General features: G+C 44.9%; 1 protein-coding gene across 1 annotated transcript; it reads right to left on the reverse strand.

Annotated features, from left to right (window-relative positions):
• Positions 1 to 386: 386 nt before the first annotated feature.
• LOC126249079 (fez family zinc finger protein 1-like) lies at positions 387 to 76,120 on the reverse strand. The gene is made up of 3 exons (XM_049950730.1): positions 76,069 to 76,120; positions 1,617 to 1,745; positions 387 to 1,247 (listed from the first exon to the last, which is right to left on the reverse strand). Exons 1-3 carry the CDS (start codon positions 76,099 to 76,101, stop codon positions 591 to 593), a joined length of 819 nt encoding a protein of 272 aa, XP_049806687.1. The 5' UTR covers positions 76,102 to 76,120; the 3' UTR covers positions 387 to 590.
• Positions 76,121 to 144,179: the final 68,059 nt, after the last annotated feature.

The raw sequence follows: 144,179 nt of genomic DNA on the forward strand, positions 1-144,179 counted from the left end.
GAACTCGAAAGATATATAACAATTTAACGCGTCCAGAAAAATACGAAACTACGAAACTGAATGGTCTGCTAGTACGTAACTCTCTCTGTCCACGAAAAAGGACAATTGCACGTCACAAATAGGCTCGAACTTTTCATAATTCTTAAATGACGCAGGCATTGCGGGCAAAAAAAGGTCCACCGATAAACGAATAACTCGAGTTAATTTTACGAGACGGAATTCTGTCAGTGCAGAGTGTAATAGCCAGTTCTCCAAATTTCAGAGAGATGTAAATGAGATTATCACCGTGCGAATAATACTTTGCTTTTATAAGTACGATTCTATTTAACAGTCTCCCGAACGCACGAAATTCTCGTAAATTTCGGATAAGTACAAATTCGACACAGTTTCTTCCGTGTATGTGAAGGTCAGGCATTATGTCAGCTGCGAGAAAGAGAAAGACGTCTCTCGAGTCCACTTCGGAATGCCTGCAGACATCCTCACAACTGAGACAGACGATCGGCCGCGAGTGCCGGAGCGCCGGCACGTGACTAGCAACGGTCCGCGTCTCAGGGCTGCAGCGGCGCGGGGCCCAGCAGCGAGAGGGCGGGTCACAAAACCTTGGACAGGTAGGCGGCAGGCGGCAGGAAGGGCGCGAGGAAGGCGTGCTGGTGGTGGTGGTGGTGGTGGTGGTGGTGCGCCGTCACCGGGAACGCGACGGCCGCCGCCGGCGCGCTCTCGTGCAGCTTGCGCATGTGCTTCTTCAGGTCGAAGTTGCGGCAGAAGCCCTTCCCGCAGATCTTGCACGTGAAAGGCTTCTTGTCGTTGTGCGTGTGCATGTGGAACGTGAGGTTGTAGATCTGGTGGAAGGCCTTGTTGCAGATGTTGCACTTGTACGCCTTCTCGCCGCTGTGCGTCAGCTTGTGGTTCTTGTAGTTGCCCTTCTGGTGGAAGCCCTTTCCGCAGAACTCGCACACGAACGGCTTGTAGCCGGCGTGGATGCGCGTGTGCGTGTTGAGCGTGGAGCTGCGGTTGAACGCCTTGCCGCACGTGTGGCACTTGTGCGGCTTCTCGGCCGTGTGGATGATCTTGTGCCTGCACAGCGTGCTCGCCTGCCGGAAGCCCTTGCCGCACGTCTTGCAGACGAATGGCCGCGCGCCCGTGTGCACGGGCATGTGCCTCGTCAGGTTGTAGTGCGCGTTGAACACCTTGCCGCACTCGGGGCACGTAAAGCTCTTCTGCTTGGCGGGGTTGGCCTGCGACTGCTGCTGCTGCTGCTGGGGGCGGCGCCCGGGCCCCGAGCCGGCCCGGCCTGCGCCGAAGGAGGCGGTCGCGGAGGCGGCGGTCGCGGAGGCGGAGGAGGAGGCGGCGGCGGCGGCGGCGGCGGTGGCGTCGAGGGCGGCGGCGTCGCGTTCCGGGGGCGGCGGGCTGGGCGTCGTGGCGACGGCCAGCAGCGGCGGCGCCCCCGACGGCACGGCGGCCGCCCCCGCGCCGGGGAAGGCGGCAGCGGCGGCGGCGGCGGCGGCGGCGGCTGCGGCGGCGGCGGCGGCGGCCGGGTAGTACAGCAGCGGCGCCAGCGCCGGCGGCGGCGGCGGCGGGGGCGGCGGGGGAGGCGGCTGCGGCGGGGGCGGCAGCGCGGGCCGCGGCACGTACTTGCGGAAGGCCGAGTCGCCGCCGCTGGCGCTGCGCCGCGGGTCCGGCTCCATGATCTTGGCGATGCTGAACGCCAGCGGGCGCGCCGGCTCCTCGCTCCGCATCGCCATGCACTGTAACAACGACGCCTCGTTACTCCGTGCCGCACCTCTTTCTCCTCTTCACTTAGCAACTACCGTACGTGTGCACCGTTAACTATCAAAATAAAACTTCGTCTTTGTATTACAACTGGGACATACGTGTCCCACGATAGGTTACGAGGGGTTTATTTTATTTTATGTAAATTAAAGGTGAAAGGGAGAGAAAGGAAAGGAAAGGGTAGAGACTGACGATACTGGCTGCCAAGCGAGTGTGTCGGGTCGGGACTCGAACCCGGAATCACTACGCACTCGCGTTAAGCACTGAGCCGCCGTGGAGCGTACCGAAATGGTCTGCGCATTTGCGACCTTTTTCTTGGCACTAGTAAATCAACCGTCACCAGTTGTTGTAAAAAAATAACCACTAAATAATGTAAACAACGACAGATGTAATAATACGTGATCAACCGTCTGAAGATAAGAATTTTGTTTTTGGGGGGAGGCATGGGGGCAGGAAAGGACGGACACAGTAAGCTTCAAGCTGGGTGGAGATAAGGTGCACAGGGGTCGAATCCCGACACCTAGCCACGATGCCTCTCCCCTTCCTGTTACTGTGCTCATCCTACCGTAGTACTGGCCTACTTTTTTTTCACTTTTTATGCTTACTTATTTTTTATTTTTATGTGCTTTTTGTTTCTTTGTTTTCTTTTGGCCCGAAAGAACAGACACCATGTATTCACATATTTCGTTTTAACCTCCGATCGGGCGTGAAGCTAAAACCACAGCGACAATCCTGTGAAGTTTTGTGCAGATGTGTTGCGCAGTGTCTCTAGTACGTCCGCCTATCGCGTCAAGTCACACTTTTCAGTTCTGAGCGCACAGTCAGCACGTAAAGATGACAAAAAGATGGTGTTCGGAGCCACGTGTAAAGTCTTGCGGAGGAGCTGCGCTCGGTTTGGTGGAGCCCACGTAACGTAATTGTCATGCGATTCCCTGTTCGCAACAGTTTTCGACGGCATACTGCAGAAGACGCTCCTGCGGCATTTTGTGTTTCATCAGCCACCATATAGTCCGGACTTGTCTCCTTTTGACTTTCATCTCTGCTCAAATGAACCGCTGGCTGACAGGGACAACGAGCTGCAGTCCAGGGTAGAAAATTGTCGGAAAGCACAGGAGCCTGCGTTCTATGACGAGAGTAGATGAAAGCTGGTACAGTGCTACGACGGATGTCTGAAGTCGGAGCGGCGACTATACAGGGCGGTCCATTGATAGTGACGAGGCCAAATATCTCACGAAACAAGCACTAAACGAAAAACTAGAAATAACGAAACTCGTCGAGCTTGAAGGGGGAAACCAGATGGCGCTATGGTTGGCCCGCTAGATGGCGCTGCCATATTTCAAACGTATATCAACTGCGTTTTTTTAAATAGGAACCCACCATTTTTTATTACATTATTTGCTTCGTGATACATTACCCGTGTTAAAGTCGACCGTTTACCAATTGCGGAAAAGGTCGATATCGTGTTGATGTATGGCTATTGTGATCAAAATGCCCAACGGGCGTGTGCTATGTATGCTGCTCGGTATTCTGGACCACATCATACAAGTGACTGGACCGTTCGCCGGATAGTTACGTTATTTAAGGAAACAGGAAGTGTTCAGCCACATGTGAAACGTCAACCACGACCTGCAACAAATGATGATGCCCAAGTAGGTGTTTTAGCTGCTGTCACGGCTAATCCGCACATCAGTAGCAGACAAACTGCGCGAGAATCGGGAAGCTCAAAAGCGTCGGTGTTGAGAATGCTACATCAACATCGATTGCACCCGTACCGTATTTCTATGCACCGGGAATTGCATGGCGACGACTTTGAACGTCGTGTACAGTTCTGCCACTGGGCACAAGAGAAATTATGGGACGATGACAGATTTTTTGCACGCGTTCTGTTTAGCGACGAAGCGTCATTCACCAACAGCGGTAACGTAAACCGGCATAATATGCACTATTGGGCAACGGAAAATCCACGATGGCTGCGACAAGTGGAACATCAGCGACCTTGGCGGGTTAATTTATGGTGCGGCATTATGGGATGAAGGATAATTGGCGCCCATTTTATCGATGGCAATCTAAATGGTGCAATGTATACTGATTTACTACGTATGTTCTACCGATGTTACTACAAGATGTTTCATTGCATGACAGAATGGCGATGTACTTCCAGCATGATGGATGTCCGGCAAATAGCTCGCGTGCGGTTGAAGCGGTATTGAATAGCATATTTCATGACAGGTGGATTGGTCGTCGAAGCACCATACCATGGCCCGCACGTTCACCGGAGCTGACGTCCCCGGCTTTCTTTCTGTGGGGAAAGTTGAAGGATATTTGCTATCGTGATCCACCGACAACGCCTGACAACATGCGTCAGCGCATTGTCAATGCATGTGCGAACATTACGGAAGGCGAACTACTCGCTGTTGAGAGGAATTTCGTTACACGTATTGCCAAATGCATTGAGGTTGACGCGGCCGCGCGGGATTAGCCGAGAGGTACATGTATCACATTGAAACAACCGAAATAAAATGTTCAAACGTACCTACGTTCTGTATTTTAATTTAAAAAATCTACCTGTTACCAACTGTTCGTCTAAAATTGTGAGCCATATATTTGTGACTATTACAGCGCCATCTATCACAAAGCGAAAAAAGTGGTCCAACTAAAACATTCATATTTCTTTACGTACTACACGAATATGTAATAAAAAATGGGGGTTCCTATTTAATAAAACGCAGTTGACATCCGTTTGACCTATGGCAGCGCCATCTAGCGGTCCAACCATATCGCCTTCAAGCTAGACAAGTTCCTTTCTTTGTAGTTTTTTCGTTTGACGCTTATTTCGTGAGATATTTGGCCCGGTCACGATCAATGGACCACCCTGTATAGAGAAGTAGCTTGCTGTTGGAGCTAGATGTTGCAAATGAAACATTTTGCGACCATTCGGAGGTCTAAAAAAGTAGCCCCTGTATCAGGGAACCAATGGTAATTTTCTGCACGTTATTGCTATGTATCATTGTCTCACTGGCAAAGGGAAGCTTACTAATGGTTTACAGATAGGTAACGCAGTGAACAAATTTGCAAAGTGGGCTTTCTGGACCATTCGTGTCAATTAACTGTACACACTATGGAAATGAAATGTCTTATTACATTCGACGCCACATTGGGCGACCTGCGCTCCACATGGGATGAAATCAAGATGAAGATAACACAAGACCCAGTCCCTGAGCGAAGAAAATCGACGACCCAGGTGGGAATCGAACCCGGGCCCGTAGTACGGCAATCCGTCACGCTGACCACTTTTTTTTAATTCATTTTTGTTTTATTTTATTATTTTTATTATTATTGTTTTTTACCTGGAACAGGGTAAATGAACAAAAGATCTTTATTGGTACAAACTTAAATACAACAGAAATGCCATCCTTCCGGCGAAAATAACACAAGACATTATACTCGTACAAGGCGAGCAATTTGTTTTCTATGAACAAGGTGTAGGAAAAAATAAGAATAATAATACTGATGTAAGTTAAGAGGTGTGAAGCAATATACAGTGGAGTGAGGGAAAAACTAGTGTTTTCTGGTGTAGTGCATAAAAGAAAGAAGGCACGTGTCCATGCGCCTACTCCACTGTGGGTTACAATGTAGAAAGTAGCGCGGGAGGTCTCAGATGTCAGCAGGGGGGGGGGGGGGGGGAGTGCTGTCGGTGTGTGGCACCATCCAACTGAGCGGGGGTGACGTAAAGATCGCATGTAGGTAATTGGCGAAGAAGGCGCGGTAGCGCGGTCGGTGTTCGACTTGACTGTGGGCGGTTTGTAAGTACTGCCAGAAATCAAGGCGTGATTTGTCGCCATCATTATACATGTAGGTGATCGTCCATCCCCTTGACCCATACAATCGCATGAGTTTTGGTGGCGGGGAAATAAGCATTCTCAGGATGGATTAAAGTCCATGGGTCAATCGAGTCCGGCGGAACGCGGAGGTAACAGGCAACGAACTGTCGGGCTAGTTTCCAGACGTCACTGGTGGCAGCACAAGTCAGTTGATGGACATCGTCATCCACGAGGTGGCAAATGGAACAAAGTGGTGAGTCCATTAGTCCGATGGCGTGAAGGCGATGATTTGTGGCGAATTTTTCATTTGCGACTTGGTACCATGTTGCCCGGACGTTGGAGGGAAGAAAAGGCTGGTGGATATGACGCCAAACCGTGGGCCACCGCTTGGACGGATGTCTGAGTTCGATATTGTTGCTGGATATGGATCGAAGCAGTTGGGTGTAAAAATCCTTAGGTCGAGGAGAACGCGTCGTCGGTAAGTGTGTGTGAGCATAACTGAAGTCGACGATGAAATCAGAAATGTGCGTCAGATGGTGCTTGATGTGTCCGACTGGTACTGGTGGTGTTATGGTCGCGGGCACAAGAATTTCCAGCAAGCTGCGCGTAAGGGAGGTGCCTCCGTGCCACTGCTTGTGCATGGTGGACATGTACAAGGACGCCACTCGGAGTCGCACATTGACAAGGCCGAGGCCTCCCGCTCGCATGGGAAGGGTGAGCGTGTCGTAGCGGACCTTAAAGAGCGTACCGGCCGTAACGAAGTATCCGAAGGCAGCTTGGAGACTGCGTCCAATTGTTGATGGCAGCGGGAGGACCTGTGCGATGTGGACCATTCTGGACGCCACATGTTGATTGAGGTATTGGACACGTTGTAAAGAATCGAGTCGTCGGAGAAGATTTTGTCGCACCGTCGTGCGGATAGCTTGGAGTGCACGCCGAAAATTGATGGCAGCGGAGCGGCGCACGGTGGAGGTGAAAATGATACCAAGGTATCGTTGTTTTTGTACACACGGGAGAGGTGCTAAGTCGTCGTGTGAGAGGCCGCGTCCAATGGGCATCGCCGCGGATTTAGCCACATTCATGTTACTGCCCGCTGCAGCGCCGTACGTTGATATCAAATCAAGTACCGTGTGTGTTTCACTCCGTGAGCGGATCAAGAGGAGGAGGTCGTCCGCATACGCACGACATCGAAAACTGTGCTGTCGCAAAGTGAGACCAGAAAGGTGGCTCGTCAGACTCCCGATGAGTGGCTCCAGGCTTATGGCATAGAGTAGGGTCGAAAGTGGGCAGCCTTGCGTACGGAACGCCGGATTGCCACTGGTCCCACCACACGGCCATTAACCTGAATCAGCGATTCGGCGGTGCCGTACAGGCGCCGGATCACGTCGATAAAGGCTGGTGGAAAACCCATGCGGTTCATCACCGAGAACAGAAAAGGATGCCGCACTTTGTCGAATGCGGTGTCAAAATCAATGGCAACCACTGCGGCGTGGAGTCTGCACGCCGCTGCCAGTGCAATTAAATCGCGACATTCTCCTGTGGCCGTTTGTATATTAACTGAGCCGCCCGGAGTTGTCTGTTCCGGGGATAGAATGCTAGGCAGGACCTTGCGGCATCGCGTTGCCAGTAGACGTGTAAAAATTTTATAGTCTGCGTTAGGCAGAGTCAGGGGACGGTAATGTGCTGTCGTTACACCTGGTGTCGGTTTGTCGATGGGTATAATAATTCCCGTGACGAAGGACGGCGGTACGGCGTTCCCCATCGTCAGCAGTTCATGAAACATCGTCGTCCACCGTGACGCCATTAGTGTGAGGAAAGCGCGATAAAATTCTATCGGCAATCCGTCGACACCAGGTGACTTATTCAGAGCGCCTGTTTTGATTGCATCATGGACTTCGTCACGCGTAATTGGCTCCATCATTTCGTCCGCTTCGTCGTTGGTGTGGGTGCGAGTTACGTGTGGTAACACAGACTCCTCAGCGTGGTTGTCGATAGTCTCCTCCTGGTACATTGTGCGGTAGTGGTCGACAAAGGCACTGACGATTTCGGCCTAGCAAGTGACGTGCTGGCCGTGACAGGTGTTGACCTCGGTGATGAGTTGTTGTCGTCGATGTTTCCTATCGGAGGCGCTGTGATGCATGGTGGGATGTTCTTGTTCCGCCGAATCTTGACATCGGGTTCGCACTATAGCCCCCTGCAGTCTAAGGCGTGTCAACGTTATAATTTGCGCCTTAATCCTGCTGCGTTCCCTCTGGATGTCGGGGGTGGGCGGTTGGGCGTCCAGGTCGCGGAGAACGGCGTAGAAATAGTCGGTAGTGTGCCGGCGCCACGCAGCTACTTCATTTCCATACTGAATCAAAGTACGTCGAATGGCAGGTTTGGCACATTCCAGCCACCAGGTCAAGCTCGTGCAGTATGTAGGTAAGCGACGTTCACAGGTGGCCCATGTCTCGGTAACACGTTGAAGACATTCGGGATCATGAAGGTGGGTGGTGTTTCGCTTCCACGGCGCACGACTACGCCAGACCACTTGCTTGGGGAAGAGAATGCTGCAGATGTAGGCACAGTGGTCCGGAAAGGCCAGGGGCCAAAGTTCTGCACCTTGGACTGCAGGTGTGAGTTCCCGAGAGACGTAAATCCTATCAAGGCGGCTCGCGGAGTGCCTCGTCTGGTAAGTATATCCAGGCGCGTCGCCGTGCCGAACTTCCCAAGTGTCGCGGAGCAACAGATCGCGGACGACAAGACGCAGTTCTTGACAGGTGTTGTAGTGGGGCACTTGATCTTTGGGGTGCAAGACACAATTAAAATCACCCCCAAGCAAGTAATGGTCGCAGCGTCCAAGAAACAAAGGAGCGATTTCTTCTGAATAGAAGAGTGCCCTGTCGCGTCTGCGGGTGGAGCCTGACGGAGCGTAAATGTTGACAATACGCGTCCCCATGACGGTGACGGCCATGCCTCTGGCAGATGGAAGGTATGTGATATCGACCACTGGAATGCCTTCTCTGGCGTAGATGGCTAGGCCGCGTCCCAGGTGGTCACCAGGAGAAGGATAAGTGTTATAGCCCGCGACGTCTGGAAGAGTGGCCAAGTGTACTTCCTGTAGTAGTGCGATATCGACGTCCGACGCCCATATCATCTCTCGCAGCAGTTGAAGTTTCACGGGTGAGCTAATGGTGTTAGTGTTGATCGTCGCTATTCGGTAGGTTTGGAGACGTACCCCGCCGTGGAGGGGAACTCCACCGGCGGAGGATGAAGAGGGGCGAGGCGTTATCAGCGGCGTAACGATGCTTCCATCTGGGATAACTCAGTCCCCAGCGTGTGGTCCGTGTCCTCATCGACGTCCTCACTCCACACCATTGAAGGCGTTGTCGTTGTGATGGTCGTACGTTCCACTTCTGCCGTAGGGGCGGAGGACGTCTCGGCGGCAGTCGCATCGGTGGAGTCCATTGGTTCAGGACCACCTGGGCGAGCCAGTAGAGTAGGCATCGACACATCCACAGTCGGCGTCATGTTGTCGTCATTCGTATCGTCGTGTAGGTTCTCCGAGGCCTCGTCGGGTCGGACGGCCTCTGGAGCATCAGGGGGAGGTGATCCGTCTCGTTCCGAGACCGTACGGCGCCTCCTCTTGCGCCTGTTAGGTGAACGTTGTTTGCGGGTCCGTCCCTCCGTATCGGAAGACGGAAGGGAGTCGCGTCGCTCTGAGAGGAAGGCCGTCGCGGGAACGTCAAATGAAGGGGCGTCCATATGTTCAGGCGGGTGGGTGTCGGAAGTCGTCGCTGTTGGTAGTGGCGCCGGAGTAGCGTCAGGCTTTGAGCGCGACGTGTCGGCCCCAGCGGTATCCGTAGCAGCTGGAAGAGTCACCGGTACGTGGTCCGACAGGCGGCGGCCGGTGGGAGGAGAAGAGAGCGCCGATGCGTAGGTGATCGGTAAAACCGTCGTCGGAGCCGGAGGTGCCACGGTAGCGGCTGGCAGTTTGGTGATTCGTCGCTGAAGACAGATCTGAGGTGGCCTTCTTTGCCGCACCCGGAACAGGTCTTGGGTTGGCCGTCGTATATGACAACGGCGCGGCCGTTAAGAACGGGGTACGTTTAGAATTGCGCCCAGCGTTCGGCAGTGTGGCCGTGTACAGTGCCATAGGGGCGGAAAGCCGCGATAACGTCTTCCGCCGGAAGCTCGAACGGGAGTTCGAAAACTCGTCATTGACGACTTTGACGTACACAGTACTGCTTAATATGGACAAATGGATGCCCAAGATGTCGGAAGCTGGGATCTTAGAAACGTCGCGTAGGAAGCGTTCCACTTCCAAGGCCTTTGGTCGTGCGTAGTCGTTGCACAAGTTGAATCGTAAAGTTGATTTTCGGAAACGGTTGGCCATGGTTCTAGTGCACGTAAGCGACACGTAAGTGACGGCCGCTGAAATGTAAACAACAGCGAGCGCGCGCGCTCCACAGGCGGAAACAACAACACCTCCGCACTGCACGGCGGCGAAAGCCGGACTACCACTCAGCTATCGGGGCGGAACACCGCACACACTGTGACACACATTGACGTTTACTGCTGTCACAAAGGCTGTCCATATTGAGCACATGGAACATGAATTAAAAACTTGGAGAAATGGTTCAAATGGCTCTGAGCACTATGGGACTTAACATCTGAGGTCATCAATCCCCTAGAACTTAGAACTACTTAAACCTCAGGACATCACACACATCCATGCCCGAGGCAGGATTCGAACCTGCGACCGTAGCGGTCGCGCGGTTCCAGATTGAAGCGCCTAGAACCGCTCGGCCACTCCGGCCGGCAAAAAAACTTGGAGAGATGCTTTATCCATCATCATGTGTCTCTTTTCTGATTGTCTTACACTTTCAGCGCATCCTTCTTGTGAAACCCCAGAAGTACTGATGAACAACCGTGTACGTTCTACCGAGTTGGATGTGACGGGAAATATTTCTTTCATATTGCTAATTCTGACTACTAGATTAATTAATCAACCACGAATGTCTTTCACTCGGAAAAAAATTTTAGTGAAAGGGTTAAGGCGAAGAGTGATTTAGAACAATGAGGACAAACTGGAGCAGACGATGCTTGAGATCATTGGCAGGAATACAAAGTTTCTATGCTATTTTATTTGTCTATGGATTATTCCTAGGTGCCTCTATGGTTACGTGCTAGATTACAAATCCTAAGACACTGAGATAAATACCACGTAGTCCTTGTCGATTTTTAGTTAAGGTGAAAAATGCAGAGCTGCGTCATGGTTCGGTGTCCAAGTAAAAGTGTCTCCCTTTGTAACTTTATCAGCGAGCCATTTCAGAGGTTAGAGGAAGGGAAAAGTACACCAACTCCAATGAGAACATACTTAGTAAACCACAGTGATGTTCCAACCAACCTTTCGGTTGATGACCGTTTTATCATTTTATGCCATTCACGCCTGATTTTCACTGCCACCCCTCAACTGTGAGCTGCGCAGGATCCTTGTCGCATGATGGCCACCAACCGTTCAGACTCTTTTTATGGTCGACGATTGTAGGAGACCATTTCGTGTAGCCGGACATCCTTCAAGAAATCCTCTCCACTGCCGGCCGCGGTGGCCTAGCGGTTCTGGCGCTGCAGTCCGGAACCGCGGGACTGCTACGGTTGCAGGTTCGAATCCTGCCTCGGGCATGGGTGTGTGTAATGTCCTTAGGTTAGTTAGGTTTAAGTAGTTCTAAGTTCTAGGGGACTTATGACCTAAGATGTTGAGTCCCATAGTGCTAAGAGCCATTTGAACCATTTAGCCATCCTCTCCACTTTCTGCCGCACGCACTACTACCCCTGCTGATAGAAGTACTTTCTCGGTTCAAAGAATCAGGTGAATGTTACGTGATGAAGCCCTCGCCCACTTTCACCTTTCAGTTCAGTGTCACTTCACTAACATCTTTCCCTTTCCATGGATCGTTCAAATTATTCAATTGTATGACCAATCCGATCACCAAATCTTAATCCTTAGGACTTGCAGCTATGAATATACGTAAAATGTGATGATCGTCCGATGTGTGTACACACTGGAACTACACATTCGTGCTGTCTATGCAGCCATCTGTATTGAGGTTGGTGTATTTCAACTAGTATGCCAGTCCATTCTATGGCGTGTGGGGACATTTATGTCACCTTATGGGGTCTACTTTTAAACACTCTTTCATGGCGAGAGTGTGTCTCACTGCAATACGCTACATACGTTTCTACGTGATGCAAATAAAATGCTCCCTAGCATGGGACCTATTCATTTCTGGAAATATGTTCATTAGGTCTCATTTGTTCCTTATCTTTATTTCTAGCAATTTATCAGCATTTTTCATAATGACTCTGATTAGCCGGTTCACACGTATAAAAAAAACGATAGAGGAAGTAAATCATACTATTAGATCCTGTGCCAACTGTGTATCCGACAGGCGCACACATGGTTCCAATATTAGTAATAATAATCAGTACGGAAGTTATTATGCACCAGCTGTAGAATATGTCTGACTTACTTAGTACAGCATATTGCGGGAGTACAATATCCAGTTATCAAGCTCTTAAACTTAATATGCAATTAGACACAGGCATGAACAATAAACAAGCAGCTAACATGTATTGCTAAACGTATGACTTTTCAATATACATAACATGTTGGCGCATAACAATCTGACAAAGCATCGTTAGTAAACAGAGCTCTGTGAGAGTGTTACGAGCCACCATGGCATTTATAAGGTAGGGTTTTCTATGTGTCATATTACAGATTTGCTGCTTGCCTATTTTTTAGACTGAGCTTAATGGCATATTAATTTTAAGAGCTTGATAATAGGATAATGTAGTCCCGAAACATGTTGTTCTGAATCAATCATACAATTTCGAAAACTACTGCGTTATAATATCCTCACTGATAATACGATGAAGTTGTACAACTGCTTCACATCAGATAGTAATAATAATGATGTATTTTTAGCAAAGGGACGTCACTAAAACCATTTGATAGCGGAAACAGAGCAAATGTTAAGATAATATGACCGAGTCTTCACTTCCAAATAATAATATATAGCAGTAATAAACGTATTTTTTGCACAAAGACGTTATTAAAATAATTTGATAGCAGAAACAGAGCAGACAATATGACCAAGTCTGCAGTCCCAAACAACAGGTTACAATGTACACGTATCAGATGGTAAATCATTCATTACTTAACACACAAACAAAATTAACTTGTGAAATCATTCACTGTAGCCTCACAAATAAAATTTTACATTAAATATTCAAATAATAATGATTTAAAGAGGATCCGTTTTGGAATATGACATCTTCCTGTGTTGAGAACTCTATTTCTGTTAAATTAGCAGCTCTGTCATAGAATGTATGTTTTGTGTTCCTGTCGTGTAGGCTTTTGTTCAACAGTTTCTTCAGTTTATGGTCTTGTTTCTCTAGCTTCTTTTCTATTGCAGTTTCTATGTGGGATTTCACGTGCTCAATAATGTCATAAAGTGTTGCAGGGTGTTTAATGTGATTGCCTAGTTGTAAGTGAGTTCTGTATAGTGTGGTGTTAAGCAGTCGTTTTTTCGAGGACAGTTCTTGGCTTCCCTTTCTAAGCCATGCAACTTCTGCTTTTCTTTTTGCGTATTGTACAGCAGATGATATGTTGTTTACATTAATGTTTGCGTAGTTAGGAGTAATATTCTTAGATAAACGTATTTTGTTAATCCTTTTATTTAATATGGTTTGGTGGGTCTGTATTGCTGTATTCGTGTATTTGTTGTAAAGCTTCGAGGGAAATGCTAGTTATCGCGTCCAAACAGTAATACTGGAGTTTTAAGCGCTGCTCCTAGGCTTGCAGAAAAGTAATAAAGAATTAAAGAGGGTCAGCCTTTTTGCAAGTACGCAATTGTTGTTTTGCTTTAATACCCAAACATGTTTCACCACAGTTGTGACATCCTCAGTGTTTTTTTTTTTTTCCTTTCACTCTTTTTCTGGAGTACATACATACAGATTTTATTCGGGTTAGGAAATATGTCACATCGTATTTTGTTGTCATTTAAATTACATAAGTATTTAAATTTTTGTTTACATCGTGTGTGTCCTTTGGCTGCCTCATAAAATCAGTCATGGGTCTAAATTACGACACCATGTCATCTGCATACATGAAGACGTAAGGCATCGTCGGAGTTGAATTTTCGTTTACAGTACTACATTTAAAAATGTATATTCCGCTAAAATCGGAGCATATACCCGTTTTTTATGCTTACCAATAATGTATTTGACTTTTCCTGAACTGTGGCTGGCTTTTATTTGTCAGCCAAACGTGTTTTTGTTATTGTATGTATATTTAGAATGACCTGTGGACATCGGTAAACATTTGTGAGGCTTTTGTGCGGAGAACTATTTGGCGTGGTTTGTCCCAATGGACAAAGTTAGCTACGCACAAGAACTAAACACAATCACACAGACTGCCAAAGAAAATTGTTTCAAAATGAACACGGTAGACAAATTGAACCATAAATCAGAAACACAACTGACATCGCTCGTGCGCCGACTATAACATCACGTTCAAACTCACTTAAATCTTGATAACCCGCCTTTGTAGCAGTAGTAACCGATTTAACAACTGCGCCAGACACTTGTTTTCTCATATAGGCGTTGCCGACCGCAGCGCCATGTTCTGCCTGTTTACATATCTCTGTATTTGAATACGCATGCTTATACCAGTTTCTTTGGTACTCCACTGTAGAACAAACAATATACTGCCGAAAAGATTGAAAAGATTAAAAATGCCCATAACCGCCATAGATAATACAACAAAGCAAGTGTATACAGCTAACGTGCTATGCCAAGACTGTGACTGAATACATAGCGCTTGCGGTTGAGGAAAGCGCTTCTGCTACCACGGTGGATGCGTAAGTTGGGCGTATCTCGTAAGTGGCTGGTCGTCGGCCCTAGCTATGGCTCTCGGCGCGACTGTCGGATGCAGGATAGGTATGACATCAGGACGCTCATCTCACCCACAATGAGTATGCCTGCCTCGGATTTTAGACGATCGCAGTAGGGAAAATCGACACTATATTGAATGCTGGGCTACAACAATTGTTGAGCAACTGTATCACCCACAAACACCTTCTCACTATGGGGCACAGAAGCCACGCCTCGACACGTGTCTCTCTGCCTGCCTCAAGTCATAGGGCACAAAGACTACCATGAACACAGCGCCACAGCGATTCACACGCTAGAAGCATGGTGAAAGGTCGCCTGCACTGCACTACACGTTGAAAATCACATGAGGCGCTGCATGCTGTTGGCCGACAAGGTTAAGGACAATTTTACGTGCGATTTAATGGCATCCCTGATACATTTCTCATGTCTCATCTGCAGATGATTCAGAAACCTCGTGTCCGATCGTAAGTATGGGTTTCTTTCCTTCAACAACCTACAGCTCACATATCTCTTTCACAAGACAATGACACCTCAACCACAGATTCCAAATGAGTAACACTCATCGGAAAAGAGGGTGACTAGGTGCGCATCCACTCTCCACTTTCGTTACCAGACCTGAGTCACATTGAGGAAATCTGGGCTAGCATAGATGTGTGCACATCGAAAGTCTGTCTGTGACCTGTGATCTGTGTATGAGGAGTGAGGCTACCCCAGCATTCTGTGGAGGCCGTGACTCGACTCATCGCTGCCGACTTCAGAGCGAAACGTACCACTAAGCCATAATAAGACGATATTTCTAATTCATTTGCTTATGAAAGTACAAGGTACTTCATTGGCTCCAAACATTATACCTCTCTACTGAACCTCAACGCGCAAGGATAAGGTGATTTCTTTCGGGGCAAATAATAACCTGAACACGTTCCTAAGATGAGCAGCCCTTTAAATTATCAGTTGCGACCGTAAAGCTCTTGAAATTGTCTTTTCCACCATCCATGTACATATGTCAGCTGTGAAGAGGGATAGCAGATTAGGGTTTAGCGTTTGTGCCACAGAGGGGTCACTAGAGGTGGAGCAGAAGGTCAGAACATGAAAGATGGAGGAAATCTCCTGTGGCCTTACTGAATCAAACATATAGCCGTTCGTCGACAACGACTGAAATGGTGCAGCAGTTAACACAACGGATTCACATTCGGGTGGACAACGGTTCAAATCCGCGTCTGGCCATCCATATACAGGTTTCACCACGTAAATGCCGGGATGATTCCTTTGAAAGGGCACAGTTGATTTCCATCGACGTCTTTGAAACATTGCGAGCGTATGCTCCGTCTCTAATGACCTAGATGTCGACGGACGGGACATTGAACCCTAGTCTTCCTTCCTTCCTCCCTTTCGTCTGCAACGATTTACGGGAGCCGTGACAAAAATATAAGTCAAATCGTCCCGAGAAAGACTTGAACTCTCGAATAAGAGTATAACGTTCTTTGATACAAATAATCGATTGCTTCTGTGAAGATATGGCGTACTTTAAAGTAACCTTGTGCTCTAGTAATTATTTTTTTAAAAAAGGACACTGCTGGAAAAGTGCAACACCGTCAAGGACTCTGTTCAGTGGCATCAGAGTGTAATATGTGGCGCTGTAGAGTTAGTGATTCATTTGCCAGTGTCATCGGGGATCAGATGACGCTCAGAAGGCCCGTCCGTGCACCCTCTGTTTTGACTCTGCAGACAGTAGCTGTGCCATGTTTAGAGGTGAACAGTGTTTGAAACATTCATTCTAGGGTGTAACTATGCTACACAGACGAGTACATACTCCTGGGGACAACTTCAGACACATCAACGACGCTGCATTGTGGCAATGCGCTATGATGGGTGAACGTATTGACGGATAGCTGCATCTCGAGGCACAGTACATCGTTGGTGTGTCACTCTTTTCAGCAGCGGTCTGTAGAACATTCTAACATCTGTAGTCCAGGTTTTGGACACTGTCGTAGTACAGAGTACGTCAATATCGAGACATTGTGAGAGCAGCAGTGACCGACCGAACATCATCCTGGGACGTAATCCCAGCTGTGTCATCAGGAGGTCATTGGGAGCCGTCTGCTAGCAGCAGGAATAACATCAAAAAATGGTTCAAATGGCTCTGAGCACTATGGGACTCAACTGCTGTGGTCATCAGTCCCCTAGAACTTAGAACTACTTAAACCTAAGTAACCTAAGGACATCACACACAGCCATGCCCGAGGCAGGATTCGAACCTGCGACCGTAGCAGTCGCACGGTTCCGGACTGCGCGCCTAGAACCGCGAGACCACCGCGGCCGGCGAATAACATCAAATGAGCCTCTATCCCTGCTACCCCTGACACCACAGCACCACCTAGCACGGCTACTCCGGTGTCGTGAAAGAGTTGAGTGGAGAGTGGAATGATTTTCCATTGTCTTCAATGATGAGAAAAGGCTCAGTCCGTATGCAAGTGATGCATGTACTCGTGAATGTGGAATACCTGGTGAGCTGTCTATTCCAGAGTACATTTGCCTACGACATTCGAGTACCATCCCAGGCTTCATGCTGTCGAAGGCCATCAGTAACAACTCGCGGCCACATTTGGTGTTTCAGAAGGGTAAGATAACCAGATGCATCGCACATGTCTTTATCCCTTGCTCCTACCATATATTCGACAGGGAAGTGTGCGCTTTTTCAGTAGGATAATGCACGGCTGCTGCGAGGCAACGTGCTCTTCGTGGGGTACAACAACTCCAAGACCAGCAGATATCTCACGAACTGAACACGTGTGGGACATGACGCTGCGGAAACTTACTCGTTCTCCAGTACCTGCAAGAAACATTGCCAAACTTCAGAAGAAGGCCCAAATTTCTTGGGACAGAATATCATTCGGCAGTTGGTGATCGATTGCATGCGAGAATAGTCACCTGCATTGCTGCTAGAAGGATGAGGGGGCGGGGGGGGGGGGGGAGGAGTGTTACATTGTGTATTGACGCGACTGTTTGAACAGTCTCCACTGAGACATGTGCATTTACTCTGGGTTTATTATCATATATCCCTGCAATGATGAACTGCTTGCCACCTCGCTTGTCAATAAAACGGTGTTGCATTTTTTTGCGACACTGCATTGTAATACTGCGATGGTGGCTTGTGATCGTCCTACAAATAAAATGTCGTAAGGGCGTTTTTATATATCAGACATTTAATTGGACCGTTGTTCTACACGATCAATAGATTCAAGTCACTATTTACGCTGGAGGCGATGTGGTGCTCTGTTCTGCTTATGAGGAACATTAGCTTTCCAGAACTTCTCCCTGGCTATTGAAGTTATCTTTTTGGCTATGCCGAAACAAATAGAATCACATTACGCAGCTACAAAATCTTCGAGCCTTTTTCTGTTTATTTTACCTTGCGTCTTCGAGGCGGGATAGTGGCTGCTAGTGTAAACAGCGCCCGTTGGAGCCCCAGCCACCGTATCTCCCCCTCGACATTAAAAGCCTGCTTAAATATACGAAGCTGGCGTTTCTATCCTGTTAAGTGTAGAATCAATTCGGAGGTCGGCGATCAGGATAATGCAGCCGTGACGGGATGGTGGGGAAATTGTTGCGGACTTTTCCTTCCTTTCACTGCACTGCCATTTCCGCTGCTATAATTCACTTCTGAGCTGGATAAGAGAGCAAAGCATCTGTGGGTGTGTCTATGAAAACACGTTCACTCTCTACAATCAAAAATTAATTACGAACTTAGAGTACAGCTGTATGGATAGAATATCTATCGATACGCCCCATGCCTTGCTCACCAAACCAAGCGATAATAAAAAACATAGCATGTCATGAAACGATTAAAAGTACCGTGCGTGCGCAAAGTCTCTCTGCAGCGACGAGAGCATTGCGTGTCTCGCCTTGTGGGGTGCGTGAGGTTGGCAGTACATTCAAGTATCGCCTGCACTTGTTTCGCGTACCTGCAGTACTAGGGGTGGGGATAGTAGTACTGGCGTGCGTCGCAGCTGGTGGTTTTGGTATTGTCTAGTTTTTGTGTAAGCTGAGCGCAATGAGAATGGTTACTGTTGCAGAGAGAGCGTTTTTAGAGGAAGAGGTTTTCCGTGCAGGAGGAAACGTTATGGAGAATGTGGGACGAAAATTTAGACTGCGTTTTTCTGCTTCAATGTGTCCACATCGTGACACTGTACGTGATTTAATTCGCAAAATCCACACAACAGATTCAGTTCACGATGCACCACGAACTAATAGGCCCACAGTTTTAACAGAATGGACAATTGGCGACATGTCGGTCATCATGTTGCGGAGTCCAACAAAATCAATGAGAAGGTTATCGCAAGAGGCTAAAATCTCCCTATAACAACACATAAGGCTGTAACCAAAGAACTGGGAATGTGTACGTATAAAATTACTGCTGTGAAATAATTACATTATATGGACTATGCGAATCGAATAGCGTATTGTTAACTGACAAGGAGTTGGTGTTTTAGATCGAACCTTTTTCACTAATGAGGCCTGGTTTCACCTATCTGGCAACGTTAATCCGCAAAATTCACGAATTTAGTTAATAGAAAATCCACGTGCCTTAAGAGCAACGCCATTACTCGCAGAGAAATTAGAAGTGTGGGTAGCCACAATGCGAGCGCGAATTATAGGGCCGGTCTTTTTCGATACTGCCATTATTTCCAACGTCTTTTGGCATGCTGAACGAAAATGAGATAAATCATCCATTTTTCCAACAATCCAACGCTACTGCTCATAAGGCACACCAGTCTTTACGACTTTTAGACGAAATATTTGAAGAGAAAATAATTACGAAAGATCTCTGGCCCCCACACTCACCAGATCTGTCTCCGCCCGACTATTTTCTTTAGGGTGCGGCTAAAATATTTGTGTGTCAAAATGACGCAAAGATAATAGATAAACTGAAGGTAGCGATAATTGATTATCTACATTGTGTTACGCGTGAAACATTAATAAAGGTGTTCGTAAATAAATGTAAACGTGTTGAACTATGCCTTCAAGAAAGGGGAAAATATTTCCAGTACCTACTTTAATATTGGTGAATGCAGTGTATTTAATTGTAATTAACATAATTAATGAATTTTATTTTTTACTGTAATGTCACAACATAGCTGCAGCCACTAGCAGTGAATCCCGGTCCCCAGCTTATACAGCGACATGAATGTATTGCCAGCCTCTGGCGAAACGCGCAGAGCTCGTCGCTGCAGAGAGACGCACTGTATAAGGTTGTATTTTCTCGGTAAACTGAAAAGAAGCGAAGAGATTTTCGTTAAGGACGAATTTAATATGAACATACTGGGCAGTCAAAAAGTTTCCGTTTGAGGGCGTTGCTGCAGCGTGTATGCAACGAAGCGCGACTCAGATGCGGGTATATAAGCGCCGACACGTAGGGAACGAGTTAGTGTGGCATTCATTTCTTTCTGACGTGGTTGCGGGAAATGAGGAAACTTGAACTATGGCGATCTTATTAGCGAATGCGCCCAAACAGGACCAATGTGCTCTTATTTTATTCTTGGCTACCGAAGGACAAACAATGGTATACATCCATCGGGGAATGAAGAATGTGGACGGGGCAACACGTCTGTTGAAAATCACAGTTGTTGAATGGTCCGCTAAGGGATATTGCTGCTTCAAGACAACACATCGTAAACTCAAGTGGGACACACTCGAGCATCCGCCCTGTAGTCTTGATCTCTCCCCAGGCAATTATCGCGCCTTCGATCCCTTAAGAAAGGCCTGCGTCGGTGGGATGATTACCTTAATGCTCACTGCAATTTTGCTTGGCTGACATAGCGGTTCTGGACTGTATGGCCTTCGAACGGAAACTTTTTGATCGCCCCTTATATTCAAAAACGACTTTCAAGCTCGATGAAACTCTATACTTCAGCCCGAAAACAAGATTTTATGTTGAACAGTTCCAGTCTAACATGGAACTGAACACAATAGTTTTTGCTATTTACTTATTGTAGACTGTAAAATGAGGAGGTAATAGGTTTCCGCTTATGGACTTCATAAACACGGATGTATTTATACATTTATGCTACGAAACAAATTTCTAACACGAAACTCAGAAACAGAGAGTGTGGTGTTGTCTCTTCGTAAGGGTTTAATACTGTATACCTAACCGAGAGGTAGGTACTGAGGAAACAAAAATAAGAAAGAAAAGTGAATATCGTATAATATTGCTGGCTATGATAATCGCTAGGGGTTCAGCCGTCAAAGTTAGATTCCCATCGGGTGATCTCGAAGGCAAGCTCCCACATGACTGCGGGGTATTTCTGAAACTATTCTGACAAAATTTGGGAATGATGGGATCATGTACCGTTCTTGAAGAACTTACAGAGCTGTAGGTGAACATACGGATACCAGTGGTTGGACAGCAATTCCTGTATCTTACGTCCACGAGAGACAGTCAAAGTAGCATCAGAGGCTGTGTTTCATACCACGAAAACATTTCTCACTCGAGAGCTCCCCGATCAAGTACCTGAACGATGCTTCGTCCATGCGGGATGCTTTGCCGTACGTGGTTTTCAACCTACTCTTACCTCACCACCGACGCGCATCAACGTGTGCGGCGAATCGTAGGCCCAGACGATCGTGTAAAGAGAAACGGTATTGCTCGGCAAAGCAAACCGTGCATCCGACCGCAGTGACAACTAAATTAGTCACGTGACTAATTACAGTCACGTTCGAATTCCAAGTAGAGAGCGATGTTATCTCTCGAGTATTGGCGGTAAGTGCCTGCTCGAGAAACCGGTAACGCTACCTGCTATCTTCATTATACGGCCTGACAAAAAGACCTACAAGACGTGGTCGGTAGCCAGTGCAACTTCCTAGACCAACACACCAATGATGGTATACAAACGATTAAAGTTGCAGTTCTCTGTCATACTTAGAGTGCTTTGGTGTTGTTCGCGTTTAGTGTTGTTACCAGATCTGGTAGGGTATGTAAGGGGCGCGAACAGCCTCAGATGTTGAGCAATCGCTGTGACGGACTCGGAGATACTGCGTACTTGTGTGAGACGGCAGTATTAGCACCGGACACATTTTGGAAGGAGACCCCAACGTGGGTCTCCATTTGGTGGGCTTATCGAATCGTTCAGTATCCAGATTTATGAGCCACTTGAACATGAGAGTGGCCCAGTGCTGGACTGCAATGGAACTTGAGGGCAAGCATACTCGTCGTCGGTTACACCTGACCAGTGCAACGGAGGATCGCCGTAATGTTGACCAAGCGCAGAGCAACACTTTCACATCTGCGCCTGCCATCCGAGGCCGAGTAATGGGCTCCCTGTGTCATTCCGCACGACCAGGGGCTACCCATCCCATGGGGATGCTGCAACACAAACGGTTGCGTCTGGAGCGGTGTCGTGACCGGAAAGCACAGACTGCGCGTTTGTGCACTGCCCCAGGTGGCCATCGTCGGCGAGTGTGGGTACAGCTCCCATTCTTCATAAGCTTTGGAGAGGCACTGCGGTGTTACTCCTCGTATCGTGGAAGGACTTCAAGCTACAGCTGGTAGTGACTGAGGGAACTTGTAATCTATACCCTCCTTCCTACTTCCATCTATTGTCTACATTAAACAATGTACAGTCCAAGCAAAGTCTTTTATGAATATTTGAGAGGAGCGAAGATTACAATAAACTTTCTAGTTTACTTAGCTTGTCGTGTTGAGATGGCTCCAGTTCGTCTTGTCTAGGGGTCTGATTCTTGAAGCTGAAAATCTCACATTTTAGGTCCTCACGGTTGAATTACAAGTGTGGGCGTCGTCCGTGATTAATTGACTAATAATGAAGTTTTGTCTGTTGCAGAAATTGTTTTATTTTGTTGATTTTTGAAATGTATGTACGAATAAATTTCCGATCCCATGGAGAAAAATTGAAGGCTGCCAAACAAAGGATCTTTATACAAACAGTGACGATGTACTACCAATAATGATGGACCGGATCGAATGAAAGTGAGGAGAACTTCACAACTATAACCAGGGACAGCAAAAAGGAAACATAACTACAAATCATTTGTGAAGTTAATTTGTTTGTGGACTCGTGTGCTTGTTAAGGAAATGAGTAGCGACGAAAGCAAAAGAGAGGTAGAAATGAAAGCTGCAGGATCCAGTAAGGACATGTCTGAGCCTAGTAAAATCGTAGGCAGTAAAGAAACAGTAAAGACTGATATTTTGCAGTTAATTTTGGCAAAAATAGAGGAAATGAAGACAGATAACAACAGCAAATTTAGTGCTGTATGATCAGTTAACCGAAATAAGAACAAACAATGATAGCAAATTTGCCTCACCGCTAGGACAATTAAATGACTGAAAAATGAAAACAATAGTAAACGGACAGGGTACTTAATAATCAAGTTTTAGAGTTAAAAAATGGGTTGGTTGAGGGGTTAAAAAGTGTGAATGAAAAATATGATACTTTATAAAATAAATTTATTGTTTCAGAAAATGAGTTTGTAGCTGTGCCAGTGAAACAAACAATGAATGTACAGTTAAAATTATTTTTTTGAAACATTTGAAATTACAAATTACTGGTACATTTAAAATTGGTACTATTAATTACGCAACCCTATACTGTTTACTATACTTATTTCTGGATTCACCTATGAAATAATAATCGGAATTGATAAAGTTACAGAAACTAGTAGAAATTCATTTGTTAAGAATAATTTTAAACCCTTTGGAATATTGTTATTTCCGCAGAGTGAGAGAGTCGTAAGCATCCCTCTGATGTTATCGGATGCATTTTTGTGTTTTTCTGCGAACAATGTAATTCCGGCTTTGTTAATGTGAAAAATCAAACTACCGTATGATATACCAAAACGTGGGAAAATATATGTACGTAAAAACAAAAATTCTGCAACAACAATCTTCAAATTTATTTAGTTCAGTCCAACAGTGAGGACCTAAAATATGAGATTTTCAGCTTCAAGAATCAGACCCCTATAAAAGAAGAACTGAAGCCACCTCAGCACGACAAGCTAAGTAAACTTGCAAGTTTGTTTTAATCTTTGCTCCTCTCAAATCTTCGTAAAAGACTCTGACGTGGACAATAGACAGAAGTAGGAAGAGGGGGTAGATTACATACTCTGACGTCGCAGACATTCAGCGTCCTCATGTGTCGGTTCTCATTCCACAGTGTAGTGGTGTTGTTTTTAACGACAGGACAATACTGATCCACGCACGGAACGTATCTCTATGAACTGTCTGCGTGATGTTGAGGTACTGGCATGGCTAGAAAGCTCCCCCTACCTGTCTCCGATAGAACACGAGTGGGACCAGCGCGGACTTGAGCTCCATCACAGTTCCAGTATCCAGTACGTCAACATGTATACAAGGGATATGTGACACCCACTCAGGGAACGCATCAGCTCAGAGGAGATGGAATGTCATACTGATGGGTGGGCTCACAGTGCTAAGTTCTGCATCTTTATCTACATCCTACTCCGCAATCCACCTAATAGTGTGTGGCGGAGGGTACGTTTTGTACCACCAACTGCGCCCTCCAACCCTGTTCTACTCGCGAATAGCGCGTGGGAAGAATGATTGCTGGGGTAAGCCTCTGTATTGGCTCGTGCTCATTACGCGAGACGTCTGTGGGGGGAAGTAATATGTTGTCCGATTCTTCCCGGAAAGTGCTCTCTCGAAATTTCAATAGTAAATCTCTCCGTGATGCACAACGCCTCTCTTGTAACGTTTGGAGTTCGTTGAGCATCTCCGTAACGCTCTCGTGCCGAATAAACGATCCCGTCACGAAACGTGCCGATCTTCGTTCGATCTTCTCTGTTTCTTCTATCAGTCCTATGTGGTAGGGATCCCAGATAGATTAACAATACTCAAGAACCGGTCGAACAAGCGCCTTATAAGTCACTTCCTTCGTATACGAGTTACATTTCCTTAAGATTCCTCCTATGAATCTGAGTCTGGCATTTGCTTTTCCCACTACTTGTTTTATGTGGACATTCCTCTGAAGGTTGCACTGGATAGTTACTTCTAGATACTTTACGGCAGATACTGTTTCCAGCGCTTTGTCATCAATAGTGTAGTTACACATTAGTAGATTTCTTTTCCTGTGTATACGCAATATGTTACATTCATTTACGTTCACGGTCAACTGCCAGAGCCAGCACCACTTATCAATTCTCTGGAGGTAATTCTGCAAATCGTTAGTATCTTCTGGCGGTGCTACTTTGTTATAGACAAACGCGTCATCTGCGAGCAGCCTTGTGTTCCGTTAAGAGCGACTTGAGTTCTGTCTGCAAGGAGTCTTGAATGCAGTCGCAAATCTGCTCCGATACTCGATCTGTCCGTATTTTTTTCCCTTTAAACGGCAGTGCGGGACGGTGTGTCAAGGACCACGGCATCAGCCTCAGCGCCATTGTCCACTGCGCTGTGGATCTCATGGTCGAACACTTTCACAGGATCTCTGTTTGCGAAGTCCATGTTCATTTTTATAGAGGAGATTTTCCTTCTCCAAGAACATCATAATTCTTGAGCATAGAACGTGTTCCGTAATTCTACGACAGACTGATTTCAACGATATAGGTCTATAATTGTGTGCATCTGTCCTACGTCCATTCTTAAAAACGGGAATGATATGCGCTTTCTTTCAGTCGCTAGGTACCCTTCCTTGCTCAAGCGATGTACGGTAAATTGCTGCTAGAAAGAGAGCAAGCTCTTTTGCATAATATTTATAGAATCTTATAGTTATCTCATATGGTCATGACACCTTTCCATTACTAAGCGATTGTAGTTGTTTTTCTGTTCCGCGACCGGGTATCTCAATGTCTGCCATTTCGACTTTCGTACGACGATTGAAATGTAGGACCCTGTTACGATCTTCCGCGGTGAAAGAACTTCGGAAGAGCGAATTCAATATTTCGGCCTTCTCTCTTCCAAGTCTTTCCAGCTGACGCCACAATGGGTGACTTGCATGTCGATGATGATGAAATGAGGATGAGAAAAACACAAAGCCCAGTTCACAAGCGGTGAAAACCTCCGGGACTCGAACCCGGGCCCGCCGCATGGCAGTCAGACGTGCTGACCACTCTGCTAAGGTGGCGGACTTTTGCGTCTGAGTAAGGTCTTTATTTAAAAGCATCATCAGTGGTCACATTAAGAATTATGGTTTTATTTACACGACGATTTCTGAGATCGCATATGGATTTCACGTTTAAAAATTATTTTAGTACCCACGTTTTTGGGTTCGTTCCATTATTCACATGGGAATTGTTACAGTGGCCTCTGATGGAGCGTTTAAATAAACCGAAACGCGTCGGTCTAAAGAAGACTGCAAAAAGTCGCTAAAGACGGCATAATCCCCGTATTATTTGTAAAAACTGCGACTTTGAAAGAGTGGCGTCGATGACAAAAAGACAACAATTATTACTGAATCCTGGGTTTCCTTATTTGGGAGTTTTGCATACGACAAGCTCCAGCAGACTGGACACTGCTCTCGGAACCGCTTCAGGTAACGTCAGTATCGAAGTTTCATCCTATCCAGGTATACCTCCCCGACGCGGAATCTGCCTCTTTTGCTGCGTAATTCCAACTTGTTGCAAGCACGATGTGCTCCACAGCAGCTACGCAGATGCGAGCAAGTCGGATGATATTCGGAACGGCGCAGCTTCCTTGTTCAGGTCACGTACCATTCAATATCGTCTTTGCAGCCGGCGTGTGTATAGGTCGGGCGGCGGGATGTTTGTGCTAAGGGCCTCGCGTGCGCTCGCTCGATGGCTAATAACGACATAATATTGTGTGGCGGAAGGGCGCAGCCAGGCGTGAGCGCGCCGGGGCGTCGCTATTGTGGGGTAATCCCGGCGTCCCCCTCCCCCCCCCCCCCAACACCCGTCGCCCACCTCCCCACCCTGTCACAAATCCCCCACCTCCACCGCTGCTCCCAGAAACGCCTTCACGCCGTGCAGCCGAAACATTTTTCCTGTCGCCGGAAGATTTTGACTTTTTCCGTGACGGGGACATTCTTCTACGTCTCTACGCGACCGCTTCGTTTATAGTCGAATTCATTGTCCAACAAGCAGCGCGGCGTGCCGCAATAGACCCACAAGTCATATCAAAAATTATTCCCCGCTTTTTCGTGGTGACTTTGCATGCTAGTTACGATATTCTGTAAAGATAATATCTGCGATTTTTTTGCGCTATAGTTCAGATTACACAAAATATTGTATTTATGATAAAATTGCTGCAAGAGTCAATTCTGAAGCAGCACAAAGGTCATGTCTGGTGACAGTAGTTCAAATAAGTCTTCTGATTGGTATAGTTTTTCTTTCATTTCTACATGTGCTTCATCTACTTGATAAAAAGTATCCCTTTCACTAAAAGACTAAGGAAAGCACTACACAAATGTTATATCAGAAATTCTTATCAATGACAAGAGGAATAATTACTGTATAGGATGAACCAGAATTGGCGCACTTGGACACAACAGAACGAGCCCTTGCGTGCTACTCTTAACTGTACAAATAATCTTTAATAAATTTTCCGGTTCGTATACTCGGTAGGACAAAGAAGTAGAAGAAAGACATTGTCATAACACCCTAACAACGTGTGCGACAAGTATTTTCATTCAACTCTGCATTGTTATGCTCTAAAGTTAGTGTAGTGAGCATCATTTTGTGTTGGAATGCTCGAATTCGAGAGTTCGGTTCCGCATCTAATTTGTTTTATTTTTGTTTGATTTTTTTATTTTCTTATTTTGATCTGCCCGATAATGCTATAGAATACACTGTTTCTGAGACGATACATATGCCATATCTACAGTCTTTCTACATTTAACAGGACATAATTATTGGTGAGACATGTCAGATATAATCGTGAAGAATATGAATAAGGTGAAACTAATTACCTGTCATACGGGAGAAGTAGCTACGGATCTCATCAATACAGAGATATGAAGCATACTCTGATATGACAGAATTCGTGGGATACCTCCCATTAACGCATCGGACCTCCTTTTGCCCGGCCTCGTGCAGCAATTCGACGTGACATGGACTCGACAAGTCATTGGAAGTCCCTGCAGAAACATTGAGCCACGTGGTCTCTATATCCGTCCATAATTCCGAAGGTGTCGCCGGTACAGGATTTTGAGCACGAACTGATCTCTCCATTATGTCCCATAACTGTTCGACGGGATTCAAGTGGGGCGATCTAGCTGGCCAAATCATCCTCTCGAATAGTCCAGAATGTTCTTCAAACCAATCGCGAACAATTGAGGCCCGGTGAAAGGGCCATAAAAGTTCCATCGTTGTTTGGAAACATGAAGTCCACGAATGGTTGCAAATGGTCTCCAAGTAGCCGAACAATACCAGGGACCCAATACCTTCCGTGTATACACAGCGCACACCATTATGGAGCCACCACCAGCTTGCACAGTGCCTTGTTGACAATTTGGGTCCATGGCTTCGTGGGGTCTGCGCAGCAATCGAACCCTACCGTCAGCTTTTACCAACTAAAATAGTGGCTCATCGGACCAAGCTAGGGTTTTCCGGTGTCTAGGGCCCAACCGGTGTGTTCACGAGCCCAGGAGAAGGGCTGCAGGCGATGTCGTGATGTTAGGAAATACACGCGCGTCGGCCGTCTGCTGCCATAGCCCATTAACGCCAAATTTCGCCGCACTGTCCTGACAGATACGTTCGTCGTACGCCCCACATTAATTTCTGCAGTTATTTCACGCAGGGTTGCCTGTCTGCTAGCACTGCCAACTCTCCGCAAATGCCCTTGCTCTCGGTCGTTAAGTGAAGGCTGTCGGCCACTGCGTTATCCGTGGTGAGAAGTAATGCCTCAAATCTGGTATTGTCGGCACACTCTGGATCTCGGAATATTGAATTCCCTAACGATTTCCGAAATGTAATGTCCCAAGCGTGAAGCTCCAACTACCATTCCACGTCCAAAGTCTGTTAATTTCCGTCTTCCGGCCATAATCCTTTTGACAAGAGTCACTTGAGTATAAATGACAGCTGCGCAAACGCACTACCATTTTCTACCTTGTGCACGCGATACTACTGCTATCTGAGTATGTGCGTATCACTATCCCAAGACTTCAGTCAGTGTAATGTCCTAAAGAAACTGGACATAGACCTACATGAAAGTACTTAGTAAGATAGTTTATACTAATCGGCTGAACTAGTGGCAAGTAAGCACAACGGAATCTGGGTTCGAAAACAGTTGACGGAGTAGTGTAAAAGAATATACTCAGACGATGTAATTTGCATTGTTGCAGAGTAATTACTGTATCTCGGATTAAAGAAGCAAGCTTAGATAAAGAAGGAGATGGGTGGATTCTGCAATTTTTTCTGTGGAGATAGAAGTGCAACTGAAGAAGAGGGCAAAATTGCTGCCGTTGGACTGGATTGAATGGAGAGTGTGTGATGGATGCAAGACAACAGAACGAAACATTCAAAAGCAAAGGACATCTTTAAACGTGGAATAATAAAAAAACATGATTGCGCTTTCATTTCTATTCTAATATTAAATAATTGCACGTGTTTTGTATAAAAATGTTTTAATTATTTAATTATTGTATAACGATTAAGAATCCAGATACTTCATCACGTATTCTAGTGACAAAAAAATTATCCCTCGACTCAGAATAGTTCTCTCGAATTCGTTTATTCCGACACAGACTCTGCCGACTACACTAATTGTACAACACAGGAATGCAGTACTGAATGAAGCTGCACATGTGATTGCAGTATTGCCAGACTGCCTTCCTTCTTCGTGTATTTTCTGACGAAAAGATGCATAGGGCGAAATTTTCTTAGAGACATTTTTGTATCAGTACCATTAGCATGCAAGGAATGGTGGTGTGGCATCGGACTGAGCGAATTTTTATTCACATTGTATGAAGGAAAATGGAAAATTCCGTTTTATACTTAATAATGTCTGCTCGAAGAACGGTATTTCTACAGTACAAAATTCCTTTTTCAGTTAGACTTTGAAATTCAGGCGATACTGAACTTTGCAAAGAAATATAATAAGTTCTAGCAAGAGCAGGCATTTCTGCAGGGGAAACAGTGACTGTTGAAATTACGTTTTTTGGAGAACCACAAGTCACAATAGGTAGCTTTTTTTGACTTGTTTCGCTGTATAATATTGCAAGAGATTCCGACGATGCTGTTGTAATATTACACAGCGAAACCTACCGAGTGCGACTTGCGGCTGTTCTGAAACACTTTATAATAAGCTCGGATTAGACAATGTTGGGCGTCGCCAATTTTTGTGTAATCAGAATGATGTCCACAGTAATGACTTGCGAAAATCACGCCAAAAGAAAATGAAGACTATCAGATACGGCTTGAAACTAGGCCACTCAGCTGCAAGCGTTATAGCTGGTCCTTCTGATTCAATAAATCGATGTGAGCGCGAAGAACGCTTTACATGCTACAAGTTCGATCAGAAAATTCCGAGTCTCAGAAAAACGTGATATGAGCCTATGAGGTGCCAGTTTGGCACTAGATACACCCAGACAAAGACTCCATTTTCTAGCCAGAAGATGCCTCACCACAGTACCATTGCGAGAAGAGAAACTGCTGGAGGAAATATTTGTTGAGAGCCAACTAATAGTAGGAAATGTCAAGCATCCACCCGCAGCTTGATTCCAAACGTCGAGTCTAATTTGCACGGGTATTAGTGGGACACACCGAGGCACCGATTACGTGTCTCTTTTTATTTTACTTTAATGGCCGCCCACTTCATACATCGTAGCGCCAACATCATCGGCATCACACTTCACGTCCAACCGACACGGGATGCCTGCAACACAGGGCGTATATTCACCAGGAAAACCTACGTCGTCTGTGTTGTCAACACAAATATTTACCGGCGGGCACAAAACAACACAACACCAGGTCTCCACCAACGGCCGCCAGGGACCGCTACCCGTTCGCGGAGCCTGTAGAACAGCTTCACCAGAGGTCGCAGCTAGCCCAGAAACTACTTTGATACCCCAGGCACGTGATCGCAAATAGTTCCGGCAGATACATCCGCCAAACGCGCTGTATAGGGGGGCGCACTGCCGGCAAAGGGCAGTTCACTGCCACTCCGGCAGCCACGGCTGGCCGATCTCTTGCAGATGGACTTAGTGCAGTCGGCAAACAACTTGACATTGCAGAATTGTTTTATTGTGATCTCTCCCCTGAAGAGACGGGTCTTCTCTATTACTTGTTATTTTCTATTTGTGACGATCCGCAGTTGGGATTGAGTCTGTTTTTCTGTTGGAGGTTGTATTATTGTTTCGTTTTGGCGAGAACAATAAATTGTTTTCGGACTTGTGTTTTTCGCATTTCTATTCTGCTAGCAGAGATACTTCAGATATCGCCTGAGGCAAATGTTGGGATGGTTCCTTTGGAAGGTCACGGACGATTTCCTTCCCGCTCCTTGCTTAATCCAAGGTTGTGCTCCGTTTCTAATGACCTCGTTGTCGACGGAACGTTAAACTCTAATCCTCCCTCATCCTTTCTAATGTAATGTATATCATTTACACGCACGTTATTACTTCGGTAGTCATTTTATGGAGCGTGGTGGAGGGTACTTCTGGAACCATTAGGAACTTCCAGTTCTATTTGCGAATGGTGCTGTCGACAAGCCCGTGTATGAATTTGTGTGCTCTCCCTATCGTGGTCATTTCGGCACATGTATGTGAGAAGAGGTAATATGTTGCCGGACTCATCTTGTGAAATACGCGCTGAAATTTTTACAGTTAATCTCCTCTTGATCTACAACGTCACTGTTGTAGCGTTTACAACAAGAGTTTGACGAGGATCTACCTGACGTTGTCGCGCATAATGAACGAAGCCGTGACGAAACGTGTCCCTCTTCTTGAGATATTCAGCGTCTCTTCTACTATTACCATCAAGTGATGTCCCCAGACTGATGAGCAACACTCAAGAATCGGTAGATCAAGGGTTTTGTGAAGCACTTCTTTAGTCGGTGAAATGTTTCCTTAGGACTCTTCTGTGAATCTTAACCCAGAATTTTTTTTTATTACTTACAAGTAACGTTCGATTTAGATCACATCGGTTGGATTCTCCTAGGTATTTTAAGGTTCTTACTGGTTCTGGAAAAATTCATATATAATCCCATCTTAGATAGCTCTGGCGAGATACTTTCACATTAATTTGTTGTGCGTTATGGAGCACTGTGGGGCAGGTTCCACAGCTGTAATACAGGAGGTGGACAAAAATATGGAAACAGCCAGAAATGCATGTTTAAACATAAATGTACGTGCTATCAAGCCTGCAGTCGGCGCTGTTGTATTGGGCCGCGAACTGCATCTCTGTAACACCCTCGAAACGTTACAAGTGTTGTCGTGGTCAGAAAAGTGTTGTGCGTAGTTGTGAGTGCGTTGCGTTGGTGCTAAATGAATTCGGCTTAAGAAAACTGCTGGTGCTTGTATTGTGGGTGCTTCTGTAACCAAGTTGGCCGAAGTGTTTGGCGTTATTAGAGGCACATATCGAAAATATTTATACCGCACACAAGGAAAGCGGCAAAAACGTTGCCTGTTAACCCACAAAGGGGACGAAAGAGTGTTGAGTAATTGTGAGAATTTGTCATTCGAGAGGAGTGTGAGGAAAAAATAGGGTGACAGTTACACTTGCGAACCCTGTCAGCACCAATACAACACGGAGGGAGCTCCATAAACGTGGGCGAGCTGGAATTTCAAAACAACACAGCAGTGCAAATGCACGTAAAAGGAAAACGTGGAGCCGATGCCATGAAACCTAGACTATCGAGTAATGGAAGAATTTCATTTAGTCGAATGAGTCTTCTTTCACACTGTTTCCCAACTTCTGGCCAAGTTAACGTCCATAACTTGTTTCGTGAGCACGAGGGTGAATTGTCAACAGATGTCAGTATTATGGAGCACTTGATGGGTGCGTGATCGCTATCCACTTCCACCACCGACACCTAAATGGTATAGGACTCCCTTTAAGACCACACAGGAGCTGTGTTTATCCTTTCCAAGACGACTGGAAGCTGTTTTGAATATCAAGGGTTTTCCTACACAGCATTAGGTACGGTAATGTGTTGTGTTTCGGTGTTTCCATATTTTTGTCCATCCCCTGTATTGATTTATAATGAAAGAAAGCAGGGGCAGTTTTCTTTCTAGTTCAATTCCCACACCCGTTTTCGCCGCCAAGACCCTTTTCCAATGACTATATGTCGTGAGAGTACACGAACAGTCTCCTAGACACTTGACCGTTGTGACGGATTCACCGGTAAAAAATTAGAAATTTTTGGTAAGGTCTTATGGGACCAAACTGCTGAGGTTATCGGTCCCCAAGCTTACACACTACTTAATCTAACTTAAACTAACTTACGCTAAGGACAACACACACACCCATGCCCGAGGGAGGGCTCGAACCTCCGACGGGAGAGCCGCACGGACGTGCAAGGAGCCCTAGACCGCTCGGCTAACCCGCGCGGCGATTCACCGGTCGTTCTGTCGAAAGGTATTGGTTTTTTCTTCTATTTACAGGCATTATGCTACATTTACTTGAGTTTGTCAGTTTCTAGTCTTCGAACGGAGCGCTAATCGTCTTCAAGTTGAAAGGGTACAGTACCGCCCGACATTGAAAATAGGTACAACATACTTCATTATTTTTGTCAGAACAACACATTTTTTTGTAAAATAACTCAATTTCAATTAATACAGCGAAGCCGGATACCAGTGTGGGAAAGAATGACAATTTATTTATTTAATTGATCACATGTGCACTCCCACAAAGTAAATCCCTACATCCAGTTTGGTGAGATCTGTGAAATGAATGAATGTATGGTCGTCTGCTAACTGCAGATAGTGAATGTGAATATATGATCATCTTTGAGACGATCCTTTGGCCACCTTTGGTGGGAGGAGATGAAATTTACCTGAGCTCTGAGCACCTGAAATGTGGCTGACCAATACGGTAGCAAGGTGCTCCCCCACTTCAGCAGAGGTGCGAGAGGACCTGAACAACGGCCATGTTTCGGCAGTCTGCCGCTGGATCTTGTGCTGTTAAGACCTGTTTTAGTTGTGCTCCGTAATGACAAAAGAGTGGAGACATGGTATGCATGTGGAATATTTAAGAGTAGTTTGAAATAATAATTTCTCTATTTCAGGAACTTTTGTGGGGAGAATTAAATGTCAGGCAGGTAATATTAATGGGATTGTAGTAATCTTCGGAAGTGACCAACGGTCACAATGAAACCACGTGTAGCAATAAGTTGAAATACTTCCGTGTGCTTAAGTTAAGCTGAATTACTAGCGTGTGTACAATAAGTTGAAATATTTAAGAAATGGCGTGTGCAGGACTTGAAATTAGAGACGAGTACTTCCACGTGGTGAGTACTGTGTGAGTCTCAATCTGTGTATGAGACAAAGGATAAAGAGAAGTACTCGTCCATGGTATCAGTTGAGGACTCGCGTGTGTGATGAATATGTTCTTAATATTACTTTGCATGATATGATTCCGTGTGACGCTAGATTCAAACTCTGAGAGAGAAGCAAGGTGAGTCGGCCGTCTATCCAGCAACGCCACTTGGCTTGAATTGCACAGGAAGACGTGCAAATATCTCCAGAGTTCATAGTAGGAAAGTAGAATTACAAAGTGGGGCAGTGTCGTGTGAAACTGGGATAAATACTAATTGAAGTGGGAAAGCTGAAAGTGATAGTGCTGTGACTATGTAGTGTTTTGTATTCCATGTCGTAGTGTGGTGTATGTCATGTAATTTGGGTATGTGTGGTTTGCATGGGAGAGTAGCAAGGTAGTTTCAAAAGATTAGTGAGTTATGCTTGTTCCTTCGGTACCGCTCGGTCTGGAGGAAAGTTTCGTGATGATGATTGTGAGAGTCGAAGTGTGAGGTATAATAAAAGATCCACCATCCTATCCCGAAAGTGCACTGTAGCGTTAAATAATTACGAGACCATAAGATAGAGATTCACCAATGTAAAGCCATGCCCACTGGGCGGAATTTCTCATGTGTTATTGTTGTAGGATATAGAATTTGTGTGTTTAGGTTAGAGAATTTATCGGAATAAATAAGATAGTGAAAAGAAAAAGATTGGTGGACTTTTCCTTCGAATTGTATGTTGTCATAATGTCCCGAATTTATAATGTGTGCGCCATTCATATTCAGTGCGGTGGCCACGTGTTGACAAGAGTCGACGGGGAGAAAAATCTGGGTGCGTTGAAGCAAGTATGTGACGCCGTGAAAGAAAAAACCAATAATTTGGAGGTACGAATAATTGCAATAGAGAGGGATATCATAGAACGTAGGGACGTGTTGCCAGATGAGCGAATCAAAGAGGTAGTGGAGGACTTACTTGCAGATAAACACGGGGCATTAGACAGCATGGAAGCTCAAGTCACCCAGCAGGAAGTGGCGTAAATAAATACAGGGATGAAGTTGCGGAGGTAGTGGTCAGAATGAATACAATTAGTGCAGATGTAGAAAAGGTCATTGTAAGAGGCGAGACAGGCTCTGACAGTACGCAGCGAGAGGTTTATGCTGAGCAGGAAGAGATACAATCACTATTACAGTTTAAAGAGGCGCAATTAGAAATAAATTGGAAACATAGGGAAGAGCTAGCACAGTTGCAATTAGTATGCAGTAGCGGAGGTGACACACCACCAGGTAGATTGCAGAGGGAGAGTGAGATAAATTCAAAAAAAGAAAATAGGCAGAAAGAGGAAGACGAACTCAGAGAGTTAGAAGAACGGTTGTGTCGGATAAAACAGGTGGCAAATCCAACTGGGTATAGCCCAAGGTCGGAAAACATAAATGCGGAAGAAGAATGTAGGAGGCACTTCGTGTCGGTACAAAAGTTCACTTGTTTTCCGGATCCTGATAACTACCAACATCCATGTCTGTGGCTGTCTCAATTTCAAGATTCATTACCTGCATCGTGGGGACCGCTCCTCAAAATGAAGTTTGTGTGCAACCATTTGAGGGACGAGGTTAGAGCGAAAATGCAGGAAGTTATTAAAGACTGTAGTAGCTACAAGATATTTTGTGACAAGTTTTTAAATGACTTCTGGCCGAAAAGTAAGCAGGACCAGGTTAAGCAAAGCATATTGATGATGCCAAATTGTAACGAAGGTAGTATAAGAGATCCAGTGGCGTGCTATCAGGAAATGCTGAGACGAAATAGATATTTGGATATGCCATACGAACCTGGGGAGCTCATTAGGATCTATATAACGAAGTTGCCAGTGAGATTGCGCAGAGATATAGCGATAGCAGGCAGAGGCTTAGACGATTCTGCGTCACTTCAGCACTTATTACAGGAACTGGGTAATGAGAGGAACATCGTGAACAGAGACACGACTCATAGGTCAGACACAGTCGAGGATAGGAACGGCAGAAACTATCAGAATGGCAGGAGAGCATGGAATCAGAGGAATGACGGGAATGGAAGATGGCGAGGAAATAGGGGGCAGAATTCATGGGAATATCGACCGTCCAACCGGGAAAATAGAAGATGGGACAGAGATGGAAGAAGAAGGGAAAATCAAAATGATGGGCGAAGAGGGGATAGGCAGTCATTGCGTTCACGACAGGACAATCATTGTCACAATTGAGACGATCAAGGGAAAACAATCGTGTGGGCTTCGTCACATTTCTAACATCAAATTACGGAAAAGTTAAGGATAGATCGAAAGTAGGCAAGTTATGGTAGATAGTCAGTGTATTTATTTGTGGTGTGTAACGTTGTGCAGGGTTAAATCGAACATAAGAATTTTTAGGCTGAATGTCAGGAAGTATGACGGAATAGACTGGTCGAATGACGCAAGAATAGGAGTCGACAGAGTGGTATTGTACGCATTTTTTTTGTCATATGAATAAGGATCAAGCAGAAACGACGTGATGATTAATGAGAGGATAAAGATGGTAGATAGAGGAGCGACGTGATAAATAGTAGTGGATAAAGGTGATATTTAAGGAGAGAAGCGACGTGAAGCAGTGTGATTAATAAAGAGAGATTCGACGTGATGAAACAGTGGTAAATAAAGGTGAGTAGAATTGAATAATGTGGAGATGTCTTAGATGTATGTGACCGAGAGGCCTGTGTATGCTGCAATCGAGATTGATGCGAATGGCTAAGGAAGACCAGGGAATGATGGAGTAATGGACGGACGGAGAGCCGAAATACGAATGAAAAGATGAGGACAACTGCACAACGTGAAAGGACATAAAGGGAGTATGAGATCCAGATGGTGAACGTTGTGGAATACTGACGTAAGATGTAATATAAGTGTAAATCTAATTCTTACCATAACATTTGCTATATGAAAAAAATAATTTTTGTTGTTGTTGTTGTTGAAGCCTGGTACCAGTATAACTAATCAAAACGGTACCAAGAATGTGTACAGTTATTTTGCAGGATGAATAATTTGTGTATTTTTTGTTCTTAGATGAAATGTCGCAATTCTAAGTTGATATTTAGCAGGATGAATAATCGGTAAAGTGAATGCAGAGGTAAGCCGATGGAGAGAGGTGCCAGAGTGAAAGGACGAATTCGGAGACTGGAAAGCTATCTCCGAAACAGCTTCATGTGTTATGTGGTTGAGTATAAGGGAGCAAAGGTATGGTATGTTGTCGTGAGTGTGGTGGTGTTAAGGTTAGCTGACTTCTAGACCTATTCTGTTAGTGTATTAATGGATTGAATGAGAAGGAAAATGTGATGTCTGGTGAGTGAGAGTCGTAGAGTAGTGTGATCAATGCGCACACTCCTGTAAAGGGGATGCTACCGATCCATAACTAAAACACTATTGTGTTATTGTTTGATTTGGATGAACCTCGATGGCAGGTCAGGATCTGTCATCATGTGGATGGTTCATATATGTCCTAGAAATGTTGTTATATATAATAAAAAGGTAAAATATATAAATAGATACTAATTTCAGTCTGTCACAAGCACAAAGGTGCACTGTATGTTGTAGATTTAGAGTCATAAGTTCCTAAAATGTTTATTGTGTTAGGATGTTAAAGTAGTTTAATATTTAATAACATGTGGTAGGTAATTGTGAGCTGTGTAGATTATTTCTTATTTTTTTGTTAGAACACTTTCAAGGGGTATTAATTTCAGTCTGTCACAAGAACAAAGGTTCATTGTATATTGTAGTTTTAGAATCAACAGTTTCTAATATTTTCACTGTGATAGGATGTTAGAGTAGTCTACTATTTTATATTGTAATTATGAGTTGTATAGATTGTTTCTTATTCCTTTTGTTTTTTTTTACACTTTCATGTTTTGTATGAGGGACGACAGGTACAATCAATAGCACAAGTGTGGTCCGTATATAGAAAAGGGATAAATGTTGATGTTGTATGTGTAGAAAACTAGGGTGTATAATTTTATTTTTTTTTTAGAACAAAGATTCTTTTATTACCAATGTATCTAATAGATCATACAGGTAATCAATGAGTATTTAAATAATGTAAGAATATCCTTTTGTCTGTAATGTTGCAAGATGCACAGAAGGGTCTGACTGATTGGGTGTCGTAGCGCTGAGGGGCTACACAGAACACGCCCGTAACACATAAGCCAAGCAGACGTCAGCAACAGAACCGGTGCACTCCCCACTCCACTGCCGGTTGGGGTACACTCCACGTGCCCGCTACAGCAGGTCAACGGCCTGGGGCGACATGCACGTACCACTGGCCATTCATAAGTTCCGCCACCCTTACGACTGGGGAAAGTATTCCGCGGAGGCAACAGCGGGTGGTTTCTTCCGCTCAACGGCGGAGCGACGGCAGAATGAACGACGCGCGGCAGAGTCCGGCGGGCGTTTGTTACCAGCAACTATTAACTAGTACTGGACTGTGGAGCCGTGAAGCAAGATGACTGCTCGTATGTCTCCATAAGGTTTAAAGTGAAGGACTGGTGTTTCCACGTTGTGAGTGGTGGAAAAGATTTTGTCTTTAGCAGACAGGACGATCGTTTTGTTGGGTCTTGACCACTGAACAGTGGGATCCATAAACTTTTGGCAGTGACTTGTTAAGTGTGCTCTGTAAATCGCATGTGGGACGCTTGGTATTCTTGAAGAGGACAGTTGTCGTTTGGTGACTAATTATTGTATGAAGGCAAGAAACTAGAGTGGGACATTGACATTTGCGTCTGTAGTAGGAGACATTTCTTGAATTGGTGCGGGAATAAGTGCTGTTTGTTGGAACTTACGACTTTTAATTACACCATGAACTGAAAGGACAGAACCGTGGGTAATAGTAGTTGTAGGGCCATTTCTGGACGACCAGATTCGTGTGGATGGTACGCTGAGAGTGACTATGACATTTGTGTTTAATGTGAGATACAGTTTACTGTTCAGTGCGTGTTCAAAATGCCGATTTGAGTGACTTAAATACTTTCGTCCGGGTAACGATGAGAGAACTTTGACACCGAGACAGTGTTTCTAGGAAAACTATCAGCAACTTTTTGACCCCAAGAAAATCACAGAATGAAATGATTCCGTGTGACTCGCAAAATAGGAAATAATGTTTGTACTTGTAATTGTGTAAATTTTTTTACATGTTTCATTCCTGAAGGGACAGCAAGAGTAATTGTATTTCATTAACATTTGTGTTTAGAATAGTTAGTGTTTTTGTTTTTGTTTGTTCTGGGTTACCAGTTCACGTAGCATGTTTATTAGAATATTTGGTACAATGATGCTTTAATTATTAGCCAATGGCGTACTAGTAACGTAGCGGCTCTTGTTGCATTGGTCAGTAAGGTTGTCACAGGGGACAAGAGTTTGCATTGCACAACAAATATCGGAATTAACTGATGCATTTTGATGTCGTGGACAGTAATGATCTTGTTGGTGTGTTGACTGAAGCCACTTATTTTCATTATCACAGTGGAGATATTTCACATTAAAGTGTAACGAAGGCTAGTCGAAATGCAAGTTTTTGTCGTCTAAATGTGTGACAACAGAGAAATGAGCAGTAGACTAAGATACGAGAGCTACTGGTGGATTCAAGCACTTATTGCTAACTATTTATTGCGTGTATTGATATGGAGCCTGACTTCTACGTGTAACTAGTGTACGCAATTTTTTTCTTTTGTTGATTTTGTTTTGTATTTAGACATTGCCGTGTAAAGATTATTACAACGCAATTTATGAATGTCAGATTACTTGTTCTGTGTTTGGACAGAGAGCTATTTAAAATTTCACGAGTACAATTAGTATTTTTCTTATTTGTCATAGAATTAGTGAAGTTTGGATTACTCCTAAAAATAACGAAGATCCCAGTAACTAAGCAAATTTTTATCTCAACATTATTTTTTATTTGTGTGATGTAATGTTTTATTTATCATGTGGATTGTTATAAATTTGTGTGTGTACGTTACTCCGGATTGTGAAGAGTAGAATAATGGAACAACTGTGTCAATAATTTGGTAAAGTAACAGCATTTGATCGACTATTTGAGGTCACCAGGGGCTAAAGTCTCCTCCTGGTTATTTTGATGACTTGCTATATTTGTTCTAATACAGTTTTCTTAAAAAAATGTTCGGAACTACCCTCGCATTGCAAGGATAGTACTGTGCTATTTTTTTCTGCATGGGTAGCCGGTGGTGAAAGGGTACAGTACCGCCCGACATTGAAAATAGGTACAACATACTTCATTATTTTTGTCAGAACAACACATTTTTTTTGTAAAATAACTCAATTTCAATTAATACAGCGAAGCCGGATACCAGTGTGGGAAAGAATGACAATTTATTTATTTAATTGATCACATGTGCACTCCCACAATGTAAATCCCTACATCCAGTTTGGTGAGATCTGTGAAATGAATGAATGTATGGTCGTCTGCTAACTGCAGATAGTGAATGTGAATATATGATCATCTTTGAGACGATCCTTTGGCCACCTTTGGTGGGAGGAGATGAAATTTACCTGAGCTTTGAGCGCCTGAAATGTGGCTGACCAATACGGTAGCAAGGTGCTCCCCCACTTCAGCAGAGGTGCGAGAGGACCTGAACAACGGCCATGTTTCGGCAGTCTGCCGCTGGATCTTGTGCTGTTAAGACCTGTTTTAGTTGTGCTCCGTAATGACAAAAGAGTGGAGACATGGTATGCATGTGGAATATTTAAGAGTAGTTTGAAATAATAATTTCTCTATTTCAGGAACTTTTGTGGGGAGAATTAAATGTCAGGCAGGTAATATTAATGGGATTGTAGTAATCTTCGGAAGTGACCAACGGTCACAATGAAACCACGTGTAGCAATAAGTTGAAATACTTCCGTGTGCTTAAGTTAAGCTGAATTACTAGCGTGTGTACAATAAGTTGAAATATTTAAGAAATAGCGTGTGTACCATAAGTTGAAATATTTAAGAAGTGGCGTGTGCAGGATTTGAAATTAGAGACGAGTACTTCCACGTGGTGAGTACTGTGTGAGTCTCAATCTGTGTATGAGACAAAGGATAAAGAGAAGTACTCGTCCATGGTATCAGTTGAGGACTCGCGTGTGTGATGAATATGTTCTTAATATTACTTTGCATGATATGATTCCGTGTGACGCTAGATTCAAACTCTGAGAGAGAAGCAAGGTGAGTCGGCCGTCTATCCAGCAACGCCACTTGGCTTGAATTGCACAGGAAGACGTGCAAATATCTCCAGAGTTCATAGTAGGAAAGTAGAATTACAAAGTGGGGCAGTGTCGTGTGAAACTGGGATAAATACTAATTGAAGTGGGAAAGCTGAAAGTGATAGTGCTGTGACTATGTAGTGTTTTGTATTCCATGTCGTAGTGTGGTGTATGTCATGTAATTTGGGTATGTGTGGTTTGCATGGGAGAGTAGCAAGGTAGTTTCAAAAGATTAGTGAGTTATGCTTGTTCCTTCGGTACCGCTCGGTCTGGAGGAAAGTTTCGTGATGATGATTGTGAGAGTCGAAGTGTGAGGTATAATAAAAGATCCACCATCCTATCCCGAAAGTGCACTGTAGCGTTAAATAATTACGAGACCATAAGATAGAGATTCACCAATGTAAAGCCATGCCCACTGGGCGGAATTTCTCATGTATTATTGTTGTAGGATATAGAATTTGTGTGTTTAGGTTAGAGAATTTATCGGAATAAATAAGATAGTGAAAAGAAAAAGATTGGTGGACTTTTCCTTCGAATTGTATGTTGTCATAATGTCCCGAATTTATAATGTGTGCGCCATTCATATTCAGTGCGGTGGCCACGTGTTGACAAGAGCCGTTAAATAAAAAAAGAAAGAAAATGTGGTATTGCCAGTGCGTAGTGTACAGTCAGAGTTCTGTAAATTACTGATAGATGCGTGTTTCCGTTGCGTATTAATAGGAGGATAACTTGTAACTTAAGTGTGAGTACTAGAGTTCATGTTACTCGATAAATAAGAATGAATCCACTCGCTTGGCAGACCACTCATCTTGCAGGCCTGACTGCTTGATGCCACAGTATGAGCAAGGCATGTGGGTGCCTCTCAAAGTCTTTGACATGACATTCCTTTATGACAACACGTTGTATGTAATGTGAGCTGCAACAATGATATCACACTTGATTGAGGTAAAAATGACGCGTCTTCCGCTTCTGATGATGAGTCTTCACTACGAACAATGTACTTGGACCTTCTCGTTAGCAAAAGCATATACTTTGTTTATTAGGCCACGATGTGGGACTGTATCGAAGGCTGATCTAGTTCGTCGGCCAGATTGAGTACGGTTTAGGTAATTTTCCACTCTCACTTAGGCAAATGCTACAATAGTCCCCATTCTCCATTTCAGAAAATACAGTGCACAAATAAAATACAGTACACAAACATTTAAAATACCATTACATGACCCACGGACAGATAGTGAACACGACTTTCCCCCATTATGCCCGCATTGCACTGTCAAATACACCGTCCAGCCTCATCATAGTGACCACCTGCCAAAAGCGTGAATAACCACCTTTTTCCGAGCGAAACACTGCAAGACATGCAGGAAGAGAGTTAACGAAGTTCTGGAAAGTACCGACAGGGGTGTGGAGTCACGCCGACTCCAGTGGCGTGATCAGCTGCGCTACGTGTCTCGGCTGAGGATCCGTGGAGCGAGCAAACCGATCCCAGAGATTCTCGATTGGGTTTAAATCCGGAGAGTTTGGTGGCCAGGCTTACGGTAAACTCATCCTGGTGCTTTTCGAACCACATAAATACACTGTGGGCTGTGTGTCACGTTGCATTATCCTGCTGGTAAATTCCATCGCGCCGAGAAAAGGCAAACTGCACACAGGGATATCTGAATCCTTGTGTTGATCCATTATGCCTTCCAGATTAACGAGATCACACAGGGACGCTTCCTCGTCCGTCACCTTCTGATGATCCAATGGCCGTCCGTCTAATAGAGCGCAAAATGTGATTAATCTGGAAAGGGCACCTGTCGCCGTTCACTGGACGTAGAGCTGCGATACTGGCGTGAAAATTGCAGCCTTCGTCGCCGACGAACGGCAGGCACGATCGAATGAATCGAGTGCCTGCAACGGAGGCCCCTCTGTAGCACGACTGGCGGAACGGTCCTTGAGGAGAGACTGTTGTCAGCCCCTCGGTTCACGTGGGCGTCCGTTCGTCTGTACAGCCGGTGTTCACCCCTCTCATCTATGGCCTGTTCTTTGTCTGTTTTGTACATAATTAGAACCGCACATCTTTCAGCGTTAGTCTACTGCGTGGTTTATAGCCTTACAAACTGCATTTTATAAGTTAACAAAAATTGGTTGATCGTGTAACTTCCGCGCTTTTATGTAAACATAGTAACTTCATTTGATGCAAGTACAGTTTAGATGCGCAACCATAAATAATCTATGTAGGGGAAACATTCCTAAAAATGCGCAGTTAAGGAATAACCGTAAATATCTCGGCTATTATCAATAGCGAAACAAAATCATTTTAGGTTTATATTTCCTAACGCAAAATCTACTTATTCAGAAACCTACAGCAGCAAAGAGGTAATACTTTTATCGAACTTTTCAAAACTATGGGCACTCTTTTGGTCACCTGCGCTTAATAGTGTGTAAACGTGCCCAATGAGTACACATTTAGCAAATGTCACAAATGAACGCAATATCACTGTCAAATGAAGAGCACGGTTCTGCCACCATCTCCCACACTTAATGGATTGGATGCAGTCCTCTGGAAACGCTAAAATCTATGTTCTCTACTCACAGCTTTCAGTTTTTTCACAAAGCAGACTCCTTCGTACCAAGAGCAGCGGCAAACTTTGTTTGCTTCCTCCATTTTCAATTCGTTGTCTGACCTCATCGAGCAGCTCTTCAGTTTAGATAAGCTTTCTGTCCACAACGCACTCAACAGATACAAATTTGCAGCTGTGTCCTAAAGAGAGACCGAGCGAGGTGGCGCAGTGGTTAGCACACAGGAGTCGCATTCGAGAGAACGACGGTTCACACCCGCGTCCGGCCATCCTCATTTAGGTTTTCCGTGATTTCCCTAAGTCGCTCTACGCAAGTGCCGGGATGGTTCCTTTGAACGGCACAGCCGACTTCCTCCCCCATCCTTCCCTAATCTGATGGGACCGATGACCTCGCTGTTTGGTCCCCTCCCCCAGATCGACCCTAAAGAGAACGCATGCACTCTTTGGGGACGCTTTACGGGCGCTCTTTCGTACAGAAACAACATTCCAAACGAAGTCACCAGATGACAGCGTATGTCACATTTGCGAAACTAGTGGATGTAATATGGTAGATTGCAAGCCAGTCTTTCAAACTTCAATCAAGAATTAAAGGCTGTTGTTCGTGTATTTGTGTATAAAAAAATTGTTCAAATAGCTCTGAGCACTATGGGACTTAACATCTGAGGTCATCAGTCCCCTTAAAACTACTTAAGCTTAACTAACCTAAGGACATCACACACAGCCATGCCCGAGGCAGGATTCGAACCTGCGACCGTAGCGGTCGCGCGGCTCCAGACTGAAGCGCCTAAAACCGCTCGGCCACAACGGCCGGAATATTTGTGTATAACTTATGCAACAGGGTACCAGAACAACATCCTTCACATCGGAAACACAAGCTTTCTTCAGACAACTTCTACAAAGTGTTTCTGATACCACTCTGAACACAACTACGGCAGTGGCGAGCCGACCAGTGTACTCAGCTGTCAGGAACACACCCTGCGCTCTCGTTGGGCTGCGCACTCTTTCGTATATTTGTCCTACTCAATGTTATTTTTTTGTCTTCAGTGATATGGTCTTCATGATGATCTAATGCAAGAGATTCCTGTTATTATTCGTAAGTGCGAAAGTTATTTGTGAGTAACAGAAAGCCGGCCGGTGTGGCCGCGCGGTTCTAGGCGCTTCAGTCTGGAACCGCGTGACCGCTACGGTCGCAGGTTCGAATCCTGCCTCGGCATGGATGTGTGTGATGTCCTTAGGTTAGTTACGTTTAATTAGTTCTAAGTTCTAGGCGACTGATGACCTCAGAAGTTAAGTCGCATAGTGCTCAGAGCCATTTGAACCATTTTTTGAATAACAGAAACATGTTTTACACAGGGTGTTTCACAACTCCTGTTACACACTTCTAGACGTTTTAGAGTGGACTTAGTAGATAACGTCTTACATAGGAACCCATTTCCGGAAACGTCGTCCAACGTCGCTACAGAGCGTCAAAGTTATAGGCTCCGGCGCCTGTAAATGTATGTATATGTATGGTGATTCCGTGATGATTTTACAAACTTTCAAGTATGATGGAAAACGATAAATGTATGAATTTGAGGTAAGGCTCCCTGTACCGTAAACAAACGAGTTGAAAGTTACAAAGGAACATCCTTCCGGTACCTCTGACAGTGGAATACATTTACCGGTACTGTTGTTGGTAAGAATGTACTGAATGCAGCTTTCAAGGGTTAGGGACCAAACAACAAAATATGTGCAGCAAACATGCGCTCTAAAATGCATAACTGAGGAGCTATGAACACTTGTTCTCCTTCGCTATTGCGAAATTCATCTCCTCTATCGAACAAGTGCTCATAGCTCTTAAGATAAGCACTTTAAAGCCCATATTTACTGCTCATTTTTTCCATGTTTTGGTCCATACTACCACCTCTGTTAGTTGACTATCCCATATTTTTAGCAATAACAGTAGCGGCATATTTATTCTACTGTCAGAGGTATCAGAATGGGTTTCCCTTATAACTTGCGACTCTTCCGTTTCTGTAACAGGGACCCTTATCTCAAATTCATACATTTAACCTTCTCCATCATCCTTGAAAGTTTGTAACATCATCATGGAACAATCCTGTATATACATACATTTAATAGCACCGGCGTCTATAACTTCGACGTTTTGTAGCGTCGTTGGATGACGTTTCTAGACATGTATTCTTGTGTACAACTTGATAGAAGTCCCCTCTACAATCTCTAGAAGTGTATAACATGAATTGTGAAACACCCTGTATAAGGTCGGCGATGTATTGAAGCAATGTTTGATACGCTGATCCTTGATTTTTCCTTTTTTTGACGAAATTGCATTTTCTTGCGCTACGTGATATATCTGTATTGCTTGTCTTTTGCTACATCATCTCTCTGTTTCACGTTATATATCAACAGTTTTATAAAACCAGAATTGAACACTGACGCTTTCAGTTTTTCTACAAATACTGTTTATTTTTTAGTAACAGACAGTAGGGTAACTAAGCGGAGAAAAGATGATCCGTAGGTTGCGAGGCCCTTTATTTATCCTCAATCACTTTTTAGACGTGATCGAGCGGTTCTAGGCGCTTCAGTCTGGAACCGCGTGACCGCTACGGTCGCAGGTTCAAATCCTGCCTCGGGCATGGATGTGTGTGATGTCCTTAGGTTAGTTAGGTTTAAGTAGTTCTAAGTTCTATGGGACTGATGACCTCAGATGTTGAGTCACGTAGTCCTCAGAGCCATTTTTTGAACTTTCTTGACAGATCAGAGCTTCCGGTTTCTAGGGGACTCTAGCAAACCACTGATCGCATACGCATACGAAGCGATCGAAATGAGTTAACGCCTGACAGTTGTGCAACACACCTTACGTACAGTAACGCGATTACAATCTTAATTGACCAAGCCTCCTAAGAAAACTGCCGTAGTCTGCACTTACTTACGATAGTCTACGGTAGCCTACGGTAGTTTTACAACTCTAACTACACTCCTGAAAGACTCAGCAGTCATGTGCCTTCTTTCAGTCACATGTGACTCTAGATGGCTGGATTCTTTTTTCTTTTATTTTTATTTTGGTTCTATTTGCTGTGGCAGTGTTATTTATAGTTCTCGAATCGTTTGGTACAATGAGGTGTCACGAACCAGTCAGTAAGATCACGTTGAGATAATGTTACGGAAGGATATAACTTAATGATACATCGATGAACCCCAAGACTAAAAATAACTGCTCTGTCCGCCAAGTTCCCTGCAGGTCCAGCGATCCATAAAACGAGAAAGCGGCGACTCGTATTGGAAATTGAGAAGGCGGAGCATCCACATCAGGGAGGGGTATTTGGGACCGTTGTCTGGCGTATTTTTGGCTGCGGCAAGCTATCAGTTAAATAAATATTTGCTCGCGTCATCTGGCGGAGGGGGCGGCGGCGAGACGGTGCGCGTCGCGGCACGCGGGGGGAGGATATCACCATTATGAGAACGTACGCGCCTCAATTGTTAATAGCGCCCCCTCATTGTGCGACACCACCGTCTCTCTCAAGACTTTGTTACTGCGGATCGCAAAAAGTGCCCCGATGAATCATGTACAAGCAATTAACGAAATACCGGCCGCGCGGCGTATCGACCGCAGGCGGAAAACGGCGCGGCTTCTAACCTGTAAACAAATACGCAGCCGCAGCCCAGCGCTCACCTTATGGGCAGCGTTCGGAAGTCTGGAAGAAATTAGGCATCTACGGTATTGTAGGACAGTACCTGATAGCGAACGCCACCATGGCACGCAAATTAACAAGAAGACGGGGAGAAATGTGACTGATGCGGTAGTGTTTTGTTTTGTTTTTAGATCAAAATTTATGTTCGAAGAAATAGATTTTTTAATCCATGCACTCATTCCAGTGTTGTTAAGACCTGCAGACGTTCGACGCTTCGTGCAGGGATTTGCACTTGAGCCTGAATCTAAACAAATATTAGAAATAAATGGCTGTAGCTTCCAAGTTCCATTAAGAAGACATCGGAGGTTCCCTTTGTCTGTCCTATGTGGTCTGTTTACTGTAGTCGAGTCGCTTTGATCGTCACTGCAAGGGAATTTTTTTTACATTGGCTTTCGACTGTGTTGTCACACGATACGGATGGTTTGAAAACTAGTCACCATCAAGAAATAAAAAAGATGCTTCTTAATTGTACTTATGACGGAGCGACAGCGACATATTTCAATTATAAAACAAGTCGTGGGCCTACTTTTCACCTGCAGCATGCTGCAAGTTCACAAACAAACATCAAGTATTGAGCATAAATATACGTGTGACCCGTTATTGTATGATTACACGACTGGTAACCTTCTCACCATCAAATACGAGGGCTATTCGGAAAGTAAGGTCCGATCGGTCGTGAAATGGAAACCACAGCGAAAATCATAAATGTTTTGTTTGCAACAGTTAGCTACACCTTCCAGCTAATTCTGTACATAGTCGCCGCTCCGACTGGGACATTTGTCGTAGCATTGTGCCAACCCTCCAAAACCGTTGTCACAGAAGTCATCCGCCTGCGCGTCCTGCCAATTCTCTACACTGATCAGCAGCTTGTGGTCTGTGCCAAAATGTTGTCTTCATACTAGCGGTTCATGTGAGCAGACTTGAAAATCAGAGGGAACACAAGTCCGGGCTGAACCGTAGATGATCAAACACTTATCCAAAACGCTGCAGGAGCGTCTTCATTGCCCCTGCAGTGTGCAGCCGAGAATTTTCAAGAAGAAGGAAATGCATGACAGTTACGTTGTGTGTTCTGCGTGAAACCTGGCGAAATCTCTCACGGGCACTCATACTTGGTAGGAGGCACTATTTTCAAGGCATCTTTACGTACGCATTGTGCGCACAGAACAGAAAAGAGCGACGTGACGCAATCGACGGGCATACTGGAGACACTGTCCAACACACCCCATATTTTACATTCAAGGATTCTATTACATTTTTATTAATAACATTATTAATTATACTATGTCTAATTAATCCTTACCACCTAGAAGACCCAAAACTTCATCGGATTTTCACCTTGGCTTCCATTTCGCGATCTATCGGACCTTACTTTCCGAGTAGCCCTCGTATCTAGGGGAATGGATACAGAACGATTTAAAGTGGAAGGACCACATAAAAATAATCGCAGTTAAGGCAGACGCCTGACAAATTCACAGGAAGAATCCTCAGGTAGTACAGCGCATCCACGAAGAAGGTATCTACATCTACATCACACTCCGCAAGCCACCTAATAGTGTGTGGTGGAGGGTACTTTTTGTATCTAACAAAACCTTCGTTCAACTGATACCTAAATATTTCTCGTCAGTCTTGGGCCCTTACCAGATTGCGCTGACAGTGTAAGCAGAATAGGTCCAAAGAAGAACAGAGCATTTCGCCACCTTCACGAAGGCGTTACGGAGATACTCACACAACTCCAATGGCAGGCGCTACAAGAGAGGCACCGTGCATGACGATGTGGCTTACAGTTAAAATTCTGAGAACGTACTTTCTTAGAAGAGTCGTCCAATATATTGGTACCTCGTACGAAATCTCGTGAAAAGTCCGTCAAGGTAGAATCAGAAATATTCGGGCTCACACAGTGTCTTACCAACAATCGCTACTGGAACAGCGGTGAGGATAAGTGACTGTTGTGCACTAAGTACCCACCGAGCGAGGTTGCGCAATGTTTAGCACACTGGACACGCATTCGGGAGGACGAAGGTTCAAACCCGCGTCCGGACATCCTGATTTAGGTTTTCCGTGATTTTCCTAAATCGCTTCAGGCAAATGCCGGGATGGTTCCTGTGAAGGGGTACGGCCGATTTCCTTTCCCATCCTTCCCTGATCCGAGTTTGTGCTCCGACTTTAATGACCTCGTTGTCGACGGGACGTTAACCACTAATCTCCTTCTCCTCCTCCACTAAGTACCTTCTCCCGCACACCATAAGGTACGTTAAGGAATATATACGAGACGTCTCTCCTAAGAGTCGTCCGGCGCATTTTCTCTGATGTTTCAGCAGATATTTGCAATTTCGTTTTTGCTATGTGTACCTGGAGTCAACCCAAACAAATATTCATCATCACTTCTTTCATGCGACTCCCAATGTAGTCTGAAAGCCTCGGTTTTTCCCGTATTTAAAGCGGAATTTTACGCACCTGTTCGACAGAGCGGTCCCAAATTAGTCTAGCGTGACATTTGTAAGAATACCAGTACTGCAGCAGCGACGGCACTGCCCTCGCCCACACTGACTGCAGTAGCAGCACTGCTCAGTCGCTGCCGGAGTACTGGTTATTCTTCATGTTTTACTCTCACTGTTATCATACATCGATAACATAATACTGCAATACACTAATTTTTGACCATTCCATCGAATGGAAACGTAAACTTCCTCTTTAAAAATCATTCTGCTTGTAATAGGTAACAAACCGAGGCCTTCCACCTACACTAGACGTCGCATGAAAGACGTGATGAGCAGTATTTGTTTTTGGTGACTCCAGCTACACACTGAGAAAACGAAATTGCAAATATCTGTCGAAACACCAGAAGAAACGCGCTTGACGACTCTTAGGACAGATACCCTATACATGTAGCATATGTATATGAGGAGCAATTATGCAAGATAGCAAAATACAATACGGCTGCCAGACAGTTTCTTTTGGCTAAACCAGTTTTCCATCCAAAAGTTTCTTTAACTCTAGGAATAGGTATAAGCCAAGATGTGGCAAATATCGTGATTAGACTGAAGTTCCAAAAAATTACTTCAAGTCCCTGAACTTTCTCACTAACAAAATACATTTGTGGCAAATGTATTGTCGTAATGAAATGTGAGTCGTTCTTTTCTTTGGCAATCGAGACCTCCATTCACTCATCTGTGTCGTCCACAAGACCTACTACATACGAGTAGAAAACGTTCGATGCCTGTCCACCAGAATCAAGGAAGGAAGGTAAGAGTTAACATCGCATCGACGACAAGGTCGTTAGAGTGGAAGTTCGAGCTCGGTTTGAGGAAGGATAGGGAAGGACATCTTTCGTGCAGTTTTTGAAGGAACCATCCTGAAATTTGCCTTAAATGATTTAGAGAAAACAACGAGGCCACAGGCTCTGATGCACTGCTTCGACTGTTTGTTCGTTTGTGACGAAACGTGAGCGATCTACATCTCATCCACAGTAATAAATCGGGGAACGTATACAAATTACATAATCTGTAAATTGTTTCTTATATAAATTCACCTTACCATTTGAGTGCAGTTTCATATAGCTTTACTCGTCCAACACGCCATTGTGAACTTCGCAAAGGCTTTCTTGTGTGGTTGACGTTTTGCGACATTATTCTCGTAGAACACGTTCAAAAAAATACCGGTATCTTTAAAATCATCCACTCACTCCTTAGCTGCTGAAGACTGAGTAGCATATTCGTAAAAGTTAGGCCTCATCGGATGAGTTTCCGTAGACGGTAAACCGTTAAAAACGCAGAATTTTATCACAGACGTTATTCCATTTCATCCATTTGAATGAAACAAAAATATTGGACGATATGTACTATTATCATAAAAATTAATTTTCCTTACATCAACGCCTTCCCTCTGCCATGAGAACTTATGTCTTTGACTTCATACTCTTCTATGAATAGACAAACGCGAAACTAAAACTCTCGATGATGGGTCCTTGTAACACTCTTCATCTCTGACACGCCTAAAGGCCGGAATGACTGAGCTGAGCTCTAATCTGTCAATTGGTGATATCAATAAAAGAGGTGTTGCAGTGATTAAGACAATGGAAATAAATTCGAGAGAATAGCGGGTCGAATACGCTTTTCTGCAATTCCTGATTTAGATTTTCGTGGTTTCTTTGATTCAGTGCAAGAATGGATGGAAGATCGACATTTAACTTGCAGTTAATATTGAGTTTGCAAATGAGGGGTATTCTAAGTGTTTTAAGCCGTTAGAACAGGTGAAAATAAATAGTCCCTTAGACGGTGAAGTTTTACATTTACTGAGAATTTAAAAATTTACAACCGTATCTACACTTTCAATGCAACCCTACCGAGTAACGAGACTCAGAGGTTTAGACAAAAGACTCTAATTATGGAGTAATTCCTTGTCTGACCATCCAAATTTATGTTTTCCACAAGGCAGACCCCAGGGTCGTTCCTTTGAAAGGATCACGGCCGATTTACGCTAACATCCCATCTCTGCTCGTGCTCCGTCTCTAATAACCTCTTCATCGAAGGTATTTTAGATCTTAACTTACCTTTCATAAGTTATGGAGAGTTCCCAGTATACCAGCGTCATTCCCTCCTTTCCTACACTACATTCGTGAATGGCCAGCGGGAAGTCCTACATTTCCCGTCATCACATCATCAGATATATAAGCTATCATCTCTCCTTCCTAATGTAGGGAGTCAGCCGTTTTCAAAATTTGGTGAATTTATCTTTATACAGTCTCGAGACCGGAGGCCCGTCCTGTCGGCATAATCATTACTCAAGCAGAGGAAAGGAAGTCGTGTGCGCTGTCGGACTGTGGATCGTGTACACTTCGTTCTGTGTATTATCTGTTAACTTGCTGTGTATCATATTTTCTGAAACGGAGATAGGAGACCAGTCCAAAATTTGCCTAAGCAAGTGCAGAAAATCGCATATCTACCACGCTCTGGCTGGCTGGTGTACAAGGCTAGCGTTCATTAGTGAGACACACAGATTGCTTCCGAGTGTAGTTCATCTAAATATCTCAAAAGCTAGCAAACTGCGCTTTAACATACAGGGTGTGGCTCTTAAATACAGACAAATTTCAATTTGAATTTTCTGCCATATAATAGTTCCGCCAGAGGTCGCGACTGGCGTTCATGAAAGCGACAGGCATCTAGTGAACACTCAGAACCTCAAAATGGCCGAAATGTTACGGACAACAGCGTAGTACAACACATGAGCCGCGATTATCGAAAGTCTTCACGCTGGGCACTCGTCCACTGAAATAGTTCGGTTCTTCGGGTACCCGAGATCAACTGTTCACGACATTGTGGGCAAGTGTAATGCTTCGGAGAAGTCTGGGGAAGATTCTGCTAACCCGACGCGGAAACGCGTCTCACGAACTGCAGCAGTCATGGAAAAGGCTCAGGCGCTGATTTAGGAGGACCCGGGGCAATCGCTGAGAAAACTGGCGTCAGTATTGAATGTCAGCAAGCGAACAATGTGTCGGACGGTAGAGAAGGACGTCATCCGAGCCTTTTAGTCCGAAACTGGCTCGCGGATAACTTTGACATGTTCTGGCCTATGGAGTTCTGGCCCACGAACAGCCCGGATTTGAACCCCCTCGACTACTATGTTTGAAGCGTAGTCGAAAGAGTTACCAATAAGACGATGCACGCTAATGTCCCATCTCTATGAACTGCTATCGAAGCAGCCTTCGTGAATATGTCTTCGTTGTTTTAAAGAGAGCGTGCGATCGCTTTACGACAAGTTTGGAGGCGGTCATTGCGGCTGGAGTATGTTACATTGAGTAATGGTGCTCTTGAAAGATACCATTACGTATATGTAAAAGGATTTTCATTTGTATTTTGTTTCAATAAATTTGCTTTATTTAAAAAAAAGTTCCATTTGTCCGGATTTAAGCGCCACACACTGTATACGAACAGGTCAGATATCTGAACTAGTACAACTATTGTAATATAATACTCAGATTATTGAAGAAAACCATCTGTAGCTGTCGTATTGGATTTCTACAGGGTGGGCGAAAGAAAACTGGTCTGGAAAATATTTCACGATTCCTAAGATAGGCAGCCAAACTTAACATCCAATCCTGTGACGGATGATAAGTTGCGAGACCTATCTTAAGAAGTATAAAATAAAAGTGGCGATCAAATTTTTCCGTTCGGAGGCTGTGCAGTCCAGAATCGGTATGCCAATCAGGCAAAACCGCCGTGAGCATTGAGGCAATAATTTCACCGACCACTAGGTTGAAGATACCTGTTAGGTAAAACACCGAGTGAAGAAGTCCTGCTGCCTGCTGACAGGTATCGTCGACCCTTCAAGGTCTTTTTTAAGGGACCGAAGACGCGCTAATCGCGTGAGGTGACTGTCAGACGAGTGCTCGAGTGTTTCCCACATGACTTGGCGTAACTCCTGCGTTAGGACATTTGCGATACGGGGACATGTATTATCATGAAGCAGCAGCAGTCCTTATCGTAGTTTTCCTGTACGTATCACTTTCACTGCACGCCATAATATCTCCAGCGTCGTGCAGTACTGTGCCCCAATGATGGTAACACCAGGTTCCTTGAAATCAATAAACAATGGACCCCAGTAGTCAAAGAACAGGGTGAGCATCACCTTCCGAGCAGATGGCTGGCTCTTGCAATTCTTGAGACGAAGGGACAATGGATGGTAGCACTGCATAGTCGACCTTCCGCCTCCGGTTCCCAATGGCAGCACCAGCTTTCGGCGCCTGCAACAATGCGTTAAAGGAACGTTGGTCCTGTTTGGATGTATTTCGTAAGAGCGTCGTCACAGTTCGCGTTTCCGCATTTATCACATGTCCGAATGACACGAATGTTACACTAATCCCTTGCCTACATTTCATTTCTTATAAACCCGCATTAGAGTCACGTTACGCAGCAGCAACGTCCTCAAACAGAAAAATTTGGGTTGTCCCTTATAGTTTTGGGACAGTTTAATTTTGCTCAGCTTGTACATCATTGATGCATTCGCACACGATTGGGAAGAGCGGAAGTTCCCAGCGCGCCAAATCGCATACTCGAGAGGAGCTACGTTTTAATCCAGAGCCGACCACTGACATTTAGTTTCCTCTTACTTTCTCTGAACCAGGTTTCCTCTGCAAGGGACACAGCCTGTTTATTTCCCTTCCTTTTTTAATGCCAGCCTTTGTTTCGTCTTTATCGTCAGAAGGGCAGACTCTTGTCTTCCTCTACAAAAACCAAGCAGCGGTAAGACACAGGACTCGCATTTCGAAGGATGGAGGTTCAAATATCTGTGCGGCCACCCTGATTCAGATTTCTATTGGTTTTACTCTATCGTTTAAGGAAAATGTCGAGATGATTGTTTTGAAAGGAAAACGTTCGTTTTCGTTGTATCAGAATTTATACATCTCTTGTGATATCATCGTCGACTGAGCGTTAAATATTATTTTACCTTTCTAAACTACTACGTAAGCAAAACGCCCAGTATATGGGGACAAGTTTTCGTGGCTTAACGCATCATTTTCGAGCCAGCAGGGATACAGTATCATAGCGGTAAGTATACGATTCGACTTTTAATACTGGCTGTGGCGTCAAGAGCCGTGCAGGCAAGACAGAATACAACATGCATCCACTGAGATCCAGGAAACACCGTCATCGTGCCTGGCTGACATCTTCCCCTTGCCGGCAATACTTTATTTATGACCAGAAAGAATTTCACTCTGCAGAGGTGTGTGCGTTGATCTGAAACGTTCTGGAAGATTAAAGCTGTGTGCTGGGCCGGAACACGAATTCAGATCTTTTGCCTTGCCATGGGTCGTTTGTGTAGACCTCGGGCAACAAATTATTTAACGACGAAAGACAAAGATACCGAGTTCGACTTTCGGCCCAGCACGCAGCTCTTTCTTACAGGGAGAGTGAAAATTCATTCTGGCAACAATATCCCAGGCTGCTGCTAAACTATTTCTCCGCAATGTTCTTTCTTCCAGGACTGCTAGCCCGGCAAAATATGCAGCAGAACTTGTGTGAACGTTGAAAGTGAAGTTATGTGGGCGGGTGGCGACTATCTGAATAGCTCGGGCGGTAAAAGATTCGCCTGTGATAGGTAGAAGTTCCTGTTTCGAGTCATAGTCGGCACATAGTTTTAATATTCCATGAAGTTTCGCTTTACTTATGATCTGGACTTGATTACAATAAGCGTAATTGGTTTCAGACTGCACACTTTTATTAGGCTGCAGGATGGTTCGCGTTGCGTCATCGAAGGCGGGGAATTAAGGTTTAATGTTCCGTAGACAATGAGGTCTTGAGAGATCGAGCACAATCTGACACTGGGTAGGGTACGGAAGAAAATCGGCCTTGTTCTTTTCAACAGAAACCAATCCGACATTTGAGGAATACCTAAGCATGGATGGGCAGGGAAGATTTGATGTACGGTCGTAATATTGCGAGTCTGTTTGTTATCAGTACTAAACCTCTCTCTCTGCCAGGATGCTGCACGCTATAGACTTTTTCAGTTAATGGAAATTATGGCAAAATAAACGGGAGTGAGTGGTCGGAGGCATCAGAGCATCTCTCGCGACCTTGCAGTGGAAAAGGGGGAAGGTACAAAATAATGTTAATCCGTACTCGGTGTCATAACACTATGCTTCTCTTTTCAGTGTGTCTCGTATGTCGTTTAGTACACAGTTTCATATGAGGTAAAGAAACTAAGAACGCCGGAAATAAAATATTAGTCACCCCCTTAAAGGAACACATTTTCCGCTTTGAAGCACTGTTAAGTGGTGTAGAACTGATGGTACCTAGCTGGTAACCTGACTCTCCACTGCAGACGTAGGATACGGCATTGAAAGTGTGTGTATGTGCTAGTCCGTCGTATGGAATCAACACAGTAAGGCCGGCGGCTGTGGCCGAGTGGTTCTAGGCGCTTCAGTCTGGAACCGCGCGACCGCTACGGTCGGAGGTTCGAATCCTGCCTCGGGCATGGATGTGTGTGATGTTCTTAGGTTAGTTAGGCTTAAGTAGTTCTAAGTTCTAGTGGACTGATGACCTCAGCAGTTAAGTCCCATAGTGCTCAGAGCCATTTGAACCATTTGAACACAGTAAGGTGGGTCGACTTCGTGTTGTGACAGAATGACAGATGGTTCAAAATGGTTCAAATGGCTCTGAGCACTATGGGACTTAACTGCTGAGCGGTCGCGCGGTTCCAGACTGTAGCGCCTAGAACCGCTCCGTGTTTGGATTTGACCATCGTGAATTAAGTTCCGCGATTTGCTTTGATATCAGCGCGGACTGTCAAACCAAGGAGTGCTCTACCACTGGCAACCATGTAACACAGTGTAAGAACAGCGGTCGTCCAAATATCGTAACCGACACGGACCGGAACGATGTTCACGTGTTCTCAGTTTCAAACCCTACAGGAATTACTGATGTCACTGAGTGATCTCAGCGCCGTTGACAATGTTTGAGACTACACGTTGCGTCCGTAAAGTTGAGAGACTGATTTTAGTCCTGGCGTGTAAGCGCCGTCAGCGCGGTTACTACAGTGGTAGCGCCGTCTCTAATGAACTCGATACCGACGGGACGTTAAACCCTAATATTCCTTCCTTGAACTAATTACTGTAAACAAAAGGTGTGCATTTCAGCAGTCAGCTGTGAGCAGGCAGTGTTAAGTAGTGGGCGTGCGGCCGTAGTGTGTCAACACCGTTGTGTCACAAATAACGATGAAGCAACAACATCTCTATATCAAATGTTCAAGATATTCTCCAGAATGTTCCGAACAAGCGGAAAGTGTGTCCGAGATTTTTCCCGCACACCTCGACTCCCGAACAAAATCAACGACGCGTTGACGCCTGCCGTAACTTGACTAAAATGGAATACGTGGTCAATTCTCTTCTGGAAAAAATCATCACGAGTGACGAGACTTGGTGTGGTCAATACGAACCTGTCACAAAACGACAGAGTACAGAAATACACATAATCGACACTGAAGCCAACGTGATGTGCGAATTGAATAACATCTGAAAGAATAATATTTGTGACAATTTCACATGGTTGTACGGAGATTCTGTGCGTTATATTCAAGTGGGGGAGACTATAAAGGGCGTTTCCCTAAAAACGTGCAAAAATTTGACAGGACACACAGGATGCTCCACTGAACAATTTGAGGTAGGGACTCTGGGGTCGGAGAAGCTAGCTTAAGGAAATTTGGAAATTGGTGGTAAGTGCTACGGGACCAAACTGCTGAGGTCATCGGTCCCTAGACTTACACACTACTTAATCTAACGTAAACTAACTTACGCTAAGGACAACACACACACCCATCCCCAAGTGAGGACTCGAACCTCCGACGGGCGGGGGGGGGGGGGGGAGGTGGTGGGGAGCCGCCCGAACCATGGCAAAGTGCTTGAGACCGCGTGGATACCCCGCGTGGCTAGCTTAAGGAGATAATAGAAATAAAATCACAGTAATGTGTACTTTTTTATTTACATTCGTTAAAGTTAACTGCAAATATCTTCATTGACACAATGAACGTACCATTTGTACTGTACCTTACAAACTGTGCTGAAACTGATGGCCATCAACCTCAATGCAAGCATGTCATCGGCGAACAAGGTTCTGACGCACCCTGACAAATATCCCTGGTGTGTTTCGAATCACAACACAGGCAGCTACAATTCTGGCAAATAATTCCATCTTCGTATCCACTGGAGTCTCGTACACAGTGAATTTAGATATCCCCACAGAAAATACTCGAGGAGATTTAGGTCAGGTGATCTCACAGGACCTCCCCTTCCAATCCAGCGACAAGGAGATACTGGACCGGCACTGCTCTATCGTATTGTAATGTACATCTCTGAATAGCACTGAGTAATGATGGGCCTGTCGTTGATTCATAGCACGTTCTGTCATGGGGCAATGTAAATACGATACAACAGCGCCACCTAATAAACAAGTAAACAAAACCTGCATCATGACTTCCTGATAATCAGGCTCGTTCCGTGCAGGAAATAAAGAATGTACATGTAAATAAACAGCATGTCAGTTGTAAATAAGCTGGAAAACAGCAATGCGAGACAAAGTGGTAGACGAGTTTACTTCCATATCTTCTCATGCTGGCTTCTCCGACCCCAGGTTCCCTTCCTCAAATTGTTCAGTGGAGCGTTCTCTATGTTCTGTTACATTTTTGCACGCTCTTAAGGGAACAACCTGTGCAGAACATCTGTAAGGTTAAAAATCATTATTTTAACTTTTCCTTTTTTTATCAATCGAGCATCTTAACTTTTGGTCTGATACGATATACGGAACAGCGGGAAAAACGCAGCAATCAACATTAGTGCTATTTGGAAGCGCTAAAAGCTCTAACTATCAATTCTTGGCTTCAGCTGGATGCAGCATACCTAAATAAACTTGTGTTCTCTGTTTATCGCTGATCTGAGGCTATTCAGTATTATCGTTATGTCTCCTGGCGTGGCGGACGCGGGGGGGGGGGGGGGGGGGGGAGGGAGGTTGACCGATATTTTTGTACAGTGTGCTTAGAAGCTTCGTGGTTCAGTAAGAAAGAAACGTAGCGAGCAACAGAATACTTGGTTCTCTGCGTATTATCATATTTCGAAAACATTCTGCCAATGTCTTAAGTTCTTAAGAACTTCAGACATGATTTGAGGTTAATATCTGAAGTATTTATTCTGTATAATCGATAAATTACAGCATTTGTCCGTGTAAGTCACTTTTACGTTCTTCCACGACGTGTTTCGAGTCCTTGCATTTCATCTTTAGGTGGATCACTGACTATATTACAAATTCACTTGCCGATTGTAGCCGGTTGTCTGTTTTGAACTTAAGTTCATCTAATAAATCATAAACAGTAGCAGCTTCCAGACCACAGTCCAACACGGACGCCATAACGTAATGCCTCGTACTGTGTATGCCAATTTCTTCTTGGACCTCGTGTAATGTGATCCGGCTTTCCGTATCCAGTAATAAGTGAAACGTGTTTCGTACTCCGATTTTTTTACCTACATCTTTTCGAGGTTGTGTGATGTAAGACGGCGCCGTATTCGAGATAAACGGGAAATTCGTGAAGCGCGAGAGGTGAGTGCAGTTGCAAAGAAATGGCGCACAGAGGCTGTAAGCCGGTGAGAGGACGACGCCCTGTGGGGACGGGCGCGCCATTGTGGCGGTTAAGCACTACGCGGGGGAGCGCGCCTGTTAAGCCGCTGCACAGCACGCACCACACAAACAGGAAGCGACGCTGCCATCACGGCTCGGCTCACCACTCGGATTACACACACAAACGCAACTTTTTAAACTTTAAAACTGGACGTACATCTTTATTTTCTTTTCTCCGATTTATCCTTTCGCGTCACTTGCATTTCCACTTTTCCTCGGTTCACTAGTGATGGCCAGCCTACAATCGCAGATGCAGATATGTTTTATTTTTGTGATCTGAAGTCTTTCCTGTGGCCAGACACTTAGACATGTTGTTAGATCTTCCAACATATCTCTCTGGGTCGGAGACTGAAACCTAGCTCTAAACATCGAATAATGTAAAGTTATTCAGTTTACGAAAATCAAAAATGTGCTTCGCGAGAATGTGCTTCTAACGACACAGTTAATGGATCGCAACTAGGATCGTTTACGTGCAACACCAACGTCCGGGAGGGCGGTGTGCTGACGCCACGCACCTCCATTCCGCATCGAGACGCCATTGGCAGAGGACACGGCGGTCGGTGGTACCGATAAGCCCGTCAACGCCTGTGGGCGGAGATGACAGACACCGACATGTGGTTACGAAATCGAACGATCTCAAGCTATTGATATGAAAAAACAAAGAAAAGGCTTTATTTACCTATTGAATACTGGAAAATACTTTTATCTGCAAATGTGTTTATTAAAAACTTGTACAGTGGTGACGTTTGACCTACACTGTGTGATCAAAATATCCGAACTCACCCCCCTCCCAAAAAAAACATACGTTTTTCATATTAGGTGCATTGTGCTGCCACCTACTCTCAGATACTCCACATCAGCGACCTCAGTAGTCATTAGACATCGTGGGACAGCAGAATGTGGCGCTCCGTGGAACTCACGGACTTCGAACGTGGTCAGGTGATTGGGTGTCACTTGTGTCACAGTTCCGTACGCGAGATTTCCACACTCCTAAACATCGCTAGGTCCACTGTTTCCGATGTGATAATGAAATGGAAACGTGTGGGGTGCACCTACAACACAAAACCGTACAGGCCGACCTCGTCTGTTGACTGACAGCTGAAGAGGGTCGTAATGTGTAAGAGGCAGACATCTATCCAAAAAAAAAAAAAAATGGTTCAAATGGCTCTGAGCACTATGGGACTTAACATCTATGGTCATCAGTCCCCTACAACTTAGAACTACTTAAACCTAACTAACCTAAGGACAGCACACAACACCCAGTCATCACGAGGCACAGAAAATCCCTGACCCCGCCGGGAATCGAACCTGGGAAGCCGGGCGTGGAAAGCGAGAACGCTACCGCACGACCACGAGCTGCGGACAGACATCTATCCAGACCATCACACAGGAATTCCTTACTACATCAGGATCCACTGCAAGTACTATGACAGTTAGGCGGGAGGTGAGAAAACTTGGATTTCATGGTCGAGCGGCTGCTCATAAACCACACATCACGCCGGCAAATGCCAAACGACGCCTCGCTTGGTGTTACGAGCGTAAACAGTGGACGACTGAACAGTGGAAAAAACGTTGTGTGGAGTGACGAATCACGGTACACAATATGGCGATCCGATGGCAGGGTGTGGGTATTAACGAATACCCGGTGAACGTCATTTGCCAACGTGTCTAGTGCCAATAGTAAATTACGGAAGCGGTGGTGTTATGGTGTGGTCGTGTTTTCCATGGATGGGGCTTACATCCCTTGTTTGTTTGCGTGGTACTATCACAGCACAGGCCTACATTGATGTTTTAAGCACCTTGTTGCTTCCCACTGTTGAGAGCAATACGGGGATTGCGATTGCATCTTTCTTCACGATCGAACACCTCTTCATAATGTATGGGCTGTAGCGGAGTGGTTACATAACAATAACGTCCCTGTAATGGACTGGCCTGCACAGAGTCCTGACCTGAATCCTATAGAACACCTTTGGGATGTTTTGGAACGCCGAATTCGTCCCAGGCCTCACCGACCGACACCGGTACCTCTCCTCAGTGCAGCACTCCTTGAAGAATGGGGTGCCATTCTCCAAGAAACCATCCAGAACCTGATTGAACGTATTCCTGCGAGAGTGGAAGCTGTCATCAAGGCTAAAGGTGGGATACCATATTGAATTCCAGCGTTACCGATGGAGGGCGCCACGAAGTTGTAAGTCATTTTCAGCCAGGTGTCCGGATACGTTTGATCACATCGTGTATGTTAGGATAGACACATAGACAGTACCAAGTTATACTTAGAAATTAATCACGGAATAATTTGACCCATGAGATGGACTCGCAGATAAGGTGAAAAATACGAATTGTAGGCAGAAACGAAGTGAGAATCCTAAGATGTAATGAAAATCTGCTTTGAAAATCCAAAGAACTAATTTGCAGCTTAGAATCTACAAATACTCTTCAGCCATCAGTACATGTTCCTCACAGAAAAAACTGAGCATGAGCGTAAACTACCGAAAACGCTGAGAGAGGCATAGGACTAGTTACGTTAACACTCTCTGTTGGTAAATGGAAAAGAAGGAAATATATTATATGTTGCAGTATAAAGTACTCTACATTACACAACTTATTGGGAGTGCAGAGTATAGACAGAAATGGAAATGTAAAGGTAACTCTTAGAATCTCACACCTGAGTAAAGTTTCATCGCCAGAATTAGTCTAGCTTATTCAGAAGAAGGTGCTAGGTCTGAACATTTTCTGGTCACCAAAATGTATGCCAGTGTCGTGGTATAAACTCTAAATCTCTCTTAAATAATTTGTGGTGCGAGATTATTAAAGACAATTGCTGGTTATGCATTCACCACATGGTGAAAATCTTGAAGCTCCCTAAATGATTTTTGAAAGTAATAGGTTATGCATCACCACTAGGCTACGTATCACCCTTTCTTTCATTTCATTGTCATGCATGTAACAATAAAAACACAGACTTGACAAAAATTTCACAAGATAGTTACTAAACATGGACAGGCCGGGTTAAAAACATAAGCAGTAGCTGTAATATGTACCAGAGCATATCTTATTGCTCCAAGCATACAACATTACACAGTTTTCGTCCAACTAGGGAATCTGCAAAGACTTACAGTGCAGGATCGGATATGAGAGTTTCAAGAATGTAAAACTTAAGTGCTATAGTCTATGTCATCGTTTGATGGGAATATGTGATTCCCATTCAACATAAACAATGTCTGACATTATACATCACAGTAAATGAAATAATTCTAAGTAATGTAAATATCTCGTCACGATCAGATTAGAAGCGCAGTCACCGCCCATCACCTGTCTTCTGTTTGGTAATGAAAAGAAATGGGTCACGTGATAGTGTTGGCACAGCTCCATGTTGTTACAGAAATCGTACACTTGACACCATCCACATAGGCTGTTGAAACACTGTACACTAACAGACATTATTTTCGTAGCTGTGATTTTTGCCTTTGTCTTCTCAACCCACTTCATTTTCGGTAATTCAGGGATGTTTTAAGCGTCCCCGACACCTCTTTATTCTGCACAACATTCACTTCTCGTGACATATGGGAGAGTCAATATATAATCAGTTTCACTACGCTGTTTTCATAGATTTCTTTAGATACGGAGATAGTCACTTCCGACTAATAAGCATCAGAACAAGGCGTGGTGAGCATCTGACATTCTAAATTCATCCACTCAGAAGACTATCAAACATGAAAACACCTGAAGAGTTACTGTTGCAAAACCAAAATTCTTTTTCCGAAATTTTATACCTTGTGGATATATTGAGACACGATTTTTTTCCGTAAGTCTCTAAAAGCAACTTTAACTTAATGTACGAAAATGCACATGCTAAAGGAATTACGTTTGCAGTAAATGGAGAGAACAGCGCACGGATTCGGCTTGATAGCTGAACGTCAGATTGGTAACGCAAATATTCAGAGCTTGATTACTGGTTGGTCATAAAATTCATTTTTTGTAATGTCTAACGTACGTTTATTCTCTGGCATGGCTTTTTGTACGTGATAAACGCCTGTCTGGCCTATCTACCCAGATAGCTATGAATTCCCTTTCACGCGAATGTAAGGATGTGCGTTACTTTGTTTACTGATGCAGGCCGCAGTGTCTCTCTTTGCAATGTTTCACACCTAACGTCCGAGTCAGCATAACTTCCCCACTTTCACAGATCGTGCTCTTTGTCGTATCATATATATATATATATATATATATATATATATATATATATATATATATATATATATAATATATGGCTATATAAGGAAGCACGACATGTGTAGTTACACAGTATGCAAGAAAGAAGAAAAGTACTGTCCGCTAATAGGTGTCCGGAGACTTTTGATCAGTTAGTGTACGTCGGGCATTTACAATCTGATCAGTATCAAATGAGCTGATACGGCACCTAATTGCTCATCCGGCGGTCGACGGTCAGTCAGAGGCCAGTACGGAAGACTGCCAGATGTCTGACGGAATCGCAGTCTCATCACACGCGGAACGGCTACAAGTGAAATTCACTCCGGACAACGCAACAGCTACCATAGTCTGTACATAAATTTTATTTTATCCGTGAACTCCGTGGCCGTTAATGATAGCCGTGAATGACGCAACCAGCCATAAATACTTTTCGAATTTCTTGTTTTACTGCCATAACTGATTTCGGGCTACCATGTGCATCTTCAGATGGGTAATATTTTTCGTTACACAGATGTTCTGGTCAACACCATGCCGTCTGCTCAACATTGCACAAGAATATATGAGTATTCTGTGTCACTTTATCAGTTGTTTCATTAGTAAAAATATGCCTAAGTGCTCGCGCACACACACACACACACACAGTTGTATTCATTTACATACGTTCCGGTAGATGGTGGTTCGTTTTGTTGTGGTTTGCTAGTTTGATATATATGTATATGGATATGGACCACAACAAAACAAACGGTTGGGCATAAAATTCATTTTTACTAATGACTAACGTACGTTTATTCTCTGGCATGTCTTTTTGTACGTGTGTTAAGCGTCCCCGACACCTCTTTATTCTGCATTTCTCGTGACGTATGCAAGAGTCAATATATAATCAGTTTCGCTATGCTTTTTTCATAGATTTCTTTAGATGTGGATATAGTCACTTCTGACTAATTAGCCTCGAAACAAGGCGTGGTGAGCATCTGACATTCGTATTTTTATTAATGAAGTAACTGATAAAGTGGCACTAAATAGTCAAATATTCTAGTGCAGTATGGTGCAGACGACATGCTGTTGACCAAAACATCTATGTAATGAAATATATTGACCATCTGAAGACGGCGTGGTAGGCCGAAACGCGTTATAGCAGTAGAATAAAAAATTCAAAAAGTATTTGTGGCTGGTTGCTTCATTCACCGACGGTAAAGAAATTGCTCGTTAGGGTAAACATTCAGCACGTTCCTGTGTATCTTTCCCGTCACTGCAACCAAGAAACGCTCGTTCGAACTGAGAACTGTCAAGTAAAATAATGCCGAGCAACAAATGCCAGTGGCGACGCCGCGTTTAGCCAGTTGGAAATTCGAGTGGTTGCGTCCAAGGAGAGCCGCGTGGGAACTCGTCAACGTCGACGGAGAAAGCCTACTGACCTGGAAAACATGGATAGAGACTAGCGGCTAACTGACCTTTTTACGTACAATTCTTAATATCCTTTAAAGTGATAGAAGCAACGCAATGTTATGGTGTAAATGGTGCAACTCAAGACAAAGGTACTATCAGAGTTTGAGCCTACGATACTTTTAAAGAAGACATTTTCGTTCGCAGGAAGTACATGTGACTGAGACTGTGTTAAGAAGAAATGTCAACTACATAGATAACGGTTAAGTCCTTATGAATTTTGTTTCCCTTTAAGGAGGAAGTTTATTTTTACGAAGGAGAGATCTTTTTGGGAAGACAGCTTGTTTAGTGAAGTGTTAACGCTGGAGAAGTCAATACTGGTGAGTGTGAAGGAGGCTAAAATGAAGGGCAGAGCGCTGCCTCCCCCCCCTCCCTCCCCCCACCACCACCTCCACAATCACCGAGAAAAAGAAAGTGTTGGAAGCGCACATCCTGCAAGGGAAAAAGAGATTCACGTCCGGAATATCGCTCAAGTACACTGCTTTAACTTGTCACAGGTGCTGAAACTCCATTATGTTGTTTAGTGTATGCGATGAATACATTATTTTGTAGCCACTACTGGTCGCTCGGATCACTAGTTTGGCGTCCAACCGGCGAGTAGGTCTGTAGTGACGGATCAAAAGCTCGAGCTAGAAAAGGATGGGTAAGGAAAATGGCCGCGGCCTTTCCGACGGAACAATGCCAGCATTTGCCTTAAACGGTTTAGGGAAACCACAGGGAACCTAAATCGAGGTGGGTGTACGGGAAGTGACAGAGAATCGCAAAGAGTGATGGACGGAGAGAGAGAGAGAAAGAGAGAGAGAGACAGACAGACAGACAGAGAGGGGGAGGGGGGCAGATAGAGACAAACAGAGACGGACTGACAGACAGACAAACAAAAGAGGGAAAGAAGATTTTGGTACGAATAACCGGCAACAAAGAAGTAAGATGGAGCACTGGCTCGAGTTAAGAAAAGAAATCTTCTAAGCCCCTTCAAAGGATCCAAAGAAACCATTCCGGCATCCACCTTCAACCGGTTTAGGGATATTATAAAGTTGTACACTGAGGTGAAAAAAGTCATGGGACAACTCTTAAAATCGTGTCGGACCTCGTTTAGCCCGGCGTAGTGCAGCAACTGGCTTCAGGTGGACTCTACAAGTCGTTGTAAGGCTCCGGCAGAAATTTTTAGCCACGCTACATCTATAGCCGTCAATAATTGCAAATGTGTTATTAGTGTAGGATCTTACGCGCGAATTGGCCTCTCGATTATGTCCCGTGATTCACGTCGGACGATCTAGATGGTCATATCATTCGCCCGAAAGATAAACGATATTCTTCAAACCAACTGCGAACAATCGTGGCCTGGAGACATGGCGCATTTTCATTCATAAAAATTCCATCGTTGTTTGGGAATACGAAGTCCAGGAATGGCTGCAAATGGTCTCCAAATAGCCAAACATAACCATTTCCAGTCTACGATCGGTTCAATTCCATAAAAAACACAGCCCATACCATTATGAAGCCACCATCATCTAGCACAGTGCCTTGTTTACAACTTGGGACCGTGGCTTCGACGGATCTGCGCCACACTCGAATCCTACCGTCTGATCTTCCCAACTGGAATCGGCAGTCATGTGACCAGGGCACGGTTTCCCAGTCGTCTAGGGCCTATCCGATACGGTCACGACCCCAGGAGAGACGCTGCAGGCGACGTCGTGCTGTTAACAAAGGCACTATCGTCGGTCGTCTGTTGCCATAGCCAATTAACGCCAAATTTAGCCACACAATCGTAACGGATACTTTCGTCGTACACCCCACATTCGTTTCTGCACATTTCGTGCAGTTTTGTTTGTCTTCTAGCACTGACAACCCTACACAAACGCCGTCGCTCTCTGTCTGTTAGTGTACGCCGTCGGCCGATGCGTCGTTCTGAAACTTGGTATTCTCGGCACACTCCTGACACTGCGGATCTCGGAATATTGCATTCCCGAAATGGAATGTTCCTCGCGTCTAGCTCCAACTACCATTCCTCGTTCAAAGTGTGTTACTTCCCATCGTGTGGCCGTAATCACATTTCCACACGAATCGCGCGAGTACAGATGACACCTCCGCCAATCTACTGCCCTTTCATAACTCGTGTGCGCAGCTATCTGTATACGTGCATATCGCTCTCCCACGACTACTATCACCTCAGTGTCGGACTCGGGTACGAACCGCCGCTCTCCCAGATACGCTCGCTCTGTGGCTGACGGAAGTTGCCTTCTAACGGCAGCGACGCTGTTGTGCGCATCTGTCCACAGAAGTCGGCTGGTACGCAGCTTTCGCAGCCGCCCCTGGGCCAGACGGACTGGAGAGCTAACTCGGTGAAGAGGGCAGCGTAACTGGATAATGACGGGTACGCGTACGAGGAGGAAGCGATCTGAATGTGGAGAAGACGGCGGGCGCAAGAAGGCGCAGAGGTTTCCGGAAGCGCGGCGCGCAGCTGCGGGCGGCACAAAGAGCAGGAAAGCGCGCGGCTTCCGGCGGCGCGGCGGCGGCGCGTGCCGTAACCCGACGCGGGCTGCCACAGCTGCGCCTCGCTTTCTTGCCGCCCATCAGCTCAATAAAGGCGCGGCGCTCGCACTCGTATCATTTCCGCGCCGCCCGCCCGCCGCCAGTCAATAGAGCCGCTGCTCGTGTCGGAATCTGCGCGGCGCCCACCGACTCAGTCTGACCCAGCTACGCTCGTCACACCCACAGCGCCCGTCTCTGATTTGGCGTCTTGCACCAGAATACATTAAGTGAGAAACGTCAGGGAATAGCGATATGCACATAAAAAGATGGCGGTATATCGCGTACACGAGCTATACATCGGCGGTGCATTGGCGGAGCTGCCATTTGTACTCAGGCGATTCGTTTGAAAAGGTTTCCGACGTGATTACGGCCGCACTACGGGAAGTAATAGAGTTTCGACGCGGAATGATAGTTGAAGTTAGAGCGTGCGACACTTCGTTTCGGAAATCGTTAGAGAACTCGGTATTCCGAGATCCACAATGTCGAGAGCGTGCCGAGAATACCAAATTTCAGACATTACCTCTCACCACAAGCAACGCAGTGATCGACGGAGTTCACCTAACGAGCGAGAGCAGCGGCGTTAGCGCACGCTCAGCACTGACAGAGAAATCAATGTAGAACGTACGGCGAACGTAGCCGATACGACAGTGCGGTGAAATTTGGCGTTAATGGGCTACGGCAGCAGGCGACCGACGCGAGTGCCTTTGCCAACGGGGCGACATTGCCTGCAGCGCCTTCGTGGGGTCGTGGCCGTATCGGTCGGACCTCAGACGACTGGAAAACCGTGGCCTGTTCAGATGGGTTCCGATTTCAGTTGGTAAGAGCTGTCGGTAGGGTTCGAGTTGTCAACAAGACACTGTGCAAGGTAGTGGTGGCTCCATAATTGCGTGGGCTATGTTTACATGAGAAGGACAGGGTCATCTGGTCCAACTGAACCGATCGTTGACTGAAAATGGTTAGGTTCGGCTATTTGGAGACCATTTGCAGCCATTCGTGGACTTCATCTTACCGAACAACGGTAGAATTTTTTTGGATAACAGCGCACCGTGTCAGATCATTTTTGACAATCTGAGTTAATGATTTGGCCACCGAGATCTCCCAACAGGAGTCCCATCGAACATTGGTGAAACATACTCGAGAGGTCAGTCCGTGCACCAGCAACACTTTGGCAATTGTGGGTGGCTGTAGAGGCAGCACGGCTCAATATTTATGCAGGGGACTTCCGACGGCTTGTTGAGTCCGTGCCACGTCGAGTTGCTGCACTACGTTGAGCAAAAAGCGGTCCGGCACCACGTTAGGAGGTACGCCTTTGACATTATCACCTCAGTGTACGTGGTAGCTGGCCCTGTCGTGTAGTGAGATCCCTAGTCTTGAAGCAACTTTTAGCGCTTTATCGAACATGTGCTTGATAAGCGACTAAGCGAGTCAAGCAGCAAGCGCAAGAGTCTCTAAGAAGAGCGAGAAACTGGTAGTTCAGTTCTTATGTAAATAAATAAACCTAAAGGTTACAGCCTTCGAAGATTAACATTCTGTTTGCTGCATTACACAGAATCAGCAGTGTCACAGAAACTTCCTAATATGAATCTGTTGATGGAAAAGAACGGCACCTGGTGATGTTCAAATGGCTCTGAGCACTATGGGACTCAACTGTTGTGGTCATAAGGCCCCTAGAACTTAGAACTACTTAAACCTAACTAACCTAAGGACAGCACACAACACCCAGCCATCACGAGGCAGAGAAAATCCCTGACCCCGCCGGGAATCGAACCAGGGAACCCGGGCGTGGGAAGCGAGAACGCTACCGCACGACCACGAGATGCGGACACCTGGTGATGTTATTTACGGTCTAGAAGATTGCTAGTTTAATATTTACAACAATCACACTCGAATTATCTTGTCGACTATTCCACTCTATGAGCTGACTACCAAGACTATGTCTCGAGTGACAGAAATATACACATCTTTAAATTTATTCAATTTAAATCTCTTATAATTTGTTATGTCTCCACGTGTTGAAGCTCGCTCAGTAGAACTGCAGATTTCTCTTCAGTATTTGAAGATGTATTGAAACTGGGAGTCGACGACGATTCGTGTTCCGGGGTACGGAAATTACATCTCGACTAATTACGTTTGACCTTAAAAAATCTCTGGCTATACGCAGCACCACTGAAGTTTCCAAGTTACTCGAGTAGGAGTTCGATGAAATTGGACAGGCGCTAATTAAACATTCAGCGGAATGAGTTTTGAAAGAAAGCGATCCAGCGGCGTCAAAGAAAAGTTGGCGCCGGCCTCGTGAAAGCGGGTGTGTTTGTGTAGAGGCGCCCTCCTTTTCCTGTACCACAACTCCCAGTACGGCTCTACGCTACACACTGACCAGTTTCATGAACTTCTAAATCTAGTGTCAGTGTACCTCCATATGTCTTTATTCAGATATGACTCCATCAACATTTCCAACTGCCTCGTGAACTATCATAATGACAGATTCAGGAAAGGCCATTAGCTTGAATTGAGCAACCTGGATGTCGCTTTCGGAACCAGAATTACAGCTACATACAGCCCGTTCACCGTTTTCGTCCTTATACAAGTTTCGTTCTCTTGTTCGTGCTACACTATGTAAATGCTTCATTAAAAAGTTACTAGAACTTCGGTATAGATTTTCCTATCTTCAATCCAGTTTCATCAAGGGAAATACTCTTCCAGTGTAGCAGCTAAGACACGTCAGATGTAGAAAAGAAAAGTAATTGTTTATTTTCAACAGATGCCACAAGGAATAATTTGCGCCAGAGAGTTTAGGTTTTTATGGGTATCTTTCGTGTCATATAATTTTCTTTATAAATCACCGACGGCAAATATCAAGGTGGAAATTAAAATTATGATAGCCTCTGACGGAAAAAAGAAAACTGATGTTTACGGTGTAGCATTTATGGAGCTTCAGTGACTCTCATGAAAAACTAATCTTGAAAGAGTCCAAGCGACGTTTTAATTTCTTTGTGCTGATCGATTTTGCTTAAAACATCATTAGCTCAAAATGTGATGAGGTGTCAACGATGGCAGTACTGATTCACTAGTATCTTACACTAAGCACCGTATATGAAAAGTAAAGTATACAGTTTGTCTTATTTATTTAACGCTTGTGCTTTATTTTCTATTTCTTGACATAGACTTGTTAATGTTACAGTAACAGAAGCATTCTCTAACGAAGGCCTAAATTTCACGGCAATGATCGTTGTAGAGAATCTCATAATAACTACAATCATCGCTTGGATACAGACGATCTATTTACAGGGTGTTTCAAAAATGACCGGTATATTTGAAACGGCAATAAAAACTAAACGAGCAGCGATAGAAATACACCGTTTGTTGCAATATGCTTGGGACAACAGTACATTTTCAGGCAGACAAACTTTCGAAATTACAGTAGTTACAATTTTCAACAACAGATGGCGCTGCGGTCTGGGAAACTCTATAGTACGATATTTTCCACATATCCACCATGCGTAGCAATAATATGGCGTAGTCTCTGAATGAAATTACCCGAAACCTTTGACAACGTGTCTGGCGGAATGGTTTCACATGCAGATGAGATGTACTGCTTCAGCTGTTCAATTGTTTCTGGATTCTGGCGGTACACCTGGTCTTTCAAGTGTCCCCACAGAAAGAAGTCACAGGGGTTCATGTCTGGCGACTAGGGAGGCCAATCCACGCCGCCTCCTGTATGTTTCGGATAGCCCAAAGCAATCACACGATCATCGAAATATTCATTCAGGAAATTAAAGATGTCGGCCGTGCGATGTGGCCGGGCACCATCTTGCATAAACCACGAGGTGTTCGCAGTGTCGTCTAAGGCAGTTTGTACCGCCACAAATTCACGAAGAATGTCCAGATAGCGTGATGCAGTAATCGTTTCGGATCTGAAAAATGGGCCAATGATTCCTTTGGAAGAAATGGCGGCCCAGACCAGTACATTTTGAGGATGCAGGGACGATGGGACTGCAACATGGGGCTTTTCGGTTCCCCATATGCGCCAGTTCTGTTTATTGACGAAGCCGTCCAGGTAAAAATAAGCTTCGTCAGTAAACCAAATGCTGCCCACATGCATATCGCCGTCATCAATCCTGTGCACTATATCGTTAGCGAATGTCTCTCGTGCAGCAATGGTAGCGGCGCTGAGGGGTTGCCGCGTTTGAATTTTGTATGGATAGAGGTGTAAACTCTGGCGCATGAGACGATACGTGGACGTTGGCGTCATTTGGACCGCAGCTGCAACACGGCGAACGGAAACCCGAGGCCGCTGTTGGATCACCTGCTGCACTAGCTGCGCGTTGCCCTCTGTGGTTGCCGTACGCGGTCGCCCTACCTTTCCAGCACGTTCATCCGTCACGTTCCCAGTCCGTTGAAAATTTTCAAACAGATCCTTTATTGTATCGCTTTTCGGTCCTTTGGTTACATTAAACCTCCGTTGAAAACTTCGTCTTGTTGCAACAACACTGTGTTCTAGGCGGTGGAATTCCAACACCAGAAAAATCCTCTGTTCTAAGGAATAAACCATGTTGTCTACAGCACACTTGCACGTTGTGAACAGCACACGCTTACAGCAGAAAGACGACGTACAGAATGGCGCACCCACAGACTGCGTTGTCTTCTATATCTTTCACATCACTTGCAGCGCCATCTGTTGTTGAAAATTGTAACTACTGTAATTTCGAAAGTTTGTCCGCCTGAAAATGTACTGTTGTCCCAAGCATATTGCAACAAACGGTGTATTTCTATCGCTGCTCGTTTAGTTTTTATTGCCGTCTCAAATATACCGGTCATTTTTGAAACACCCTGTATATGAAATGTGAACAGCTGAAAACCTACAATATTGTGATAAAGTACTCTGTATACAAGCTACGGTTACAGAAACGTATACTCTTTTTGTATCTAACTGGTTTGTCGGAGAATACATAAAATCCCATTATACGTATCAGAGGAGAATCCCATCACTACCTTCTGTGTACTGCGAGCGATGAGAATTTTTCGACGAATCGTTAAAGCGGAGCAAATTCTGGCCGAAGAAAAATAGCAGGGAACATGATCCGTGGTAATAACTGATTACTGACAGCCTGAAGTCGATCTCATCCTGAACTCGTTATCCTATCGACCAGCCACAGAAGCGTTTACGCTTCCTCGTGATATTCTATAAAGACCTAGGAGAACTATTTTCCCAACCTTTTTATCCTTTAGGTTGCAGCCCAAACGGTACACTTTCTGCCACGAACACTGCCTGACAGAAAAAAGTGAAGGCACCCAGAAAGGGAGGAGATACGAAATAAAACGGTATGTGATGTTATTTTAGTGATTACAAAATTGAATCAAATTTACGAGGAACTTGGCAGTAGTGTCCAGTTTTCAGTATTACGTTGCACCGTCTCTGGCCATTATGCATGACTGATTTGATTGGGAAGGGTGCCATAAAGCCGTTGTACCATTTCCTAAGCCCATAATTGTTGTAAATGGTCCTCGATATTCTGGATACTGCCACTGGGACGAGATCACGTCCGCGCTGGCCCCACACGAGGTTCTTACTGGCCAGGGTAGAACATCAACATAGCGCAGACAGAGAAATGTGCCGTGTGTGGACGAGCAGTTTCCTGTTGAAAAATGACAGAACGATACTGTAGCATGAGAGGTAAGTGTCCGTGACGTCACAGTTCCTTTAACTACCACCAGCCACGGCCTGACGTAATAATCGACGGCTCCCCGCCATGACACCAGGATTAACAGCGCTGTGCCTGTTCAAAAATGTGGAAGGATGGAACCTCTCACCAGGTCGCCATACTCGCCAACGATGGTCATCTGGGATAGGGCAGAACTGCGATTCATCGCTGAAGACAGTAAGACGCCATTCGTCAGCGGTCCATGCTTCCTAGTCACACCTTCACTTCAAACGCGGTAGACTAGCCTAAGCACGGGACGGTAATCCCCTAGTCCGGTTGCTGCTAGTTTCTCACTTACGGTACAGGACGTCACAGAACGTTGCAGAGAGTCCACTGCTTCTTCTTGTATGGCAAGCGTAGATATGAAGGGGTTACGATGTCTCTGGTGCACACTACGGCGATCCAGTCGACCGAAAATTTGACGACGAGTAGGCCTATTCCTGTTCTCACGTTCCCACGGAGTGCAGCATCGATTCGTTATCACATCCGAATTCCCCAGAAATGTAGATATTGCACTACTGGAAGGCCCACAACGAGGCCCCTATCAGGTGGGGATAGCGCAGTCTTGCACGATTACACAGTTTCTCCATCTCCTTCAAAGCGACACTCAACATCTGAAGCCGTTCACGCCCCGTATATATCCTTCCAGGTCTGATAAGGTAACTAACTCAAGCAACGCTAATGGACTGAGGTAGCTCGTTCTACCTCTCACAGAAAGTTGCTACTCTGTTAATTTACATCCCTGTCGATGGTGTGTACGTGTAAAAAGTTAGGGATATCCGATCTTATATTCCAGTTCCTTTGCTTATTTTGTCGCGCAGTGTAGTACGACCTCAAGACTGAAATTTGAAAATATGGGTGATACCCAACATTTTAAACAGAAAAATGTCCACTTTACTCTTCATTGAATTGGAATAGCCACAGGAAACCCAAACCTTCAAGCTCTACTGAGATTTGAATTGTCATCATCCCGAATACGTTACAAGTGCATCGTCACTGCACAACCTCACTCGGCCTGTGGTAATACTCATCGACAACGTTCAGATGTTAGCTAATTACAACACAGTAAGGTAGATGTGGCGCAATATTTAATTGTTTTCCTTCATTTCTTCTTTTCGCATGCGAGAGAATCTCAAACCAGCGTTATAGCTAACCGTGACTATTCTACAAAACATCGGCTGGTTTACAATACTGCTCTGCCATGACAATAGCGGGGTTTCTCATTTTGTTTCCGTCATTCATTTCCGATTATGTGCTTTAGCAATGCTGAATGGTAATGATTTTGCAGAATACACTAGTTATCACGAATGAGCCAACTCCAGTGGCACACGCTACAACAGATGCGTTCTGCGTTATGTTGTGATTTATTGCTAAAATCCCGAGAACGTACGTTGCTTGCTCCCACATATCTCTCGCGTAAAGTCTCTGAGAGATTCGGGATCACGCGGAGACCTACCAACAATCTTTCTTCCAAATTAGCATTCTCGACTGGAACAGGAATGAGAGGAAGAGGTAATGATATGTAAAAGTACACCGTAAGTGGTATTGTGGAGTACTGACGTAGATGCTTAACGAGCTGATAGGTGCGTGGGTATCGCATCATTCCTAGTTTGCTCATTCGGCAGTGGTGTTGTGTTACGAGCGGGCTTCAAAAAGTAAGTTACACATTATCACGGGAGGCCAAGTAACTTTTGTTGAACGCTACTCTACACTTCAAAGTGGCAACATACATGACACAATTTCTCAACACTGGCACCAAGTGTCTGTAAACAACGATCAGAGCGATCTACAAGTCGTTCAATTCCTTGTCGATAGAAATCAGCTCCTTGATCACGGAGCCACTCGACAATCGTCTCATCTTTGGAAACTCTCTTTCTCGCAAGATGTTCGTTGAGCTTGCCAAAAAGATGGAAATCACATGGTGTAAGAGTTGGACTTCCATATCAGCATCGCCCATGTCAGTGTGGCCTCCGTCAAATTATTGGCTGGATGCAACACTCCATTTGGTCTATAAACCGTCAGAATTTCACGGTGAATCTGTGTGCAGTTTAGACGTTTTACCAGCACGAAGCCTACTGTCCCGCTTCTTTAGACTTTGGGATACGTTTCCAGTTGGATGGCCATTTCACTAGCACACCGTGATGCACCTATTATCGGCACCGCAGCTGAGCTGTGTGTCTACAGGAAACATGTAACACGTACTCTCTTCCAACAGTGAACCAGTCTTGTGGGTGTTCGCAGCTCGTAGTCTAGTGGCTAGCGTTGGGGTCCTCACTTCGATTCCCTGCCTGGTCAGGATTTTCTCCTACCGGAGACTGGGTATTTGTGTATTCCTGTTCATTTCATCATCATTCAGGAACATGGCGAGACTGGAAAGTGTAAATATGGGGAATTTGTACGGGCGCTCATAACAACGCCGGCGAGCGCCCGGCAAACCAAAATCGTCATTGTCATCATCTTGTTGTGCAGAAGTTTTAGCGTGGCGCGACATGGGTAACTTACTTTCTGAAGTCCATACGTATTCTAATTGGCTCATAGGTCTGACAGTTAAGTTTTCCACAGCCAAAAGGAACGTCCCTCCTGTGGCTTGGTGTAAGTGGTTACCGCTAGCTGGGAGTGGGTACCTTTTCAGGCGTCGGTGCAGGAAGCCTCGCCATCTGCGCCTACTGGAAGCTCATTGCCGCTGACGGTGGCCGCCTCACACAGACAGCACTGCGTCCGTAGTCGGCTGCTGACGCTGCAAGAAACAAGTTCCCATCTGCGTCAGCTTCACACAGCTTACAAGTCTGCATAAAAAAAATAAAAAACAAAACAGTGTCTACACTGTGAACATTTCATCATGTAACAATCAAAATTATGTGACATGTGACTGATCGATACAAGTAATGGCGTCACATTCTTTCCAATATAGCTATTACCAACCAGATTTACTCTGAATGCTTTAGGCCAGTCAGGGTGTCGCCATTTCTCGTACGTACACAACCGATGCCATGTCTGGCACAGGACGAACCGTGGAAGAAGCGGATGATAGGTGTCGGCTCGCTGGTATACGCCAATAGGAGTCTCGTCAAGTAAGCAAGTAAGAAATAAAGAAATGTTTAGTTTTAACGTCCCATGGACAATGAAATCACTAGCGACGGATCACATCCTGGAATTTGGGAAGGATGGAGAAGGAAGTCGATCGTGTCCATTTCACAGGAAGCATCGTGGAATTGCCTAAGCAATTTACAGAAAAATCAGGATGGTGGGATTGAGATTTGAACCGCCACCATTCCGCAAGCGAGTCCAGTTGCGTTTGGTTGACCACAATGAGCTCTATATGGCTCTCCATTGTACGAATTAAATGGCTTCTAGCATGGGAACCATGCGTCTCCGGACATATGTTCATCAGATCTTAGCTCCTCATTATTCTTTGAAGGGTCGTCTTCCATAGTTTTTAGTCATTGTAGAAAAGTGTATGGTTCGAAAAAACGCTGCAGTATCATCACAGTAAATAATAAAATTACCAAGTTATCAAAAAAGTACGGGGGTCGCGTCTGACGCGTAACAGGTGACTGGGAACGCGTAATTCCCAGCCCTGGGTCGACAGTTAGGGTTTGCACGTACCCCCTGGTACAGGCCAGCCCCAGGGAGGGTGACTGCCTGAGCTGCAACCTCCGCAAATTGCCGATTGTTCCCTCTGGCAGATGTTCGGGAGTTGTGACCTGAGGTGTGAACAATCACCTAAGGCGGGTGTGTCCCTTGTGAAGGGAGCCTCCATTTGGAAGGAGCGCGCCATCGGAGACGCTGGCAATCGTGGGAGATTTACTCGCAATGAGTCACTCATCTTCCCAATCGACGTCTACAAAATGTAAACGTAGTGAGGCTATTGATTCGAAGACCCTTCCCGCTGCACCACGGTTCCTTCTGGTCTCATGTGCTGAAGACGGTCCGTGCTTCGCCACGGTCAATCCTTTGATTATTCAGACAGGTGTTGATGCAATTGCTGGCCCTGTGAAATCCCGCTCTCGTTTACGGAATGGCACATTGGTTTTGAATATGGCTTCTGATTCTCAAACAAAACACCTCCTTGCTGCCTCGCTTCTCCACGGTTACCCTGTTCGTGTTGAGGACCACAGAACTTTGAATTCTTCCCATTGTGTAATTAACACCAGGCTGCTTGAGGACCTAACCAAGGCCGAGATACAATCTTATGATCGGGGTATCATTTCCATTCATCGTGTAATGAAAAAGGTAGATTCCTTCTTAGTGCCCACCCGCACTCTATTCCTTACCTTTGACAGGGTGGTGCTGCCGTCCAAGCTCAAAGCAGGCTATGAAATTATCACAGTCCCACCGTACATTCCGAACCTGATGCACACTAGAACATCTTGTCGACACCCAGCCAAATGTGTGACCTGTGGCAGGGATGCACACGAGGTCGATTGTCCACCTCCTTCTCCCCGCTGTATCAACTCCAACGGCGGCCATGCCGCCTCCTCTCGGGATTGTCCCGTGTAACTAGATGAGCGGGCTGTCCACGAGATTCGGGTAAAGAAAAAAGTGACTTACCCAGTAGCTCGCAAGTTACTGGCTAGTCGAAAAACGTGTGTTCTCCCGTTTGGCACCTATAATCCCGTTCTTGTCACCTCTCGCTCCATGAAGGACATGACCACACAGACATGCGACCTCAAATTCGTCTCGGAGGTTGTGAAATCGCCCAGTGTCAAAGTAGCATCGCTATCCCCCCCACCTCCCTCCTGCTGTGCAACAGACCGTCAAACTCTCGCCTAAACGGGCGAATCCACGGACTACACAACCAGTAAGCAGGAAAGGACAGAAGGAGTACTCCTGTGACGATTTTCTCCTTCCCTCCAGTCAAACAACACTCGAGTCTTCCTCTTACCAGAAAGGCTCAAAGAAGTCCGCTAAAGGCAAACGGTCTTCTCCTTTACCAACTCGAAGATCCTGTTCGACGGTGTCGCCACGTGCTACCTTAGCCCGGCCGGGCTCTGTCTCGCTGATGCACACCACCAACCGTTTTTCAGCATTGGACGTGGACTGACCGCACAAGCAAGCCGATGCTTCTGTAGACCCGATGGAGCAGGACCCTCCTGCTCCTGTGCCCTGTAGTAGCGACTCTACACCGACTCTGACTTCACACCTCTCCCTCTCTTCCTCCTTATGACTGTCCTCCAATGGAACGTTCGCGGCCTTCGGTCCCTCAAAGAAGATTTAGGGCCGCTTTTAGCATTGCAGCATCCCCTTGTACTCTGCCTTCAGGAAACCAGACTGAGCCCTTACGACCAGTTTGAGCTTTCACATTACTTACATATTCGTTTTGACCTTCACTCTGAGGTCGGCATTCCGTCTCATGGGGGCATCATGCTGCTCATACGGGATGGCCTTCATAGTCAACCAATCTCCCTGACTACCCGTAGCCCGCATCTCGTGGTCGTGCGGTAGCGTTCTCGCTTCCCACGCCCGGGTTCCCGGGTTCGATTCCCGGCGGGGTCAGGGATTTTCTCTGCCTCGTGATGGCTGGGTGTTGTGTGATGTCCGTAGGTTAGTTAGGTTTAAGTAGTTCTAAGTTCTAGGGGACTGATGACCATAGATGTTAAGTCCCATAGTGCTCAGAGCCATTTGAACCATTTGACTACCCGTCTTCAAGCTGTTGCAGTTCGCCTTTTCCTTACCCACCTGACTTTCTCCCTCTGTACCATTTATGTACCTCTGTTCTTTGATGTCACCAGGGCAGACTTCCTTCAGCTTATTGGGCACCTACCTCCCCCGTTTTTGCTACTCGAGACTTTAATGAGCATCATCCCCTCTGGGTTTTTCCCAGGACCTGTCACAGAGGTGCCCTCTTGGCTGACCTTCTTACACAACTCAACCTCTTCTGCCTTAACACTGGAGCACCCACTTTCCTTTCTGACACCTCGCACACCTATTCAAATGGTTCAAATGGCTCTGAGCACTATGGGACTTAACATCTGTGGTCATCAGTCCCCTAGAACTTAGAACTACTTAAACCTAACTAACCTAAGGACATCACACACATCCATGCCCGAGGCAGGATTCGAACCTGCGACCGTAGCAGTCGCGCGGTTCCGGACTGCGCGCCTAGAACCGCTAAACCACCGCGGCCGGCCGCACACCTATTCCCATTTGGACCTATCCTTTTGCATTACCCAGCGTGCCCATCGTCTTGAGTGGTCTGTTCTTTCTGACACATACTCGAGCGACCATTTCCCGTGTGCTCTCCGTTTGCTGACTCCTACCCCTTCCGCATGCAAGCCCAAATGGCAGCTTACTAAGGCTGACTGGCAGCTTTACTCCGCCCTTGCAACCTTCGAAGAACAAGATTTCCCCATTTGTGATAACCAGGTGGACTATCTCACCAAAGTTATCACTACTGCTGCAGAACGTTCCATTCCTCGCACTTCCTCTTTACCACGTCGTGTTCCAGTCCCTTGGTGGACTGGGGTATGCCGCGATACAATTCGCACATGGAGACGTGCTCTCCGCGTTTTTAACCGTAATCCTACGATGGCAAACTGCATTCATTATAAACAGATGCATGCAAAGTGTCGTCGCGTCCTTCGGGATAGCAAACGAGCTAGCTGGCTTTCATTCACTAGTTCTTCTAACAGTTCCACCCCTTCCTCTGTCGTGCGGGCCAACCTCCGACGGCTCTCTGGGACCAAGATCCATTCCGCAATTTCCGGCCTGAGAGTAGCAGACGATGTAATTATGGACCCTATTGCTATCTCAGACACCTTGGGCCACCATTTTACGGAAGTTTCGAGCTCTTCGCACTATCACCCTGCCTTCCTCTATCGGAAAAGATCGGAGGAGACTAGGGCGATACTCTTCTCTTATCCGAGTCATGAGTGCTACAATGCCGCCTTCACTATGAGGGAGCTCGATGATGCTCTCAATTCATCGCGATCCTCCGCCCCGTGACTGGACACCATCTACATTCAGATGTTGCAGCACCTATCTCTTGCGGCCAAGCACTTTCTGCTTAATACGTGCAACCACGTCTGTGCATAGGGCAGATTTCTGGGACGCTCGCGTGAAGCCACCGTCATACCCATACCTAAGTCCGTCAAGGACAAGAACCTTTCTTCTAGCGACCGCCCCATCTCTCTTACCAGCTCCGTTTGCAAGATGATGGAACGTATGATTCATGCCCGGCTGAGGTGGTGGCTCGAGTCTCGACATTTACTAACGAATGTACAGTTTGGATTTCGAGAGCGGCGTTCTGCAGTTGACCAACTCGTTACTTTGTCCATCCATGGTTTTCTGCGGAAATCCCAGACTGTGGCCGTTTTTCCCGATTTGGAGAAGGGCTACAACACCTGCTGGGGAACTGATATCCTCTGTACTCTTTACACATGGGGCTTCCATGGGTGACTGCCCTGTTTTCTTCAGGCATTTTTACAAGACCGAGTTTTTAAGGTACTTGTGGGTTCTGCCTTGACAGACACCTTTATCCAGGAAAATTGTGTGCCTCAGGGTTCCGTCCTGAGCGTCATCCTCTTTGCTATAGCCATTAAACCTATAATGGCCTGTTTCCCACTGGGCATCTTTGGCTCTCTTTTCGTAGACGATTTTGCCATTTCCCATCTATTGCAGTCCTCCACGGACCTGTCTCACTGAGCGGTGTCTTCAGGGCTGTCTTGATCGTCTGTACTCCTGGAGCATCCGACAATCGCTTTCACTTTTCCCCTGACAAAACCGTCTGTAAGAATTTCTGGTGGCGCAAATGGTTTCTCCCACCTTCTCTACATCTTGGACCTGTTGCCCTTCCATTCCTTGAAACTACGAAATTTCTGGGGCTCATGCTCGATAAGAAGCTCTCTTGGTCCTCCCCTGTGTCTTACCTGGCAGCCCGCTGTACGCGGTCCCTCAGTCTCCTACGTGTCCTCAATGGTATTTCCTGGGGTGCCGATCGAACCACCCTCCCCCGTTTGTACCGGTCCCTCGTCTGTTCGAAACTCGACAATGGATGCTATGTTTATGCGTCTGCACGTCCATCCCTCTTACGCCGTCTCAACACTATCCACCATCATGGCATCCGTTTGGCCACGGGCGCCGTTTACACCAGCCCGGTTGAGAGTCTGTATGCTGAAGCTGCTGAACTACCACTGTCCTACCGCCGTGACTTTCTCCTCAGCAGGTGTGCATCCCGTCTGTCTGAAATGCGTGGCCACCCCTCCTATGACTCCTTCTTTGATGATTCCTTTGATCGTCAGTATGGGGCTCGTCACTGTTCCCTGTCGATATCGGTTTTCCCAATTGTGTCCTCTGCTCAGACTCACTCAGTGGCCTCCCAAGTCTATGTGCGCTGTACACTGCTCATCCCTTAGTGCAGCAGGTGCAGGAAAACCATCACTTGCTCACTCTTTGTGGAGCCAGTATCATGTTTCTGAGGGTCCCTGGTGATGTCAGTCTGCCAGGAAACGAGGCTGCTGACACAGCTGCCAAGGCTGCAGTCTTCATACCTTAGCCTGCGAGTACCTATATTCCCTCCGATGATTTCTGCGTTGCCGTCTGTCAGGAGGTGGTGTCCCTTTGGCATCGCCAAAGGTCCTCCCTTCACGGGAATAAGCTTCGTCTCATTAAGCCTCTCCCAGCGCCTTGGACGACCTCCTCTCGGCCCTTCCGCCGGGAGGAGATTATTTTAACTCGGCTGCGTATTGGGACTGCCTTTTTAGCCATCGTCATTTGCTAAGCGGCGCTACCGCAGCGCTTTGTACACATTTCGCCAAAACTTTAACCGTCTGCTGGTGCTGGAATGCCCTTTTTGTAACAATTTACGTTCTGGCTTAGGTTTGCCGTCTGATTTATCAGCCATTGTAGCGAATGACGTGCGGGCTGTCGACCGCGTTTTACTTTTTATCCGCCGAAGCAATATGGTGAAGGCCATTTAATTTTTAGTTTTGGATCTCCATTTCTGCATTTTTATTTTGCCCCTTTTCCACGTACCCATCTGCCCATTGGGACTGACGTATAGTCGTTTAACTCCTTTCTGTGTTCGTATACTATAGTTTTGACTAAGGAGTGTATGACCCCAGTTGTTTTTTGTGCCCTAAAGCAAAAACAAGGAAAAGAAAAAAGAAAACCATGTACACTTGACAGCAAAAAAAGTGGGTCACTGCCAAATACCACAAACATAACGTAGTTGTGTTGCAGGTCCTCTAAACACCAAAACCCCGTGGGGTACAGTCGTTTGACTACACACAATGGGTACCGCAAGAGACTACTAGAGACGAAAGGTCTTTATGGTAGTCAATCTAAGTGTCAACTAATATCGTCATACAAAACATATTAGAAAACACATTCTTAGCGATGAGACGCCCCATAACACTTATAAACTAACCTTAATTACAACAAGTGACGTTCCAAAAGTTCTGAGAAAATGGATTATTTCACATATATCGTACAGTAATCCTTAGACAAAATTAAATACTTGAGACAAAATATGGAGTTACAAAGCTGTACGGCAATTGGAAAAAGTTTTTCGCTCTCGAAAAGGTTTTCCATCCACATGCTAAACGTCGCTCAACGGCGAGTGGCTCTGGAAACTGGATATTGGACGAACCAGTAAAAAACGTGATTAACGGCAACAAGCACTCTGCGGAAATCACAACATTAACAGCGAATCACCAGTAATATTATTGTTCTCGTAACACATCAACAGCTACATGTACGCAAATTTGAACTTTAAATGACGTGACCAACGTCGTCGTTCTGGACCTGGATTCAAACCCAGCACCCATAGCCATTGCTAACCAAGCAAAGCTTTGTTTGTGCCTTATTGTGACCCGATCACTAGGCATAAAGACACTAGAAGTATAGACGTTTGCACCAGTATCAGTTATGAATTCAGATCCTGAAAATAAATGACGAAAATGTTTGTACTGAACTGAAAATCCTGTCATAACAATTACCTTCCTGGGAACTACCCCCACCGAAGTTTAATATGGTGTCATTCACAAGTAACAAGGTTTGTTCATGTTTAAAATTGAAATGCCATCATGTAAAGCTTGTGACAGGGATGGGAACCCAGCTCCTAATCGGATTGCTAATGAAGTACGTAAAATCAGAAGTTAAATATCAAATGTATTCACCAATAGCGAGATGTTGGAACCTTAAATGACGATAGAATTGTTTTTGCCTGACTGGGATTCGAACCCAGCGTCTAGCGCCGTCGTTTTCTAGCCAGGAACAGACGATAAATACCTATTGTTGGTTCACCAGTAACGAGATGTGCGCATGTTTAGCTAGACATCTGGTGACGAAAAGTTCTGTGCTGAATGGAATTCAAACCCCGCACACGTGGTCATGAAGACACATTCACTACCAAATTCTTTTCCAACAATAGCTAGGAGTGGCATGTTTGTACTTTCAATGATGTGATGGAAAATATTCTGCTGGCTAGAAGTTGAATACACAACATATCGTCGTTGGTGATCACAACGAACACAACGTCAAACCCAAATCCGTTTTCGCCAGTAGGATGGAGAGGAATGTTTGAACTTGAAAAGATGTAAGGAAACTTTTGATCTTGTAATGTTGTGCTACAAAGCTCATCATGTGGCTGTGAGTTGAAACGAACACGTTACAGCTGACAACGCACGAAGAGACGTTGAAAATGCAACTATTTTTCACTAGTAGTTCGGCTTGCACATGCTAGGGCTTGAAATGAAATAATGAACATTTTGTGCTGATCAGGATTCGAAACCAGATAGGTGCCTTTCGAGGAGGCCTAGAAGAATTTGCAATCTTGGGGAGCCGGCCGGAGTGGCCGTGTGGTTCTATGCGCTACAGTCTGGAGCCGAGCGACCGCTACGATCGCAGGTTCGAATCCTGCCTCGGGCATGGATGTGTGTGATGTCTTTGGCTTAGTTAGGTTTAATCAGTTCTAAGTTCTAGGTGACTGATGACCTCAGAAGTTAAGTTGCATAGTGCTCAGAGCCATTTAGAAACCAATCTTGGCTAACACAGTGAAATCGAATTCGAATCCCAGTCCAGCACCACAATTTTCAACGTCTCAGTTTCAAATAAAGTAAGAGCCTTGTGAACTTGCATGGCCATTGGTTCATTAAATGAAATACGTTTTCTAGTTTACGACGGCTTGCTGGTGACAGAGTCTCTGCCTTCCGGGGTTTCTCCATCTGTCACAGCTCAAACGAATGCCGCTCTGCCCCAGTCGGCAGCGAAGGGATGTTATCTTTACTGCGGATATTGAACTACCGAGCTTACTGGCGTTCTGCACTCGGCGTTACTAGGGGTGAAGGAGAGTTACTTGTGTGTGTTAAAAATCTACGCCTGACGTGAGATGTGAACCTACACGTTTTACACATCAATACAAGATTAATCCACCAGACCACAGAACCCCCTGCCAAGCACATAATTGCAGAGTATTCATTTAGATGTAGATGCAGATGTCAAGGGACGGGTAACAGGAAGGAGGGCGGGATCTGGGAATGGATAGAAGTGCAGAAGTGCAAAACATAAGCGTGAAATGCTTGCAAAGTATTGCTTACTTAGATGTGTGCCACAGTTCGTTTTATCTTAGGACAGAGAGATAAGGAAGGACTGCTTTCAGGACAAAGAATGGGTTACAGGGAAGGAGAGATCAAAGAATACGGTTTCATAGGTGTTGAGAGGAATGACAGAGAGTAAAGACAGTAGCAATTAAAAGAGAAAATGTAGCGTCAATGGAAACCGCTAGATTTGTTTATAAAGTTTTGGGGAATGGAATAAAAGGGCACTTGTGGCGATAGTGTCATAGAGAGTGTGAGAGAGAATAGAGGAGATATTAACAACTAGTAAACATAATATGAAATCGTTTGCGTATTGTGTGGGGGACGGAGAATGTATTCATGGATGGAGGGGAAGAGAGAGATGTACTTGAAATAACAAAAACTACTGTGACAGAGTCCATCAACGCTGATTAGTTTGTAAGTATCTAGACAGGGTGTAAATGAAATCAAAATAGAATATTTAACAAACTGTATATTCAAAAGAAACCCACTTGCATTAAAAAGGTAACTCATAGAAAAACTAACCCATATTGTAACATTTTTGTTGCCACGCGATCTTCCACTAGCTCCCATTGAGGAAAAATGACGAAAAAGAAGACATAACAAAACATTTTAAGGACTCTAATATTTATCCAGAATCCTTCATTATTTTGTACTTCCATTATGCATCTTGGCATAGAATGTATAAGCCGTCGGACATAACAGCCTGAATAAGCAACTTGCTCCCAGGCTTCCAGGACGCAGTTCCAAAGAGCGTCCGCAGTAGTTGGTTGGTTTCGTGGCCAGTTCTTTGTTAATGTTCTGGCGACCTCAGCCCACATGTTTTCCATGGGGTCCATATCAGCAGCCCGTGGCGGCCAGTCTAGGCGTTACAGTCTGGAACCGCGTGACCGCTACGGTCACAGGTTCGAATCCTGCCTCGGGCATGGATGTGTGTGATGTCCTTAGGTTAGTTGGGTTTAAGTAGTTCTAAGTTCTAGGGGACTGATGACCTCAGATGTTAAGTCCCATACTGCTCAGAGCCAATTCAACCATTTGAACCAGTCCATGACGTTGACGCCAATCGTGGAGAGCCGCTGCTGAACAAATGCAGACTTGTGAATGGGAGAATGGTCCTCTTGGAATGTGATGTCCCCTTCTGCGTACAGCATTCGCACTGATGGAAGCATCACATTTTCCAATATGTGGGCATATTGCACGCTGTCCAGAGTTCCTTCTCTCCTGTGAAGAATTCCCGCCCCTCTCGCAGAAATCCAACCCCAGCCGGTAACAGATAGCCGGCCACTTCTTCTCGTCGTGGTTACATATTCGCGTCGATGGCGAGTCCCTTGCGGCCTGTAAACGATTCGTGGATCATCGTTGCTGGTGGAAAACACCTTCTCATCAGTAAAAATTACGTTGTCCCACGACGCCCTCAGATGCATGCAGTCCAGCGTCCCTCAGCCTTCGGCGAATAGTGTCACTGGAGCCGGGGAAGTTGGTCTCCCGCCGCAACTGCTTCGCGTTCAGAAAGGTATTTTCTCTGCTCCTAGACACTAGGTCCCTGTCTTCCTGCTGTGAGCTCGCTCACTTCCTTCCTGAGCGAGGAGCCCTGTTGGTGATGCCTCTTTCAAGGCAGATCCTCCACCATCTCGTTGCAGTGGTATGTGGTACGCCATACCGTCTGCCAGCTTCTCTAATGGAACATCCTCTTTCTTCAATAAGAGCGACGACTCTATCTCGAATACACTTCTCCCAGTGAGCCATTACGGCATACAGCCTGATGTGTATTTCTGCTTGCCGCTCTCATGCTGATGCCACGAGAGGAGGTAAACATACACTCCTGGAAATTGAAATAAGAACACCGTGAATTCATTGTCCCAGGAAGGGGAAACTTTATTGACACATTCCTGGGGTGAGATACATCACATGATCACACTGACAGAACCACAGGCACATAGACACAGGCAACAGAGCATGCACAATGTCGGCACTAGTACAGTGTATATCCACCTTTCGCAGCAATGCAGGCTGCTATTCTCCCATGGAGACGATCGTAGAGATGCTGGATGTAGTCCTGTGGAACGGCTTGCCATGCCATTTCCACCTGGCGCCTCAGTTGGACCAGCGTTCGTGCTGGACGTGCAGACCGCGTGAGACGACGCTTCATCCAGTCCCAAACACGCTCAATGGGGGACAGATCCGGAGATCTTGCTGGCCAGGGTAGTTGACTTACACCTTCTAGAGCACGTTGGGTGGCACGGGATACATGCGGACGTGCATTGTCCTGTTGGAACAGCAAGTTCCCTTGCCGGTCTAGGAATGGTAGAACGATGGGTTCGATGACGGTTTGGATATACCGTGCACTATTCAGTGTCCCCTCGACGATCACCAGTGGTGTACGGCCAGTGTAGGAGATCGCTCCCCACACCATGATGCCGGGTGTTGGCCCTGTGTGCCTCGGTCGTATGCAGTCCTGATTGTGGCGCTCACCTGCACGGCGCCAAACACGCATACGACCATCATTGGCACCAAGGCAGAAGCGACTCTCATCGCTGAAGACGACACGTCTCCATTCGTCCCTCCATTCACGCCTGTCGCGACACCACTGGAGGCGGGCTGCACGATGTTGGGGCGTGAGCGGAAGACGGCCTAACGGTGTGCGGGACCGTAGCCCAGCTTCATGGAGACGGTTGCGAATGGTCCTCGCCGATACCCCAGGAGCAACAGTGTCCCTAATTTGCTGGGAAGTGGCGGTGCGGTCCCCTACGGCACTGCGTAGGATCCTACGGTCTTGGCGTGCATCCGTGCGTCGCTGCGGTTCGGTCCCAGGTCGACGGGCACGTACACCTTCCGCCGACCACTGGCGACAACATCGATGTACTGTGGAGACCTCACGCCCCACGTGTTGAGCAATTCGGCGGTACGTCCACCCGGCCTCCCGCAAGCCCACTATACGCCCTCGCTCAAAGTCCGTCAACTGCACATACGGTTGACGTCCACGCTGTCGCGGCATGCTACCAGTGTTAAAGACTGCGATGGAGCTCCGTATGCCACGGCAAACTGGCTGACACTGACGGCGGCGGTGCACAAATGCTGCGCAGCTAGCGCCATTCGACGGCCAACACCGCGGCTCCTGGTGTGTCCGCTGTGCCGTGCGTGTGATCATTGCTTGTACAGCCCTCTCGCAGTGTCCGGAGCAAGTATGGTGGGTCTGACACACCGGTGTCAATGTGTTCTTTTTTCCATTTCCAGGAGTGTATTTACGTCAAACGGAGCGGCAAAGGCAGAGGCATGCGGCGCAGCCGTGCTGGCTCGACCTGGGCTGTCAGCCAACCAACGCCACCGCCAGCCTGGCTGGCCCGTAGCTCGCGAGCCGCGGCTAGTGCAGACCCGGGCCGCAAGGCCACGATCACCCCTTGAAGGACCAAAAATTACACCTGACCTACCCAAGTCTGTAGTATAAACTAACGCAGCTACAGCTATTATGCTATAACATGTGCAGGAACACCTACAGTTTACGATTCATTCAAATCTTTGAAGAACAATACGTTCAAAAATACATTCATTTTAAACATAGCTACCACAAAATATTTCAACTAGCTAGCAATAGCATGACGCAGGAAACTATTCTTTCTTGTAAGCGCTTTGCATTAGATGTAGCCTTAAGAAAACGTGTATTCAACCACGACAACTAAGTGGCATTTAAAAGTAAACCGATTTGGCAGCAGCTTCTTCAAATAATAGTATATACGTAGTATATAATACACGTTTTGTGCACGTATAACACGTACTCAGTGTCTTTGAAACAATACGTGCTGCACGAAGGAAATAACTTTCTGATGAGGCACTTCATTTACATATCAATGATACACGACTACTAGAGAACATTGCTATTTACGGCAGTCAATACACTTGTGAATTAACATCATGATATCGCAGATGGTAGGCAACACGTTACTAGGGATGAGAAATGCCTTAATGTTTGCAACTAAACATGCTACTCCTAGCTACTACTGAATAAGAATTTGATTATTAACGTGTCTTCATAACCACGTGTGCGGTGTTCGACTCTCAGTCAGCATAGACTTTTTCGTCGCCTTATTTCTAGTTAAACGTGCTCACATCTCGCAGATGGTGGACCAACATTAGACATTTCTTGTCTGTCCCTGGTTAGACAACGACGGCGGTAGGCGCCGGGTTCGAATCCCGGTCAGGCAATACAACTACAGTCGTGATTTAAGATTCCTACCTCACTACTGGTGACAAACTGTGATATCTACATTCCGATTTTACGTACTTATTCAACAATCCGATTAGGTGCTGGGTTCGCATCCTTCTCACAAGAATTACCAGATGGCATTTCAGTTCCTTGACAATGCAACAATATACAACGTCTTTCGAGGTTAATTACCAAGAAGGTAATTGTCATGTTATGGTTCTGGTTTCGTACAAACATTATCGTCATTTACGTTCAAGTTGAGAACTGATAACTGATACTGGTGCAAACGTCAATGTTTGACGTCTCTTTCTGCCTAGTGATCGAGTCTCGATAAGGCACAAAGCTTTGCTTGGTTAACAATGGCTTTACGTTCTGGGTTTGCATCCGGATCCAGAAGGAAGACGTTGGTCATGTCACTTAAAGCACAACTTTGTGTACGGGTAACTGTTGATGAGTAATGTGAACAATGATATTACTTGTTATTCGCCGTTAATGTTGGGATTTCCGTTAATCACGTTTTCTTTTAACTGCTTAGTATTACGTAAAGTTGATGCGAAACCACTCCCCGTTGAACATTGAACGACGGTCAGCATGTGTTGGATAAACCTTTTAGATAGCAAAGAACTTGTTTCCAATTGCCATACAACTTGATAAATCCATATACTGTCTCAAATATTTAATTGTGCCTAAGGATTACTGAATGATTTATGTGACAAAATTATTTGTCCCATAAAGTTTGAAATTTCACTTATTGTAGATAAGTTTAGTTTACAAACGTTAAGGACTGTCTGATATCTTCTGTACTGTCGTGGTGTTACTTTACATCTGGACGGACTGTCGTAAAGGGAAGTGTGTGCTGTCCTTAGGTTGGTTAGGTTTAAGTAGTTCTAACTTCTAGGGGACTGATGACCATAGATGTTAAGTCCCATAGTGCTCAGAGCCATTTGAACCATTTTTGAACTGTCATAAAGACCGGTGTTCTCTAGTAGTCTCTAGCGGTACCCATTGTGTGTGCCGGCCGCGGTGGTCTCGCGGTTCTAGGCGCGCAGTCCGGAACCGTGCGACTGCTACGGTCGCAGGTTCGAATCCTGCCTCGGGCATGGATGTGTGTGATGTCCTTAGGTTAGTTAGGTTTAAGTAGTTCTAAGTTCTAGGGGACTAATGACTTGAGAAGTTGTGTCCCATAGTGATCAGAGCCATTTGAACCATTTGAACCCATTGTGTATCTTACAACGACTGTACTGTGGAGGTTTGCGACGATGTGCAACACAGATATGCTATGTTGGTTGCATACATTCAGCTGCAGCCTACACATTGGAATTCAGGCGTAATCCATTTTTTTTGCTGTCGAGTGTACATCTATACTCTGCAAGCCATTGTGAAGTGGACAGCAAAGAATACCTCCCATTGTACCAGTTGTTAGGGTGTTTTCCCATTCCATTCACGCATGGGGCACAGGAAGAATAACTGTTTAAATACCTCTATGTCTGCGGTAATTAATCTAATCATATTCCCACAACCCCTATGGGTGCAGTATGTAGTGATTGTAGTTCAAATGGTTCAAATGGCTCTGAGCACTATGGGACTTAACATCTGTGGTCATCAGTCCCCTAGAACTTAGAACTACTTAAACCTAACTAACCTAAGGACATCACACACATCCATGCCGGAGGCAGGATTCGAACCTGCGACCGTAGCAGTCGCGCGGTTCCGGACTGAGCGCCTAGAACCGCTAGACCACCGCGGCCGGCAGTGATTGTAGTATGCAGTATGTAGTGACTGTAGTATGCAGTATGTAGGGATTGTAGTATATTCTTAGTGTCATTATCTAAAGCTGGTTTTTGAAACTTTGTAAGTAGGCTTCCACAGGATACTTTAACGTCCAACTTTAAGAGTCTGCTGGTTCAGTTTTTTCAACATCTCTGTAACACTCTTCAATGGGCCAAACAAACCTGTGGCCATTTGTGCTGTCCTCCTCTGTGAACGTTCTGTATCTCTGATCAGTTGTATTTGGTACGGGTTCCACACACTTGAGCAATATTTGAGGACGGATCGCACGAGGGATTTGTTAGCAGTCTCCTTTGTAGACCGCATTTCCATTGTATTCTATCAACAAACCGTAGTCTGCTACCTGTTTAATCCACAGCTGCGCCTAAGTACTGTACCCAAGTATTAATATTATTTTACCAATTGCACCTTTGACTCACTGATATTTACTGTGTTTTCTCGTTTTGTGAAGTGAACAGTTCTACATTTCTGAACATTGAAAGCAAGATGTCGATCTTTGAACAACCTTGAACTCTTATCAAGATCTGACGAAATATTTGTGCACCTCCTTTCATACTGTACTTCATTACAGATAACTGCCTCATCTGTGAAAAGTGTTAGGTTATTATTAATATTGTCTGCAAGCTCATTAATATACAACACGGACAGCCAGGCTTCCAACACACTTCCCTGGGGCACATCCGAAGTTACTTCTACATCTATCGATAACTCTCCATCCAAGGTAGAGTGTTGCGTCCTCCCTACCAAAAAATCCTTAATACAGTCGCAAATTTCGTTTGATACCAATACGATTGTAGTTTTTAGAACAAGCGTATGCGTACCACTGAGTCAAAAGCTTATCAGAAATCGCGAAATACTGCATTTACCCAACTGCTATGATACGTGTCTTTCAGTATCCTTTATGAGAAACGTGCCAGTTGGCTTTTTCATGATCGATGTTTCCGAAATCCGTGCTAGTTGGCAAGGAGGAGGTCAATTTGTTCTAGATACCTCGTTATGTTTCAGCTCAGAATAAGTTCTAAGATTCTACAACGAATGAATGTCAACGGTACTGGACGGTAGTTTCGTGGATTACTTCTGATACACCTCTTGTGGACAGATCTGACTTGTGCTTTTTTCCAACTAATAGCACCGTTTTTGCTTCGAGAGATTATAGCTATAAGAGTGGCTAATTCAGTAGCCTCTGGTCTTGGGACTTTGTTCAATTTTAACGATTTCAGCTGTTTCTCAATGATACTGACACTAATATCTATTTCATTTATCTTTTCAGTGGTACGAGAATGAAACTGGCGAAATATTCCAGAGTTTTCCTTTGCAAAGGAACCTTTGAAAACAGAGTTAAAGATTCCTGTTTTTGATTTGCTACACTCCATTTCATTTTCCGTCTCGTCCGTGTGTGACTGGACACTAACTTCTGTGCCATCAACAGCCTTTACATATGACCAGAATTTCTTTAGGTCTTGTGAAGAACGTCTCAACAGTATTCTGCTACGATAGTTAGTCAAGGCTTTACGCATTGCTGTCTTGACTACCAAATGCGTTTCATTTAGTATCTCCATATACAGCCTTTATACCTATTATGCAGTAGTAGCTGTTTCTTTAGAAGTTTCTTTATAGTAACCTTGTAGCATGGAGGGTCCTTCACGTCATGAACTGACCAACTGGCTAATATGTTCAGTGCGTGGCCAACTTTTTTTTCAATCTTGAGCCATGGTTCCTCTACATGCTCTTGTCCTGAGTTAAAATTTTTAAGTTACTCACTGAGGTATTGACACCACTGCTTCTTTCTTTACTTGGATGAACATGCAAACGTTCCTACTTGTTTTAGTTGCCCTTTGTACTTTGGTATTCATTATTACTACAACTGCCCCATGGTCACAGATACCAGTTACGATGTGAACGTCCTCAAAGAGATTAGGTCTATTTGTTCCCATTAGATGTAATATATTTCCATCACCAATGACTTTGCGAAGTATCTGTTCTAGGTACTTTTCAGAGAATGCATTTAGTAATGTTTCACAGGATATTTTGTCACTCTCAGAACTAACAAAACTTCCATTGTTGGATGAGTAAAGAGCCCACTGATGATTCCAGTATGATTAGAGAATTTGCGTTTTCTCATCAGGAGGTGAGAAAGTGAGTCTGCTGGTTGATAAAAGGATCCAATTATAATTTTATGCCCGCCCTTGATACTGAAACTCGTCCAAACAATCTTTCATCGAATTTCAACTTATATCTCGATGGATTTGAGTTTCTTGTCTACTGCGACAAGTACACCACCTCCGATTCCCTTTAGCCTGCCGTTGTGGTATATACCTCAAATTTCCCCAAATGTCAACGTCACGTTTTACTCAGCTTTCTGTACCTATTATTACGTAAGCTTCACTGCCTTTTACGAGTGCTTCGAACTCTGGCGATTCTTTGCAAATGCTTCGGTGTTAACCACTAGGATTTTAATACTCTCACATGTGGGGGCGTTTCTTTGGCTCTTACGCTGATACTTTTGCGTTTCCTTCAGCTATCGTTGGACGGAGAATCGGCTAATCTAAAAATAACTTTGTGTGCACCTACACAGAGTCAGCTACCTGGGTAGCTGTCTCCGGTGTGTAGAGCGTACTGACCCACTTAGAGGCACTCAACGGTTCTCAACCCTGTGGCACAAGTGCAGGAAGTCAGAGCCTGACCTGTCACAGAACCTTCACAGTTTTTGGTTTAACCTTTCACTCGACTCAAAACCAGGAAGCCACGATTTGTTCTGGGGATAACGATGCAGGTCGTGAGCCTCGTTGAAACTCCGCGAAGAAGGCTGCTATTTTTATACTTTCCTGTTGTCGCCGAGATGACCTAAATATGACCTCGGAGCGCAGACGATAGGTTTAAAGACTAGTGAGGCTAAAGACAATGATGCAGCTCAAATTAATATGGCTTACATTTACGGAGATATTTGCCATTCTGTCGGTTACGAGACAGCAAGCGACGGATTCGCCTGTGTTGCAGACTTGCGAGGGCTATGCTGGTAAGCTGCTTTCTGCTGTGTACTCGATTCGTGCTGCGCGTTGCTCTCTAGGAGCTAGTCACTAATAACCTTCGTCGAGGCATTCAACACACCATTTCTTAACACTTTTGGCCGCAGGTAATGCCTTGTGCGAGTCTACTCGAAAACGTCACTTCACGGTCTACGTCAAAAAATGTACTCTTCAAGCCGCTTTACAGTGCACGAAAGTTGATTCTTTGCACAAGTGTAACCACTGTTTCCAACTCCATTCACATACTCTTATCAGCCAGAACATTGTGACCACTCACTTAGTAACAGGTATATCCAACTTCGGGGCATACAACACCGTTGACGCCTCATGGCACGGAAGCAATCAGGCGTTGGTAGGTCGCAGAACGGAGGTGGCGTCACAACTGCACAAACAAGTCAACTAATTCCTTTAAATCAGAGGGAGGGGGGCGATTAGCTCTGATGCCACGTTCAGTCACATCCCAATTGTGTTCGACTGGATTCAGACCTGGAGAGTTGGGGAGGCAAGCACATCAACGGGAACTCGAACCACTCGATCACACTCCTGTCGTTGTGACACGGTGCATTATCCTGTGAAAAATGCCACTGCCGTCGGCAAGCATGATCGTCACGATGGTGTGTACGTGGTCTGCAACCGGCGTACGATACTTTTTGGCTGTCACGGTGCCTTGCACGAGCTTCACTGGACCCACGAACGTGCACGTGAATGTTCCCCAGAGCATAATGGAGCTGCCTGCTTGTCTCCGTCCCGCATTACTGGTGTCAAGGAGCTGTTCCCCTGGAACACGATGGATTCGCGTCCTCTCATCGACACGATGAAGACGGTATCGGGATTCGTGAGACCACGCAACGCTCAGACACTGCACCGACGTCCAGTGCCGATGATCGTGCGCCGATTTAAGTCGTACTTGCCGATGTCGCGGTGTTAACATTGCCACATTCGTGGCTCGTCGGTGCGGAGGCCCATCGTTAGGAGTGTTCAGTGCACTGTGTGTTCACACAAACTTGTACAGTGGCCAGCATTAATGTGTGATGTTAGTTCCGCCACAGGTCACCGCCTGTCCTGTTTCACAAGTCTGCCCTGCCTACGACGTCCGACATTTGTAATGAGGGGTAGTCGCCCAACCCCACGACGTCTGGACGTGTTTTCACCTGGGTTGCGCCACGTGTTGAAGACACTCACCACAGCACTCCTCGAACAGCCGACAAGTGCAGTTTCCGAAATGTTCGTGCCGAGCCTCCGGGCCATCACAGTCTGCCCTCTGTCAAACTCAGATAGACCGCGCCTTCCCCGTTCTACACAAAAGCGAGGGAAAAATGACTGTTTAAAGAGACCAAACAGCGAACGTCAGTCTCCTATTCACCCAACCAGTACACAACTAGTACAACAAATCTGTCTGCGTATAAATTATGTATACACGTGTGAGGAAGTGTTGTAAATGTTTTCGTGGCGTTTATCTGAGGCGGGACGTGGAAACCAGCGTGGTATTCACTTAGAGGGGAGATGGGAAACCCCCTAAAAACTACATCCAGGCTGGCCGGCACACCGAGTTCTCATCGTTAATTTGCCGGGTGGATAAGAAACGGGACTGGAAGCAGTCGCTTTAACACGCGCGCCCATCTGGGTGGGTCCCTCTTGAGACATGGGAGTGAAGCAGACATTCCCATTTAAGTTCCCAAGAACGCCTGTTCGTCTTTCGGATGTGTTACACCGATCTGTTAAAGTTAAAATTGAGTGGTGTCCTGCACTGTAAACCCACGTTAATTCCTTGAGAGACGGTCCTCGTGCTCTGTGCATGTCACAGTGTTGGAGCCTAGAATACTCTGGGATCACTGTAACAGACACACACTTTACTAAAAATGTAAGGGTATGGGGCATTGTTGGCTGGGATATCCCACTGGGTGGGTTAAGCCGCCTGTTCCATAGTGTGCGCTTCCTTCGCACGCAATTGCGTAGTATTTGTGTTTTTGGAGCGTAGGTGATTGTAATAGATGCGCGTATAGTGTAGTGTTATGTTTGTGTTGCAAGACTGTGATGATGACAATGATGATGATGATGATGATGATAATGATGGTGATGTTGGTAATGAGATAAAGGAGAGTGTGAATACCAGTGCCGGCACATAGCCTACTTTTCTTGGATACCTCCCAGGGGGCCGCCGAGCTTAATGCCAGCAACCGACGGATAGATAACCGTCAACAGTCTCACATGCTGTCACTTCATGAGACACTGCGAAGACGTTCGGAATTTAATCCAGGAAACTGGTGCAAAGACTGATGTTCAGGACCCTTATACCACCACTCTTCTTCCTTGCTGGTCAAACACCTGCAGTGAAAAGTCATCAAACGTCAGGATTCAAACCAGCTTACCTCCGTTTTAAGCGCCACCTCACAGGCGTGCTTTAGCGACCTCGGCTAAGGGTGCACAGTTAAATGCTGCCGCCTAACGGCGAAGTACGGCAACACAGCGCGTCGCTGACAAATTAATAAAAATATTAAGATATCTTCTCTCAGTTGGTATGACTGTTTCTAGTGACCTCGATGTCGACGGAACTTTAAACCCTAATTTTCCTTCTTTCTTCCTTTATTGGTATGAGACTTACAGTGGTCTTTTGTGCGGTTTATACGTACTGAATTTCTGAAATGTGTCACGAACTTAGGAGTAACCTTTCACGGGGTTTCTTTGAAAGTCGTGATCTCTTATTTACAAAAAAAATGTCTTTCGTCGTAGTCGTTTCGAAGCCTCTATAATAACATCGAAACTTCCTCGCAGTCTGCAGTGGAGCAGCTAGGTAGATTTAAAATGCGGGTGTGTGGTTATTGGCTGGTCTATTAGGGCGGCGTATTGCGCATTCCTCGCCAAGCCCCTCGCTGTATTGCAGGGACATGCGTGCTGCACGCTTCATTACACACCCTAATGCCCCCTGCTTCGTTCTTCCCTGTCCTATTCCCTACACTCGACAACTTGTAGCAAATAAGATTTGGGACAAGTAAGCACAAAATAGCAATTCACTTCAGTTATGCCTAACTGTCCGACAACGACAGTGTCATCAAGGGTGAAACATTAGGCAGAAGTCGCCCCATTGGCGAAGAACTCATTCTTCTGAAACGGCATCGGAACTCAGACGTGTCTGAGATACAAATCGACCCATTGTGGAAAAAAATTCACTTTTTTGTGTTGTCCCGTTCTGGGTCAACGTACTTAGTCCAATATTTTTTCAGTAGGTAGATTACATCACTAAAGCGTGATTCCAATAGGTCACCCATCCACTACTCATGTAACCTGCTCACTGAAATCAGAACATTTTTCAGGTTCAAACTTCTTTATATTTTGGATGTTACAGAATTTATTAAAACCTTTATTTGGCCGAGATCGCAAAGTAGAAAGCAGTGACTCCTAGTTTCAGTCGCTTAATCGCTTATCTTCGGATCGAGATGCAGACATGAGGTGTCTAAATCGAGAGAATAAGGAAGACACTCAATCATTACAGTGGTAACATAGTTAAGGAAATTTCAAGGATGTTAAATCTGTGACGACTAAGTATCTTACTTATTATCTCGAATTAGACAACGCACGTTTGTACCTTTGTCTGCAGATGGCCGTTTAAGTGGTTGAAATGACTAATCACTGTTTTCTACTCTGCGATCTTGGGCAGATAAAGGTCTGTACAAAATCTACAATGTTCATGTTACAGATCGCTGTCTCCGTGCTGGCTATGTCACGTAATTACAATTCTTTATATGTGGCAGCTGGTGAAAAACAATATAGCGCGGAATTAGCTGTGGCGTTTTTGGTGGGACATTTTGCATTCAGAACACTGAACAAATTCTCAGCTGCCAAGATCGCTAAAATAATTTATTCATATAGATGGCCGTTTTGGGCAATTCTCTATTGTCTCTTCGGATCTATGTTTACATAATTACATAATGTCCTCCATCAGTGCAGCAAGTGGTGCTACACGATGTATGTCCATGTTGGTATCGTAAGCTATCCTAGATGCCAATTTTATAATAACAGCTATGTACACACATACTATTGCACCGATTACAAGAGCTTAATTTCATCACCACTTTAAAACTGAGGATGGAGGTCAGTTGCAAGGGGGTGCCGAATGTCAGCACTTGTAATCGGCGCGATAACATGTGTGCTAGCTGTTATTTTAAAACTGACATGCCGACTTCTAGGGTAGCTCACGATATCAACATGGACATACATTTTATAACACCACTTACTGTACTCATGCAGGAGATTTTGTAATGATGTAAACATAGATCCGAAGATAGCAACAGAAAGTTGCCGAAACCGGTCCTCTACAGGGTGTTACGAAAAGGTACGGCCAAACTTTCAAGAAACATTCCTCACACACAAATAAAGAAAAGATGTTATGTGGACATGTGTCCGGAAACCCTTAATTTCCATGTTAGAGCTCATTTTAGTTTCGTCAGTATGTACTGTACTTCCTCGATTCACCGTCACATGTGTGGACTGACGAGAATCCGCACGCAATTGTGCAATCACGTCATCAACACAGATTTTCTGTGAACGTTTGGGCAGGCATTGTTGGTGATGTCTTGATTGGGCCCCATGTTCTTCCACCTACGCTCAATGGAGCACATTATCATGATTTCGTACGGGATACTGTACCTGTGCTGCTAGAACATGTGCCTTTACAAGTACGACACAACATGTGGTTCATGCACGATGGAGCTCCTGCACATTTCAGTCGAAGTGTTCGTACGCTTCTCAACAACAGATTCGGTGACCGATGGATTGGTAGAGGCGGACCGATTCCATGGCCTCCACGCTCTCCTGACCTCAACCCTCTTGACTTTCATTTATGGGGGCATTTGAAAGCTCTTGTCTACGCAACCCAGGAACCAAATGTAGAGACTCTTCGTGCTCGTATTGTGGACGGCCGTGATACAATACGCCGTTCTCCAGGGCTGCATCAGCGCATCAGGGATTCCATGCGACGGAGGGTGGATGCATGTATCCTCGCTAACAGATGACATTTTGAACATTCCCTGTAACAAAGTGTTTGAAGTCACGCTGGTACGTTCTGTTGCTGTGTGTTTTCATTCCATGATTAATGTGATTTGAAGAGAAGTAATAAAATGAGCTCTAACATGGAAAGTAAGCGTTTCCGGACACATGCCCACATAACATATTTTCTATCTTTGTGTGTGAGGAATGTTTCCTGAAAGTTTGGCCGTACGTTTTTTGTAACACCCTGTATATGAATGACTTTAGCGGCCTTGTCAGTTGAGAATTTATTTTGTGTTCATAGTACTACAGATCCCCCCCCCCCCCAGGCTCGCGATGTCGGAAGTGTATATCCTGCATTCACCTAATACGACTTTGACAGGTGCGGATCCAAGATATGGAGGAGGTGGGGAGTGGGGTGATGGGCATCTTTAGGAGCACAAATGGTTCAAATGGCTCTGAGCACTATGGGACTCAACTGCTGTGGTCATAAGTCCCCTAGAACTTAGAACTACTTAAACCTAACTAACCTAAGGACATCACACACATCCATGCCCGAGGCAGGATTCGAACCTGCGACCGTAGCGGTCGTGCGGTTCCAGACTGTAGCGCCTTTAACCGCTCGGCCACTCCGGCCGGCTAGGAGCACATAAACGGCCCGGCTGTACCTGGTATCGACAACAAATCTGACACGGTTCGTGAGTCCACAGGGAGCTCTGGCAAACCACAGGAAGATAAGGCAACACAGAAAGGAAAAGATCCCAAGCTAAGAAAAATTAGTAATACACTCCTGGAAATTGAAATAAGAACACCGTGAATTCATTGTCCCAGGAAGGGGAAACTTTATTGACACATTCCTGGGGTCAGATACATCACATGATCACACTGACAGAACCACAGGCACATAGACACAGGCAACAGAGCATGCACAATGTCGGCACTAGTACAGTGTATATCCACCTTTCGCAGCAATGCAGGCTGCTATTCTCCCATGGAGACGATCGTAGAGATGCTGGATGTAGTCCTGTGGAACGGCTTGCCATGCCATTTCCACCTGGCGCCTCAGTTGGACCAGCGTTCGTGCTGGACGTGCAGACCGCGTGAGACGACGCTTCATCCAGTCCCAAACATGCTCAATGGGGGACAGATCCGGAGATCTTGCTGGCCAGGGTAGTTGACTTACACCTTCTAGAGCACGTTGGGTGGCACGGGATACATGCGGACGTGCATTGTCCTGTTGGAACAGCAAGTTCCCTTGCCGGTCTAGCAATGGTAGAACGATGGGTTCGATGACGGTTTGGATGTACCGTGCACTATTCAGTGTCCCCTCAACGATCACCAGTGGTGTACGGCCAGTGTAGGAGATCGCTCCCCACACCATGATGCCGGGTGTTGGCCCTGTGTGCCTCGGTCGTATGCAGTCCTGATTGTGGTGCTCACCTGCACGGCGCCAAACACGCATACGACCATCATTGGCACCAAGGCAGAAGCGACTCTCATCGCTGAAGACGACACATCTCCATTCGTCCCTCCATTCACGCCTGTCGCGACACCACTGGAGGCGGGCTGCACGATGTTGGGGCGTGAGCGGAAGACGGCCTAACGGTGTGCGGGACCGTAGCCCAGCTTCATGGAGACGGTTGCGAATGGTCCTCGCCGATACCCCAGGAGCAACAGTGTCCCTAATTTGCTGGGAAGTGGCGGTGCGGTCCCCTACGGCACTGCGTAGGATCCTACGGTCTTGGCGTGCATCCGTGCGTCGCTGCGGTCCGGTCCCAGGTCGACGGGCACGTGCACCTTCCGCCGACCACTGGCGACAACATCGATGTACTGTGGAGACCTCACGCCCCACGTGTTGAGCAATTCGGCGGTACGTCCACCCGGCCTCCCGCATGCCCACTATACGCCCTCGCTCAAAGTCCGTCAACTGCACATACGGTTCACGTCCACGCTGTCGCGGCATGCTACCAGTGTTAAAGACTGCGATGGAGCTCCGTATGCCACGGCAAACTGGCCGACACTGACGGCGGCGGTGCACAAATGCTGCGCAGCTAGCGCCATTCGACGGCCAACACCGCGGTTCCTGGTGTGTCCGCTGTGCCGTGCGTGTGATCATTGCTAGTACAGCCATCTCGCAGTGTCCGGAGCAAGTATGGTGGGTCTGACACACCGGTGTCAATGTGTTCTTTTTTCCATTTCCAGGAGTGTAGAAAGGCTGAATTCCCAAACGTATGTAGACACTGCTGAATGAATCAACAGTGTCCTCATAATCAAAATATCCACGGGTGTGCTGCCGGTCTATAGTGTCCTGTTGGACACTATATAGACCGGCAGCACACCCGTGGATATTTTGATTATCAAATACGCCGGGAGAAATTCAAGAACAACAGTGTCCTCATTTACACGTTTGTATAGAAACAGTTTCAGACTGGTGCTTAGTGAAATACTAATGTTCGTGTGCACACTTCGATTTTATTGTGTATAATACACAGAATGGGCAAAATAAAACTGATCCAGAAAATATTTCATGCACCTTAACAGACAGCATCTACACATGGGGCAAGTGCGTTGGGCTATCTGTCTTAATGGGGATGAAATATTTTCTAGAGCAGTTCCATTTTTCCAACCATATATTATTCACGATTTAAACACATTATTGTTATGACAATAGAATATCTTTTATATTACATGGTAATCAAACAATTTATTATTATTATATTAACGCATTTTATAAATTTTATTGTTACTGTTATTATGAAAACCGCACACATATGTGGTAGGTTAAAAGTAGGGCAGACAATAAGTTGTATTTTGGAGGAGGGGGGGGGGCAGAGTGATTCTCCATCCTTCTAGAACCGGACCCTGACTCCATACCTGCTTACAGTAGTCTAAATACGGCCGACTGGACCGCAACTTCGACTTCACACAATTCCAGTACGAATCACAAACACTGCAACACCTCGATCGTCAGAAAAGAGGCCAAAAAAACTGGAAAAGCTATGCCGTTGTTCTGATGCACACTGTTTGCAGTTGTCTGCTAAATAGCTTAGATTCGTACGGTTAACCGAGGGAAGACGATACAAAATCAGTATCGCTGTATATATACTCAAAATTGAAAGTGTTAGTAGGAAAGTATTTTTGCTTATGTTGTATTTATTCGATACTATAAACTCATCTCACTCACACAGTCACCTACACTCGGGATGTGAACTTGTGTCATAAATGCTAACGTACACAGAGACAGAAAATCTTTTCAGTTAGGCGGCTGAAATTACGTTCTGTAACGAGTCAACTTTTTTTTTCTTTATTGCATTTCGATTCGCTCCCAGAGGGGGCGGGGGAGGGCGGCCTGGCAGCAGCATAATAGGCCGCTGTACAGCCTACAGGAAAGTTAAAAAAAATATAATGACAATATAAACAAACAATGAAAACAGGTGGTAAAACGGTGACATTGTAAAAAACTGTAAAATGGCGGAAGCTGTGGAAGTTGAAATAAAGAAACACGGCGTTGACGATGCGGACGAAGACACACAGTAAGTAGACAGCCAAAACACAGCGACAGTCTGGTTTCTGTTCGCACGATGTTTAAAAAAAAAACAAAAAAAACAAAAAAACAACAAAAAAACACAAGTAGCGACAGTATGGTGGCTGTCGCGACACTGACAGCGGACGCACCACAGTGAACACTACAGGGACTACAGAGGAGACACGGCGGCAGATGGGGGCGGGGGGAAGACCCGGACCGATGAGGGGGAAAAAGGGGGGGAGGAGAGGAAAAGAAAAAAGGGGGGGCCCATGGAGCGAGAGGACACAGAAAAAGGTGGTGGCAGGGCGGACGCGAGAACGAGTGGGGAAGGCAGTGGAGAGGAAAACAAAAGAACTCGGGGGAGGGAAGGGAGTCAGAGAGAGGGTAGGTGGGGAAAAAACAGGAGGGAAGGGGCGGGAGATAGAGTCCGGGAAAAGGGTAGGGGAGGGAGGGGGAGGTGAGGATCAGAGTTGATAGGAGGACGAGTCGACGAGGAAAAGTGCCTAATAAAAATCGCAATGAAACAAAGATGCGATTGTTGGGCACATATTACAACAAGAGATGTTGCCGAAAATTAGCAAGTTGTAGAAATCGTGTAAGAAAAGCTGGGGCAGCTTGAATATGAACCCATAAGGCAAACTTTGATGATTAGGGATGTAGCAGTTATGCTGAAATGAAGAGGTTAGCTCGCAGACAACAGGAATGGAAAGCACTGTGTCCTCCGGAACGCAGGGAACACCGCCGAACACAGAAGAGCAGCGAGCTGGCTAGCAGTCAAGTGCAACTTAGCCTCCAACAGAGGGCGCACGAGGGAAGAGCTCTGTCATGCTTCTGCTTTACGTCACACAAATAGGAATCTGCCAAACGCGGATGTAAGCGGACGCGCGACTCCCCTCAAGTCATCCTCAGCATTATAGACAGCATCATGACCATGCCTACAATAGTCGCCAAGAAGACATACTGGACGTTCTACAAGTGATAAGTTGTTCGTTGTATCCGGGACTAGACCAGAGTTATGGATAGATAATACAAGTGACCGCTGAATTATTGCCACACTCCGTCTTCACACTAGAGTTAAATATTATAAAGTTTCTATTAATAAATTATTTAAAACTGTTGCTACTCTGTGTTTCCGTCATTTTGTCATAGCTGCCGCTTAAACATGTTTGGCCTTGTAGCGAGGCTGTTGCTACGTAGCCGGCCGCGGTGGTCTCGCTGTTCTAGGCGCGCAGTCAGGAACCGTGTGACTGCTACGGTCGCAGGTTCGCATCCTGCCTCGGGCATGGATGTGTGTGATGTCCTTAGGTTAGTTAGGTTTAAGTAGTTCTAAGTTCTAGGGGACTAATGACCACAGCAGTTGAGTCCCATAGTGCTCAGAGCCATTTGAACCATTTTTGTTGCTACGTAAAAGCAAGCCACCTGAAAACAGCAACTACTTTGAGTGGTGGAGGGTTCTCTTCTTACCACATTGATATATTGGACGCCAAGTAAATCTGCTGTCTACAACAGAAAGCTGAGCGAACTAAACTACATGCTGAAGAGAAAGCAACACGCATCTTTATCAACGACGTGCTCAGTTACTCAACAGACAAAACGAGAAAATTTGTGTTTGTGAATGTAATAAAGGAATGGATATAAAACAGGATTATGTGGGCTGCATTTTATAGGTGCAAATTTCTTTTTTTTATGATTTCGGTATTGAATAAAAATTTAAATGTGATTTGAGACTTTCTCGGCGTATTCCATTCGTGAAATCTTCTCGGGTGATCAGCCGAGTAAAGGCGTCGTCTTCTCGCAACGTTTCGAAGGGTTTCGTACCCATCATCTTCAAGCGAAGACGACGCCTTTACTCGGCTGATCACCCGAGAAGATTTCACGAATAAAAATTTGTTGATTTGTGTGGAACTGAACGTTCGTAAATTATAATTATATTCTGTAATTTTGTGTTCTTTGTGGGTGAGTGTTGGTTTAGACACTGCAAGTACAGGAAACCATGTAAGCCTTTTCCTTTAAGTACTACTGGCCTTTAAAGTTAGTACTGGTTTCATACAAAGTAGCTGTAAGCGACACATACTGAAACTTCAGTTGATGTACTCCGTTTTTGTAAACGAAATGTGAATTTCTTTTAGACTTTGATGCGTAAATATTGTGCCAACTCGCTACAAGAGGGATTTTATGATTCAGTCTCATCTATTTATCGATCTCTTTGCCTCTCGACAACACAAATTACAGTCCAAACATACACAAGGATTTGTGAATGTTGACTTTGGCGGCGTATACAGTTGATGAAAGGCTCCCGGTTTCCAGCCGGGTGGTAGTGTCATAAAACAGCGACGTTTCGACGAGTGGCATATTCTGGCAAACTGTCGCCAGAAGTTGACGAGTATGTCACTCGTTGAAACATCGCGGTTATATAATACTACCACCTGTCTAGAAACCTGAGAGTTTTTCGTCAAATATACAGGAATTAAATTTCAATTTCCAGACGTTGCACCGTCTCCACGTGTGGTAACAGTTTGCTAGTGAAGTAGTCGAGGCTACTCCTGCTTTCAGACATGTCGGTGTTTTCCCTTCCTGTCCCCACCCCGTTACTCCGCAGGATGAAATATGTGTACCCCAAATGTCGTGTGTGTCCCTGTTATTACTCCTGAATTTTATCTTAAAGCATTACTCCTGCACATTTTGTCGTTTTGTTGCAGCGATAAATTAATAATAAGGTCCCCTAAAGACGCGAGAGGTTGGCGACGCCCTGGCAGCTGCTGCAGCGCTTTGTTGCGGCGCATTCCCCTTCGCATGTCCACGTGTGGCCTCTGGGGGGCAAAGCATTTCTGCGGACAGCTGGAAGGAGTAAAAGGTGTAGCCAGCACACAACTCTACATCCGGCCCTGTTCAAAGCTGGCCCGTAGAAGGACAAGGAGGCTTACTGCTGTTGATCCGACAGCGTTAACATTGGTAAATAATGCAAAAACTGCATTCCATCATCATCTGAACCTATGTAACCTTAGATCCTAAAAACATAGTGACTGCGCACGCCCTATTTCTACCGTGTAAAGGTTTGAAACCACGTGGCGTTGGGCAGAAAAAAAAGAAGTTTGTTTCATTAAACACTATGCGAAGTGGAGCCAACAGTTGAAGTTTTTCTTATTTGTAGCTGAAATCGAGCATTGAATTTAACAAGTGAACGACTTTTTTCCCTAATTCCCAACATTAATGCGAAGGTTTTTGGTCAGGTGAAAGGATAACAATCAGTTTGAATCATTGCACCCAAATTCTTTCCTTTTATCAACAACCGAATTGCTGTTACTCAGTGAATTGCCCTTTTTGTTGCACTATGTATCATTTATTTCATCGCTTTCAAATGTTCAAACGTGTGTGAATTCCGAAGGGACCAAACTCCTTAGGTCATCGGTCCCTTGACTTTCACACTACTTTAACTAACGTATGCTAAGAACAACACACACACGCATGCCCGAGGGAGGACTCGAACCTCCGGCGGGAGGAGCCGCGCAGTCCGTGACATGACGCCTTAAACCGCGCGGCACTTCGATTTCAGAGAACTAGAGGAAGAAATATCTGTTTTGCTGGAAACACTTGGTTTTACGGCGATTCTTCATCAATACGAGTGAAATGTTTTATTGTGCTTTTATAAGGAGTTATTAGCATGGTGCATAAGTTCGTAGCTTTTTCCCACAAGTTTAATAAACACAAGAGTGGCACATAACAGAGACTGTAGTCATCATTAATATATGCTCCTTCACTATCTACAACAGTCTGCCAACGCCGTAGTTACTGAACGATTTTGTAGTTTTGAGGCGAAGAACTCGTCGGGCCACGTTCGGAGCGTATTTTCATCCAGAAAGGAAGTTCCTCGAAGGTCGCTCGACAGAGAGCGGAAAAGGTGAAAATCTGAGGGCGCAAGATCAGGTGAATAAGGTGGGTGCGGATTGACTTCCCAACCCAACTGTCGTGTAGTGTTTTCTGTCAGTCTAGCATAATGTGGGCGGCCGTTATTGTGGAGTAGCATCACTGTACGCTATCTTTCTGGCCGTTGTTCTCGGAGTGCGTCTGGAAGACGTCTCAGTTGTCGACAATAAATGTTAGCAGTGACGGTTACACCTTGGCGAAGCAATCGTAGTGCACGATACCGTCGCTGTTTCACCGTCTTTTGTGGATTTGTGAAGGTCTTTGTGCTGGGAGTTGCTGCTTTCTTTGGGCTCAAACATTCCTTTCTTTTCCTTATAGACACGATTTCTTGTCAGCAGTAACGATGCAGGATAGGAATGGTCGGTGCTGTTCACGAGCCACAGATGGCCACTCTTTGATTTTGGATTAGAGCAGGCGCTACCCGTACATCCAGTTTTTGAGCCTTCACCACTGCACGACGTTGGAATGATGACAGTTCATCACATCGAGTACACAGACGTGGATCATTGTGGATGAATGCGTTTAAACGATCTTCACCAAACCACGAAGGTCTTCCTGAACGTCGAGGTTCACGATCCCCTCAGAACGAGAAAACCATTTTATTGCCATGCTCTGTCCAATGGCATTATCGGCGCAGATGTTTCTACATCTACATCTACATACATACGCCGCAATCCACCATACGGTGCGTGGCGGAGGGTACCTCGTACCACAACTAGCATCTTCTCTCCCTGTCCGCAGCTCGTGGTCGTGCGGTAGCGTTCTCGCTTCCCGCGCCCGGGTTCCCGGGTTCGATTCCCGGCGGGGTCAGGGATTTTCTCTGCCTCGTGATGACTGGGTGTTGTGTGATGTCCTTAGGTTAGTTAGGTTTAAGTAATTCTAAGTTCTACGGGACTGATGACCATAGATGTTAAGTCCCATAGTGCTCGGAGCCATTTGAATCTTCTCTCCCTGTTCCACACCCAAACAGAACGAGGGAAAAATGACTGCCTATATGCCTCTGTACGGGCCCTAATCTCTCTTATCTTACCTTTGTGGTCTTTCCGCGAAATGTAAGTTGGCGGCATTAAAATTGCACTGCAGTCAGCCTCAAATGCTGGTTCTCTAAATTTCCTCAGTAGCGATTCACGAAAAGAACGCCTCCTTTCCTCTAGAGACTCCCACCCGAGTTCGTGAAGCATTTCCGTAACACTCGCGTGATGATCAAACTTATCAGTAGTAAATCTAGCAGGCCGCCTCTGAATTGCTTCTATGTCCTCCCGCAATCCGACCTGATAGGGATCCCAAACGCTCGAGCAGTACTCAAGAATAAGACGTATTAGTGTTTTATAAGCGGTCTCCTTTACAGATGAACCATATCTTCCCAAACTTCTACCAGTGAACCGAAGACATGTTTGTCCCACTTCATATCGCTCTGCAATGTTACGCCTAAATATTTCATCGACGTGACTGTGTCAAGCGCTACACTACTAATGGAGTATTCAAACATTACAGGATTCTTTTTCCTATTCATCTGCATTAATTTACATTTATCTATATCTAGAGTTAGCTGCAATTCTTTACACCAATCACAAATCCTGTCCAATTCATCTTGTATCCTCCTACAGCCACTCAACGACGACACCTTCCCGTACACCACAGCATCATCAGCAAACAGCCGCACATTGCTATCCACCCTATCCAAAAGATCATTTATGTAGATAGAATACAACAGCGGACCTACCACACTCCAGATGATACCCTCACCTCCGATGAACACTTCTGGCTGTCTCCACTGCCGTAACCCGTCTATTCAACCTAAAGAGAAAAATATGGGAAATTTTCCGATTTCTCCACTTGGCACTCCATTTTCTGGCGTCCACTGCTCCACTCACCATCCCCAAATGACAAAATAACAATTTGTTAATTCAAATAGCAACAGTGAATTACAAATAAATAACGACAATCGATAAAAAAATACATGGCAGTCGGAATACCAACATCCTAAGAAAATGCTCTAGTAACTACCAACCCAATATATCCATTTGTATCCATAATGTCTAGTTCTTAGCCATTATAGGTATTTTCGTTTCACGACTTTTGCTTAATCGAGCTAAGCACCGTAGTACATTACAAAACATTGGTTATACAGATAACTCTTTTGGTGATATATTAACATTTTGTCCTCTTAAAGTCTCCGTCATTCATCGAGTTTTAGATCTGGGGACCAACACACAACCAAATTTTCAACTCACTGATCTATGTCTGCAAAGGTTTTGAAATACATTTGCTGCATTGCTTTGTGTAGTCGCTTGGCTTAAAATATTTCCTTCGTACTTCATCGACGGGAAAATTGTAAACAATTTTTGAGATTATGTAATAACAAGTTTTGAAGCTGAACAGAAAACAACACATAAGAAATGCATCACAATTAATATTGGACGAATTTCCGCACGTATTTTTATGAGATAGATATACAAGATGTTATAATTAAACTTCCGCTACTTAAGAGGGCTCCCATGACAAACGAATGATCGTAGGACAATGATACTTTGTGGAAACATTTGTAGGGACATGCGGAAGAGAAATGACGAATAAATGATTGAAAGAAACACATTTTAATTTCCACACGAGAGGGTAACGTTTGTTAACTGCGTTCCATGTTAAAAACGTTGATCAATGTGACGATCATCTGCTTCCACAAGGGCCAGGAAGCGCATTACAGATACCAATTGACGACTGTTCGCAGCACTTTTCGAATGGTGGACCGTGGAATGTTCAGCTGTCGTGACACAGCTTTTGCACTACTTGAAGATCGCACATGGCATCCAGAATTCTCAGCCATGGCAACAGTAACTTCTTCAACAACTTGTGGCGCAATTGGCTGTTGGCCCCTGCCAGGAACAGTTCCAAAACCGAATAATTCGAACTTTCTAAACACGTTCTTCAAGGAGAGGCTCTCCGTATTCCTTTAATGTGTCGATACTCGTGAGTAGTAGCAGCACTATTGGTGTTGTTTTAAGGCTCTGCTTACCTTGTTGACTGTCTGCGACTATAATGCACGCTGATGCTTATGCTTTGACCCTACGTCGCCGTACCGGTACCGGCGCCTAACGACAGTTCGTGACGCTATCATACTGACAACGCAAATCCTGTAGCGCACTGACCAACTGTCATTCCTATATAGTTGGGTATGTATACGGTAAACAGCTTTCTATCTACACTGCCTCAAGTGGCGAAAGTTTAATTGTAACCACCCCGCATAATTATGCTTATAATTCAATCTGTAATGTTAAGACATAAATACTCTCCAATGGAAGGCTAGCCGCATGTGCTTGGTAACGATGTTACTTCTTAGCTTCAGCATGTATATTTACTGAATTACTTTCGAAAAATGTGTTCGGATTTTTTAATGGTTTTTATCAGCTTCAGCTGCCGAGGAAACTACTGCTTTCTTTTGCGCATCTTTCCGTGCACCCAAACGCTTTACAAGATTTCACCATTGTAATAAAGAAACCTTACGCAAAATGCTACACTTAAGATGAAGATAAACTGAACAGTATTCCAGAAGTCGCCTGCAAGTGGATGCCACTACCAGTCAGCGTACCAAGGATTTGGTTTCAATATAAGGACGTCATACGTGATCTATATCGTGTATGACTTATGACTATACTCCTAAAGAATAGGAGTCCTATTCCAAAACTAACTCCCATTTCGATATTAAGAAAACTCTAAGACGCGTAACAACGTTATACCAGATACAATTAAATCTATTTAATTTTCTATCCCGTAGATACACGAGTTTATGGGCACCATCATAACAGACCTTCTCAGCCAGCATCCTAACAATGAATGGCATTTTTTGGAGTTTGTCATCCTTCGTGAAAAACGACGGCCACATTCTCGTATTGGGAAGATATGGAAATTACTGGGAACCAATTCAGGGATGTACGGAGTATGGTCAAAGAACTCCCGTTTGAAAATTATCGTAAGTTCCCGAATTGCCGCGCGGGTAGCCGTGCGGTCCGAGGCGTCTTGCGTCGGTTCGCGCGGCTCCTCCCGTCGGGGTTCTAGTCCTCCTCGGGCATGGGTGTGTGGGTTGTCCTGAGCGTAAGTTAGTTTAAGTTAGATTAAGTAGTGTGTAAGTCTAGGGATCGATGACCTCAGCAGTTTGGTCCCATAGAATTTACCACAAATTGCAATTTTTTTCCCCGGATTTTCGTGGCACTGAGTAGACGAACATTATCCTACCGAACAACCACTTTGTAGCTGAGTTTTTCACGTTGTATATTTTGAATTGCTCCTTAAACCTTTTTAACTTTTCACTGGACGTTGTTCAGTTGACTGTTGTGGCTAGTTCCATACGATGAACAATCGAGGCGTGTTTTCTGTCCCGAGAGAATGTGATTGTAATTTTCTACGAAGAAAACGCCTGGAGACATTTTATTGGTTTCTGTGAACTGGTATAAGACTAACCTAGGCGAAACATATTTGTCTCGACATTCAGTGCTATCTCGTCACCTACAACACTGTCACGAAGAAAACAATCACCTTCGTATGAGAACAGTAGCAGTAAGGTGAGAGTTGAAGCAACTGTGTGGATCTTACGTTCTCGGTATCAAATTTTGAAACTGAACGAAGATACAACCTGCAGCAGCATAAACTGTCAGACACCACATCGTGCGACACAGTTCTTGAAACATGAAGAAAACGATTCCATAATTCCGTCATCGGTCTTATGTGAGTGTTTCTTCCAGTTCCTGCACTAGTTCATTCATTGCCTGATAGTGCACATCAGTCTCAAATGATTGCACGTTACGGTTTGGCTTCAGAATACGGCCAATTTCACCGGGAACGTCGGATTTTTTCATCCATAGGAAGCGGAACACTTCACACGGTTCACAGTCGGCGACATTTGCGATTACAGCGTCCGTTACCAACCTTTGCCACGGAAGCAGTAAAATCACAGCGATCTTCTTTCTCGAGTGTTACTGAATGCATACTAACCAAAGCTACGTATTGGCGTTAAGTATATGTCACTACCTATCCTCTTTGCCATTCAGTATGAAAAGAGCAGTTTCAGAATTTCCTTCGTAGAAGATAGTTACCGTAGTTTCTATCTACAGTTGCACTAAAACTTTCAGCTCCATAGTGTACCACAGTGTCGAAGAAAAAAAAAGACTTAATGATCAGGCTGGAAGATGAAGTACGAACATTGCTCTTAAGACAATGTTAATGTGCTACGAATCGCAGTTTGTAGTAAGACTACCGGGCGCTGTCAAGTTTCCGTAGAAGTTTGAAGTACTGCAGTTTGCAGTGCTTCCCACAATTGTCGAAGATGACACAGCGAATAATTAACACAGCGAAGACGACGACCGAGGACGCTCCACAGAAGTGCTGTTGGGTTACGATCTACGGAACTAACTAGTTATGGGAGTATCTTGAAATCTGGCCCACAGTCTTACAGGCTTCTGTGGACACATATGTCGTTTGGCAAGTGACAAAACGTGATATCTTGCAAAAAGAACTTATGCTCCCGAAAGAAGCCATTTATCAAGAATAAGTCAAGAGTGTCTTCCGTACGGATTAATTGCCCAAGGAAACTTTACGAAAACTTTTCCAGACACTAACGTCGTCCTAACTAACCTGTGTTCCTCCAGCAATGGATACTACACATTATTCTAAGACTTTTCAACTCTGACACAAGAGTCACACTTATTTTGGTGTGCAAAACATAGGGACGAAAGTAATCTCGCATCGTCACTGCCACAGCTCATGAAAGTTGGACCACACATAGAAAGAACTGCTCCAGTATTGTGCAGAAGATAAGTGACAGAAATATGCAACGAGAGGAGCAGAAATGACGCGTTTATTCAAAGTCAATAATTACATTGAAGTCACCGTGACCCCTGAATATTGAAAACACAAGAGATAATTCTTAATAGAATGTGTGACCACCACGTTGCCCCAAGGTTTGTTGTGGTCCTACGTCCCAGTCCCCCACCAGCGCGATCGATGGCCTCGCTGTCTGGTCTCCTTCTCCAAACAACCCAACAACCCAATCCACCAGCGCCGTAGACAACTACTGAATGGTGCATGTAGCCCATCCCACATGTGTACGATGTGGGGAACAGGCTGGCCAGTCGACTCACCGAATACCGTCTCGTTCGAAGAGCGCAGATGGATGCGGTCGCTCATTGTCGCCCATAACAATGAAATCAGCCCCTGAAAAGGCACACGTGGGGAAGGAGTAGAGTGTCGACCGGTGGGTGTTCCGTGTTATCCCTTCTCACACCATAGTACCTGTACAATCAAAACTGTCATGTTCCAGGGGGTATTACATGTTTCCACCTCTCGTAATATCAGGGTACATCCAGACTGCAGAAGCACACGCAACCCCTCTCCTCGCCGTTCCATTCCCTATGCTCTTGAGACCTTCGCAAACGGTGCTGATGTGCGGGTGTCAACGTAACACGACGTACTCGCCGTCTGGCAAAGATGCTCTCCCCATGCAGCCGCTGTGCCACTGTGGAGCGTGACATTGAGTGCCTGGCAGGCGTGTTAAATGTGGTCGCAATTGCTGCCGCAAAATGTAGCGCTCATCTGCTGCAGTGGTCGACCACCGCCTCTCCTTCGGGCAGCAATGTCTGAGGTGCCGAACGATCCTCGTGCACGTGGAACAATGCTGTCAACCATACCAAACTCCTTCGTCCTTCTTCCAGTTTTTGGATGATTCTTCCTGGTGTGAAGTCATCCAGATATTCTTCCCGGACCATGTGTAATGAAGAATACCAGTACGGTGCACAGTAATTGCTTTCTGATTGACACACGATGTTTTTCCTCGGTCCTCCAACTGCCTCGTGTTGCCCCATTTGGCGCTACAGTCACGCTAACCTCACGCCGAATAACGTCCAGCTTCCCGTACATCTCTGACATCATGTTCCCGCAATTTCATTCATTCACACCGAGTAGTTCATAAGTTATGTCACTCTATCCAGGACCGACTAAGGAATGCACCTCGGACTTCTGAACTTACATAAATGTTTCACGGATATCTTGCCGCGTCAGATTCGTATGTGATCCAAAGCTCTGACGACCCTCGCCACCGTCATCGTCAGGAGCTATCCGTAGGCCGCGTAGAACTTTATTTAATTGGGATAATTATCTCGTGGAGACGTTACAAAGTCACGGAGCTTCCTTACGCTTCCAGTGATTACGTCTATTTCTGTGATGGGAAAATATTGGTATCGAAGCTGATTTCATTAGATGGTGAATGATTCAGTTAATTCCTCTATTATCTTTCAGCATTAAGCGTCCGTTTCTATGCAGAGCTATGGGTATAGCCGCTATCCCGGTTAAAGTTGTTCTCGTATATTCTGATCTCAACGGCTTCTTTGATAACAGATTCCCGGTACATGGGAGCCACTGAGCTATGCCGAAGACGATTACCAGACGATAATTAGCAGAAGTACACACCCGACACTAATGGCGACATACGAGACTCATCTGTGTCATAAAGTGGTTCACTGTAGGCTGTCAGCTGTCTTCCAAACACCGTCGTACCAACATTCACTTCGTAAAGGAGCGGAGAAGGCAGCTCTGCTAATGCCGTTACGGTTATTCACAAAAAAGTAACTACTGTACTTACTGACCAAAGCGGCACACGACCTGATCACAAAATTCACATTTTCAGCAAAGGATGTCTTTGGGTAGGCAGTTGATGCTCATCCCTTATTTAAATTAGTTCAGTTGCTATTCCCGCCCCAAATTGGAATTGAACAGTAGATGCCGAGAGAAGAGAACCCGCCAGTATAAGAGTACGTGAGTAATAATGTGTTGCCAGTAGAGAAGCAGGAACAGCACGATGAGTTAGTCAGCACAAACAGTTCAAATGGCTCTGAGCACTATGGGACTTAACATCTGAGGACTTAAAACTACTTAACCTTAACCAACCTAAGGACATCACACACATCCAAGCACCCCAAGCCTACTATTGGTGATCTGACTGTGAAGTGCAAACGTGTAGGAATACGACAGCTAGGCCAAGACCACGTAGACCTCACGTACTCACCGATGGGGACCGTTGAGCATTGTAGAGGGTGGTCGTAAGAAATCCCATGAATTTAGCGGAAAGAATCGGTACTGAGTCCCAAAGTCCTTTCAACTGTTCAGCTAGCACAATGACTGATTGTAAGGCGAGTATGTGGCTAACAATGTGTAGAGCACGACACACCGTGGGGAAGCCCGATTTATAGAATTACCTATATGTTGTATCTCTTGTAACTTCTAGTTTACTCTGCTTTTCCACTTAGAATAAGAGTTCAACCGTAGTAGCGCCAACTTCAATACCCCTAGTAATCCCCTTCTCAAATGGCCGTACACATGATAGAAATACACTAAGTGATGAGAAGTATCCGAACACTTCCAAAAACATACGTTTTTCATATTAGGCACACTGTGCTGCCACCTACTGCCAGGTACTGCATATCAACGACCTCAGTAGTCATTAGACATCGTGAGACAGCAGAATGGGGCGCTCCGCGGAACTCACGGACTTGACAACGTGGTCAGATGATTGGGTGTCACTTGTGTCATACGGTTGTACGCTATATTTTCACACTCCTAAACGTTCCTAGGTCCACTGTTTCCGATATGGTAGTGATGTGGAAACATGAAGGGACACGTACAGTACAAAAGCGTACAGGCCGACCTCGTCTGTTGACTGAGATCGCCGACAGTTAAAGAGCGTCGTAATGTGTAACAAGCAGACATCTATAAAGACCATCACACAGCAATTCCAAACTGCTTCAGGATCCACTGCAAGTACTATGAAAGTTAGGTGGGAGGTGAGAGGTGATTTCATGGTCGAGCGGCTGCTCATAAGCCACACATCACGCCGGGAAATGCCAAACGACGCCTCGCTTGGTGTAAGGAGGATAAACAATAGACGATTGAACAGTGGAAAAACGTTGTGTGGAGTGACGAATCGCGGCACACAACGTGGCGGTTCGATGGCAGGGTGTGGGTATGGCGAATGTCCGGTGAACGCAATCTGCCAGCGTGTGTAGTGCCAGCAGTAAAATTCGGAAGCGGTAGTGTTACGATGTGGTCGAATTTCTCATGGAGGGGTCTTGCAGCCCTTGTTGTCTTGCGTGGCACTATCGCATCACATGCCTACATTGATGTTTTAAACACTTTCTTGCTTCCCACTGTTGAGGAGCAATTCGGGGATAGCGATTCCATCTTCCAACGCGATCGCGCACCTGTTCATAAAGAACGGCCTGTGGCAGTGTGGTTACACGACAATAACATCCCTGTAATGGACTGGCATACACAGAGTGCTAACCTGAATCTTATAGAACACCTTTGCAATGTTTTGGAATGCCGACTTTGTGCCAGACCTCACCGACCGACATCGATACCTCTCCTCAGTGCAGCACTCCGTGAAGAATGGGCTGTCATTCCCCAAGAAACCTTCCAGCACCTAACTGAACGTATGCCTGTGAGAGTGGAAGCTGTCATCAAGGTTAAGGATGGGCCAACACCATACTGAATTCCAGTATTACCGATGGAGTGCGCCACGAACTTGTAAGTCATTTTCAGTCAGGTGTCCGGATACTTTTGATCACATAGTGGATATCTGCAGGAATGTCAGCACAGGCGTTTCTGTTACGGTCGACCATGTCTTCACGGACTGTTGACACTTGATGGTACACTTTATCTTTCAAATATCCGCACAGAAAGAAATCTGGCGACGTCAAATTCTTGCGAGCCAATGAATAGGGTCATCTCTGTCGGTCCACCGACCAGTGTAAACACGGTGTAATACCTCCTGTGCTTCAACTGCTTAATGCGCTGGGCAACCGTCGTGCTGAAACCACATACCTTTTCGAACGTTCAGGACAACATCCTGCAGTAGTACTGGTAGTTCCTGTTCCAAAAACGTTCGATATCTGTGTCCCTCCAAATACGGACCAATGAATTTGTTCCCCATTATGCCACACCATTCGTTAACCGACCAAGGACGTTGATGGTCAACTTACCGTAACCAGTGGGGATTTCTACACTCCATTAATGGATGCTATGCTGCTTAACACTACCATGGTTTGTGAACGTAGACACATCGGAAAATAGTACCTCGGCAAAACACATGGGGGTCGTTTGCATTTGTTGACGTGCCCGTTCAGAAAACACTACCCGGTTATGGAAATCGGCGCCATGAAGGTTTTGATGCAGTGACACATGGTATGGATGATACTTATGACGATGCAGTATTGCGACAATACTACCTATCGACATATCGGAATAGCAGTGTAACTGCCGGGCGCTTATCCATGGACTGTGGTGCACTGCCGCTGGTACAGGTATTTCGTCAGCTTCTTCTTTACGTTTGCTTCGTTTCCTTTTGCCGGTCTGTACGCTGCCATCAACCATACGGGCGCTCACAACCTTCTAAAAGGACGGACGAGAGCGACATTCATCATCGACTTGCACGTCTGTTCTCCAAATGATAGGTAGGTGTACAGGCAATAAACAGTGCGCAAGTATTGTAATGTTTTTGAGTCGCTATCTGTTCCTCGTCCACACGATTACAACGCCATTTATGCGAAACGAAGAAAATACTTCAGTCAAAACACACACAAAAATTGTAGATTTGGTCGCAGAATGGTAATCTGTAATAAAAATTAGCGGTTCCCATTGAAGATTTCAGAGATCCGCCGCCCACGCACAGGATGGAGTGACGGGTCGAGTGTGGCAATGTTGACGTTTCCCTCCGAAGCAAACAAATTGGAATCATAATTTTTCTGATCCGATGTGTAGTTTTAGAGATATCTCAAAGTCTTTAACTAAAATGAAGACCCTTTACATTCCAGGGATATTCGAAGAGCACGGTCCGATAGGTCGCGAAATGGAAACCACAGTGAAAATCAAAAATGTTTTACTTGCAGCAGTTACTTCTTACAGTACCTTCCAGCTACTTCTCTACGTAGTCCCTGCTCCGACTTAGACATTTGCCGTACCAACTTTCCAATAACCTCGTCATAGAAGGCAGTGGCCTGTGCTTTCCGCCAATTCTCTACGCTGGTATACAGCTCGTTGTCTGTCCCAGAATGTTCTCTACATAGCCAGCAGTTCATGTGAGTAGAGATGAATCTCAGGGGGAGCCAATTATGGGCACTTTTTCTCCTGGTGATCAAATACTTCCCATGGAAAACGCTGCACGAGCATCTCCATTTCCCCTGCAGAGTACGACGCGATCGACGGGCGCACTAGAGACACTACCCAACACAGCTGTACAAAGTTTCATCGGTTTTCACTGTGGTTTCCATTTCGCGTCCCGTCGAACCTTACTTTCTGAACAGCCCTCGTGTATATACTGGGTGACAATTATTGAATTACATGAAATAAAACCGTCATAACTTGTGAACGATTTGCGTTAGGACGTTCAAACTGCACGGCTGGCTGCTGGGCATGATGGGAATTGGTATGCGCATTGCTGTTTGGTTTAGCGACGAAGCCCACTTTCGTTTGAATGGGTTCGTCAATAAGCAAAACTGTCGCATTTGGAGGACTGAGAATCCGGATTTCGCTATCGAGAAGTCCCTTTACCGTCAACGGGTGACTGTGAGGTGTGCAGTGTCCAGTCACGGAATAATTCCTTGATGGCAAGGTGACTACCGAATGGTACGTGAAGGTTTTGGAAGCCGATTTCATCCCAATTATCCAAAGTGAACCTGGTTTCGACAAGATGTAGTTCATGGAAGACGGGGATCGACCCCGTCGAAGCAGGAGAGTGTTTGATGTCCTGGAGGAGCACTTTGGGGGCCGCATTCTGGCTCTGAGGTAACCAGAGGCCTCTGGCATGGGCCTTGATTGACCACCATATTCTCCAGATCTAAACACACGTGACTCCCTTTTGTGGGGCTATATTAAAGACAAGAAGTATAGCAAAAACCCCAAAAGCAATTGCTGAGCGGAAAACAGCCATTCGGGAGGTCATCGACAGCATAGATGTTCCGACACTTCAGCAGGTCATGCAGAATTTCGAACATGTCATAACCTTAACCCGAATATATGTAGCGACGTTTACATGTTGAATAAAGCGTGTGCACGCCGTAGTTTGTAACTAATTTACGCTTTTTTTTTTTCGTCCGCAGCTCGTGGTCGTGCGGTAGCGTTCTCGCTTCCCACGCCCGGGTTCCCGGGTTCGATTCCCGGCGGGGTCAGGGATTTTCTCTGCCTCGTGATGACTGGGTGTTGTGTGATGTCCTTAGGTTAGTTAGGTTTAAGTAGTTCTAAGTTCTAGGGGACTGATGACCATAGCTGTTACGTCCCATATTGCTCAGAGCCATTTGAACCAACGCTTTTTTTCGTGTTGTTCAATAATTGTCACACTGTATAGGCGTCTTGAGTTTGTTTCTAGAATAGTATGTCCTTTGTTTCCGAACGCTTGTGCGCACTTATCTCATAGTAATTCCAGTATAAATTTGTTGCGTGTAAACAATGCAGTCGTATTTTCCTTTTCTTGTGTCTTATAAATCGATACTGAAAATTTCTTTCACGCTTATTTATCACATGCCGTCTATTTCTGCAGCTTCTGTTCCTTTTTGTTAAATCGGGACTTGTATCTGATGGTTAAACACATATTTTTAGCTACAGAATTAGCAAAATATTTCGATTAAAGGTGCGAAATTTTTGGTAACCACGTGCTCAGGATCAAGCTAATCCACTGCACGTTTACTACCTACAAGGCAGAGTACAGTATCGCTTGCCTTAGATATTTACATTCCAAATTGGAGCAGGCTAAAAGAAAGGTCACAAGTAACCATCGATTGTCTGATTAAATCCACAGGGCTGCTAGAATGCTTAAAGTGGCGTTAGATACAGAACAACGGAGTAGATGGTACGGATGATTTTTTGCTATCAGAAACATTACCCAGTGCGTGATTGTGTTTAAATAATAGTAAATTAATTCCGTTGTGCTTAGTTATTCAATTTTAATCAGGTGCAAAATACGCTGTTCATCAGGTGAGCTTGTATATTCCTCAAGTCAGAGGAATTTGCAGTTTAAAATATCACAAACGTTAACCATAATTACTTTTACTGTGTTCTGCCGATACAGTAAATTATGAGAATCTGAAGATGTCTGTTCCATGCGAAGCTGTAAAGAGGTATCGAGACCACTTAAACAATGTTCTAGGATACCCGTGGTGTCGCGGGAAATAACAATAGATTATTAATAATTTTTGACGCCGTAATTAGATACCGTAAGTCGTAGGAGTAGCTGCAGATGTGAGGTGTAGAGAATTTCCACCAGCTTTATGACCTTTCCTATTGGATGGCGACGTCGGCGCCACGAGGGAGGGACGGTCTGAGCGCGGAATGAGCTCGCGGGGCTGTCATTTATATCCATTACTGCCTTGCCAGACGCAGGTCACGGAATTCTTCCGAGCAATCCGGTAGCGCGCGGCGAGGGTAGGGACATAATGCGGACGGCCGCCTTCTGAAAGGCTGCGGGGACCCTCCATCTGCGCAGTGGCTGGCGCTATTTCCTCTCAACTCATTTCATTTATAGCCGTCAAATCACGCCATTTTTTCCTAAGTGCTCGTCTGCTCGAGGGCCCCTAGTCGTCCACGCCTCCCAGCGAGTACGTGTGTGTCTGCGGTTTACTGCGCGTGATGTGGGACAGCGTGGGGGTTTGCCCGCATTCTCGATAATTTGTTCTATAGAGTGGGTGCTTCACGCGACATCTTTAACCGACGTTGATGCGACTTCCGGCAGGCCGGACGCCCTGCGTGATCCAAATCGTTGCGTTCCTCAGTTTATATAAACAACTCGCGTTGCCGATAATAGACTGTGTCGCGCTGTGGGGATCTGACGAAGATACCTGCAGCTAGTACTTACTGCTACAGATAATCCCGTAGTAAAGACAGGTACGTTTCTGTAATTCGTGGTGTCACCTCGACCGAGAAAATTACTTCTCTACGCAAATAGGCAGTTTGTTACTATGTTTCAGAGTACAGTATTAGTGCAAGCATTTCTGAGGTGCATTATCATAGATAGGAGGACATTTGGACAGAGCCAGTTGGCGCAATATCTATCCCGCTGCAGTAGAAAGTAGGAGGAATGGGGTAAAAATCCTCGTCTGGCCATCCTGATTCAGTTTCTCCTGATTTAAGACTTCCATTGTTTCCCCAGATCTATTAAGAGGATTGTCTGGATCGTTCATTTCGAAAGACTTCGGGCGGTTTCCTTCCCCACCCTTTTCCTGTCCGCTCCATCTCTAATGACATTGTCGTCGACCATAATCTTCGAGTGTGACAGCACTGCCCCGCGTTATTCTTCGTCTTCAGAGAAAATATACACTACTGGTCATTAAAATTGCTACACCAAGAAGAAATGCAGATGATAAACGGGTATTCATGGGACAAATATATTATACTAGAATTGACATGTGACCACATTTTCACGCAATTTGGGTGCACAGATCCTGAGAAATCAGTACTCAGAACAACCACCGCTGGCCATAATAACGACCTTGATACGCCTGGGCATTGAGTCTGTTGTGTCTAGACAAGACAGCCTAGACACAATGAGAGGAAGCCGAAAGGCACGCACTTAAACTCACGCAGGCTGGCGTGAGGTCTGAAACAGGATACGTAATGAATGCTATAAAGAAAAGTACGTAGCTTCTGGAATACTTAACTTTAATCCACATTTGTAGAACATCGCTCTTGATGATACATTAATAGAATCTCAATATCAATTGAATACGGCGCCTTGCTAGGTCGTAGCAAATGTAGCTGAATGCTATGCTAACTATCGTCTCGGCAAATGAGAGCGTATTTGTCAGTGAACCGTTCCTTGTAAAGTCGGCTGTACAACTGGGGCGAGTGCCAGTACGTCTCTCTAGACCTGCCGTGTGATGGCGCTCGGTCTGCTATCACTGACAGTGGCGACACGCGGGTCCGGCGTATACTAATGGACCACCTAGCAAGTGTGGTGTCTGGTGGTGACACCACAGAGTCAAACAGAGCTTGGATGGCGTGTACAGGTACAGCTGCCCATGCAGCTCCAACACGATACCACAGTTCATCAAGAGTAGTGACTGGCGTATTGTGACGAGCCAGTTGCTCGGCCACCATTGACCAGACGTTATTGACCAGACGTTATCAATTGGTGAGAGATCTGGAGAATGTGCTGGCCAGGGCAGCAGTCGAACATTTTCTGTATCCAGAAAGGCCCGTACAGGACCTGCAACATGCCGTCGTGCATTATCCTGCTGAAATGTAGGGTTTCTCAGGGATCGAATGAAGGGTAGAGCCAGGAGTCGCAACACATCTGAAATGTAACGTCCACTGTTCAAAGTGCCGTCAATGCGAACAAGAGGTAACCGAGACGTGTTACCAATGGCACTCCATACCATCACGCCGGGTGATACGCCAGTATGGCGATGACGAATACACGCTTCGAATGTGCGTTCACCGCGGTGCCGCCAAACACGGATGCGACCATCATGATGCTGTAAACAGAACCTGGATTCATCCGAAAAAATGACGTTTTGCCATTCGTGCACCCAGGTTCGTCGTTGAGTACACCATCGCAGGCGCTCCTGTCTGTGATGCAGCGTCAAGGGTAACCGCAGCCATGGTCTCCGAGCTGATAGCCCATGCTGCTGCAAACGTCGTCGAACTGTCCGTGCAGATAGTTGTTGTCTTGCAAACGTCCCCATCTGTTGACTCAGGGATCGAGACATGGCTGCACGATCCGTTACAGCCATGCAGATTAGATGCCTGTCATCTCGACTGCTAGTGATACGAGGCTGTTGGGATCGAGCACGGCATTCCGTATTACCCTCCTGAACCCACCGATTCCATATTCTGCTAACAGTCATTGGATCTCGACCAACGCGAGCAGCAATGTCGCGATACGATGAACCGCAGTCGCGATAGGCTACAATCCGACCTTTATCAACGTCGGAAACGTGATGGTACGCATTTCTGCTCCTTACACGAGGCATTACAACAACGTTTCACTAGGCAACGCCGGTCAACTGCTGTTTGTGTATGAGAAGTCGGTTGGAAACTTTCCTCATGTCAGCACGTTGTAGGTGTCGCCACCGGCGCCAACCTTGTGTGAATGCTCTGAAAAGCTGATCATTTGCATATCACAGCATCTTCTTCCTGTCGGTTAAATTTCGCGTCTGTAGCACGTCATCTTCGTGGTGTAGCAATTTTAATGGCCAGTAGTGTAGAATCCAACCTTATAACAATCGATGTCATTCTCTTGTTCCTGTCAGCCCATCAAACCGAGGATATCTTACCCACACCTGACCTGCCCACTGTCTAAAGTTTTAATCGCATCCACACGAAAATGTTCATAAACCATCCTTCCTTAAGGTCCTATATCGAGCTGATGATAAAAAGACCTTTTTCCTTGCGCAGCCACCTATCAGTCTGTTGATTTTTACCAGGAGCAGATCGTCATCCATCAGCACTGAACCAATGTAGTTCATGATAAGCAGCAGCACCATATATAGCTCCTTTTTCTTGTAATGTGCCTTGAAACAGAAATAAAATTAAATAAGCTAGGGCAAAAAGGAAATTTCTTCGGTTCGTTTAGAGATGGTGTTGACAACAACAAACTTCTGTTTTTATTATGTTGGTTCATTTTGCCTTATAATATACATAGTGTGGAGACTAGATCTACAGAACAGTTTTTTTATACGACTATTCCAAGCACTTTAGCTTCCCTTAAATGGATAAACTATAATATGATGTCTTCAAAATATTCTTTGTTTTTGACGTCTAATTTTCTATCGTTAAGAAGTGGCAAATTAAATTAAAGCGTGCCGTAGTTTTCTTGAAACTAAAATATGCGTAAAGGACGTCGCATAATGGCAAGCACACATTAAAATACCAAGAATGTGTACAATATAGGTATTGAATGATCGTCCATTTTAGGTGTGTGGAACAAATGACGCAATATGCATATCGTACAAACGAACAGGGTATATTTTACATGGAAAATTTGCTATGTCCAAGCTTTGTGCACGTTGTATGCTGCATTTACTGTCTGTTGACCTAAAGCAAAGGGAAAAAAGAGAATTTGGATTGTGTTAAAAGTAGTCCAAATAATTATGTACGCCGAATTGTTGCCGGCCGGAGTAGCCGAGCGGTTCTAGGCACTACAGTCTGGAACCGCGCGACCGCTACGGTCGCATGTTCGAATCCTGCTTCGGGCATGGATGTGTGTGATGTCCTTAGGTTAGTTAGGTTTAAGTAGTTCTAAGTTCTAGGGGACTGATGACCTCAGAAGTTAAGTCACATAGTGCTCAGAGCCATTTTGAGCCGATTTGTTACGTCGGCCCACCATTACAAGTCAGAAATGATATCGGATAAGTGGGAGATACCGCCTCACATTACACCAAAACAAGCAAAATCGATTTCATCTGCCGGGAATATTGCAGCTAGCGTCCCAGGTGATGCAGAAGGGATTGTCTTATGGTTACCGTGAAAAACGTAAATCAGTCAGTGGCGCATACTACACACGACTCTGGGTAAACATGAGAAAGTGGCTGCATTGTATAGGAAAAATAATCACCCTTCGTCAGAACAACACACCTTCTCGTCAAAGTCTTTTAGCTATGAGAACTTCAAGTGTCAGTTGATATTTCCCTTAATCACGATATGTGACATCCTCTTACAGGCACCTGTTATAGTATTTAAAGATATATGTGGTTGGAAAACCCCTGGAGTTCAATGAAAAAGGTATGGTAGCCATAGATTGACCTAAAAGGTTACCACATCGATAAATAATTGCACGTTTTATCTAGAAAACAGCACTTGGGATTCACCTAACAGGGTACTGTGGAAAACAGTAACTGTAACTTTTACTTAAAAAAACACAATTTAGATTTACCTAAATGGGTTCAGTGTCAAACAATAAAGACATGTTTTTACCTAAAAACGACAATTTACATTGTCCTATAATGGAACTAAGTCGTAAAATAAGTCCTTGTTTTACCTAGAAAATACACAACTTACAGTATACTAAAAGGATACTGCGTAGAATGAAAGTTGTATGATTTGCCTAAAAAAACACAAAGGAGATTGACCTAAAAGGGAACAAATTCGAAAAAGAAGTGCTCGTTCTACCTAGAAAACATAATCTACCATGATATATGAGGATATTATACCAAAAATAAGTGCACGTTTCACCTAAAAAGAAGTACAAATTTGAAGGGGAGAGTTTTACTTCACTTTCGTGCTGTTGTTTCCTCTTCTTCTTCTCTTAATGGAGTAGGCTTACAGCGAGTTCCGTCTTCACTGGCGCACGGTCAGAAGAGCTGTCATTCGACAACGCCATCTACCGTGGCAGCCATGCATTTCTGGACACACCTTTTTTCCCCGATTTCCTGTCAGGAATCCGTCCCTGCAGTTTGTCGGTTTTATTGATGTTCACCCTGTATCTTTTTCATTTATACCGTATATATTAAGTTCTTCTCTTATAAAATTCTTTTGTATTTGATCTCGAAACGACCATCTTCGAACTTTCCTTAAACATTTCACATCAGCCGAGTGTATTCTAGTTATCTCTTTCTTAGTTAATGGCCAACATTCGATTCCACTTACACAGCCCGATAAAAAAAAAGGAGTAGCACCCAGAAGGGGAGTAGGAATCGAGAGGGTACATAATATTATTTCAGTGATTACAAAATCGATTCAAAGTTACAAACAACTAGGCAGTATGAGCCCATTTATAAGTATGACGTTGCACCCCTGTGGCCTGGATGCAGCTGGACATGGTGTCGTAAAGCCGTTGTATCTGCTCCTCAGGCAAGCTGTCGTAACTGGTCCTTGATACCTTGGATACTGGCACTGACATCTGAGCTGGTCTCGCGCTTGTTCTGTCGCAGACAGATCTAAGGCAACGGGAGCACCTCTACATCATACAGACAGTTCAGAGGGACACGTTCCGTGTGTGGACGTGCATCGTCCTGTTTAAAAATGGCACTGCAACACTGTCACCGAAGTTGTAGCACACGAGGACGCAGAGATCTGCAGTGACATGTAGCCCTACCCTCCGTGACGACAGGACTAACAGTATTGTGCATCTCCAAAACAATGGGAGGGACGGATCTTTCCCGCCATTGTCATCCGTGGTAGTGTAGAGTCGCGATTCATCGTGAACACAATGTGACATCATTTGTCGGTAGTCCATGCTTCCCGGTCACTGCACCAGTCCAAACGCTGGTTGGAATTTTTAGTGTGTTGCCGAGTGGCTGACCACTCCTTTTTATTCTTGTAATAGGCCAGTTCCAAACATGTGCTATGTGTTTCATTTTAACCCCTTCCCCTACGTTCTCTTTATGTGCTGCTTTCCACTTTGCTGCTGTTGACGTGCACACTGCCTATGTAGACTGTCACCTTTAATTTTAGTCTTATTTTTGCACTTGCTGCATGTTAGTGACACTCGTCCGTCATTGTTTCCGTTCGAGCGCTAAAGACTACACTGTTGAGCACCCATAACACCATATCCATCCATCCATCCAAACGCAGCTGTGACATCAGCGACAGCCTAAGTGTGGTACAGTATTTTCCCAGTCCGGCTATTGTTAGCCTCCAGCCAATTGTGAGGGGTAAAACAGAATTCCTGGGTGGCAGGTACAGATAGGAAGTGGTTACAGAGCGCTCGGTGCACAATACGGCGATCCTCCGTTGTGGTTATCAGCCGGGGTCGACCGGAACCTTGACTACTTGTCTACCAACACGTATCCACGCAATCCAACATCAGACCACTATTACATCCGAATGCCCCACAAATGTGAATAATGCGCGATTCGACCAGCCAGTCAAATGAAGACTGTAATGATGTCATTTTCAAGCTCTGCCAGGTGTTGATATCGCTGCAGCATCTCCGTGCCCTCCAGTGATCACTCAATATCTGGCACTGTTCGTGCCCCTTATGTCCACTATTCGGTCTGGTAACAACACTAAACACAAACAACTAATGCCCTCTGGTGGCCCTTTATCTGTCACAGAAAATTGCAGCTCTTGTCATTTACATAATCGTCGATGGTATGTACGTGTACTACATCTGACCGTGTCTTCTTGGTGCTTTAATTTTCTTGTGAAGGAGTATATTATAACAGGGGTAGCCACAACTTTCTTAAATTTTAGCTTTGTATTCTACCTTGTTTTGTCACTCAGTGTTGTATCCATTGTGCCACAAAGCATTTGAAACCTATTAATTTATTTGTGACTTTTTCATATTAGTAGCTAACGTCACAGTCAATCACGTGAAAATATGACACTTTTCCAGTTGGTTGTTCTTCTAGTACTATTTAAGAGCGTGCTATTAGGTTCACTTTGAGACCTCTTACTTTAGTTTGTCTTACTGAAATTTTTCGAGTATTTTTGATCTGTGTATTGCAAGTTCTAAGTCGTTTTGTGTTTGCTGAATAACTATCTGGTCACCGGAAAGGAGCAAAGTATTTATGCGTATATGTTTTGGTGTTAATCTGACACCTTGTTTGACTTCCCGTTTCCACTATCGTCTATCTGTATACTGAATATAGCAGATAAGAGGCTACACACTTGCCGCACTGATCTGTTGACCTTCGTGGCGCCTGTCTTCTCTGTATTTATTGTTGTCCTTCCTCACTGACAATGAAAATATGTTCGTCCCAACGAGCGGATTGGCACTGTGGTTAGCACACCTGGACTCGCATTCGGGAGGACCACGGTTCAACCGCGTCCGTCATCCTGATTGAGGTTTTCGGTGATTTCCCTAAATCGCTTCAGGCAAATGCCGAAATGGTTCCTGTGAAAGGGCACGGCCGACTTCCTTCCCCATCCTTCCCTAATCCGATGGAACCGATGACCTCGCTGTTTGGCCTCCTTCCCCCAAATCAACCAGCCGACCATGTTCGTCCTGTTTAAAATGTAAAGGCAGCTTTGGTGGTTCTCACAAAGTGTGCCTCACAGTTTCCCTAGCTGCCCATCTCCTCTATAGTGGCAAATGTGGTGTAAACAGTGAAGCGAGGGCACGGAGTATGTGGTGTTGTGACTGCGTCCTATGTAAATGTGAACATAACAGTGTCGATTTAAGAATGCGTGTCTCACAGATTTTCTAGCTGTCCGGTTAAGCGAGACGAAGGGTCAAATTGGTGGTGTAGTGCCTGCATTCTATGTAAAATGTAAACACAACAGCGGCGATTCTAGAATGAGTATGCCACAGATTCTCTAGCTGGTCGTGCCCCACAGAATGGCAAGTGTGGCGTAAACCCTAGCGGTGATGACGTGAAGAATTTGATGATGTGTCCTCGTCCGACATAGCAGCGGTGGCTCTACAACATGTGTGTCGCAGGTCCTCTAGCTGGCCCGCTCCACAAACGTGGCTCAAGCACAGAGGCGGGGGCGTGAAGCGCGCCGTGTTGCGGCCGGCGCGGCCCCGTGCTGAGTCAGCGGTCTCGAATTACCGACACTGATAACCGTCTAATTTCGCTGCTCATGTCATTATCTGTGGCCCCGCGGCACGCGAGGGGCTACCGCCAGCTAATCGCATGCTAACGATTACGAAACGAATTACTGTCTAGGAGCGGCATTAATGCGCGCTGCTTGAGTACCTTGCCCTCATCACGAAGCTCCTGTTTTGCTCCCCGTTGCTTACACACAACAACGATTACGATTTAAGACTGTTTCCCGTGCACCTTTCTTTATTCGCGTGGCCGAAATTAGAGGCGAAGCCAAACTGGTGCACTGATTTCCCCAGGAAACAGACGAGGTCTTTTTGCCAGTACACGTGCACACCACTTACTGAGTACAGTGCGAAAGACAAAGGATAGTCCAAGGCGGCCGGCCGGGGTGCTCGAGCGGTTCTAGGCGCTATAGTCTGGAACCGAGTGACTGCTACGGTGGCAGGTCCGAATCCTGCCTAGGGCATGGTTGTGTGTGATGTCCTTAGGTTAGTTAGATTTAAGTAGTTCTAAGTTCTAGGGGACTGATGACCTCAGAAGTTAAGTCCCATAGTGCTCAGAGTCATTTGAACCATTTAGCCCAAGGCGGGAAGTATTTCGCACTATCCGTGACTTGTCGCCTCTTCTTTATTCCATTCGCATTTGGGACGAAGAGTAACTGTAAGGTGGCAGAGGACGCAGCCTTATCTCCCATATCTTGGCCGTAACATCCTTACACTAACGACTTTTCAGTCTGTCCGAAATACAAGTTCTCAAAGATTACCCAAATGTTTTAACGTGAACAACATTGTTTCCCTTCCAACAGTCCCCATTTAACTCTGAATTGAAGGGCTCGAGGAATAATGTGCTACATTTCCATCTACATGCATTATCAGCAAGCCACCGTACGGTGCGTGGCGGAGGGTACTCTTCACCACTAATAGTCACTTCCGTTTCCGTTCCACTCGTAAACAGAGCAAGGGAAAACTATTTTCTATATGCCTCCTTATGAGCCTTAATTTTTCGTATCTCATCTTCGTGGTTTTTATGCGAAATGTATGATGGCAGCATTATAATCGTTCTGCAGTCAGCTTCTAAATTTCCTCAATAGTGTTCCTCGAAAAGAACGACACCTTCCCTCCAGGAATTCCCATTTCAGTTCCCGAAGCATCTCCGTAACACTTGCGTGTTGTTCGAACCTACCGGTAACAAATCTAGCAGCCCGCCTTTGAATTGCCTCCATATCTTCCTTTAATCTGGCCTGGTCGCACCCCGCAAAAAAAGTGACACAAGTGCAGAATCGGCAATTTTTAGTGTATATCACTGGCAAATACGTGCGAAGTGCACCAACGTGCATGAAAAACTTCGCATCTCTACCTCTCAATTTGTCTGCTGCAGGGCAGTTGTGTCAAATGGTTGAAATGACTCTAAGCCATAGCTAAAGTATTACATAAGCGGTCATAACAAAAACAAGAAAGTTTTGAAGTTTTTAGATAAACACGAAAAGTGACACAACTCAAAGAACTCATTAGTAATTACCTGATAACACCTCACATTTGATAAGAACAGAACTGCATTTTCATATTACTGTTGTGTAGAATATAATGGAATTTTCTGGCAAAATTACTTACATGAAATTTAAAGGATATTTAAACTATTTCAATTTAAATTTTACATAAGGTTTTAAGTCGATTTTTCTTAATTACTGCATTTTTGAGTTGTGTCACTGTTATTGCTAATGTGCGATATGCGGTCTATTTTACAAATGAACCACACTTTCCCATAATTCTTCCAATAAACCAAAGTCGACCATACGTCTTCCCTACCACAATCGTCACATGCTCGTTCCATTTCATATCGCTTTGCAGCGTCACTCCCAGATATTTAAACGACTTGACTGTGACAAGCAGGCCACAGTCCGAACATGACAGGTTTGTTCTTCCTACTCGTCTGCATTAACTGATATTTTTCTACATTTGGAGCTAGCTGCCATTCATCACAACAACTGGAAGCTTTGTCTGAATCGTCTTGTATCTCCTACAGTCACTCAACGACGACACCTTCCTGCACACCATAGCATCATCAGCAAATATCCGCCGCCCACACTGTCCGCCAGGACGTTTATGTATACAAAAAATAACGCCGGTCCTATCACACTTCCCTGGGACGCTCCTGACGATACCCGTGTCTCTGATGAACACTTGCCGTCGAAGATAACATATTGAGTTCTCTTACTTCAGAAGTCTTCGAGCCACACATATCTGCGAACCTTTTCCATAGGCTCGTGCCTTTGTTAACAGCTTGCAGTAAGGCACCGTGTCACATGTTTTTTACGAAATCTAGAAGCCGGCCGCGGTGACCGAGCGGTTCTAGGCGCTTCAGTCCGAAACCACGCGGCTGCTTCGGTCGCAGGTTCGAATCCTGCCTCGGGCATGGATGTGTGTGATGTCCTTAGGTTAGCTAGGTTTAAGTGGTTCTAAGTTTAGGGTACTGATGACCTCAGCTGTTAAGTCCCATAGTGCTTAGAGCCATTTTTTTGAAATATAGAAACACGGGATCTACCAGTTGCCCTTCATCCATACTATGCAGTATATCACGTGAAAAAGTGGCAAGCTGGACTCTTGTTAAAATGACCCGATTCTAATGTCTCCATATTAAAATATGCGATGACTACTTGAAGGGGTTAGTGGAACAGAGTGCTAACTGCTAACCTTCACACGAGCGGTACTTTCTAAACCACGAGAGCTTAATTTTGAGTAATTGCATGATATATCTTGGTTTATTTCAAAGCCAAGAACATAAATACAATAAAAAAATTTATATAACAAGCAGTGCTTTGCAATGGTTCCATTGGAACTACTTGTTACCATCATGTGGTGCATTCGGAAACATAACAGTTAATGTGATGAGACCGGTCGTACCGAAAGTCTTGCTGTTATGTAACTAGTAGTAGTGGAGTAATGGCAGTTCTGGGTCATAAGTATATCAGTATTTCATCTGATTCAATTAAAAAGCAAGAGTCAAAACGATAAAATCACCAAGACTCTGCCTGTGCCACCCTTATATACATATGTTTGAAGCATACAATTACTCAAAATGAAGCTCTCGTGGTTTAGAAAGTACCGCTCGTGTGAAGGTTAGCAGTTAGCACTCTGTTCCACTAACCCCTTCAATTAGTCATCGCATATTTTAATATGGTTACATTGGAATCGGGTCATTTTAACCAGAGTCCAGAAATAAAAAAAGGGATCACCATTCGACAACTACCAGAAGATATCACTTATACTCAAAGGGTATATCTTTATACTACTTTAACAGGCAAAATAATGATTTCAGTATCGTTCTGACAGACATTTTTCCGGAAAAAATATAAGGTTTAACGTCCCTTCGAGTATGAGATCATTAAAGGCCGACCATAATCACAGTCTCGGTCAGAATGGGGAAGGAAATCAACCACATCCTACAAAAAGGAACAATTTCTCCTTTAAGCTTCACTCATTTAAGGAAACTGAGGAAAACAAAAATCTGGATAGTCAGACGACGTTTACAGTCCTGCTTCTGGCGATTGCAGGTACAGTGTCTTAATCTTTACTTCACAAATTTGTTCGTATTTGAAAACAAAGAGACGACATTTTACAAATGTTATACAATGAAATGTTCCTGTCCATGGTTTCTGTTACCATCACTTGGTCATCAATTTTGGCCGGTTCTAAATAGGAACTAATTCATTGTACATGCAGATTTGTTACCGTGGCGGAAACGTGGGTCTACCAGTCTGCACCAGCCATGAAACACCAGTCAAAGCAGTGAGTGGAAGGTGGGATTCTTTTCATTAGTTACATTTGAAAGAGTAAAATAATAACTGGGGAATAATACAGAAGTTCTGGGCCAGTTGGATGACAAAATACGTGAGAAGAATGCTGTACTTTAAAACAGAAAAACAATACTTCATCAGTACAGTTCACTTACTCATTAATTTTCCTTGGCAGTGGGAAACTTGAGGTGTGGAGTATGAATTGTTGATAGCCGGTCTAATAGATTTGGTACCATATGACTACCAGCTTTTCCCACATATGAAGAAATTTGTGGGTGGGAAGAAATTATGACAAACACGGACGTGTATTTTGGAGACATCTGCCAAGTGCCTAGCGACCCACGGATAAAGATCAATAGGACTACAAAAAGTGGCAAGATGGCTGTATGGTCACGTTGTCAAATATTAATTCAAAACAGAGGCACACCATACAATCTGGGGCACCATTTCCACTCCAGTATATTATAATTTTTCGTTATCACATTTATTATGGTTTCTACTGACCAGTTGCAGCACTTACTCGCATATTCCGTAGTAATATAGCAGCCGTGATTAGTATGCCCATTTTCCCTGTTCCTCATTTCTTATACACGGAGATCATCAGTATTACATGCTCAAATATTCGAATCCTGCAACTTCGATCTGCAGATGACAAAAACTCTTCCTGTTCTGCCAAACATTTTCAAAACAACCTCTAGAAAATAGCTATGGTCAGTTGCTAGAAACAGAAATTATACGTTTTGTTACTTCATTGATAACTACATCGTTGAAATTAAATATAAATTGCTACTATTATGCACACGACCTCCACGTTGTGTCTCAGATGATTACTGACGCCGTTCCTGAAAGCCGCTGACGGTAAAACCAACATAAAACTCTAAATTGAAAATTAAAATAGGAAATTGTTCAGATCTTCTTTCATGTGCTGTTCAAAGATTTAAGTACTAACGAGCGAGAAGCTGAACAGATTAACAGACTGGAGACGAATTCAAATGAGCGGAGCTTAAATCCCTTTCTGAACATCTGGTTATCTGTAATTTCTCTAAATAGCTTGAGATGGAGACCGGGATGACTCTTTAATAACGTGAAGGTCAACCACCTCTCCCACCGATTCCTTGTCCAACTGAGCTAGTGCTCCGGCTTGAATGGCTTCGATGTCAACAATATTAAATTCCACTCCTCCTTCGTTGCACAGTACTTTCTCAGCCCTCAGTCATCCAATTAATGCAGAAAATATACTTTCCAGAAAACTCTCTTTGGTCGATATTAATGTTAACACTGTGGCCAGATGTAGTCTAGTGAAGCCCAGTATTCCAGATATCAGCTAATTTATTTCTGCAAATATTTGTTTTATATTGTTGAATCTAGTAACCGATACAATTTGTAAAGTTGTTTAATGAAAAATATAAAAGTACGAGTCTATGTTTAGTACAAAACTACAGATTTTAAACATTATCTACAAATCTGGCGGTTAGAGTGCGCATTACTTTATGACAGTTATTAGCGAAAACTGCGAGATAGGGGTAGATAGTTAAAATTACAGTAAATTCATTAAGACAGTTCATTGAGTGGCATGCGCGGAAGCCTCTATTGTAAAGAACAGAGATTTATTTTAATTCTATTCGCAACAAGTGGCAATGGGGAGCGCATTTTTGCCACTTAATTCGTTTGTCTGCAGTGCTGTAAATTCCGTTTTCATGCTCCTCACTACTCTCTCGTTTCGTTCCACATATTTAATCAACATTTCACAAATCTAAGCAGACGACAACTTAGTCTATATGTAGATTATTGCTGTTAATTTTGAATCTCAGAAATAGATAATAGTAGAAACCACATCAGTTGGTGCACACAAGACAGGTAGCACAACGGATTTTCCACAGCGATAAATTTGTGCCTAGTTCCGCTTATATGTCCAACTTACTAGCAGCGTGAGCTTTTAATCTACATATTTTGAACAAAATTTGAGAAACTAGTCTTGCGATACCAAATACAGTACTCAGAATGTCATAGGCCATCGTTGGTGTGGTACTGTTCCCATGACATTTTTGTACTAGTTTAGAAGTGTGTACTGGACTGCCAAGGGTAGGCCACGACGATGGGATCACAGATTTACTTCAAACTTTAGTAGGCCATTAAAACAATGCAATGTAGTAAGGAGCAGTACTCTGGCAAGAGAATCCCAAGTTAAGTTTCAAACGTCTCCTTTGTGGTTTATGTATCAGTGCGTAAGTTCCGGACGATAGAGTTAGAGTGATTAGTGTTCGAGTTTCGTAAGAAGAACGTGTGTGACGCGACAGTTAGACACCCGCTCAGCCTTCATATTTCATTTATATGACATTTGAGAGATAAGATAATGAAAAAACACATGTATTTGCATTAAGTATTTGTAAAAAGTTTCAATTTGTGTATCCCATGTCTGTATGACAAACACCAGCCTGCAACGTGTGATATCGAGAGCACAACCCATGAGTTATATATATATATATATATATATATATATATATATATATATATATATATATATATATATATATATATATATATAACATTGAACACCCTTTCAAAGACCAATTTGCTGGGGAAATGGTTCAAATGGCTCTAAGCACTGTGGGACTTAACATCTGAGGACATCAGTCCCCTAGAACTTAGAACTACTTAAACCTAACTAACCATGCCCGAGGCAGGATTCGAACCTGTGACCGTAGAGGTCGCGCGGTTCCAGACTGCAGCGCCTAGAACCGCTCGGCCACAGCGGCCGGCCATCCCACGAGTAACTGTATATTACTTTTGTGGTCTGGCACATTGTGACTTACTATATAACTGATAGTAAATAACGTCATTCCCATCATTATTTATCGAGGTTTGACTTGGGCTTTCCAAGCCTGTCCCTGGTCCTTGAAAATTTAATTACAAATAGTAAACAGTCAAATAACATATGAAATTCACTGCAGCTTTATGAAACTGCTCGTGATTTTTTTCGTAATATCACTTCTCAAACTCCATAGAAATTTAGTAATGTGACCAGTGATGAAAAACTATACAGTAAAAAGTACAAACATTCGAACCGCCTCCTCGTTCATGCCCCGCTTGCAGCGCGCGGACGCTAACCTTTTTTTTTTTTCATTTTGTTCGTTGTATTTGGTCATAGCAGACGTCAAATGACATGCGTTGAAGATCGTTGTTGATCCCTTCACTCATTTTTTTTTATCATTATTATTACAAATGCCAGCCAGCTCTCTGACCGAGCACGCTGAGCTACCGTGCCGGCTACCATTTGACCACAATGAGTGCCCACGATCAGCACCTTCGCACAGATACATCACTTATATAATAGACCCATAAAACTTCTCTTGTGATTTTCTCGGAATTGCCAGAGTAGTGCACCTTACTACTTGCAAATTATGTTGTTTTAATGACCCAATAAAAGTGTACAAAGTTTGAAGTAAATCCGCGATCCCAAAGTCGTGACCTCCCCTTGTGGGACTGGAAAGTGAACTTCTGGCTTTCGTGAGAAATGCTACATCAATTGATTAGCTCTTCCGAAAAGACGAAGATCTGGGTTCGAGTCCTACCAGGACCTATATCTGCCTGAAACGTCCGTTTCAGAGCTTGTCTGCTGGAGGGAGGAATTCCGCTTGTAGTCTTGAGGGCTGCATCAACTGAAACATCTTTGTCATTAAGATGATATATATATATATATATATATATTTTATGAAATGAGAGTGTGCCCGACAAAAAAAATGGAGCATCCAGGAAAAAGGGGGGAGGGGGGTATGGAATGATACTTCACGGTTTGAGAGAGAATGTTATGTTATTTCAATAATTACAAAATCGAGTCAAATTTACAAACAACTTGGCAATATGAGCCTCATTATCAACAAGAGGTTGCTCCCCCTCTGGTTTGGCTACATGTACTGAATCGTTTGGGAATGGTATCACAAAGGTGTTGTACACTGTCATGAGGCAAGCTAGTCACAGCTGCTGTAATTGTTCTCGATATCCTTGGTGGCCACGAGAGTCCATCAGTATCATCCAGACACGAGCCATGTGTGGAGGAACATTGGCAATGGCTGTCGCTTGGCAGGTAACACACGAGGACGCAGGACGCCCGTGAAGTACCGTTGCGCCTTAATCACTACCAGCCGTGACATAACATACTCCACGGCTCTCCACGTCATAACGCTAGAGGTAACACCGCTGTGCCTCTCCAAAACACTGGAAGAAGGGGATCTGATCTCTCTCTTGGTCGCTGTCCTACAGGATGACGACGGTTTTCCTGGGTGGCGCAGAAATTCGACACATCGTTCAACACATGTCGCCATTTATTAGCACGGGACGGTATTTCCATAATCCAACTGCTGCTAGTGTCTAACCAATAATGCTGAACGATGCAGGACGTTTCGAGGAGTATATTACTTTTTCTCGGATGGCAGGCGCAGACGTGACAGGGTTTTAATATAATTGCCGCACAGTACAATGACCCTCACTTATGATGGTCAGACGTGGTCGAGCGGAACGAGTATGCCTGTTCCCACCGAGTCCAACATCGGGCTACCGCTACTGATGAATAACCCACAAATCTCGATATTGCACGATTAGACCAGACGGATGAATGGAGACCTACAATATGACGCATTTCAAACACTGCGTTGCTGATAATGCTATCTCGCACGAGTATGCGGCATCTCCGCATCCTTCATAGGGATGAGGCCTGGTAGCATCACTAAACAGAAGCAACACTAATGCACTCGTGGTGTGTATATGTATGAAGTTACATTGACAACCGACCGCGTCTTCTTGGAACTTCATTTTTTCTCAGGCTGTATATTCATTGGAACTCTTGTGACAGAGCATTCTATTGTACATACAAATTGTTCTTACAATGATATGATCTAAATTCAGACTTCATCCACTTGCCTAATACAGTCAACATTAATTAATTGCGTGTGCCCCGATATTTAATTTGGAAAATATCGTCACCTGCAGCACATATAGCACAGTCGCATACATGAGCTATACGTTTCAAAAATTCGATAGACCAATTGATTCTTCTCGTGCTGAAATCATGTCTGTGTAGAAAAGTCTGCTGTACTTCGTCTTAATTTATATTGCATTTTTGAACCAAAACAAATTTGTGTGCGTGAAACGAAGTATTGATGCATATGTAATATGCCTTCACCATACATCAATATGCGGTGGGTGAATACTTCTGGGGTTTTTTGTATTTAGTTTCGTCTTTCTTACTTGCATTGCACCAATCAAATGATTTATAGCTATCATCAGAGTGTAAAAAGCTCAGTTAAAAAAATTATTACCCTTCGGGAGATCCCTGAAGGCGGCTTTCAGCCAGATTCAGTGTGGATGCGGAATGACTTATGCCTCAGTCGCAGCCATTTCCGTCACCCGCTACTTCCCCTTCCCCGTTAGGTGCTACTGAAAGAGATGGGACAACGATAATATATTGGACTCGAATACAGGAGACATACATTTAAATCCTAGTGCTGCAATCCTGATTTATGTCTTCGACGGCTTCCTTAAATAATTTAGGACAAATGCCAGAATAGTTAAAGTAAAAGAACACAGCAGATTTCATTTCCGAATCTGAGAATAAACTCAGTCTCTAACTACGACGTCGTCGTCATCATCATTTTCGTTCTTTCCTCTTACGAGGTGCTCCCTTTGGTATTGTAAGCTACCGCTCACAAAAGGTTACATTGGCGTAATGGAATACCCTCTTACATTTGAGACAGCCTACGCAGTTTAGCAAGACTTTATATACACAGGCTGTAAAAAAAAATATTTATACTGAATATTACGGTATTTAGAGGAGGTAAAAAGGAAAATCTCTTGGTGACAAAAGTGTCACAGGTTCACCGTTTTTCCACTAGGAATCTACGAAGATTTTGACGCTAGTGACGTTCAGAATCGGTGTTCAAACTTCCGTGTGATGAATATTATTTTAGAGATGTTGCTGAAAATTTCGTCCGTTTATGTTAATGCAAGACTGGTACCTGCCTGCCACTGAATGTCTAACACATTCAAAACAGCCAGATGTTTCACAAATAATGCTGCAGCTTCAGCCGAACGGGCAACCAGCTTTCCCGAAGTTACTGTCGGTGTCTCGTTCACAAAATGCTTCTTCTCACACCAAGAACAGAAATCCATAGGAAATAGGTCAAGAGAATGTGATGACAACAGTACTGGACCACCCCTCCCAATCCCACAATTGGGTAAAACATTAACTAAATGTTCTCTGACATCAACGACAAAGTGTCGTGTGGCCCCAACAGCTGGAACGGGAATTGTCTGACCGCTAGCGGGAAATTCTACAAAATCTCCCGAAGTACAGGATGGTTATAATTAAAGTTTCACTACTTGTGAGGGCCCCCATGACAAACGAGTGATCATAGGGAAACGAAACTTTGGAGAATATTTTTAAGGACTCGCCGGATAACAAATAACGAATAAAGAATGGAAAGAAACACATTTCAATTTATACGCGATAAGTTAACATTTGTTAACGGTGTACCGTGTTTACGTTCCAGGATACATACGTTTCTCAACCGAACCACCGCATGCATCCACGAGGGTCTGGAATCTCACTAAATATTGCTCTAGTACTGCCCGAAGCAACGATGGACCATGGAATGTTCAGCTATCGTGAAACAGTTCAAATGGTTCAAATGGCTCTGAGCACTATGGGACTCAATTGTTGTGGTCATAAGTCCCCTAGAACTTAGAACTACTTAAACCTAACTAACCTAAGGACAGCACACAACACCCAGCCATCACGAGGCAGAGAAAATCCCTGACCCCGCCGGGAATCGAACCCGTGAACCCGGGCGTGGGAAGCGAGAACGCTACCGCACGACCACGAGATGCGGGCTGAAACAGTTCGTGCACTACTTGTAAGTCACACATTGCGTCCAGAATTCTCAGTCATGGCGACAGTAACTTCTTCAACAATTTGTGGCGCATTTGGCTGTCAGCCTCTCCCAGGAGCAATTTCCAAATCGAATAATTGGAACTTTCGAATCACGTCCTTCAACCGCGGTGCGGAAAGAAGATTGTTCGTCAGAAAGGCAACCAGAGAGCATTAGCGCTGTACGTGTTTACTATCGTTACCCGGCATGGTATGGTGAATAACGGGCGTGGACAGCGTTAGTTATTGAAGATTATCTGTCATGGGCACGGAGATTCCACGTACACGTGCGTGACAGCGTTATCAGCACCTCACAAACTTGGAAACGGACTTTATTGTGGATCTCATTTGGTCGTCTGATCAAAACAGGCAGTATCCAGATTTGTGGGGCGCTAGGATGTACAGAAATGTATGTACTGGACATTACTAGCAGGAAATAACTGGAAGTAAACTGTCATGTTTCAAACCAACAAAAATAGTTTTCCTTTACAATGAATTTGTGTGTAAATTACCCATGGAGCAAAGTGCCATACTCTTCGTATGAGAGAGAAGATTTACTTAGAAAAACTACGACTTCCGACACAGAAGTTGAGAAACTGGATACTAAAATTGAAAGCTTTGTATCAGCAACAGAGGCAGCCACATAAATATGCTGAGAGATCATCGTAACTTCGTAAGTGGTAATAAACAAAATGTTTTCCCAACCTCTTGATGACATAACACACATAATTGTTTTTAAGATCTTTACAATAGAAAAAGATAACCAGTTTTTCATCAGTCATCAACTGAAAGGGTTCAAATGGTTCAAATGGCTCTGAACACTATGGGACTCAACTGCTGTGGTCATCAGTCCCCTAGAACTTAGAACTACTTAAACCTAACTAACATAAGGACATCACACACATCCATGCCCGACGCAGGATTCGAACCTGCGACCGTAGCAGTCGCGCGGTTCCGGACTGCGCGCCTAGAACCGCTAGACCACCGCGGCCGGCAACTGAAAGGGGCCGCAAAGTTCATGCGTGGACTCTATTATCAGTTATTTGAGAAAGAGAAATTCTGAGCGAGCACAGGCAGCCATTATCAGCCAAAAGTGAAACGAGTATGAAATTCATCAATTCTGTAAATACGTATTAGTGCACTTAAAACATAAATAATTCACAGCTGTATTTGAAAATTAAAGGAAAGAAAAGTTCACTACTAGTTCAGTCCTGATAATTTTACGCATGTTTATGTCATTTAACTTACCAAAAAAATGGCAAAAAAAGTTGTCCATTAATCTCACACTGAATAGCTCTTTAGTTAAATCATTTGTTTCTTTCACAATATCATAAATACGACCACTTTTTTTTTGGAAAAAGATGTCTTGTATTTGCCTTGCAGGTTTAAGGTGTATGAGAGTATTGTGCTGATCGTTTTTTAATTAACTGTGAACTCATGGAATATCTTTCCGTGCTCCTAGGAGATCTACCATGCAACGTGGATGGCGAAAAGTTAAAACGTTATCCAGAAAAGTCAAGATCCGACGTTACTTGCATTCTACCAAAATATGCTGTATTATTTTAAGGAAAGTCATTAAAATGTCCATAAGTATACACGTCCAGACATAAATAAAAATGTAGATAATAAGATTAAAACTGTATGCGATATTGTAAAACGAGAGGCAGGAAAGCCAATCAGTGAACAAGGTACCATAACGGTTAAACTAAATGTGAATGTTGTTCCCAATGATTCACACCTTGTGAATACAGTTAACAAGTACTTTCTAAGTGTAGTATCAAAAACCTGTGAAGTTTCATTTTGTACTTCCTCGCCCTGCTGGACGCTTGATTGTTTGTGTCAGACATGGTACTTCTTCTTATCTCCTCTAATAACTCTAATTATAACCAACCGCCTTACTCATATCTGAGCCTATGGGATCGTTTCCTTTCATATCCCTACAAACTGTTACACCGAGTTATTTGTACGACTTGCCAGATTCCAACTGTAGGGCAGTTATATTGCTATCATAGAATACGACATTTTTTCGGTTTGTAAAGTACGTAATTTATTTAAACAGGTTCTCAGTCTTTGTAGTTCTTTGAAATCATAACGAGATCTGACTGAATATTTCTGCAGCCTTTTTAAGACAATACATCATTACAGGTAGTTGCGTCATACGTGAATAATCTGAGATTGCTATTAAGCTTTACAATATGTAGGGAGATGGGTGTACTTTACGCCCACCTCTTGAAACTATTGTAATCTTGTCAATTACGTATTTTTAAAATTTTGAAATAAGTATTTATTGTTTTTACTGATTTCTTCTACAATATTCCATAAATGTTGTAAAATTTTCAGTTAAACTTAACTCAAAAATTTAAGTGTTACTAATAAATGTCACTTTCCGTAATGAATATCCTATTCAGTATTTTCAGGTTCAGGATCATACTTACACATGACTATTCCTTTAAAAAGTATAAAAGTATATTGTGAGTTAAAGTCACCAACAATTAACGAAATTCGCATTTTTAAAATCCTATTCCTGGTGGTAGGCATAAGCTACACCCATCCCCCCCCCCCTTGATAATACACGTGATTGAAAGTGCGTTGATGCTCGTAAGAGTGTGCTAAACGATTTTCATATTCTGGACCCTACTAACACGTCAGTACTTCTTTAAAAAGTTGTTAATATAGATCAACAATAATTAACAAATTCCACGACCACCACCATCCCCCCCCCCCCTGTTGGTTAGGGGTAATACTGTTTGCCACGTCATTAGGATATAACACGGGCAGCAATGGTCCCAACATACTTCCACCGTTCATAGCCTATGTTACATCCACATTGTCGATGAATCTCCAACCAGGATAACAGACTGTGTCCTCTTTAAAGAAAACTCCTCAACCCAGACACAATTTGCTCTTGATATCCCATTCGATCATGCTTTCGATAATAAGTGTAGCTGTGGTTAAGAGCTATGTGTGATCTTTAGCGGAAAGCAGGAAAGATGTGAACCAAAAGCTTCGTGAAACGCGATAAACAATGAGCCGTTATAGAAGCGAATCGGTGCCCGTGGAAGCGTGCTCTCCCCAGATGGCAGGCAACCCCCACGGCAGGAGGTGCGGAATGCTGGCAGCTGCAGCCAGCGGGCGGCCGCTCTGTTTTATGTTCAGACGCCGACCTTTCACGCTCGCCAGACTGGCTGCTTGTCTTCTGTCTCTTTAAACTCCTCTGTATCGAGCGAGTTGGTGCCGTGGGCAAACCGCTGGACTCACGTTCGGGAGGATCAAGGCTCCAGTACCCGTCACATTATTCCGCTTTATGTTGCTGTGCTTCCCCTGAATTGCACTGTTGGCCGTTAAAACTCAAACACCCTGGAGCCAGCACGCAGCAATCTTCAAATGGTTCAAATGGCTCTGAGCACTATGGCACTTAACTTCTGAGGTCATCAGTCCCCTAGAACTTAGAACTACTTAAACGTAACTACACACATCCAAGCCCGAGGCAGGATTCGAACCTGCGACCGTAGCGGTCACGCAGTTCCAGACTGCAGCGCCTAGAACCGCTCGGCCACTCCGGCCGGCTGGCATTAAGTGCTCTAGTTGTTTGGAAAAGGCAACCACAAAAGCTGGTAGGAGCAACGTTATCTACAGTGGGTGTGTTGGGAAAGATTATGCATCAGGTTTCTCATGCAGAAGCTACATTTGATTAATGTTTTTTGCCTGAGAAAGATCGTGTTACGCCTCCCTTAAGGTCCAAGGTACTCAGAAGAGCGGTGGCGCGGTCGTGTGTTGGGGTCGTGACGGGGACATGGCGCTGTTTCGAGTCACCTTCTTGTTAACAAATGGAGCGACAGACACAGAGGTGGCGTGGCTAGAGTTGCGCTCTATCAAAACCACGGTTCATAACTGGCGTAGTAAATGGTAGGATTGCCGGTAGTATAGCTAGCATTGACAGGGAAAGAAACGTACCCGAATGTGTGAGACAGAAACTGGAAGCCGACTATTTCTCTTTTTCTTATTGTTTGTTTTGCACATAATTAGAACCGCACATCCTTCAATGTTAGTCTACTGAGTATTCATATCCTTAAAAAAATTTATGAGTAATAAAAATTTGTTGATCGCCTAACTTCTGCGCTTTTACGTAATTGAAAAAGTTACTTCTGATGCAAGTACAGTTTACATACCTGAACATAAAAGAACCTTACAATTATTGTTGTTCTCTTGTACTCAATAGGACGATTTTCCGCATGATCAAAGACAGAAACTTCCTATTGTTAATTATAAGTGAGAAAGTTGTTTATGAGTAGCACAAACATGTTTCATGTACGCTCGACGAAGTATGGAAGCGAGGTTTGGTACGTTCTTGTTTTGCGTGTTTCTTTTTACTACAACATCTCTCTGTTTCACATTACAAATCAGCATATCTCGAATAAAGACAGAATTAAACACTGAAAATTTCAGTTTTGCTATAAATTCTGTTTATTTTTAAGTAACAGACACGAGGATAATCGTATAGAACAAAATTTTCAGTAGGTTACGTGCCGCTTTATATATCCTCATTCAGTATCTAGACGGTTCACTACTGCCGGTTTCTAGTGGAACCTAGTAAGAGACTGATCGTACGAGTGTCATTCGGAAAGTAGGGTCCGATCCATCGCGAAATGGAAACGAGAGCGAAAATCCAATGAAAAGTTGCACAGATAGATTGGGCAGTGTCTGTAGTACGCCCGTCGATCGCGTCATGTTGCTCTTTTCAGTTTTGAGCGCACAGTTAGCACGTAAAGCTGCCTAGAAAAAAGTGTCGCCCGCCAAGTGTGAGAGATTTCACCTGAAGCTATTCAGCCCGTAATACATGACTGTCATGCATTTTCTTCTTCTGACAATTCTCGCCCGCACTTTGCACGGGAAATGAAGATGCTCCTGCAACGTTTTCGATGAGAAGTATTTTATTACCTACAATTCAGCCCGTAATTGGCTTCCACTGAGTTTCGTTTCTGCTCACATGAACCGTTAGCTATGAAGACATTTTGGCACAGACAACTAGCTGTAGACCAGCGTAGGAATTTTGCGGAAAGCACAGCAGTTGCCTTCTATGACGAGGGCATTGGAAAGTTGGTACGACGCTACAACAAATGTCTAAGTCTGAGTTGCGAGCTGAGGTCTAGCTAACTGTTTCAAATAAAACATTTTTTAATTTGATAGTGGTTTCTATTTCGCGACCGATGGGACCTCACTTTCCGCATAGCCCTCGAATATGCAAACAAATCAGTGACGTAACACCTGAAAGGTATGCAACACACCTAACGTACAGGTAATGCGGTTACGATCTTAATTGACGACAGCTACTAGGGAAAGAACCGTAGTGTACATCGCCTTATGAATGTCTACGGTAGCCTACGGTAGTTCTACAGCTCTAGTCGTGGCGGTGACTCGTCCCTTCATCGTCCGCGCCTCGTCTGTTTGCAGCCTGCACTGGCTTTGCAAATTGACATGTGGCGGAGACGTCCAAGTGGCGCGCTGAGGTTTTCATTTTCGGGTCAAATGCGGTGCCGTGCTGTTTGACAGATAAAGTGACTGAACTTAAAGATA

This window comes from Schistocerca nitens, chromosome 3 (genome assembly GCF_023898315.1).
Source record: "Schistocerca nitens isolate TAMUIC-IGC-003100 chromosome 3, iqSchNite1.1, whole genome shotgun sequence".
NCBI classification, from domain to species: Eukaryota; Metazoa; Arthropoda; class Insecta; order Orthoptera; family Acrididae; genus Schistocerca; species Schistocerca nitens.

Excerpts from the sequence above, each read along its gene's own strand:
- LOC126249079 (XM_049950730.1), bottom strand. The coding sequence starts at position 76,101 with ATGGCGAGGCTTCCTGCACCGACGCCTGAAAAG. Across the intron at positions 1,746-76,068 it reads CTGCACCGACGCCTGAAAAG|TGCATGGCGATGCGGAGCGA; the intron begins GTACCCACTCCC and ends TCGTTGTTACAG. Across the intron at positions 1,248-1,616 it reads GCAAGTACGTGCCGCGGCCC|CAGCAGTCGCAGGCCAACCC; the intron begins GCGCTGCCGCCC and ends CAGCAGCAGCAG.